The sequence below is a fragment of the Haliotis rubra genome, unplaced genomic scaffold, assembly GCF_003918875.1.
Source record: "Haliotis rubra isolate DU_JTF1 unplaced genomic scaffold, ASM391887v1 Scf515, whole genome shotgun sequence".
NCBI lineage: Eukaryota > Metazoa > Mollusca > Gastropoda > Lepetellida > Haliotidae > Haliotis > Haliotis rubra.
In genome coordinates, this window is record NW_025767208.1 from 527,160 (window position 1) to 671,338 (window position 144,179).

The 144,179-nt window shown below is 38.4% G+C and overlaps 1 protein-coding gene and 2 long non-coding RNA genes across 3 annotated transcripts; all 3 read left to right on the plus strand.

Moving 5' to 3' along the window:
* Positions 1-39,975: 39,975 nt before the first annotated feature.
* Positions 39,976-89,686, plus strand: LOC124292360 (sodium- and chloride-dependent glycine transporter 2-like). The gene is made up of 13 exons (XM_046729451.1): positions 39,976-40,173; positions 75,894-76,038; positions 78,096-78,227; positions 78,693-78,999; positions 79,635-79,767; positions 81,475-81,578; positions 81,796-81,920; positions 84,195-84,307; positions 84,972-85,109; positions 86,319-86,418; positions 87,729-87,829; positions 88,415-88,582; positions 89,484-89,686. Exons 1-13 carry the CDS (start codon positions 39,976-39,978, stop codon positions 89,604-89,606), a joined length of 1,887 nt encoding a protein of 628 aa, XP_046585407.1. The 3' UTR covers positions 89,607-89,686.
* Positions 89,687-101,731: 12,045 nt separating this feature from the next.
* Positions 101,732-104,120, plus strand: LOC124292365. Its single transcript, XR_006902432.1, has 3 exons — positions 101,732-101,756; positions 102,752-102,855; positions 104,003-104,120. It is a non-coding gene; the product is annotated as an uncharacterized LOC124292365 (long non-coding RNA).
* A 22,754-nt stretch (positions 104,121-126,874) lies between these two features.
* On the plus strand, positions 126,875-129,678 carry LOC124292377. Its single transcript, XR_006902439.1, has 3 exons — positions 126,875-126,891; positions 128,937-129,037; positions 129,560-129,678. It is a non-coding gene; the product is annotated as an uncharacterized LOC124292377 (long non-coding RNA).
* Positions 129,679-144,179: the final 14,501 nt, after the last annotated feature.

Below are 144,179 nucleotides of genomic sequence, written 5' to 3' on the forward strand. Positions count from 1 at the left end.
CGTTGAATGCTTGGTCGCGTGTAGCAATAAAACACTAAAAACAACCGGTTCCGCGCCAAAGAGCTTACAATAATCTACTCGGTCAAACACTGATAAGGATAACATACCTGACAGAGACTATGTCACAGAGCTCTTGAAATTACATCCTATATTGACGTATTTCAGAGAACAAGAATGACAGTAATATTGACGACGATTCTGGCAGTTCTCTACAGTGACAACACATACCGAACGATGTTTCGAATTGGCATGATGCAGATGGTAAGTAGATCATTCATGAAATCGGGTTACATATGGAAGTAATGTTTCAATTGTCATGGTAACATTTGCTGTCATAGTTACCGTTATGTTCCACCAATAAGGTGAGACCAATATATATTATTTATTAGTATTCGTAAGCATGATTTTCTTGCTATCTATTGGAAGTCGTACGCCGCATTGCTGATGATTAAGGACGGTCCCAGCGGGCACATCAACGTTGCTTCAACGGACGGAGAGAGAGAGAGACAGAAAGAGAGGAGAGAGAGAGAGAGAGAGAGAGAGAGAGAGAGAGAGAGAGAGAGAGAGAGAGAGAGAGAGAGAGAGAGAGAGAGAGAGAGAGAGAGAGAGAGAGAGAGAGAGATTGATTGTTTATTTAAGACTAAATTTAATGCATAATGTAAAACATCAATGTACATGACACAGTGCTAATAACACAACATCATCTGCATTTGGCATTATACGGTCACTCACGCCACCAATTTAAATGTCACAGTTCATCATATAAATGTCACAGTTCAGGGCCTCCTTTCACAAAGCACCTCAAATTTTTGTATTTTGTACGCATGCGCAGTACATAAACTATGACATACTATTTTCAGCGTTTCCCCTACGATCTTTAGTACTGCCATTTATTACACACCTATACTTTTCATAAATAGTGATTTACAGGTTCAAAAAATACATAATTTTAGAATAATACAAAACATTTTGAAACAATTAACACTCTTTTCCCAAAATGGAGGTTTGCAGACAACTTTTTGGACTATTGAACTCTTTGAGAAATGTGTGCATGCTTGGGATTTATCTGATTACAAATGACTGAAAATGAGCATAATACGTGACAAAAGAAATGCAGCACAATAAAAAAAGTCTTGGATATGTTTAAGAATCAAAATCTATGTGATTATTCCCCAACTTCATGGCTCAAGGGCAACAAGGGAGATACTTCAGATTGTCTTTCACAAGGGAGCAGTCATATTTTCCGGTACAAATCATACTTAATTGGTTTTATTGTTTAATGGTAAATATCAATTGATTAAGTGCAAACACTTATCCTGACTCATACTGATTGCTTATCTATCTCATTTGCGAATAGTAGTGGAAAATCAAGTGCTTGTGTTCCCCTTCAATAGTTATTATTAAATATCTATTTATGATTTTACTAAGAATCATTAAGTCAGCAAAGCGTGCCAGTGAAACTTTTACCGTCGGGCTGGATAGTTTCATTATCAGCTCAGCTCAGGCAGCGAGTGGGACTTCTCTCAGGAAGCGCTGCCTAGTCGCTGCTTACACTCGATGGGTGCACTTTCAGATGTCCTTCCCCTGTAAAACTGTGCCTGAACAAATTTGATTTGGCTTTTTGTTTGGTTTACACTCATTTCTTGTCCTTGTCTTTCCTTACCCACTCTACCTCGCCATGTTTCAGATAAAGCAATTTGCATTTGTCGAATCACAGATTTAACTCCCCTGTTCCTTCACTCCGTTGAACCGGAAGCCGGCAGGGGTAATGGAGGCGAAGAACGATTGTATATGGCACGTATATATTACGTGAGTAATTATTAAATATGATGTTGGAAATCTGAGAGCACAACCCTGTGATGAAATGGGTGTCTACCTTTGGTGTTGGCGATATTTTATTTTGACATTAAAAATATTTTTCGAACCGAAGCGAGGGAAGTACGTTGCCAATGGGAAGACTGGTATTTTTTCTCTCTGTTGCGCAGCCCTATTTGCGCAACAGTTTGCCTGTGGTCGAATCCAGTGGACGTGTCAGTGGAACTGGAAAAGGACTCGACAAAGAGCAATTGTGTCTCTCGTGTAATGACTTCAAGATCATCAGTGTAAGAGGTGTTGGGGAGGGGCAGGATGATAACGCAAATGATAGTGGCAAACAGAAAAGCAAAGGACTGAAATAATCGCCCTAGAATATTCGTTAGCACCTGTCCCAGCTAATACGGTTTTTGCCTCTTCAAGGATATTTATTTGTTTTGAACCAACAATTGATCCTTGCAATCCCAACATCCCTTTGGCTCCTTCCTGCTTCACGTAAAGAGAGTGAGTTTAATTTTAAAGTCACATTCAACCATATCGTGACTAGGAGAGTTCCATAATAAAATAAATACATGTCAAGGACAGTAAAATAGCTATACTATCACAGATTAACATTTAAAACTATCATGTAATCTAAACACAGAACAATATATAAATGGGCTATGGATCGGCAGTCACTGAAGGTAAATCACCACACTAGGATCCATGTGGACTTACAGGACTTTTGCTACATTCATGGACCCTAGCTGGATTTACACCATCCCCTAAATCACTGGCAATAACTGGCACGTTTAGCCAAAAATCGAAATATATAGTTGCTTCACGTAAAGAATAGCGGTGGGGTACCATTACACAAACGAGTGGTCTCCTGATCAAGACGTTAAACTGATACCAGCTCGTTTTTATTCATAACTGGCGTTGATCATAGAATCCTCAACTTCGAAAAGTACGTAAGTCCCGAAACATTCAAAGGCAATTTCAATTTACCAGATTTTTAAATGTAGCACTTTTTGTCATTTTAAGTTTGGCTGGTGAATTCTAAACTTGTTTAAGTCACGATATGGCTGAAATATTGCCGATGTGACGTTAAATATTAACTCACTCGCTCACTCACTCAACCTCGAAAAGCCAAATCATGTTGTCGTGCTATCTAGTTATTTGACTGCCATAACATTTAAGGATGTAATACATCGACACACGTTCTGTTGATATTGCCATGGTCCCTAGTATGGTGATCTACCTTCAGTTGTTGGCAATCTATAGCTTAGTTTTATATTGTATTGTCGTGTATAGTTAAATGTTTTAGATTTGGTTAATAGTTTTAAATTTCTACCTGTGATAATCTAGTTTGTTTTACTGTCCTTCGTTGACAGGTTTTTCTAATTCACCTTTAATATAAATTAATCTATAACTTGATTTAGTCACGATATGGCTGAAATATTGCCAAAGTGACTTTAAATTTTAACTCACTCACTCAGTCACTCAATGTTGATATTCGAACTTGGAAACATACTGTGGCATGTTGTACTGTCGCCTTTCGTGGATGCTGGAAAGGCATCATGCTCATTGAATGTATTGCCCTGGTCGAATCTGAATACTTTATTTTTGTGATCAAGTGATTGAAGACCTTGAACTTGAATGACATATCAGTGACCTTTACCCGCTTTATCAATCACCACAACTCGCTTTTCCTCATAAACATGTACCCTGTTTGTTGCAGCGCATGAAATATCATCCGAAATTGGTATGGACGGTAGTTCTCTCTACATATGGCACTGCAAATATATATATAGCCACCATTAAGGATTCATCAGTGAGCCTAATGGAAATTTACAGTGATCTGCTGTCTTAAATCAAAAACATTTTCAGGCAGTAAAAACACATGATAACAAACATGTGCTACTCGCCCGTACTGGTAAAAATGTTATTTTCTTATTTGTGTCAGCAAATGGCTACACAACGAGTACACCTGATCGTGTACTCTGTAGTTCGATAAATATTCATAAATATTCAACAGGTTTATTTCGGGTTCATGCTTCTACGTTTTTCTAACTTAATATTCATTCATTTCTATCATAATATTCACGATGGAACTTGTGTGACTGAACGATGTGCGTTTTTGTAATTGAATAGAACATGTCCGCTGCACATCACTGATCGAAACATGGCGTTTTAACTTGGTCTTGACCATAAGGAAATATAAATCTTCATTGGCGAGATTCCGCTGCTCCGCGCATGATTTATATGTTGAAACTGGGAGATACCAAGGTATTGAGAAAGAAAGTAGAATCTGCCAAATGTGCAACTTACACGAGGTCGAAGATGAGTTTCACTTTTTATGTGTTTGCCCAGCATACTTATCGTTAAGAAATAGATCTATAAAGAAATATTATTATGTACATCCTGAAATGCATAAGTTTATATCATTGATGAATAATTCCAGTAAAACGCATATAGAAAGATTGTCCATATATATCCATAAAGCTTTTATTCTCCGAAAGAATGCTCTACTACCCGCACATGATTAATCCATGTACTACAGGCCTGTGGCCTTTCAGTATGAAATAAAGAATAAAAATAAAACTTGGTTAATTGGTTGGTTGTTTACCGCCGCACTCAGCAATAATCCAGCTATATGGTGGCGGTCTGTAAATAATCGTGTCTGGACCATACAATCCAATGATCAAAGTCATGAGCATCGATCTACTTACTGAACACCCGATCCCGTCAGTTGCCTCTTACTACAAGAATATATATCTGAAGACTAATTCTAACCCGGACCTTCACGGGTCGTTGTTGAACAAGATGACAATCTATTCACATCAATGTGAATGTTTTACTAAATATTATATTTTTTTGGAAACAATGTCTATGGTTACCTGATTGAGACACAAATATTTCATGTGACCAAATCAATGAATTGTATACATTATATGTTTTCAAAAAGTATAACACATGAATAACTTTTTTATGTAGCTTCATCCTTAATGATCCCCAACCCCCTTTCTGTATCCGCCTATGAAGTTGAATAATTGCGACAAATATACGATGTACATAAATATATGCTGGTGATGTTAGGGACGTTAGGAGAATCCCTGGGTGGCTAACTGTTTTGGGCAGCTTGACTCCTTAAGTGAGTGAGTTAATATTATCGTCACATCGGCAATATCTCAGCCATATCGTGACGAAAACAATATATACAATAAAAAAAGAAAACATTTTGGAGAGTAAAACCTGTCGACGATGGGCAGTAAAAATACTAGAGTATCAACATAAAACTAGCATGTAAAACTAAAAGATTTTAATTAAAGAAGACAAAACAATATAAAACACGGGCTATAGATCGCGCAGAGGATTTATCGTAGCAATGGAGAGCGAATCACAGATGCAACTGTAGCCACGCATAACCGATTTCGCGGGGGTCGGTCATGGTTTGGACAGGGATAACTCCTACTGGACGTACTCCACTGCACGTGGTCGACGGTAATCTTACCGGACAGCGTTATCGGGACGAGTTTCTGGATCCCATAGCATTACCATTCCTTCAAGCTATGCATGGCTTTTATGGTCGACACTCTTTACTGCAAGACGACAACTTAAGTGCGACGTTAAACCCCATGTCAACTAACCTGACCTCACCATAGCGACCAGCGAGGCAGCGATCATTTACCGACAATTCTTAAAACAGTAACTCCAGCTGATGTAGCTCCACCCTCAAGATGGAGCTTCAGCAAAGCTATCTGGCCTTTGTTCTGTACCGACAAACTGAATCCTGCTCATTTTATTGATGTTCCTGGTTCGGTGCAATAATTCTCTGATGAACAAAACAAAATAGCCAAGGAATCTATTCCTAAGTCCTCTACATATCCACACATACTTAAACCATGGTTTAATAATTACTGCAAACAAGCTAGAAAGGCACGGAAAATAGCTGAGCATTAATTCCGTCGCCACCAAATGGAGCATAATCTAAATAAATATACAATTTTAAATGTTAAAGCACGACTTACATTTAAGCAAATAAGCATAAGTGTTGGCAAAATTACATTTCAAAAATAAGAAAAATAATTCACGTCCAAGGTATGGAGCATGATCCAGAGAATTAAAAGTACAGGTACCAAACCAAGCGTACATCTTCTCAAAACTGGGGATCAGTTGTTAACCAAAAACTCTGATATCGCAAACAGACTGGGTGAAGCACTTCCAAAACCTTCTACCTCGTCAAACTATTTCCATATGTTCCAAATATACCAAAAACTGCAGGAAAAAAAAATCATTTAAATTCGGATAATGGGGAAGACTATGTCGCCGGATGTATTTCCCCATACATTTGCGTATCTCTTACTTTATTCCTCTCTGCTCATTTACGAGCGCTTCTTCTATCAGTCTTACTCTGGTTGTAATACCAGTAGTATCTCGTGCATTACCTGTTCCGTAACATCTCGTGCATTACCCGTTCCGTGACGTAGGCATCTTCATATTTGCCAATTCATGTCACGCCACGGCCGAGGTGAGTTGATACAGCCCTCAGCCATACATCATATTCTATTGATGTCCATATATGTATTTTACAGAATAAACAGATTTTAATCAACTACGCCTCAGTCCGATTTATCAGCGGCCAGGACCCGCGACAAAATGGCGCCCAAACAGGGACTGAGGGTTGAGACACAACGACAACAGTGCTGACGTCACATCATCCCTTGTCATCGATGTCTTCTCCGCCATCGGGTCGATCCACGCTCCGTCAGCCAGGTCATCATCGTCCATACCGTCACCGTCACGTCAACGTCACAGTCATGCACCGACATTGCTACCGCTACAGTTTCAGCGATATGTATGCCACGATTTGACATTTGATGATTATATATCATATCCACTTGACATGTCTCATGTGCTAGGACTGTGCAGTGACTTTTACGAAGTGATTTCGTGATATTCGGCTGTGATACTATTTGTGCCTTATATTACGGTACATGACATTTCACATATTCATGATTCAACTTTGAAGAACTTTGAGATACCCACGTGAGACATTTGAGACATTTTGAGACTTTTGAAACTATGATATGTTCATCAACATTTCCTGATATTGATATTTATGCTCTCTATATATATGAACTATGTTTTGATATATTTCATGTGATATCAATATTCTCATGTGAAGTATTTTGCTTAGTTTCACGTGCACATTACAACATTTTTATATATTCTTATAAATCGTCATAGTAGACATATTGAGTGTTTACTATGAGTTGGTAAGAATATAGTGTATCTCTGCAGAGGATTAGTTAGCATCAGTTAGGTACAGGCCTATAGTTTGTAAACACTTAGTTTAGTATTTAGAGAGACAATAGGACAACTTATGTCTTTTAGTTAATTGTCTCTTAGGGCTTTGTCAGTTACTCATTTTACATCTCGTGTTTAACTTTTTGATAGTTTTATTCAACTTAGTTTTATACATTCATATCATGGAGTGATTGAGAGTGTGCGCGAATACATGTCACCTGCACTTATACTAAAAACATCACAGTACATTGTTTTCGCGTATTTCGTGTTATTGTTTACAATTTTGCGCGTTTCGGATCGCGACTGTGCCTTACACTCGCGTTTCGCATAGCACTTATTTTCGCGTGGTTACATTCCGGACTTATACTTCCGTATTACTCATGTAATTTGTAAACATCCGGTAAGGTGTATTTCCGGTTTACTTCGCGTTAGTTCAATAAACTTGACAGGTTCTTTGTTGTTTTACTTTATTATTACTTTTGACATTTTCATTGCCTTCGTCATTAGTAATAACTTTTCCTTACTATCCACTTTCACTGTTTGATATATGCTTTACACCTTTGTATTTTCAGTATACATCGGTTGACATCCGCTTCCTTTGTTGACATGTTTGTTTACTTGGTAGTGGCATTGGATATTTTCTAGTGTATATACTTTAGTGTTTGGTTGTTGTCCGTGACCTTTAATACTGCTCTTGAGCAAGGTCACAATAGTGCTACAGGAGCTGATTACATACATTATCAACTAGTGAAACACTTACCTGAATCCTGTTTAGAGACTAAAGGCCGGGCGGGACAACTTAGGAATGGCCAGCCAGTCCTAACTTGACACACAGAAGGACGCATGCTACAAAAACATTTTTTATATCATTTGAAAGATCTCAAGGAGATGAATCCAAAAATATAATGTGCAAGTGTGTTCATGTGTTCATAAGCTCACAAATTGGCTCTGAAAATGCATTTCTGCAGAAATTTCTGGCAGAATTTTTTTCTGCAGAAATTTCTGGTAGAAAAGATTTATAATATGGTCTGTGTGCCTCTGTTGCTTCTATAAGTACCCTAACTGGACAATGGAACACTGAATTGTATATGGCAGATGTATAATCCTTGAAACCATATTAAGCAGAGCCTTCATTATTTGTACACCTGCACACATTAACATTGTCTAATTGAATTGCTCTTTGTGAGATTTTACTTTGAAATTATCTAATTTGCAGTGTGCAAGTAAATGTGACTTTCAAAAATGTAACAGCCTTTTCCTGAGGCCAGCCAAATATAAGAATACTTGGTGAAATCCAACAATTCAATCAAGATGATATATACTATCATAGAAAGCAGATTTAACATCAGACAGTGGGAAAATAACACAAACAAGGTCATATAACATAACTGCATGTATTGTTTCATAAATGCCATACACCACATTACAGTTACACATGCTGTACATATACAAATATATATATATATATCAATGACAAATTAAGTTTACACCTTAAACACAATTTGATCAATGAGTAGGGCAATAAGTACATCAAAACACATGATAATTCCAAGAAAAGAAGGAACTTTCTAACCATGACAGGGGACCATTATGTGTTTTACCTATTGTTACCTAGACAGGGATATTTACAAGGAGAATAATCAATATCAGACTTAACAACTATTCCAGCAAGAACCATCAGAAGATGACACAATCCACCCGGCCCCCACATATTTGAAAGAAAAAATCATCTGGCAGTTACTTAAAGTCCAGCTTGATTTTTTTAGACTACGTCCAAATCGCTTCCATGGAAATCATGAAAAATATAATTTTCTATAAGTATGCTCTGCTGAAGTTCTGTTGAAAGATATTGAAAGGTTTTTGACTTGTGACTCGGACTGAAAATCCACCCCTTCTTTTTGAGACTAAGTCCAAATGGTTTCCATGGAAACCGAGAAAGATTACTAATGACAGAAATCTGTAAATAGCTAAAGGCACCACTTTGGGATCTACTTCAATTTAACTTGTGTAAACTGTGGCAGATTTTTTTTTTTAGATACATGTAGCAGAATTGTGTTAATTCAGCAAACATTATGGATAGTTTAGTACAAATTTCATTACATGACGTTTTCCCATTGAAAACAACTTAAAGTTGTAGGGTAAAGGGTTTCCAGAAGCAGGATGCTGCTCAAGAATTACCTAACATAACATAAATCAAGAAGAAATAGAAATAAAGATAGAGATTTCTTTATACAAGATTTCTTCCCACTCGGTAGGTAATTAAAACTGATGAACCTGGGCTTATCTCAGTGTCCGGTTGTCTTGAAAGTCCAGTTGGGTTTCAGAGATGGTTTCTGTCACAGAAAACAAAAAAGTATATGACAGCGGTGTATTTTACCCCGAGCCCTCCCAATGAAAATAACTTCAGCATAAGGCATCCACACTTAATTTATTCCAGGAAGGTTAATTGTACATGGAAAATGGCAGCGAGGAAAAAACAGGCAGAGATATATTCTTCGTGTCTAATTGCATAAATGTTGACCTAAATGTGACAGCGACAGAGAGGTCTTAGTTATAAAGAAAATTCACAGATATTACATGTCATGTGACTAAAACGTTACCATGAGTTTACGAACAATACCTTGAGTACTTACACTATGGTAGCCTGCAGTTTGTTAGATTTAGTAACTCTGAGTTGGGTGAAAACCCTGTGGCGCGCAATTGCGCTTCTACATGGTAAATAAACCAAACTTTTGCACAGAAGAGCATTCCTGCATACCGCTAAAATATTCATGGATTCATATTGTATGAGTTGAAATAATCTGATTACTTACATTTTCTTCTCAATATACTTGAAATGAATTCTTTTCTTTGTCATGTCACTGAATTCAATTAGCACATATTCTGAAAAACATGAAAAACACATTCAGTCTTTTCATTCAGGTATAAACACATTCAACATGCATTAGAATTATATTAGACACAATAACAATGTAAGGTATATAATAAATATGAATCATAATTTGAATATATAAGCTATTTGTATAATGTTAGAAATACCTCCATCAACACGCTCAACATGGCCAGGGTATCAAGCTGCTCTGTGCACCAACCATGGAGCCTCAACCTTGTCACCAGTCTTCAACTAAATCAAACATGTACAACTTGTGTATTTATTCTCGTAAGCTTTCACAAAGTGTAAAACATCACAGTGAAAATCTCTAGCAATACAAATATGTAGCTTCTTCACAGCTGTTGAGGTTAATGTGATATAAAGATTTACAAATACAGCTAAAGGAAACACATTGTACTCACTGAAGAAGACATACCTCAAACCTGACCTTCTTTGTTGAAAGCCACTCATCCAAGTTATAACCAGTCCAATGTATTTTAACTCTTTCCTTCTGTACTGACAATACTTTCGCTTTATACCTGTTTTTAATCAAGATAAAAAGAATTATGATTTATGGAAACAAGAAGGTTCACACACATATTTATCTCCACTGTTTTGTTTTAACTTAAGAATGCTCCACTGACATTTTTCTGGTTTCATATTTAGTCGATATGACAGCAGAAAAGAAAGTGTATGCATGTTCTTCCAAAATAAACAGTTAACCTTAAAGTCCTATCAACTCAAACCACTAACAACTTTCTACCTGGAAAATTAACGCCGCTTTTTAATTTCAATACTGAAATGTCTATATCCTTCTTGAACAATAACTTTAACTACAGACTAGAGCTCAAGAAACTAGTCGGGAAGAAATGAAATAACTGTAGTAATAACCAGAGAGATGAGAATGATATTTGCTAATTTCAAACCTATCAAATTTTTGTTTGTAGATTTGCCAAATATGCAGAATCACTTCAGGTTTGAAAAATAAACTACTGCAATTCTTTGAGCGACCCAAAAAGTATTATCCTTCTAGGAGTTTCAGAATGAAAGAGGGTCCGACTATTGATTTTGAGTCAAATGATGATCAGTACCTTAGCAAATCTATCTGAAAATAATCATAAGAATTGATGTAACTCAATCTTGCATTTGTGATGATTTCCAAATGTGAAGTTTCTTTGAACAATGATGACAATAATAACATACCAAAAGCCGTCATCCTCTAATGCCTCCACAATCATTCCAACGTTGGATTTGCAGGGGGGTATCTATGGACAAAATCCATGATATGCATGGTTAGTACAATGGACTAGTCAGCTCACTGTTATTTTTGTAGTCTATTTTCAGAGTTTTTCCATTAAAAATTCACCAAGAAATATCTTTCACACAAGTTGCTTGAAACACTGATACTGATGATCCATAATATATACTGGGTGCTGTGTGACAATAAGTCATAGCCAATAACACTGATACACCACACAGCAATAACACAGCATTGTTTGTCATTGAACCATCTATTTCTGTTTCCTAATGTTTATATGTCATCTATATATTGGCAACTATGTACAGCAGGGGATGATTCCGGTGCAAACAAGTGATTTATCAGGCTCCGCCATCTGGCTGCCCCATGTTATCAACAATCCTATAGTTATCACTGACATGGATGATTCTTTAACAGGTGTGTGAGCGATATTCGTGGGCAATTTCACTCTCTCCATAAAAGTTCACATTACTTGATGTCTGATGCATGTTTTGATAGATTGTTGCAATTGAACTAACACGTTCATTCATAAGTTAAATTCCATTTCTGCACGGCAAAATCCACTTGTCCACAATTACAAGAATATTTCTCCTCTGACACAGTGACCCCTGACCTTCCATGAAATGTCATTAGATGCCAAGCAGTTGTGGTGGAACATGTTACCTGCGCTGGCAATATTTTACCTGCACTGCAACTAGTTTGATGACATTTGGACATCTTATAAATTTCCTTCATCCTGGCGTGACGCCATAGTTGTATCCGTACCCAAACCTGGACGTGATCAAACAGACCCCTTTAATTATAGGCCCATTTTCTTGACTAGCTGCGTTTGCATGTATGTTTATGGAAATATGAATGAAAAATATTGCTTATCATGATATAAAACACTCATAGCGACAAGTGCACATTTGCATTTAGACAACAATATAACATGTTACCACACAAAATTCAATAGTTAATGTTCCGCACAGTAGATCTATATGTTATATTCCTTTCAAATATGTAATAGTTGTCACCTGAGCTACTCAATATATACTCTGCAAAAAAAGAAACTTGACATAGGACAAAATTGATTTTTAGGAAAATATTTGACAATAACCAATCCATGCTGAATCCCAGCATATGTGTGTGTGTGTGTGTGTGTGTGTGTGTGTGTGTGGTTGGTGGTTACCGACGACAAAATGTTTGAAAAAAAGAACGTTTAACAAAAACGTAACGTTACACTCTACATAAAATGCACGAGCATCATGAAATTGTGTATCACCCTGAGCTGAAGCCTATGACTGGTACTCAACATGCATTGCTTTAAGCCACTATAGACGACAAGAGAATGAAAAGACAGACTTCAGCGTGTCCAGACAGATCATCTCAAACCTATGGACCCGGTACAAAAATACTGGGAGTGTTAATGACAGACCCAGGCCAGGTCGACCTGGAATTACCACCGCGGCCCAGGATCGCTACATCCGGTTGAGACATGTTCGTTCAAACACCACGGCCGCATCATCCACAACAATCCAAATCCCTGGACTGCTCCGAATCTCCAACCAGACAGTGCGCAATTGGCTATGGAAAGCCAGACTTTTTGCCAGAAGACCAGTTCAACGTCACGTCGTTCACTACATCAACGTGATCTTTGGAGCATGACGTGTTTAATAGGTCTTCCTCCATCAAAACAATGTTCAGTTGTTACCTTGGCCTTCTCGATCACCGGATTTGTCCCCCATTGAACATCTATGGGATAATCTTGATTGACTCGTGCGCCAGCGTAATCCGCTACCTCAGACCTACAAGAACTGCACTCAGCACTTCAGCAAGTGTATCAAAACATTCCTCAAGACAGCATGCGGCATCTCCTTTCATCTATGGGTCACCTCTGCCAAGCTTGATGCTCATGGGGTCACACCAGATACTGACATTTTACTCTGACCAAATGACTTTAATAGCCCTCTGTGGTTTTACCAAACACTTTCTGGATTATCATGTTTTGGAAATTTGTCATCGAAAGTGATGATTTTACTGTAACTGAGCAATTATGTCATTTTTGTATCAGTTATATGCACTCAGTAAGTAAACTCCAAAACAGCATGTCAAGTTTCTTTTTTTGAAGAGTATACATGTATATGGATTGTTATAACACGGAGCAGTTAATCGTCTTCTTCAACTGTTATTGCAGGTCTTTTCATTTTGTTCTAATATAATTTTTGTGGACACACATTGCGTACCTGTGAGCTCATTTTTGAAGTATTTTTCATAACATCTGTCCAGGAATACTATCATATATGTATTATTTTCGTAAACAACTGCATTTCAGTTATATTCAAGTGTAATCTCACGACAGTGTTGATATCGAAAATGGCTGCATAAGCAAAATCGCTGGAAAAGATTAATAATATCAATGTCTTACTATAAAATATTCAAATAACCCATCGTTGAGTTGAGTTAGCATTTACAATCACATCGCATGGTCCCTAGTATGGTGAACTACCTTCAGTTGTTGGTGATCTATAGCCTATTTTTATATTGTGTTGTCCTCTATAGTTAAAATGTTTTAGATTTAATTACTAGTTTTACATTTATATCTGTGATATTCTAGTTGTTTTACTGTCCTTCGTTGACAGGATTCTAACTCTATCTTTAGTTATTGTTAATATTTGTGTTGTTTTAGTCACGATATGGCTGAAATATTGCCAAAGTGACTTTAAATTTTAACTCACTCACTCATTAAAATCACATCGGCAATGTTTCAGCAATATCGTGAAGAATATATATTAATAAGGGTCAAGTTCGGTAAAATAAATACTTGTCAAGGAAAGACAGTAAAGTCTCCAGATATCAGACTTTCTATCATAACTATAAAAGCCATAAATATATAGTACTCTAAATAACAATACAATACAAAATCGGCTATAGATGAACTCAACCCCAAAAGTACTAGAATCTGTACTTTACTAAGAAAGTATAATCCTAAATATAACATATGTTACATATGTTACGGCTATAGATCGCTAACAACTGACGGTAGGTCACCATGCTAGAGATTAAGCTCGATTTACACCATCCCTTCAGATGTTAGCGACTGTATGCAATTAGCCAATCTACATATACTACAAGTAAAAGCTGTGGTATTATATATAACTATGCATTGAATGATCTAAGCTTACACACCCTCTCTGGGGGACAATATTTTACAGTACTTCAACCCCCATCAAGGGAAATATCCCATCGTATGAAAAGAGATCCGAGGTGCACGCCGAGGTTTCACATGTATATGTACGTATTCCAGGGCGGAGTATACGTGTTCCAGTTGGTTGATTGGTATTTGGGCGCTGTGGCCTGCTACGTCATTGCTGTACTCGAGTGTGTAGCCGTTGGCTGGTGTTACGATAGGGACAGTTACAAAACGCATTCTTATATATTAATAGAAGCATCAAAACCCTGTCCATATTCATACGCTCATATTTGTTATAAGCTTGAGTGGATAGTACGATTCAGACCATCTCACGAACATGTGATAATAACTCGTTACAAAAGATGATATGGTCGGCGTATGGTGATCAACTGATGCACATGTGCCATGAAAAGGCAAGTCAGTAACTAACCTCAGTGAATGGGAGAACATGGCTTCACAACACGTGTTGCCATGAAACCGTGGTGAATAACATGTATCTTTGTGAGGAATCGACGCCCGATTATCAGCATGATGATAACTTTCATGACGTCTTTCAACTATACACATAAACCCGTCCATGATCTTCACAAGGAAACTCATTATATATAGATAATAATATCATTACATTCAAACACACTCATATATATACTATTCCATAAAGAAACGCATAACCCAGAAATCTGTTGCGAAAATGCTGTATTTTCAAACATGTATAATTCGTCCACAAAAATACTTTAAGATATGAATTTTTACATCAGTTTAGAAGAAGGTATTGTCTATACAACCAAGTGGATAATTTTAGATAACGGAGACGTTGAGCGCGATGGTGACCACGTAGCATGGTCCCGACGTCGGGTCTCCTGGCTCTCAGTCTAATCTCTCTCATCCTGTTCCTTACAGTTTGACCGGATATCCTCCGAAATCCAGGCACCCTAGCCACTGTGCTCTCACACGTGGCAGTACGGACACACAAATGAAGTACCCGGATGTACCGATCTTGGGCTGCAGTGGTGACTCGAGGTCTGCCTGTACAGGGACGGTCATTTGTTATACTTGTTTGGTTGTAACGAGCTGCAAGCAGTGATATCGTGCTCAGACTAACATTCAGACGCCTGGCAACTGAAAACTGGTAATCTCCAGCGTGCATTCTTTCAATGGCGATGTTCAGTGTCGCAACGTCAAGACGTGGCGTAGTGATTTGACCTTGAAACTCCTTCAAAACGAATGTCGATGTCCGAAAGTAATCTGGATTTTTATAGCCAGACAGTGCATGCTCTTTGCTGCACAATTTCAACTGGAAGGTGATTTCTGTTGCGTTGTGGCGATGCATTTTTAATTCTTGTAAAAAATCTCATCAAAATCAACATTATCAGGTAAAGTAGACTTTTCACTTGTGCAATTGTGTAAAATCATGTTATCAACACTTTTGTTACATATTTTGACGATTGTTTGAACACAATAGGTAATTAATAGATATTTAAAAATACAACACACCTATGCGTTTCTTTTTTGGGATAGTATATCTTCACATTGAAACTAATTATATACATGTATATAGCAGTAAATGAGATTTTAAAACGACATGTCTCATTTATTTCTATGTACATGCATACAATTAGTTTCAATGTGAAGATCGTAATCGGGGTATCACATTTGCTGATTTGAGCGATGCATATGCCTGTTATCAGTTGCACAACCCAATTACACAAGTCTATGATCATGATGTAAATGACTGGAGTATTGGGTTGAAATTCAAGTAATTACAGCACACCGTCATACAGCTGGAATACTGCCGAGTGCACCATTTAGCAAGAAACAAATGCAAGAGAATGGAATACTCATATCATTCCAACCATGCTTCGGTGTTGGGAATCCTGCATGAATTGAATCAAAATTCGTGTAATTTTGTAGCCACTGGAAGAAGAGTTAATATATCTTCATTGGCTTGCTTACTCCCAGGGGGTAGTAACAAAGTCTTTGCGTGGTATGGCGGCAAAAATTCCGTTCATATTTTTCTGACACGAATTAACAAACTGTATTTGACAGGTGCCGAGCGTTTCTCTGCTGATGTGCAAATGATGATCGGAAAACGCCTGCCTGTGATCTACAAAGTTGTTTGGTTCATCATCGTCCCTGCTCTCCTGACCATAGGTCTCATTTGTTTCATCATCGTCCCTGCTCTCTTGACTGTAGGTCTCATTTGTTTCATCATCGTCTCTGCTCTCCTGACCGTAGGTCTCATTTTTTTCCGTATCGATTTACGCCATAAGAATCCAATGGAACTGGAAGATCCGGGTTACAACTGGTCTTCAGAAATCCACGCTTGTCGTAAGAGGCCACTTACGGGATCGGGTGACACATGTCATCGTATCCCAATTGCTTAGATCTGTGCTCACGCTGTTGATCACTAGATTGTCTGGACCGGATTGGAGTAGTTACAGACCACCGCCATATAGTTGGAATATTGCAGCGTTAAACAAACAACAAAAGTAACTGTTACGTATACTGTACAACTGTCCCCTCATATTTGTATCATGTTTTTTGCTTCCAAATGAATTAGTACAGCTTTTTAGTATAGCTTTCAAACTTAGTATATGCATCAACAAGTGACCGAGGTAGATGTTCATCTTCATAATGGTTTTTTTTGGTCAGATATACATGTGTGTACTTCTGAATATATACTTGAGAATGTAGTTCGGAACTAAAATATGTCATTGCAGATGGCTTTGGTTTTGACGTTGGCTTCATACAAGTCTCCGAGATACGGAGAGTACGACTACCCCACGTCGGCCATCGTCTTCGGATGGTTCATTGCTAATGCGTCCGTAGTTCCTGTTCCAGTATGTATGGTCATACAAATACTCAAGATGGAAGGACCCCTGGCACAGGTAGAAACTGTTCATATGGAATGCAACTGAATCCTCACAAGCTATAGGTACTTTTCATGTGCTTAGTCTGGGGTTAACACAGGTCCGAGAAATGTATAATTCCTTTTCGTAAGGTGCGAAGGAAGTAATGTGGTGGGAAGTCGTAACTTTTACACATTTTCACGTTGCTGGAAAATTGCGGTACAGCGTTAAACAACAAACATGGTCCAATAAGGTTCCGCAAGTTAAAACAAAAATATGTCAAATAATTTCTACATCCTTTAGCAATACACAGAAGTCAAAATGAAAGTGGTCAGATTGATAGTAGTAAAACTATCCATGAATAAGTTTGAGGTGTTGTCAGGCAGCAAACCAAATGTGACGAAATTGCTCGCATATAATGGCCTGTAAAAAAACCCTGATACCACAATCATTAGGTTGGTTTGTTTTATTCTCATATAGCTAGTTTCAATCCTTGTGTTACGTTCCACCTCATCAACACATCGACAGCAATGTAAATATATTATAATTATGATTATTGTAGTAAACAAAATGAAAATTTATCTCATTGTTTGCTTCTTTATTCCAAGTGTCAAATGTCAGTTCTCATTCTCATAATTCATGTTCCTCAAGATTCACAGTTCATATTCAGGTTTTCACTTCTCATATTCAAGTTCATGACATACATATTCAACTTCATAATTCTCTACACTGAACTCAAACTAGATTTAATCGAATTGTGATATTCTAGTCGTTATACTGTCCTTCGCTGGCAGGTTTTTAAATAAGTATACATATGTTTATTCTTAGTACCTCCCTTTTCGTCGTCACAATATGGCTGAAATATTGCCGATGTGACGTTAAATATTAACTCACTCACTCACTCATAATTCTCATCACAAATCCTCTCCATAACAGACGAATGAAACGATTGACTGTAAACAAAACCAAAAACACTAATACGTACCTACAGTATTACATATATATCTAAGAAAATTATAGTCAATAAAATGCAAACAAAGGAAAAAATAGATAAAATATAGTTGCTTCAACAGCTCAGAAATTATATGGAAATTATATAGAAATTAACCTTAAACATTAGAAAGAATAACTAAATGAACCTACACCCTAACCTTATAAAATATCCTTTAAATTTACTGAATGAAGAAATTTAACAAGTGCATGAAAACTGAGTATCTTTATCAAAACATTGCAATAAAACATGTAAAATTTATATAATAGAAATATTTCGGCATTACTATATCTCAAACACAAGGATAAATTATATTAACAATGAAAATATACACATACCATTTTGTTAGACCCATATTCTCTACTTTCCACTTCTCAAAACAATATGTCTTCATACAGCAAGTCAGCATGCTCCATACAAGGACACTGAATGAAGGGCTCCTTACAGGGGACGCTGAGTGAAGAGCTAGTAAAATCTCAATTTTGGCTCTTACATCCCAGCCCCCAATTGCATAGCTTAAATCGGAGTAATTACCAAATACCTGATACTAATGATTAACATGGAAATAAAATAAAATACTTTAAAATGATTAAGGGTGGTACCGAAAATAAAATATATTCAATTTTACTCAAAAACTTAACTTAAGAAAAGAATAATATGGCAAAAAACAACAAAAATAAAGAATTACTTAAACTTTACAAATTTAGATACCTTACTGAAAATACCCCAAATAGAAAAACAAAATTTCTCTTTACAAACATGAAAAACACCAAAAAAACGTTATACCCTTGAGAAATAAAAATACTTTTTGGCTGAATACAAATACTTCTAACAATTACTCACTTGGGGAATGTATCAATTTCCTTGACATACACTGCGTTTTTAAGACTTTATGATCCCTCGCTTTCATGGATCATACACAACTTTGTAACTGGTCTCACCAAAGTTGTTGATTTGGTCTTAACCTGAACAGTTCGAACAAATCCTTTTCGATCTTTAAAGACCTCTGTTACTCTGCCAATGTTCCATGAATGTCTGGGCATATTGTCTGTCAGTAGGACAATGTCTCCAACTTCAACATTTCTCTTTGGTTTTGTCCATTTTTGCCTCAGTTGAGTAAAGGCAACTATTCCTTCACCCACCTTTTCTTAAATATGTTCGCCATCTTCTCACAGTGTAATTGTCCGCTTTGTCGAATGTTCCTGGGGGCGCCTGGGCGGGGCAGTAGTAGGTGGTTCGGAGTGACCACACACAGGTCACTGGGGTCATTCGGCACTGCTGTGATTGGTCGCGCTCAGTTGATTTTACCATACACTAGCAGAACTGTGCTTCATAGTCAGTTGTGTAAAAGATTTAAAGGTTATAGCGAAGATATATTCGGGCATTCGTCTGGTCAAAACAAATATATTAACAAAACCGATGACTGGTAACAAAATACTTATGCATATTTTCATTTTATTTCCAATGTAACTTTCATTGAAAGCTTTTAAAGTTATGAAAAGTATAAGCAAAATCATATCTGATGAGAATCTATTGTTGAAAATCAATAAAATTACTTTCTTTTGGTTCAAATTTCCATTTCAGACATAAGGACGCAAGTGGTTGCAGATTCTGTCCAAGTTTTCACTGAACCGAGACATAGTTACCCAGCCAGAAATTAAACTTCACAGACTGATACGGGTGATGGTTAAATAGAAATTTAACAACAGACTGAGTCCTTCCCAATTTCAGTTGAAAGATACCAGCAAAACCTCGGAATGCCTTTTTTCCCTTCATCTGTTTATGTCCTTCTGGGGAGGATTCATAACATACAAACACAATGATCTGTTCTAGGCCAAGGCCTAGGTCAACCAAGAGGCCATCGCCCAACCTCACCTGTGGACAATCCTGTTCTTCGTAATGGTGTTTTCGACTCGATGGAACGCACATGTTCTTAAGGAAGGATGACAATATATGGATGAACATGCTCTTATTGAAAACGACCGAATCCTTTCCACATTCATAAGACATATCTGCTAAAAGTTGTGTTGATTTACAATTCCGGCATTTCCGTTTTATGAATTTATCAAAATAGTGATGATATGAGATGTTTATGAAAAGGTTAGCGAACCATGCCCCATCGCCAAATGGTAGTCAATGGAACGTAATGGTACATATCAAAAGAGGGAATTGCATAGGGCATCATATTTTTCGCTGGTCCTCCACGACTACCATAAAATATTTCGAAAGCATTACTGAGGTCTCTTTGACGCTCTTGGAACTCCTTATAAACACATCATCCTCGATTGTACCTCTTAAGTTGAGAAAAAGTCTGGAGCTGTCGAACACATTTTATGAGCGCTTCTAGTTGAACCGCTGTCTTTTTCACCAAAGCCAATGTTCTTGTCAGTATTGTGTCCATACAACATGTGCATGTGAATATTGTCGTCCGTTAGGTGCTTATTGTTCAGTTAGACATAAAGCGTCAACTTCACCGAAACATTGGTCTCAATTATCTATTCAGACTGATTCCCCTTGACGTAAAAGGCACAGTGGTTTGAAAATTGCATCGATGGATCACTGGGAATCACTGTCGATTAATTGTTGGTCATTCCATGTAGTAGCAAGATCCTAGCTATATGGCGGCAGTCAGTACATACTCGATCCAGTGGTTGACACCATGAGCATTTCCTAGATAAACCAAGCTATCATCACCACTCTTATCAAACATACTAAAGCGATTTGCAACCCTGATGCCTTCAGCAGTGAACTGATGCCAAACCAGCTCCATCACCAAACAGATGTACCTATCAAGGCCCTGCCGGCCATCATAGTTCCCCCCTGATCAAGATCCAAGGCAGCATGGATGTCACTGTTTCCAGAAGCTAGACCATCAGGCACGCCAATAGAAGAGGCATCAACAGCTCAAGTAAAAACCTATGAGGATATATGGACCAGATCCCCTTTAGTTGTTGCAACCTCAACACCAGTGTCAAAGAGAACCAGACTTCTGTCGCCACACTCGACCAGAACATCCTTAAAGAGGCCAACCATGACCTGGCAACATACCTGCCTTGCGCTTGGAACTTGGCAGTTCTGATTAGCTACCGCGATTAGGTTAATTGCTTTTTTGCTGTTTATACAATCACAATGATGTGATGGCGATGTTCAAAGTAGTCAAACCTAGGAAAGGACATTCGGTGGAATAGTTAAAAACAAATAATTATATCTAATGTGAATATGCATATACATACTTTTGGGGCAAATAAATGTGCTTATTAATGATACTGCTTGGTTAAAAAGCATTCTTAATTATGTAATAAGCTTTACAAGACTTTGCAAGAGTTTGCCAGAGGAAAGGGTACTATAGCAATTTTCGCAAATTGTATGCTGTGTGGGTGACGTGCGCGGGCACTATATTGGAACTATTACAACAGACTGACTGACTGAGTTTGGTTTTACGCCGCTTTTAGCAATATTCCAGCAACATCACGGCGGGGGATACCAGAAATGGGCTTCACAAATTGTACCCATATGGGGATTCGAACCCGGGTCTTCGGAGTGACGAGCCAACGATTTAAACACTAGGCTACCCCACCGCCCCTATTACAACAGAAGGTAGCTCTTTTATTAAGTTTAGTTCGTTTAGGTTCAACAGGCCATTTTGTAATATTATGTTTACGTTATGAGAGCGCACCATGAATACAAAATCAAGATATACTCAACAGAAATAGAAGCTTGAAATCCACTTATTTGAAAATATTTGTGAGTGGGTAATCACTTTAGTTTCTTCTTGCGACGTACGTATGACAATGACGCAGGCTGTTTAAAAATGGTGTGGGCTATCGCATGTGCATTGGAATGAATGCAAGCACACATACATTGCTAAGGATCAAAACGAATGAAGATTCAGCCAAAAGCGAGGGACTCACAAATCAACGTGAGCGTGTCAATGGTTGGATTTATGATGGACAATCCTTTGCAGCTTGAAGGGCCCATGGCTGTAGTCGTTAGATAGTACCCAGTATCCGAACATATATAGGGCCTATCTTGACGCAATTGCATCGTGCTCAACGTTTACTATGGGTCCGCAAACATGCCAGATTCAACCAAGTGTTAATTGTTTCAGGTATAATTCCGTTCCAAAGGTACAATTAAAATATATTATAGTTTTAGAACTGCTCAAAAGAGGGGAGTGCTTGTCCTGTTCAAACGAACATTTTAATCTTTTTCTTCACTACGTATTGTTTGTGACGCTCATACATAGCCAAATTAAAATCGCAACAACGATTACTGTAATTTGGAAACGTAATTATGTTTGCCAATATTAGCTGCTTGTAAAATCATGTTATAACACTTAAATGTGGATATATTCCCATTGTACAAATTTTTACATATTTTATGACGCATGGATGGTTGACAAGAGATTCGGATAAGTACTAGTCTGTCTCAGTCCCTGAACCACATTATTTTCCCTACTGCCAAGCCCTCTCTGCAGTGCTAAAGCCCTAAATAAAGCAAGTCTAGATTCCCTCAGGTTCAGGGTCTGTTAACATCTGCAAGAAAACTAACTCACTTTGGGGGTCGAGTTACAAAGTAAACATATCTTACTGACATGGCTGGCCGGACCAACATCCTCACCAGTGGTCTGGAATCTTGCCTCACAATTTCATCTGTCAACTCTTAATTAACAAGCACATTGGGTGACATGAAGCTGTAGTGGAGGCCTTGTGCACCGTTTCTGGTCTTGAAGAAACAAATCAAGCAAAATCTTTGGGAAAGGTTCCTCCTGAACGTTATGTTATAAAAAATCATGTTTCATTGCCTGACTTGGGTCACTTCCATTGAACAAAAAAGGGGAGTATCTTTATCCTCTTCGCATAGTATACGAATGGAAACTTTTGGATTTTGGAGATAAGTTCAAATTCATAAATAATTTTGTTGGTGTTCCAGATAGATCTTGCACCTCGGCCATCTAGTCTCCAAGTGACATTGTGGGCTGCAAGTTTCACAACTGTAAACTGTTAGGCAGTAGGGGCTTGACTGGTCCTCATGAGGTGATGACAGCATAGAGATAGGCAGGGCTTAAGACGAGGGCCAGTAAATATGCCTGTCACTTACGCCGTTATCTGATGGTTGTATGATGTGACTTCTAATTGGTAATATTGGCACGTGCTGGCAATTTTGAACAAACTCACTTGCCAAGAATGAGACCACACGTGTCACGTGGACTTCGTTGTGAGCAAGACTGAAGTTCCAGAAGCTCTAAGGAGTCAAGCTGTCCAAAACGGTTAGCCACTCAGGGATTCTCCCAACGTCCCTAACGTCAACTGGTTTGTGACCCGAAATCTGTGCACAAGACCATGCTTCACCAGCATATATGTATGTACATCGTATACTTGTCGCAAGTATTCACCTTCATAGGCGGATACAGAATTTTCAAGGGTGGTGGTGGTGGGGGGTCATTAAAAAATGAAGCTAGATAAAATAGGTTTAACCTTTAAAACTCTTATACTTTTTGAAAACATATAATGAATACAATTCATTGATTTGATGACATTAAATATTTGTATCTCATTCAGGTAACCATAGTCATTGTTGCCCAAAAAATATAATTTTTAGTAAAACAGTCGTTGGTGATGTGAGTAGATTGTCATCTTGTTCAACAGCGACCCGTGAAGATCCGGGTTAGAATTGGTCTTCAGTAACTCATGCTTGTAGTAACAGGCGACTAACGGGATCGGGTGGTCAGGCTCGCTGACTCGGTTGACACATGTTATCGAATCCAAAATGCGTAGATCGATACTCATGACGTTGATTATTGGATTATCTGGTCCAGACTCGTTTATTTACAGACCGCAACCAATTCAAAACGTCATGTTTCGATCAGTGATGTGCAGCGAACATGTTTTATTCAATTACAAAAACGCACATCGTTCAGTCACTCAAGTTCCATCGTGAATATTGTGATAGAAATGAATGAATATTCAGTTAGACAAACGTAGAAAAGTGGAGCGGCTAAGATCAAGAATTGTGCATTTGATGATAAAAGCACCAAAATCGGTCATCATATAAAAGAACATGTCTGAAATACTTTCAGATATGGAGGCACCTCAAATTTTGTATTTTGTGCGCATGCGCAGAACATAAACATTGACATACTATTTTCAGCGTGTCCCCTTCGATCTTTAGAATTGCAATTCATTACAAACCTATAATTTTCATAAATCGTGATTTACAGGTTCATGAAAAGACAAAAAAATACATTATTTTAGAATAATACAAAACATTTTGAAACAATTAACACTCCCTCTTCCCAAAATGGCAGCTGGCAGACAGCTCTATCGGCAATTGAACTCTTTGAGAAATTGTGTGCATGCTTGGGATTTATCTGATTACAATTGCGTGAAAATTAGCATAATAAGTGACAAAAGAAATGCAGCACAATAAAAAAAAGTCTTGGATATGTTTAACAGTCAAAATCTACGTGATTATTCCCAACTTCATGGCTAAAGGGCAAACAAGGGAGATATTTCAGATTGTCGCAAGGAGCAGTCATATTTTCCGGTACAAATCATACTTAATTGGTTTTATTGTTTAATGGTCAATATCAATTGATTAAATACAAACACTTATCCTGACTGATACTGATTGCTTATCTTATCTCATCTCATCTCTCAGTAGTGGAAAATCAAGTGCTTGTGTTCCCTTCAATAGAAAAAGAGACACATAATCACCTCAACACACCCCATGCTTCGTATGTGCAGCGGATGCACGTGACCAAGCCTTTGCATGAACCCGAAATAAACCTGTTCAATATTTGTTGTGTTTGTGTAATGGTACCCCACCGCTAATCTTTACCTAAAGTCCATGCAGGTAGCAAAGGAACTGTAAGTCCCTCATGGTCCCTGGTATGGTGATCTACCGTCAGTTGTTGGCGATCAATAGCCCGTTCTTATATTGTATTGTCTGTACTATTTGTATAATTTTAAAAGTTACATGCTAGGTTTAATTCTGTAACTGTGATAATCTAGTTACTTTACTGTCCTTTGTCGACAGGTGTTTTATGATTTATTGTGTTTGTTGTTCATTTATAACTTTTAAGTCACAATACGGCTGAAATATTGCCGATGTGACTATAAATCGTAACTCACTCCCACTGGGAGAAGTCCCACTCGCTGCCTGAACTGAGCTGATAATGAAACTATCCAGCCATACGGTGAAAGTATCACTGGCACACTTTGCTGAATTAATGATTCTTAATAAAATCATGAATAGATATTTAATAATAATTATATCAAGAGGAGATCTGGCTTTCAGTATATGTATTTAATAAAATGTTTAATGTTACAACCGCCCTAAACTGTTAATTTAAATGAATGTTATTGAATATTTATGACAAACCACAAATGCCATACATCATCACCTTGCAGTCATTCCTGTCAAAAAGCAACTCTCTGCATAATCTATAGCGAAGTTGGTCTCAGCTTATTGGTGAAACATAACGGTAACTATGACAGCAAATGTTACCATGACAACATTACTTCCATATGTAATCCAATTTCATGATTGATCCACTTACCATCTGCAGCATTCCAATTCGAAACATCCCTCGGATGTGTTGTCACTGTTTTGTAGAGAACTGCCAGAATCGTCGTCAGTATTACTGTCATTCTTGTTCTCTGAAATAGGATTTGATTGCAAGAGCTCTGTGACATTGTTCTCTGTCAGGTATGTTATCCATATCAGTGTTTGACCTTGTAGGTTCTTTGTCAACAATGAAGCAGATTGTTGTAAGCCCTTTGGCGCGGAACCGGTTGTTTTTAGTGTTTTATTGTTTTAATGCTACACGCGACCAAGTGATCGGTGACCTCGCATTCGAGGACATTCTGTATTATGTTGCTGTTTCAAATTGCCACGGGTCCATGCAGAAAGCAAATGTACCTTAAGTCCCCATGGTCCCTAGTATGGTGATCTACCTTCAGTTGTTGGCAATCCATAGCCTGGTTTTATATTGTATACGACAACAGTAAAATAGTAAAAAAGTAAAATATTTTACATTTAGATACTAGTTTTAAATCTAATCTGTGAAAATCTACTGTACTTCGTTGACAGAATTTTATAATTTACTTTTTATTTTACGATTAATTTTAATTGTTAATATATTTATAACTTGATTTAGTCACGATATGGCTGAAATACTGCCGGTGTGACTTAAAATCTTAACTCACTCACTCACTCAAACTGCCACGATCGAGAAAGATATGAATTATTTTTCATGCTATCGACGGGGTTCGGTGTGGTATTCTAGTGGCTAGAGCGTTCGCTCGTTATTTCGAACATCGACCAACATTTGTGAAAATAAACCCTGTAAATCAAATATAAAAAGACAAACGAATGAGCTTATTTAGGTTTGACACGCTTCAGTGATTGGGCATGGGTTATGTCAGTGATTGGGTATGCATGTCATGTTGTTTATGAACACGCAAACTATTATGCGGTGATTGGGCATGGCAAGAATGTTGTTTGAGCACTATTTTGGCGCATGTACGTCATGCAGTGATTGGGCATGCATGTCATGTTGTTTGAACACTATTATGCGGTGATTGGGCATGCATGTCATGTTGTTTGAACACTATTATGCGGTGATTGGGCATGCATGTCATGTTGTTTGAACACTATTATGCGGTGATTGGGCATGCATGTCATGTTGTTTGAACACTATTATGCGGTGATTGGGCAGGCATGTCATGTTGTTTGAACACTATTATGCGGTGATTCGGCATGCATGTTGTTTGTACACTATTATGCGGTGATTGGGCATGCATGTCATGTTGTTTGAACACTATTATGCGGTGATTGGGCAGGCATGTCATGTTGTTTGAACACTATTATGCAGCAATTGGGCAAGCATGTTATGTTGTTTGAACACTATTATGCGGTGATTGGGCGTGCTTGTCATGTTGTTTCAACACTATTATGCGGTGATTGGGCATGCATGTCATGTTGTTTGAACTCTATTATTCGGTGATTGGGCATGCATGTCATGTTGTTTGTACACTATTATGCGGTGATTGGGCATGCATGTCATGTTGTTTCAACACTATTATGCGGTGATTGGGCATGCATGTCATGTTGTTTGTACACTATTATGCAGTGATTGGGCATGCATGTCATGTTGTTTGAACACTATTATGCGGTGATTGGGCATGCATATCATGTTTTTTGTACACTATTATGCGGTGATTGGGCATGCATGTCATGTTGTTTGTAACACTATTATGCATTGATTGGGCATGCATGTCATGTTGTTTAAACACTTTATGCATTTGTCGCTTTGATTTTGTCTGTTAGTCTGAACTACGCCTGGTTTATACGTCAGGTGTAGGGATATTTATAAGGGTGGTGATTCTTCTTCTTTCGTATGATATTGACCACTATGAACCTGTTAGGCTTTTCTGGGGAATGCCTTTTTCAAGAACATTTCTTTACCATATATTCCTGTGTATGTTCAAGTGAATACTTGATCAGCCTTAGCGTTTGATTATGACGGGTGGAGCAGGATATGCCCACCTTTATCGCGAACACCTTGTTTCGTCACTGTTTGATAGTGATTCATTGTGATTACGTGCTGATTCCCAAGTTGAAACTAAACGTTTACTGATATCGATCAGCAAAAATTTCCTTTGTGAAACCACAAAACAACAAAACGATATCATGCAACTAAACAATTGTAATCTAAACTTGACTAAGTTTAAAAATCAATACACACGAATGGCAATCCAGTACAAATAGACTTGCAATACAAATTCAGTGGCAGTGTAATATCACAGCAGTGTTTATAGCAATTAAGACAGTGATGATAAAATCTTCCTCTCTGCATCAGACCCGTGAAGGTCCGGGTTAGAATGAACTCCAGTAACCCATGCTTGTCGTAAGAGGCGACTTACAGGATCGGGTTGGGTCAGGCTCGCTGGCTTGGTTGACACATGTCATCGGTTCCCAATTGCGCAGATCGATGCTCATGCCGTTGATCACTGGATTGTCTGGTCCAGACTCGATTATTTACAGACCGCCGCCATATCGCTTGAATATTGCTGAGTGCGGCGTAAAAATAAACTCACTCACTCACTCACTTTCTGCAACAGTGATCAATCTTCCAAATTAGGCGACCGATTGACCCGGAGCTGGGCCCGTGGTTGTATTGAAAAACAGTTATTTAATTATAATAGATTATTGAGAAGTGTGATATGTTGGAGTCGATAGAATACTCACCCAAGACAAGGCGGATACCAAATGTGTGAGCATGATTTGAGAAACAGAAATACATGCTTAAGATTCGAGGTTAGAATTGATCTCCAGTAACCAATGTGTAACACCTCCAGGGGGATGGACTTGATACAACACAAGGCGCAACGTCAAATGATGTTAGCTTTATTTCTTGAGTATACTTGTGAGATAGGGCGAATACTTAGTACACAAGTTGCAGAGTCCGGCAGAGGTTACCAGCGGAAGGCGACGAGGTGAGGTTGACACTTGGGCAGTAGATGGCTGGATTGACTGGTCAGTTCGTCCCTTCAAGTCCCTGGTTTGCCTCTTTTGCTGGTCTCTCCACGCCCTTCCCGCTGTCTGCCGGCTCTCCTATGCTTGCCTATCCTCCTACTTTTATATGCACATGAATGATAAATAATTTGCTTAGCTTGCAACATTTTTGACTAGTCAGCAGTTCCACTGGCATGATCTGCCCAGGTGGCCATGTTTTGATTAGTCGGCATTTCTCATGGCCGCACTCTACTTGGGCGGCCATATTTGTGTATAGCTGTGGAGTGACACATCGCTGACAAGTGTCCAGACATATCGCTGACAAGTGTGCACAAACAATAGTGTTACATTCTCCGCCCTTTTCTAATCAGAAAATTTGTCAATACAAAAATTTCTATGTTACTACTTCTTTACATACAAGATAAGTATAAACAACAACATGATAATTCATAAGTGATCATCCAGGAGAATCCATTGATTCCACTGTTATTCCATTTTCGCTGAAATCATGGAATATAACTACAGTCACAATCAACAGGTGAATATTACTGTCATATTGGGCATGCATGTCATGTTGTTTGAACACTATTATGCGGTGATTGGGCATGCATGTCATGTTGTTTGTACACTATTATGCGGTGATTGGGCATGCATGTCATGTTGTTTGAACACTATTATGCGGTGATTGGGCATGCATGTCATGTTGTTTGAACACTATTATGCGGTGATTGGGCATGCATGACATTATGTTTGTACACTATTATGCAGTGATTGGGCATGCATGTCATGTTGTTTGAACACTATTATGCGGTGATTGGGCATGCATGTCATGTTGTTTGAACACTATTATGCGGTGATTGGGCATGTATGTCACGGCGTTTTGCCGCTTTGCATTTGTCTGTGAGTCTGAACTACGCCTGGTTTATTCGTCATTGTAGGGATTTTATAAGGGTGGTGATTCTTCTTTCTTTCGTATGAGATTGACCACTATGAACCTGTTAGGCTCTTCTAGGGAATGCCTTTTTTCAAGAACATTTCTTTACCATACATTCCTGTATGTTCAAGTGAATACTTGATTAGCCTTAGCGTTTGATTATGACGGGTGGAGCAGGATATGCCCACCTTTATCGCGAACACCTTGTTTTGACACTGTTTGATAGTGATTCATTGTGATTACGTGCTGATACCCAAGTTGAAACTAAACGTTTACTGGATATCGATCAGTGAAAAATTTCCTTGTGAAACTACAAAACAACAAAACAATATCATGCAACTAAACAATTGTAATCTAAATTTGACTAAGTTTAAAAATCAATACACACGAATGGCAATCCAGTACAAATAGACTTGCAATACAAATTCAGTGGCAGTGTAATATCACAGCAGTGTTTATAGCAATTAAGACAGTGATGATAAAATCTTCCTCTCTGCATCAGACCCGTGAAGGTCCGGGTTAGAATGAACCTCCAGTAACCCATGCTTGTCGTAAGAGGCGACTTACAGGATCGGGTGGTCAGGCTCGCTGGCTTGGTTGACACATGTCATCGGTTCCCAATTGCGCAGATCGATGCTCATGCCGTTGATCACTGGATTGTCTGGTCCAGACTCGATTATTTACAGACCGCCGCCATATCGCTTGAATATTGCTGAGTGCGGCGTAAAAATAAACTCACTCACTCACTCACTTTCTGCAACAGTGATCAATCTTCCAAATTAGGCGACCGATTGACCCGGAGCTGGGCCCGTGGTTGTATTGAAAAACAGTTATTTAATTATAATAGATTATTGAGAAGTGTGATATGTTGGAGTCGATAGAATACTCACCCAAGACAAGGCGGATACCAAATGTGTGAGCATGATTTGAGAAACAGAAATACATGCTTAAGATTCGAGGTTAGAATTGATCTCCAGTAACCAATGTATAACACCTCCAGGGGGATGGACTTGATACAACACAAGGCGCAACGTCAAATGATGTTAGCTTTATTTCTTGAGTATACTTGTGAGATAGGGCGAATACTTAGTACACAAGTTGCAGAGTCCGGCAGAGGTTACCAGCGGAAGGCGACGAGGTGAGGTTGACACTTGGGCAGTAGATGGCTGGATTGACTGGTCAGTTCGTCCCTTCAAGTCCCTGGTTTGCCTCTTTTGCTGGTCTCTCCACGCCCTTCCCGCTGTCTGCCGGCTCTCCTATGCTTGCCTATCCTCCCTACTTTTATATGCACATGAATGATAAATAATTTGTTTAGCTTGCAACATTTTTGACTAGTCAGCAGTTCCACTGGCATGATCTGCCCTGGTGGCCATGTTTTGATTAGTCGGCATTTCTCATGGCCGTACTCTACTTGGGCGGCCATATTTTGCATAGCTGTGAGTGACACATCGCTGACAAGTGTCCAGACATATCGCTGACAAGTGTGCACAAACAATAGTGTTACATTCGCCCTTTTCTAATCAGAAAATTTGTCAATACAAAATTTCTATGTTACTACTTCTTTTACATACAAGATAAGTATAAACAACAACATGATAATTCATAAGTGATCATCCAGGAGAATCCATTGATTCCACTGTTATTCCATTTTCATGAATCATAGAATATAACTACAGTCACAATCAACAGGTGAATATTACTGTCATTAGTTATCCGCGTTGTGTTTACATATGCGTCCATTGACCGTCCACTGACACCATTCCGTGCTGAGCACAGGCAACATGCCCATACACATGCATTGTTTCCCCTTTAGGTGCACAGTTCTCCGGAAACAATGTTTATGAATCACTAACACTGTAGAGTTTCATCACTGTTGCCCTGTTCCCTACAGTCGACTTGTTTACCACGCCTGGAGTCAGGTTTCCGACTCTTCGGCCTTGTGTTACTGTATCCAGTTTCGGATATAGATTCCTTACTACAGGTGAGTCTTCTTCTAGCCGGTCCAGGTTCTCCGTGTTCCTGAGAGGTGCAGAGGGTAACGTTCCTCAGTGAGCGTGACATTCGCCTTCAGTATCTACTGACACCATCTCCAACTCAGTCATCACCGTGTCAGTGTTCTTATCCTTCTTCCATTTGGCTAGCCAGGGTTTCATTAATCTCTTATATATAACCGTACAAAGTATAATTACTATAATAAGAACAATTAACCCCACTAGATACTTCCAATTTACTGTTTCCTCATCAACATCTATACTTTTCATATTAGATAATTGTTCGATCAGGTGGCCCATGGGAATGCTCTCTATTCGCTTAAGTTTGGAGGGTAGTTTCGTGAGACCTAATTTTCGCAGTCTGAACAAAGGGTTCCCATAGCAACATCTTGGAAACATTTGGGCTATGAAGTAAATGAAGGAAACTATCTTCGAACTCATATTTAATTTCGTTATGGTAGTATGGAAGTAAGGATAGATGATTGTTCGAGGCGGAGCATGAGGCATTTAGTCTGATTGTCTCTAAAGGTGGAACAATTGTTAGAGTCTTGGCATATGTGTTATCTTCTCCGCACACGACAGCGAAATCTTACCTCTTATCAGTAGTAACTATCCAGTGACCAGCTGTTAAATATTCTGCTATCGGTAAAATGACATTTAGCATCAGTTCTGTTCGACATGTCTGCTTGACCTTCTCTTTATGTTTCATAAATAGGGCCACTATGCAAAGCTGACTCAAGTTGATCGGGTATATGGGACTTTGGATATGGCAGAATCCCGTTAAAGGCTGGGTACATGTTTCGACCTCTGAGTTCTTTAATAAAGCATACTTAGTACGTTCAGCATTCACAGCTAACACATGATTTTCCAACCGGTACTTAGCGACCATGCTGTTCATTTCTTCAGGCCTTGTAAACAATGCTTGTGTTACCATGGGTAAGGGTAAGTTATGAGCTTGATAAATTTCAAACTTGCCGTTTATATCTAACAAGGGGAGCGGAGTGATTATCAAAACTTTATCATCATCCAGTACCATGGTACACGTCAATGTTTTATAAAAGTTCCATAAATCATCTTCTGGTCTCCCAGCTAACTTAAAATTTTGATGGCAATTGAACTTTCACCTCGTTTAGAAGGGCCAGTAATTGACTTGGAGTAATAGTACTTGGGGACAGACGTCCTAGTGCTAACATATTCAATTTGCAACTGGAGGTGTTCCACAAATGAAATCAACGTTTGTAACATTTGTCTTATTTCTTCAATTACTAATTCAATTTGCAAATATGTTTTTGTTGCCCATTCTAACCTCGAGATTCGTTCATCCATTTCTTTTGTAACATTAGAAATAGTTCCCTCAATTGTACCAAGGCTGTCAATGACTGCATTCATAGCATGTCTATTAGCTGAAATTTGTACTCTGGATGTGTTTAGAATCGATAATCCGTCCTGTACTATATGAGCTAATCCCATCTGATTGTCCGCTAATTTCTGAATATTTTGTTTGGTTGTATTCAAATCTGCATCAGATACCACGCCAAACAGCAAACTTAGAGCCTTCCCGACAAACGGTAGCAATGATCGCTTTTGCCTGGTGTGCAATCGACTGAACTCTGCAAAGTTTTCCCTAATTCCCTTAAGCGTTGAATTTAACCCCACTGCTTCATCATGCAGTTTTGAAAACAGACTTATCATGCCTGTCACCCGGTCAGAATGATAGCGACCCAGTAATATCTGAACAGTCAGTATGACCCGATCAAGGTCAGTTTGACACCTAGTTATAAAATGTGTGTAAGGGGCAAAATCTATGATGAATGTGACTAACCACTTAGATCTGGTGGTCGTGACTTCATTAAGCTTTTGAAAAACAACATTTTCAAACGACATAGAACCTCTGGCTAACCCAATTAGGACAAGTAACATTGGCAGATACATGTTCCTCTGAAACAAATCATTAGTCTCTTTACTATTATGTACAATTATATACAATGTTCACGGGAAGCCTTATAATAAGCCAACTACTGCTTCCAGCAGCTTTCTCACTTTGTTGTTGTGATCTTGTCTGGGGGTTTTCTTACTCTGTCTTAGGTCATTACATCCAACTAGCATGTCCTCTTCCACGGCACTGGGAGTTGACTGTCCTGTCTCAAGGTCAGTTAAAGAATCAGTATTATTTCTAGCCTTGATTCTCTGTGCTAGTTCAGCTAAGGGGATATCTCCCTCGTCCTCAGAATCAGATCTTGTTTTCCGATATCGTCTAGTAATTCTCACTAATGGATCAGTTGTCTTACTGTCAGTATCGTCACTGCTGGAGTCATCCGGTGGAACTACCTAGTTAGATTTTCTGAGTGTCTTACCGGAAACATCTTGGGGTATTTCCCATTCATCTACTTTGACTATTCTTAGGTGCTCTGTATGTGCTTTCATAGTAGTCCCATCTAACTGATTACGAATAGTGAATGTTACTGGGGACGTTTGTTCTATCACTCTGTAAAAAGGTTTCCAGTTATTTTGCAATTTGTTTTTCCTTAAATGGTTTTTGTAATAGACCGGATCACCTATTTTAATCTCTTGTAGCTTGCTTGTCCTGTCTGCATACTTAGCCTGTCTTCGTTTAGCCTTCTTCATGTGTCTATGGACTAGTACGAAAGACTTGTGCTGTTGCTGAAGAGCAGTTTGGTGCTAATCTTCTTCTAAATATTTTCTCCTAGGTCTTAGTAGGGTATCCAAGGGTAACACGACGTCTCGGTTGTATAGGAGGAAGAATGGGGGGAACTTGGATGACTCACATGTGTTAAATCTGATGGCTGCCAACGTTTGGTTGAGGTACAGATCCCATGTAGATGTGTCGTCATTAAGTTTTTTCGCAAGCACATGATGGAGCGTACTATTGAATCTTTCCACTCTGCTGTTTCCTTGAGGGTGATAGTAAGACGTTTTGACGTGGTGTATACCCAAAGCTTCCAATGTTTCCTTGACAATACTGTTTACATTTTCTGTCCCATTGTCAGTTACAATCTCTAGTGGTGATCCGAAACGGTGAAAGATTTCTTTAATCAGCAGATGGGCTACAGTAGCAGCTGTCTTATCAGGTACTGCAAACGCCTCAGGCCATCCACTGAAATGATCTACTATGCTGATTATGTACTTATTTCCAGAGAGGAAAGTAGGCTATGGCCAGGGCAGATCTAGGCTTATTTTTGCAAATGGGTAAGGTGGGCTATCTGTTTCTTGGAGGGGAGGTTTCTGTTTGCGTAACAATCGTGACTGGCATGTGACACATTTTGATATGTACTCATAGAGATTCTTGTACATATTTGGCCAATAATACTTTGACTTCATGGTGTCGAATGTTTTTTCTATGCCCATGTGTCCGTTTTTATCATAATACTGTTGTATGACCAGGCCCTTCAGGTGAGAGGGTACATATAGTCTGGTGACGGGTTCATTATCTACATCAGTTATGTAGTAGAGGAGGTGATCCATAATTATATACCTCCTTAGACCGGAATGATCCCCGACTCCTTTGTTTAGTTGTTCCTTGATTCTCAATATCTCCTCATCCTTGGTCGGTTCATTCATCATTTTAAAACCGTCTGGTTTAGGTTTGAAGTGTTCAGCATCATCCTGCCATGTACAGCTTGCATACTGTTTGGGCTCGAACTGTGATGAATCAAATACATTGATCTCGAGGGCATTATCACTTCTCTCTGGTACATCGCCCTCGTCTTCTTCCTTTGGGGGTGGGTTGCCGTCTGGAGGGACACGGGACAACAAGTCAGCACAAGTGTTCTCAGTGCCAGCAATATACTGAATTTGACAGTTGTAACCCGCTATTCCCAATGCCCAAAGCTGTACTTTCTTGTTCTGCATTGGTGATTCAAGTAAATACTGTAGTGGCTTATGGTCAGTTTTCACCACAAATTCAGCATTATGTAAATGATGGTCCAATTTTTGCAAAGCAAAATGAATTGCATAAGCTTCCTTTTCGATTGTTGACCATCGAATCTGAGTGTCGCTCAACTTGTGTGACAGAAAGTGTATGGGTTTTTCAGCACCATCCTCACTCTCTCGAACTAAACAGGCACCTATACAGCTGTCACTTGCATCTGTGTAGAGGGTATACGGCTTGTTTTGGTCTGGATAGGTCAAAAATGGAATTACTGACTCTCTTTCAGGAAATCAAACGCCCGTTGGCATTCCTCTGTCCATGTAAATCTAGCATACTTTTTTGGCACCCGGACAATGGGTTCAGCAATCTTTGAGAAGTTAGGTACAAATCTGCGATAATAACTACACATTCCTACGAAACTGCGTACTTCTTTCACAGATGATGGGGCTCTCATGGATCGAATTGCTTCCACTTTATCCCCATTAGTCTTGATACCCTCTTGGCCGATAACAAAACCCCCAAGTAATTGGTTTCTGTTTTTGCAAAACTACATTTTGAGAGTTTGAGCTTTAGGTTGTGTTGTCTGATGCGGTCAAACACCATCGGAATATGCTTCATGTGGTCTTCCAAGTTTCGTGAGAATATAAGAATGTCATCCAAATAGGCTGTTGCGAATGCCTCTAGGTCTTCCAGAACGATATTCATTAGTTCCATAAAAATTGACGGGGCATTGCGAAGACCAAAGGGCATCACGGAAAATTCAAACAATCCTTTGTGACATGCAAACGCTGTCTTCTCCCTATCCTTTTTTTCCATCAATACTTGCCAGTAGCCCGACTTAAGATCCAGGGTTGTAAAGTACTTAGAGTCCCCCAACTGCGTAAGAATGTCATCAATGAGTGGCAGAGGGGTTGAAATTGGTCTTGAGATCATATTCAGAGACCGGAAGTCCACGCAGAATCTTTTACCGCCTTGTTTCTTATCCACTATAACAATGGGGAAGCTCCAAGGTGACCTAGATCTCTGGATAACTTTTGCATCTAACATATCGTTTATGGCCTTATCTACTTCTTTCCGTTTGTTAAGTGGTGTACGGTACGACTTGAATTTTATAGGGGGGTGGTCACCAGTGTCAATTTTCATTGTTATCGTATCTGTATGGCCTAGTTCTAGATCACTTTGGGCAAACAAGTCCGCATTCTCATCCACTAGTTGTTGAATGTTTTCCTTGTGCTCTGGTGTGTGTGTGTGTGTGTGTGTGTGTGTGTGTGTGTGTGTGTGTGTGTGTGTGTGTGTGTGTGTGTGTGTCAACATCTGTCTCACCGTCAACATAGATTGAGTCAGCCTTGTCCAATTGATCTCTTAACGTTATATGATTTTCCTCTAAAACAGACTCTAGTTTCCCTACTGCACAACCCCTTTTCAGTTTGAAGGTTTTGTTGGTGATATTAACAACCATCACTGGGACAGCCCTGTCTTTGTTTAATCTAGCCAACGAATTCCCAACCATCAATCCAGGTTCAGATGCTGAATATCCTGTTGTTATTGCCGATATTTCATATAACCTTGCCTCTGGATAGTATGGCCTACCTTTGACCTTAGGTTGACACAAGTTCTTACTTTGGGGCTTAATGGTGGATGTCTTCTTCCAAGGGTACATACGTTTTTCCTACTCGTAGGCTACCTAAATCGTAATACAGTCAAACATCATTTTGTTGCAACCAATCCCTTCCTAGAATAACATTCCTATTCATATTCCCTACTACACAGAACAGATGGGTCATGACCATTCCTCTCATGTTAAATAGGATGTTTACACATCCATGTACTACCAAACCATTTCCATTTACTGATTGCAGTGAAACCTTCTTCCTACTAAGTTCATACAATCCTTTTAGACTTTGAAATACATGCATGTTTATGATTGATACTTCTCCGCCAGAATCGATTAAACACCTATACTGTTGTTTTCCTATTTTTATGTGACATGAACTGGGGTTACCTGCCAGATTAATTGTGGTTGTTGGCTTTCCCTCTTACGCATCGGCTTCTTAATGAGGAAGAGATTCTAGTTTAAATGTTGCTTTGTTTCTGAACGATAATGCTGATTCCTATTTCTATGCATACGTGAATTATCACTTTGTCTCTGGTTGACCCTATTGTGAAAATCCTGTTTGAAATGTCCGGCCTGATTGCACACCCAGCACAGCTTTGTTTTGACGTGAAAGTCAGTGTCCTGATTGTTTACTGCATTAATGTTTTGCACCCTACAATCCTTTGCTCTATGCCCCTGTCTCCCACATCTAAAGCATTTTCTATTCCGGAGGTGATCTACCTCCATTGGCTCGTCCTTGTCCTTCCTACATGTAGATTAAATCTTGCCCTTAGATTTTGTTCATGGGTAGCGCTGGTAACTGCTGTGGCTAGATTTGGATGGTTCTCCCGCATAACCTTCATTTTAAGATAGTCATGAGCCAATCCATCAATGAAAAACCCTACCAGTTGCCGTTCTACCGCTAACCCATTCTGTTGACCTTCAATCCCTGCGTACGCCTCCTCTGCCAAATTATGTCATCTCTCAGCATATAGCTGAACACTCTCCCCTAGTTTTTGTTGGGTCGTTCGCAGAAGCATAAAGGCATGCTGAGGGTCAGTGATCTCCGCGAACCTACGAGCGAGTTCCAACTCAGGTTGCCTGAGCATGATCGTTCATATACCGATGGATAAAATCGCTAACCGCCCCTGTACTAGATTGGTACGCTACTAGTTTCACTCTATCCTGAGGCACCCATGAAGGGCCACTCCTCGTGGTGGGTGTTGGGTCACGCTAAGCGCCCTTCAACCCCCCGTTGTGGACCCGGGGGTATATTTGGTCCACCAACCTGTTGGCCGTGGGTTGCACCCCTGTGTCGGTGGAGGAAGGTAGTCTGGTGGTTGAGGGTACTGGGAGCCTAGAACCGTGTTCCTTTTGCCCAACACACCACTTCGACCCTTACTTCACCTAGACGGGTGGTAGAACTGGCCCGGTTCTATCAATCGGCTGGTCACGCCATGCCCTGTGCGTGGACAACATTCCTCAGCAATTATTGTACATTTTTGGCAATGAATGTTATTCTTTGAAATTATTATACTGTGTATGTTTGCTTAGAGTCCTATGCCAGAAGGCGGTGGCTCATGGGCCAATCTAGTGATGTTGACCTCCGAGTGATGTATGTCTCATATTCCTTGTCATGGGCCGAACCAGCCTGGCATTGAATTGGTAGATAAATACAGCTTTTCGTGTCATATTCTCTGGAGTATACCATCCCTGTATCCCTGGTGTCAGCATTTTGGATATCCGGTGCTATTTGACACCGTCCTTGTTGACACTCCATGGTGGGTGGGGAGCAGGGATGGCGAATAATTTTCCTTTCATCATGGCTCTCCAACAAGCTGGTTCAACTCGATATGAAAAAAAGCGACGTTTGGACGAACTAGATCGTCCGTCTGACACTCACTCCAACGTTGATTCCTTGGCTAGATTTCTAGTGATTGAGGCTACTGATTTTTTGCCCATCAAACTGAACCCATTTGCCGTGTCAAAAGCTATCTATGGGATTTGTGGGGAGGTGAAAAATGTCATCCGTCTCCGTAGTGGCTCACTTCTGGTGGAGTGCGCACGGAAACAGCAATCTGTAAATCTTATGACTGTCAAAACATTTGCCAACGTAGAGGTTACTGTGTGCGTGCACAAAACTCTCAATTCTTGCCGTGGTATCATACGTGACAGGGCTCGCTGTCTGTATGATATGACTGAAGAGGACATTGCTACCGAGCTTGCAGATCAGGTGGTTACAGCGGTTAAACGTTTCACCATTAAAAAGGATGACATCGTAACCAAAACCAATACTTATCTCCTAACATTTGCCAGATCATCTTTACCACAGTCAATAAAGGCAGGCTATCTCAACATCGGGGTGGATGTGTATGTCCCCAATCCCCTCCGGTGCTTTAAATGTCAACAGTTTGGTCATGGGACTTACTCATGCCGTAATCCTGCAGTGTGTTATCGCCGTGGAGATCACCATGACGGCACGGGCTGCGTGAATGATCCCAAGTGTGTCAACTGCAAGGAGACGCATCCTGCTTCTTTTAGGTCATGCCCTATATATCAAAGGGAATCGAAGATAATGAAAATAAAATGTGAACAAAACCTTTCCTATTTTGAAGCCAAAAAACATTTCACCAGTCAATCTTCAACTCCATCAAACATGACATATTCCGCTGCAGTTAAACGCTCCGTAGCAATGTCCTCAGCTGTATGTCAGACTGACTTGACCTGGGTCAAGTCAGACAAACCTGTGTTTTCATCCAACACACCTGCTTCCCCACCTAAAAAACCTACTGCCTCACCCACTATGTCCACGTCTGAGTCTCAGACAGAAATTCAGTCTGAGTCCTCACAGATGACTGCTCCGCAATTAGCCACATCACAGCCTGCCACGGATTTAGTGAAAAAGAAGAAGGAAAAAAAATTGAATAGGAAAGAAATACCTGTCGTACCTTTGCCTTTAGAGGTTCCTTTACAGAACACTTTTGGGCCTCTAGACATGGAGGTGACCCTGTACTCACAGGATAAGCAGAGGGGATTACCCCTCACATTCTCGTGAAGATCGCCAATTGAGCCACCATGACTCAATTCTGGCCAATATAATTCAATGGAACTGCAGAGGGCTTAAAAAATAACTTCAATGAGATACAATTACTCATGCAAGATCATCACCCGTCAGCATTCTGTCTCCAAGAGACATATCTTAAAAAACACAGATAATTTTAATCTGAGACAGTATAGTGCTTATCATTCTTTTTCTCCTCCGGGGGATCGTGCAACTGGAGGCGCTTCTATTTTGATACATCACAGCGTTATTCATAGCCCTGTCACTCTAAATACGGATCTTCAAACAGTTGCTGTTCGCCTAACTCTACACGTTGCCCTGACATTGTGCATCTTATATATCCCTCCCTCTTCTAATATCCGTCAGACAGATCTTCAAAATCTGTACGATCAACTCCCTAAGCCATGTGTTATCTTGGGCGATCTTAACGGACACAACCCACTTTGGGGAGGTGTCCATACCAACACTAAAGGTAAAATCCTTGAGGAATTCATTTCCGATAATAATTTATGTATTTTTAATGATGACTCATCCACTTATTTACATCCAGCTACGGGAACATATTCTTCCCTGGATCTATCACTTGCTGACTCCATCTTGTTTGATGAATTTGAATGGATGGTACATGATGATCTATGTGGGAGTGATCACTTCCCTGCCATTCTCAAGACAATCAGCCCTGGTGATGATCCACCTTTATCGAGAAGAAACTTCGCCAGGGCTGATTGGCCATTATATGAGACATTATGTGCTGATCACTTAAAACATGATGTTTTTGCGAACAGTGAAGATCCGATACAGTTGTTTTCCGATTTACTCAATGACATTGCTGACCAAACTATACCTAAGTCCTCTGCAGTTCCACATATTCGCAAGCCATGGTTTGATAATGAATGTAAACAGGCCAGAAAGAGCAGGAAGAAAGCTGAAAAATATTTTCGGCGACATCCTACTGTCCATAATTTGAATAAAGTAAAAAAAAATTAAATGCCAAGGCTCGACGCACATTTAAACAGAATAAGCGTCAGTCTTGGAGGAAATATGTTTCTAAAATAAATTCACGCACACCGATTTCAAAGGTGTGGAACATGATCCAAAGAATTAAGGGCAAAGGTTCCAAATCTACTGTTCATCATCTGAAGGATGGTGACAATATATTAACTGGTAAGTCTGACATTGCCAATAAGCTTGGTGAAACACTCGCCAAACACTCTTCTTCGTCAAATTACGTCCCTGAATTTCAACAATATCAGAAACAACAGGAGAAGAAGAGAATAAATTTTAACTCGGACAATGGCGAAGACTATAATGAATTATTTTCATTACATGAGCTCCACACTGCCCTTGAGCAAGCTCATGACACAGCAACAGGAGCTGATAATATACACTATCAGCTCTTGAAGCATTTACCAGAATCATGTTTGGAAACTGTTCTAAATATTTTTGACACAATATGGACTTCAGGGAATTTCCCACCTTCGTGGCGTAATGCCATTGTAGTCCCAATACCAAAGCCTGGCCGGGATCATACTGATCCGTCTAATTACAGACCAATCTCTTTAACGAGTTGTGTCTGTAAAACCATGGCACGAATAGTAAATAATCGATTAACATGGTATCTTGAAACCAATAATCTCATAACAAATATTCAATGTGGTTTCAGGAAAAATCGTAGTACCATTGATCATTTGGTACGATTAGAATCCTTTGTCAAAAATGCAATAGTCAATAAACAACATGCAGTATCGCTATTCTTTGATCTCGAGAAAGCGTACGATACCACCTGGAAGCATGGCATTTTAAAGGATTTACATGATTTGGGTTTAAGGGGTCGTTTACTTTTTTTATATCACAGTTTTTAGAAGACAGGCAATTTCAAGTCCGCGTGGGTTCAACCCTGTCTGACCATTACAATCAGGATCAGGGTGTCCCACAAGGCAGTGTTTTGTCTGTCACTTTATTTAGCATTAAGATCAACAGTTTATCCAAGGTTTTAAACGATTCCATTGATAGATCACTTTTTGTGGATGATTTTAATATTTCTTGTCGCGGTAAGAATATGCATACTATTGAACGGCAACTGCAGTTGTGTTTAAATAAAATAAATAAATGGTGTCTTGAAAACGGCTTTACATTTTCTAAATCAAAAACTAATTGTCTACACTTCTGTAGAAAATATAAGCCTCATAAAGACCCAGAACTGTTTTTAAATGGCACTCCCAACAAGGTTGTCAAAGAGGCCAAATTCTTGGGTCTGATTTTCGACTCCCATTTAACCTTTCTTCCGCATATTAAATCCCTAAAAACTAAATGCCTGAAGGCACTCGATTTATTGAAAGTCGTGTCTAATTCAAGGTGGGGAGGGGATCAAGCTACGCTACTACACCTTTACAGATCACTTGTCCGCTCGAAGCTTGATTATGGCTCCATCGTATATGGTGGAGCCTGTAAAAGCAACTTAAAACTCTTCGATTCAGTCCACCATCAAGGTCTGAGACTTTGTCGTAGGTCCTTCAGAACATCTCCTGTTGACAGTCTCTACGTCGAGGCAGATGAGCCTTCTCTTACCCAACGCCGTATAAAATTATCATTACAGTATATTACCAAGCTATATTCTAACGAGTCTAATCCTGCGTTTCACTGCATCTTTAATCCTCTTTATGAGGACTTGTACAACAAGAAATCTTCTCTTGTTCCGCCTCTTGGGCTCAGGATTAAGCCATTCATTACTGCTGCCGGCATTGAGCTGGAAAATATATCTCCTTCCCGTCTTCTTTCTTCTCCTCCTTGGCAATTGGTTAGGCCACAAGTCGACCTCACACTGACTAAGTTTAAGAAAGCAGAAACTAATGAATTGCAATATAAACAAGAATATAATCAATTAAAAAGTAAATATAATACATATAAATCCTTATTTACAGATGGGTCCAAGGATGGTGGCGCGGTTGCTTGTGCCACTGTCACTGGGTCCAAAACAATATCTTCCAGATTACCCAATGACTGTTCAATTTTCACAGCAGAAGCAAACGCAATACTAACAGCTCTTAAATATATAAATAGACACCCTAAATATAGTGAGTGAGTGAGTTAATATTTAACGTCACATCGGCAATATTTCAGCCATATCGTGACGAGAACAACTAATTTTATGCATAATAAGCAATAGCAAACTATAAAAAACCTGTCAACGAAGGACAGTAAAACAACTAGAATATCACATATACAGATAAAACTAGTAATAGAGTCTAAAATATTTAGACAACACAATATAAAATTGGGCTATAGATCGCCAACAACTGAAGGTAGATCACCATACTAGAAACCATGGGGACTTACATTACTTTCGCTACCTGCATGGATCCTAGTTGGATTTACACCATCCCCTCAGCAGTTGGCGATTGTAGGACAAGTTTAGCCAAAATTTAAATGAACAAATATACTACGATTAAAAATCGGGTAAGCAAAAAGTGAATTTTGAAGGTTTTGGGACTTACGTACCCTCTCAGGAGGACAATAATTTTACACTACTTCAACCCCCTTTGAGGCACCCTAAATATAAACAATATATAATATTTTCAGACTCTCTTTTTTTGCCTTCAGGCGATTAAAAATATTTCTTGTAAACAAAATATCCGCTTTTAATAGAAATTATAGAATTATATAATGATCTTGCAACTGGCCAATACGACATCGTCCTCTGTTGGTTACCCAGCCACGTTGGCATTTCTGGTAATACAATGGCCGATTTTGTTGCCAAGGCAGCACTCAACAAATCTGTGACATCACTTCTGATCCCATACTCTGATTACAAAGCAAGCATTAGAACTTACATCCGTGATCTGATGCAAAAGAAGTGGGATGCCCAAGTAGGTATCAATAAATTACATGCAATAAAACCCACTATCGGTTACACCTACTTGGGTTGTCAGTCCAGATTTGAAGAGGTCATCATACGACGATGTCGTATTGGTCACACCAGATATACTCATGAATACCTGTTAAAAGGTGAGGATCCTCCGTTTTGTATCCTTTGTGATGAAAGAATCACGGTCAAGCATATCCTGCTTGACTGTGTTGAATATTCCATCACAAGGGATATTTATTTCAAAGTAGAAACTATGAAGGATCTTTTTAGTAATATAAGTTCTCATTTAATTATTGCCTTTTTCAAAACAATTAGACTTGCTAACTGATTTGTAAATAGATATATATTTTATTATTGGTCGTTTAGATTAGTAACTGAGATTGTTAGTGGCTGTACTCTCAAATGGGGTTGAAGTAGCGTAAAATTATTGTCCTCCTGCGAGGGTACGTAAGTCCCAAAACATTTCAAGTCAGTTTAAGTGTACCAGGGTTTTAATCGTAGTATTTTTGTGTTTTTAATGTATGGCTAAATCTCAGTATCAACGCCAATGGCTGAAGGGATGGTGTAAATCAGCTAGGGTCCATGCAGGTAGCAAAAGTAATGTAAGTCCCCATGGACCTTAGTATGGTGATCTACCTTCAGTTGTTGGCGATCTATAGCCCGTTTTTATATTAAATTGTTTTCGTAATTAAAATAGTTTTACATGTTCATGCTAGTTTTAGACTCCATCTGTGATACTTTGGTTATTTTACTGTCCTTCGTTGACAGGGTTTTATATATTATATGTATGTATTATAAATTATAAATTTAGAACTAGTTTTAGTCACGATATGGCTGAAATATTGCCGATGTGACTTTAAATCTTAACTCACTCACTCACTCTATCCTGATCAGCGTTGGTTAAGACAGCATATTTTTTCTAAATTCTTCATCCATTCCTTGTATTTCTTGGGGTCCCCCTCAAACGGTTTAACTATTTGGGCAATACTCTGCGTTCCCAGCGTTGATGATAAGTGTGCTAGTTGCCCCGTTATCTGCCCAGCTATCCCCTGGAGAAATTCGCCCAAATCCTGGCCAGCCATTTTGGAAATTTGAGGATATAGTGAACAACTTGGCGACTTACCCGAGCGGATCTGGTTCCAACTTCAACCTTAGGCTCCTGTCCGCACTTTGGGAGAATCATCAATCGGCTTTATCCGGGTCACGGCACCAAAAAAACCCTTGTAACATCTTTAGGGGGATGGACTTGAGACAACACAAGGCGCAACGTCAAAGGATGTTAGCTTTATTTCTTGAGTATACTTGTGAGATAGGGCGAATACTTAGTACACAAGTTGCAGAGTCCGGCAGATGTTACCAGGGGAAGGCGACGAGGTGAGGTTGACACTTGGGCAGTAGATGGCTGGACTGACTGGTCAGTTCGTCCCTTCATCCACTGGCATGATCTGCCCTGGTGGCCATGTTTTGATTAGTCGGCATTTCTCATGGCCATTCTCTACTTGGGCGGCCATATTGTGCTTAGCTGTGAGTGACACATCGCTGACAAGTGTCCAGACATATCACTGAAAAATGTGCACAAACAATAGTGTTACAAATGCTTGTCGTAAGAGGCGACTAACGGGATCGTTTGGTCAGGCTCACTAACTAGGTTTTCCCAAGTCATCGTATCCCAGTTGAGCAGATGGATGCTAAAGCTGTTGATCACTGGATTGTCTGGTCCAGACTCGATTATTTGCAGACCACCGCCATATAGCGGGAATATTTCTGTGTGTTAAACGTTAAAAGACAAAGAAATACAAATATGCATTTACAGATGGATTCAAGGATGGCGGCACGGCTACAAGTGCCAACGTCTTTGGACCCAGGACAATATTATCACAAGCAGATAACCTTTCCATTTTTATAGCCGATCCAAAGCCATAGGAAAGGCACGAAAATATATCCATAAACAAGCTAAACAATGTATCACTGTAGTGGATGTACCTTCAGCAGGGGTTGCAGTAACGTAAACTAATTGCTCACCAGGGAAGGTATTACTTTCAAGTGTATGTCTTAACTCCGATAACTGCCAGTAGCCAGATGTCAGTAGGCCCCATGTCCCCAGTACCGATAGGGGCGGTGGAGTAGCCTAATGGTTAAAGCGTCCGCTCGACATGCTGAAGACCCAGGTTCGATTCCCCACATGGGTGCAATGTTTGAAGATATTACTGGAATATTGCTAAAAGCGGCGTAAAACCATACTCATTCACTCACTCACTTAACTCCGATAACTGCCAGTAGCCAGAGGTCAGTAGGCCCTATGTCCCCAGTACCGACATCCAACTTTGGCTGCTGGTGAGCTATAGCTCATTTTTGTTTTGTATTGGACTGAATTGTGGTATCTTTTATGACAACATTCTAGCATCAAATTAAAAATCGGCGGTACCACCAACCCGTTTGCCGTGGGTTGCGCCCCTGTATCGGTGGAGGAAGGGATTCTGGTGGTTAAGGGCACTGGTTCCAGGAACAGTGTTCCTTCGCCCAACACATAACTTTGGCCCTGACTTCACCTAGACGGGTGGTTGAATGGGCCCGGTTCAACCAATCGGCTGGTCACGCCAAGCCCTGAGCATTACATTATGTAATGTTGCACAAACTTTTGAGAATGAATGAATGGATGTCTTTATTTCCTCCAGATAGGTCCGAAGATCCTCAAAACATCATGGTTATATAATTATATAATTAACTGAATACTCAACAAACACACACACACACACACACACATCAATATCATTGTTATTGGCCCCAAGAAAGAATGCCAGCATGTCATGCTCTTCCATAATCTCTATTTTGATATACATGTCAATATCAAGATTATCGATCAGAGTTGAGAAAAATACATCTGTGAAAGTAGATATCCACAGTTTAGGATAACATGGTGACAGAAATCGTTAGCGAAGGTATTACATTTTTTACATTCTTTTGATAGTTTGCTTCCGGATCCAATCCTTATTACATATTGCAATTCTTCTCTCAGTTCTGGATATAACAATGCCATGATGTATAACACATGAGGTGAAAGTGCTGTATGGATTTTAGAATATCTAGACAAGTCAGCTCTGCATGATAGTTTATATTTCCAAACTTCTTCCTCGTGGTTACTTATTTCATTTACTACAATCTTTCTACAGTTATGTTTCGCCGGGAATTCTCCTGTGCAGATGTAGTCAAATACGTAATGAAGTAAGTTATATTTCTTATCTGTTGAAAGCAGTACTCCACATAAACTGTCTAAGTTCTTGGTACGAGAATAATAGAGTGAGGTAGATGTACAAAAGATTGCTTTACAGATTGGGACACATGATAAGTTACAGAGACGCCCAAGCAGCTGTAGTCTGCATTTATCTATATAGCCGACCATGCTCCAGAGTCCTAGATCAGCAATGGTGGCGTCAGTAGGAGAGCGTTTATCAAAACCTTGTACAAGGCAAAGTAGCGCTGAGTGCTTTCAGTTAGTTCAAGGTCTTTACCATGGAGAGTGGGTAGTAATTCACAGCCATAAAAACTCGTTGTTATGGCTAGATAAAATAGGTTTAACATTAAAACTCTTGAAAAGTTATTCATGTGTTATACTTTTTGAAAACATATAATGAATACAATTCATTGATTTGATGACATTAAATATTTGTATGTCATTCAGGTAACCATAGTCATTGTTGCCCAAAAAATATAATTTTTAGTAAAACAGTCGTTGGTGGTGTGAGTAGATTGTCATCTTGTTCAACAACGACCCGTGAAGATCCGGGTTAGAATTGGTCTTCAGTAACTCATGCTTGCAGTAAGAGGCGACTAACGGGATCAGGTGGTCAGGCTCGCTAACTCGGTTGACACATGTTATCGAATCCCTAATGCGTAGACCGATACTCATGACGTTGATTATTGGATTGTCTGGTTCAGACTCATTTATTTACAGACCGCAACCAAATCAAAACGTCGTGTTTCGATCAGTGATGTGCAGCGAACATGTTTTATTCTATTACAAAAACGCACATTGTTCAGTCACTGAAGTTCCATCGTGAATATTGTTATAGAAATGAATGAATATTCAGTTAGACAAACGTAGAATAGTAGAGCGGCTAAGATCAAGTTTTCATAAGAATTGTGCACTTGATGATAAAAGCACGAAAATCGGTCATCATGTCTGATACTTTCAGATATGGAGGCACCTCAAATTTTGTATTTTGTGCGCATGCGCAGAACATAAACATTGACATACTATTTTCAGCGTGTCCCCTTCGATCTTTAGAATTCCAATTCATTACACACCTATAATTTTCATAAATCGTGATTTACAGGTTCATGAAAAGACAAGAACTACATTATTTTAGAATAATACAAAACATTTTGAAACAATTAACACCCCCTCTTCCCAAAATGGCAGCTGGCAGACAGCTTTTTGGGCTATTGAACTCTTTGAGAAAATGTGTGCATGCTTGGGATTTATCTGATTACAATTGCGTGAAAATGAGTATAATAAGTGACAAAAGAAATGCAGCACAATACAAAATAATTTGTATTGTTTAACAATCAAAATCTACGTGATTATTCCCCAACTTCATGGCTAAAGGGCAAACAAGGGAGATATTTCAGATTGTCGCAAGGGAGCAGTCATATTTTCCGGTACAAATCATACTTAATTGGTTTTATTGTTTAATGGTAAATATCAATTGATTAAATACAAACACTTATCCTGACTGATACTGATTGCTTATCTCATCTCCCACACATCCCATGCTTCGTATGTGCAGCGGATGCACGTGACCAAACCTTTGCATGAACCCGAAATAAACCTGTTGAATATTTATGAATATTTATCGAATTACAGAGTACACGATCAGGTGTACTCGTTGTGTAGCCATTTGCTGACACAAATAAGAAAATAACATTTTTACAAGTACGGCGAGTAGCACATGTTTGTGATCATTTGTTTTTATTGACTAAAAAGATGTTGACTTAACATAGATCACTGAAAATTTCCATTAGGCTTACTGATGAATCCTTAATGGTTGCTATATATATATTTGCAGTGCCATATGTAGAGAGAACTACCGTCCCATACCAATTTCGGATGATATTTCATGCGCTGCAACAAACAGGGTACATGTTTATGAGGAAAAGCGAGTTGTGGCGATTGATAAAGCGGGTAAAGGTAACTGATATGTTATTCAAAAGTTCAAGGTCTTCAATCACTTGATCAAAAATTAAATTATTCAAATTCGACAGGGCAATACATTCCATGAGCATGATGCCTTTCCAGCATCCACGAAAGGCGACAGTATAACATGCTATAGTACGTTTCCAAATTCAAACAAAGATTTTTCGACATCAACAGAACTCGTGTCGATGTATTACATCCTCAAATGTTATGACAGTCAAATAACTAGATAGCACGACGGCATGATTTGGCTTTTCGAAGTTGAGGATTCTATGATCAGCGCCAGGTATGAATAGAAATAAGGTGGTATCAGTTTATTTCTTGATTGGGAGGCCACTTGATATGCCCTTGGGTGTTTGTATAATGGTACCCCACTGCTAATCTTTACCTAAAGTCCATGCAGGTAGCAAAGGAACTGTAAGTCCCCATGGTCCATTGTATCGGTGATCTACCGTCAGTTGTTGGCGATCTATAGCTCGTTTTTATATTGTATTGTCTGTACTATTTGTATAATTTTAAAAGTTACATGCTAGGTTTAATTCTCTAACTGTGATAATCTAGTTACTTTACTGTCCTTTGTTGACAGGTGTTTTATATTTATTGTGTTTGTTGTTCATTTATAACTTTTTAAGTCACAATACGGCTGAAATATTGCCGTTGTGACTATAAATCGTAATTCACTAACTCACACCATACGTGAAGCAACTATATATGTGCTTTTGATTTTGGGCTAAGCGTGCCAGTTATCACCAGTTATTCGAGGGGATGGTGTAAATCCAGCTAGGGTCCATGCATGTAGCAAAAGGTAATGTACGTCCACATGAACTCTAGTATGGTTATCTACCTTCAGTGACTGCAAATCTATAGCCCATTATTATATTGTTCTTTTTATGATTAGTTTTCAATGTTATTTCTGTGTTAGTATAGCTATTTTACAGTCCTTCGTCGACAGGTGTTTGTTTTAATAATAATGCCGATGTGATTTTAAATTTTAACTCACTCACTTTACGTAAAGCAGGAAGAAGCCAAAGGGATGTTGGGATTGCAAGGATCAATTGTCTGTTCAAAGCAAATAAATATCTTTGAAGTGGCAAAAACTGTTTTCGCTGTCAGAGGTGCTAAAGAATATTCTAGGGTGATTCTTTCCGTCATTTGCTTTTCTGTTTGCCGCTATCAGTTAAGCTATTTAGCTTCACCCAGAGAACGGGTATCATCCAGCACCTCCCAAACACCTCTTACACCGATGACCTTGAAGTCATTACACGGAAGACACAATTGCTCTTTGTCGAGTCCTTTTCCAGTGCAACTAACACGCCCACTGGATTCGACCACAGGCCATCTGTGGCGCAAATGGGGCTGCGCAACAGAGATAAACGTGGCGAGGTAGAGTGGGTAAGACAAAAACAAGATATTTGTGTGAACCAAACAAAAAGCCAAATCAAATTTGTTCAGGCACAGTTTTATAGGGCAAGGACATTTGAAAGTGCACCCATGAAGTGTAAGCTGGAACTAGGCAGCGCTTCCTGAAAGACTGACTGACTTAGTTTACGCCGCTTTTAGCAATATTCCAGCAACATCACGGCGGGGGACATCAGAAATGGGCTTCACACATTGTGCCCATGAGGGGATTCGAACCCGGGTCTTCGGCGGCTTCCTGAGAGAAGTCCCACTCGCTGCCTGAACAGAGCTGATCATGAAACTATATTCATACGGTGAAAGTATCACTGGCACACTTTGCTGAATTAATTATTCTTAATAAAATCATGAATATATATTTAATGATAATTATATCAAGAGGAGATCTGGCTTTCAGTATGTGCATTTAATATAATGTTTAATGTTATAACCGCCCTAAGCTGTTGAATACAAATGAATGTTATTGAATATTTATGAAAAACCACAAATGCCATAAATGATCAACTTGTAGTAATTCTCTACATAATTATTTCTGCATAATTATCTCATCTATAGCGAACGTCACATCGACAACTTTTCAGCCATATCGTGACGAGGACATATTTGACACTGACATGAAATATATGTATATTATAAAAACCTGTCGACGAAGCTTTAAGGACAGTAAAACAACTAAAATATCACAATTAAAACTAGTGTGCAAAGTTAAAACTGATACCACCATTTGGACAATACAATATAAAAACAGGCTATAGATACCTAACAACTGAAGGTAGATCACCATACTAGGGACCATGGGGACTTACAGTACCTTTGCTACCTGCATGAACGTGCAAATAGAATAGATCGGACACGTTGCTACACGCACGCACGCGCGCGTTCTTATTGAGTAACACAAAGCGTGGGAATGAGGCCGTTTATTAGTTACTTCAGCAGAAGAGACTTAGAGCAATACAGGTGTTTGATGCTCTGCCATCCAAGCATATACCCTTCCTTTGACATATTTATGAATAATAACTGCTAATTATATGTATAAAGTCTTATTACACACACACAACACCTTTCCATAATTATAAAAGCATGCCCTTTCATTGCACTGTTGCTGTGTCGTCTTTTTGCTGAATTACAGCATATACCATTGCATTGAAGTAAGAATAACAATCCCAAATTATCTGTATCAAGTATTATTACACACAATCATAGAAAAATGTCCTTTCCTGAAACTTTTTCATTAAGCGCGTTTTTTACAATAACTTGGTTTACGGACCCACCGTCCTTAATCATCAGCAAAGAGCAAACGACTTCCAATAAATAGCCAGAAAATCATGCTAACGAATACAAATAAGAGACAAATAATAATATATGTTGCTCTCAGCTTATTGGTGGAACATAACGGTAACTATGACAGCAAATGTTACCATGGCAATTGAAACATTACTTCCATATGTAATCCGGTTTCATGACTGATCTACTTACCATCTGCATCATTCCGATTCGAAACATCCTTCGGATGTGTTGTCACTGTTTTGTAGAGACCTGCCAGAATCGTCGTCAGTATTACTGTCATTCTTGTTCTCTGAAATAGGATGTGATTTCAAGAGCTCTGTGACATTGTTCTCTGTCAGGTATGTTATCCTTATCAGTGTTTGACCTTGTAGGTTCTTTGTCAACAATGAAGCAGATCGTTGTAAGCTCTTTGGCACGGAACCGGTTGTTTTTAGTGTTTTATTGTTTTATTGCCACACGTGACCAAGTGATCGGTGACCTCGCTTTCGAGGATATTCTAACTTGTTCATTTCAACTGTATTATGTTGCTGTTTCAAAATGCCACGGGTCCATGCAGAAAGCAAATGTACTGTAAGTCCCCATGGTCCCCTCGTATGGTGATCTACCTTCAGTTGTTGGCAATCCATAGCCTGGTTTTATATTGTATTGTCATGTATAGTTAAAATATTTTACATTTAGATACTAGTTTTAAATCTAATCTGTGAAAATCTAATTGTTTTACTGTACTTCGTTGACAGAATTTTAGAATTTACTTTTTAATTAAGATTAAATTTTTTATTGTTAATATATTTATAACTTGATTTAGTCACGATATGGCTGAAATACTGCCGGTGTGACTTAAAATCTTAACTCATTCACTCACTCAAACTGCCACGATCGAGAAATATATGAATTATTTTTCATGCTATCGACGGGGTTCGGTGTGGTATTCTAGTGGCTAGAGCGTTCGCGAATGAGCTATTTAGGTTTGACACACTTCTGCGGTGACTCGGCATGCATGTCATGTAGTTTGAACACTATTATGCGGTGATTGGGCATGTATGTCACGGCGTTTTACCGCTTTGCATTTGTCAGTGAGTCTGAACTACGCCTCCCAGCAGGCACATCAACGTTGTTTCAACGTTGAGAATAGGTTGATCCTCGACGTTGAAAATAGATTGAAAATAGGTTGTATATGAAAGTTTTTTTGACGTAGATATCCGACGTGGAATCAACGTTGAAGTTTGACCGATTATCAACGTTGAAAAAAGGTTGATCCTCAACGTTGAAAATAGATTGAAAATAGGTTGTATATGAAAGTTTTTTTGACGTAGATATCCGACGTGGAATCAACGTTGAAGTTTGACCGATTATCAACGTTGAGAATAGGTTGATCCTCAACGTTGAAAATAGATTGAAAATAGGTTGTATATGAAAGTTTTTTTGACGTAGATATCCGACGTGGAATCAATGTTGAAGTCTAACATATTATTAACGTTGAAAATGGGTTGTTCCGTGGTTGTGTCTGGGAGGTATTACGCTTTCCTGTAAATAGACTCGTACTTCATCTTTTAACTACAATAAAGTAGCACCAAACTCCTGCATCCAGCTAAAATACCCAAAAAGCTACATGCAATAAACAGTGTTCAAACAGAAAATTGCAGTAAAAATATTTACCTGATAAAATACTTGGTTAAAATTCCACATTCAATATAATGTTCACTTAAGTTTTATGTCAGTTGGGCGTATAATTCCAAAAAGAAGAAAAGAGTATTCCAAATTAAGAAAAACTATTTACTGTTGTATTGTTACCTTGAAAAGGTGAAAATTGTCCCGAGAAGACATTTTGTCTGAATTTCAGCTCTTAGACAGACCCCTGAATAAACACAATGCAATTACTTTCACCATGAAAGGCATCCAAGATGACCAGGAACTATACCTGAAGACAGCACATAAAACAGGTCACTTTTCATGAAATCTTTATGAACACACACGCACACAGAAAACGTGGTTTAATGCATAATGTAAAACATCACACATGACATAGTCTGTAGGTGATCTCTGTTGTGCTAATAACACAATATCATCTGCATATAGCATCAAAGTGACATTTACGCCACCAATTTCAATACCACAGTTCAGATTTTTCAACACAATTAACCCAAAACACAATTATCAGCTCCACTTTTCTGCCACTCCGCCTGGCGGTCAGGTGGATACTTCAGAAACGTTCCTAACTCTTTCTTGAAATTTGCTTCGATGCATTCCCATCTCATTCCCTTGAGATAGGACACATTCTGAAATTTTATATTGAAATACATGAATAAGTTATATGGAAGATATATTGTCTTAAATGATTCAAGTATTTGTTTAATCAATCACTTGAAAGGTTCATTTCATTGCTGTAACTTGGCATGTGAACATATGAACAGCATCAATACAAAATATGAAGAAAAGTGTAAACAATTTATATTTTCAACAAAAGGAATGGAAGTTTTCTTAAACATTTTCAAAGAAAATCCTCAATTGCAAGTTGATTATTTAATTAGACTATGAATTACCGGTAGGATGAATTAGACGATGCTTTACTGTCATATATTATTTGCTATGGTCATGATGAAAATGCTGCACTTGGTAATTAACTTACCAGAGATGATTGAATACAACCTTGTATTCTTAAAAGAAAACTTGCCGTTTTGCCCATCAACATTCATTCTTGACATCAAATTGTTTGACATTGTCCTGCAAAACAATGGAAGATTGTTGTCATTCTGTCAGATTTAGTTTTCTTTAGAGATTCTCGGAAATGATTATTTCAAATTAATAGGAGTTGAACTGATGTAGCAATTTTGCTACCAGGAGTCATAAATTGTAACAAAAGCCATTTTACATTAAATGATAAGAAAAACAAAATGGGTGGTGGTTCACAGGTCAAAGAACAAGTCTATTGTGGGAGGTCTCCCAACACCATTTGTTCCCAAACACAAGGAAGTATGGATCATGGAGTTCTGAAAACAATAATGAGCTCTCATAAGTATACAATATATTCTCTATTATCTACTCTCTTTTGTCATTTGTACACTCATAAAACTCAGATAAATAACTTTTTATAATTCATAAATGTTTACACTTAATCTCTTATAGGAACGCTTAGAAAATCTCTCATATAATGAATTATGTGTGCGTATTATCTGCGACGTCATAACTATGCTTCTCTGAATCATGAACAATAAAATAATGAGATTAAACTCTACATTGCCAGAAATAATCTATCATACCATGAACAATAAGACATTGAATAACATCTCTTACAACTCCAATCTACACTCAAAAAGACTTAAATGTACTCTGTAAACAAACATCGCTGGCACACGCAAATTCTTGGAAACAGCGCATCTCTGACTCTCAATTCCAAGAAATGGAAATCCTACTCTATTTGACCAAAGGTGACAGGTGGCCAAACATATTGAAATGTAGGTCATACACTGAAAATAACTCTGATTTAAAACACTACAAATATACACCTTCTCTAATATACTCGATAGATGATCTTAACAAGGAACATGTACATAAAAACGCTGATATCTAACAACACCTGTACTTTAATTAATGGACTCTTCCAAATCTCAGTATGTTTCACTGCACACATATTAGATTGCAAATAATGAAAAACCTACCCTTTGACAATAATAAAAAACATCATATTCAAATTCTACAGCTGACCAAATACCCGAAGAGTGTGTTTCCCAGCAATAAACATCTCTTGTATCTATAAATGTATGACTTCTGTCCTCTCGCGTGCTATCTTGCATCCAGCTGTTTACGGCGAAAAACAATATGGCGCCAAGCAAGGGAGTGCTCATTAAACTAAACATCTCCGGGAGAAATCATTGTCATTTTTTTCTCTTAAATTTTAAACCTTATATATATAAATGAAAATAAAGACCAACTATTATCACCAAAAAGACCAAACAGTATCACAAATATTGAAAACAGGTGGTAATGAAAGAGCATTATCATCTTTCTCTTAAACTTTGTGGTGGATATACTGGAAACAAGTGAAATGTTAAAAACGTGTTACCTTAGCCTTGCTCCTTTTATGTGATCCACAAAATTGCTGCCACCCAGTCTTCGAAGATGAGATTTCTGCAAATTCCATTAAAATAATCTTATTTCATAATTAAATGTTCCTTACATTAAAATTACTTCTTTTGTATGTAAGATTTTAACCTTTAAGAGACATGAATTATCATATCCCTTCCAAACAAGTGTAAGAATGAAAATCTGTGGGTGCAGTTTTGTTAATTGTCCCATCAAAGAATCATTAGTGAAGTTACACTTTTTGTAAATAAATAAAAGTTCAAATAAATTATATACAATTTCATCCTTAACAAAGACATTCACAAGACATTTTAAAGTGAAAATTTCCGTTGCATTTGCTTACGCCATTCTCCACCACCCCCTCACCCCAATAATATACATATGTTGACAGTTCAGGGCGTGCTCAATGCATCATTTACTGATAGATCTATTCAAACGAACAAATGTTCATAATAATGGGATGCAATATAAAATGTTGATTAATCCTATCCGATTTTGTATAGTGTATAGCTGCCCTTAGGAGCCGTTCATAATGTATGGCTTTGGGGTGATGTTGATTTTACGTACAATGTGAATTACATCCCCCGCCTAAAGTGTATGAAGTATGTACAGAATAAGAGACGGCCCACCCTGCATGTCATGTACATTATCTATGACGCCCTCTCCCTTCCCATAATTTCTAATCATAGTGCGTGTGTACAAAAATGCTGACCCCTTAGCTCCCGTGAACAAAATGGGTGACACCCCACCCCACCCTCCAACCCTTACAATCAACACCCCCACCCGCAGCCATATATTTAATTATGAACGGTTCCTTATATTGATGTACTGACTTCATTGATTATTTGAAAATGTATATTTGCAAAATTCAGATCAGGTGATAAGTACGAAAGGAAATCTTATTCGATTCTATAATAAAATGCCAAATATATGCATGCAAATATATTGAAAAATAACAAAACAAGTTCATGGAAAACACAGGCTTCCACTAAATTTTGAGAAACATGTACATACCGGTAACCTTGTGAGATAAAACATGAGCCCTAATTCGGAGTTTCTTGCTACTGCTAGATTTAAACGGCATTCCTACGTTTTCATTATACATGAAGGACATACTTACCAAATAAACACCAGCATGCCGTGACGATGGTGAAAATAGAACGATATTGCGTTGAACTTCGCCAAGGTGAACTGACAACGATCAGCTGCCTTTGCGCGCGCGATAATTGTGCGCATGTCCGGATATGGCCAAACGAGGCGATCGGAAGGTCAACATCTGGCTTGTGTTTGAAAGCAAATTGTCGGGAATTATACAATTTTCACAGTTTTGTGGGAAAATATCAAATGTAATGCAATTTGGATAACTGATGACTTTATACCTTAAACTGCGATTTACGTAATATTTCCGTCCGTTGATCGATGCACAATAAAAAAATATATTAGATTATATCTGTCACTAGCTCGATCTTGATCTTTTATGAAAATAATGTTCCGAAATGATAGTTGCTAAGTTGGATACCTATTACCAATATGAATTATGTATCAAATTTGCCAAGGAAACAATTAGTTGACATTTTGTTGGTTCCTTACGTTGAAACAACGTTGACAACTAAACGAATCTCGACTAACTTTCTTTAGTCGCATGATAAACGTTGAATCAACGTTTATGAAAGGTTGATCAACCAAAAAACCAAAATTCAACGTTGATTCAACGTTGTGTGCCCGCTGGGCTGGTTTGTTCGTCACTGTAGGGATGTGGTAAGGGTGGTGATTCTTCTTTCTTTCGTATGATGCTGACCACAATGAACCTGTTAGGCTCTTATGGGGAATGCCTTTTTTCAAGAACATTTCTTAACCATACATTCCTGTGTATGTTCAAGTGAATACTTGATTAGCCTTGATTACTTGGAGCAGGACACGCCCACCTTTATCGCGAACACCTTGTTTCGTCACTGTTTGATAGTGATTCATTGTGATTACGTGCTGATTCCGAAGTTGAAACTAAACGTTTACTGGATATCGATCAGTAAAAAATCTCCTTGTGAAACCACAAAACAATATCATGCAACTAAACACTTGTAATCTAAACTTGACTAAGTTTAAAAATCAATACACACGAATGGCAATGCAGAGTCGCAATACAAATTCAGTGGCAGTGTAATATCACAGCAGTGTTTATAGCAATAAAGACAGTGATGATAAAATTGTCCTCTCTGCATCAGACCCGTGAAGGTCCGGGTTAGAATGAACCTTCAGTAACCCATGCTTGTCGTAAGAGGCGACTAACGGGATCGGGTGATCAGGCTCGCTGGCTTGGTTGACACATGTCATCGGTTCCCAATTGCGCAGATCGATGCTCATGCCGTTGATCACTGGATTGTCTGGTCCAGACTCGATTATTTACAGACCGCCGCCATATAGCTGGAATATTGCTGACTGCGGCGTAAAACTAAACTCACTCACTCACTTTCTGCAACAGTGATCAATCTTCCGAATTAGGCGACCGATTGTCCCGGAGCTGGGCCCGGGGTTGTATTGAAAAACAGTTATTTAATTATAATAAATTATTGAGAAGTGTGATATGTTGGAGCCGATAGACTACTCACCCAAGACAATGAGGATACCAAATGTGTGAGCATGATTTGAGAAACAGCAATACATGCTTAAGATTCGAGGTTAGAATTGATCTCCAGTAACCAATGCTTGTCGTAAGAGGCGACTAACGGGATCGGTTCGTCAGGCTCACTAACTTGGTTTACACATTTCATCGTATCCCAGTTGAGTAGATGGATGCTAATGCTGTTGATCACTGGATTGACTGGTCCAGACTCGATTATTTGCAGACCACCGCCATATAGCGGGAATATTGCTGTGTGTTAAACGTTAAAAGACAAAGAAATACAAATCTGCTTTTACAGATGGATTCAAGGTTGGCGGCACGGCTACAAGTGCCAACGTCTTTGGATCCAGGACAATATTATCACGACGAGCAGAAAACCTTTCCATTTTCACAGCCGAATCCAAAGCCATAGGAAAGGCACGAAAATATATCCATAAACAAGCTAAACAATGTATCACTGTAGTGAAAGTACCTTCAGCAGGGGTTGCAGTAACGTAAACTAATTGCTCACCTGAGAAGGCATTACTTTGAACTGTATGGCTTAGCTCCGATAACTGCCAGTAGCCAGATGTCAGTAGGCCCTATGTCCCCAGTACCGATAGGGGCGGTGGGGTAGCCTAATGGTTAAAGCGTCCGCTCGACATGCTGAAGACCCAGGTTCGATTCCCCACATGGGTGCAATGTTTGAAGATATTGCTGGAATATTGCTAAAAGCGGCGTAAAACCATACTCATTCACTCACTCACTTAACTCCGATAACTGCCAGTAGCCAGAGGTCAGTAGGCCCTATGTCCCCAGTACCGACACCCAACTTTGGCTGCTGGTGAGCTATAGCTCATTTTTGTTTTGTATTGGACTGAATTGTGGTATCTTTTATGACAACATTCTAGCATCAAATTAAAAATCGGCGGTATTCTAGTTCTATTCTTTAATGGCCCATTGCTGACATGTTTTTATAGTCTAAATACATTACTGATTAATGCATAAATTCTTTCCGTCAAAAAATGACTCAAATGCTATTGGTGTAATTTGTTATTTATAATGAACAAGTGCGTTTTGTGCAAATCTGTAATCTACGTTACAAAGATATTCATTGACAACCTGATCAATAATATTACCATATATAAATGTTGTATTGTCAGGGAAGTTCATTATATTACCTCTCAGATGTTGATTGGCACCCGTGAAGAGCCACCTCCTCGTGGTGGGTGCTGGGTAACGCTAAGCGTTCTTCAAACCTCCGTTGTGGACCCGGGGGTTTCTACCATTGTCCTTGTGATACTCCATGGTGGGTGGGGAGCTCGGATGATGAAATCTAATAAAATAACAATGGCTTATGAAATCCCCCATAAAAAACAAACAAACGTCCGCTTGAAGCAGATCCTACTGATGACCTCAGACTGTCCCAACCTATCAATTACTGGCCACGTTTTCTAGTCATTGAGACTGAAGATAGCACACCATTGAAACTAAACCCTTTTCCTGTGTCTAAGGGTATCCAAGGCATTGCTTGTGATATGAAGAATATTAAAAGATTACGTTCTGGTGCACTGTTGATCGAGTGTGCCAAAAAGCAACAATCAAGCAACCTGTTGAACACTACAACGTTTGTCGGCATTCAAAGTAAAGGCATTAGAGAGATCAAGAGGTCAAGAGTTCGAAAACACACTAAACTACCATGCAAAAGAAGGATATCACTATTAAAATAAACAAAGACGCTTGTGCAGGTTAGGTTTGAACCCAAGCAGAAAACATTCGCCAAAACGCAACATGATCCCCGACACCAACGCAGCTGTTCAAAAACTTCGTACAAATCGTGCATTTTTCAAAACGTGAAAAACGTAATTGTGGGACGTACCAATATAGGGTATTACTTCATGTAATTTATTAATACCTACTTGAGTTTCCAACTTCTTCTGCATCAGATCACGGATGTACGATCTAATGCTAGCTTTTTAATCAGAGTATGGAATGAGAAGTGGTGTCACAGATTTGTTGAGTGCTGCTTTAGCCATTGTGTTACTAGAGATTTCAACCAACATGTCAGGGTAACCAACAGAGGACGATGCCGTATTGGCCAGTAGCAAGATAATTATTTAATTCAATAATTTCAATTGAGAGTGGATGTTTACAAGAAATACTTTTTATAGCCTGAAGGCAAGGAAAAGAGTCTGAAAGGATTATGTATTGTTAATAGTTATGGTGTTTATTAATATGTTTAAGAGCTGATAATAGGGCGTTAGTTTCAGCTGTGAAAAAAAGAGCTGTTATCCGGTAATCGAGAAGATATCCAATGACAGTGGCAAAAGCAACTGCCCCACCATCCTTGGGCTCATCTGTAAATAAACATTTAAACGTATCATAATTATTTTTTTTACTTCATTAAATTCCTGTTTATATTGCAATTAATTTGTTTCTGACTTTTTAATGTGTTCAAGATAAGGTCGACTTTGGGCCTTACTAATTGCCAAGGAGGAGAAGAAAGAAGACGGGAAGGATACATATTTTCCAGCTCAATGCCAGCAGCAGGTATGAATGGTTTAATTCTCATCCCAGGAGGTGGAACAAGAGAAGATTTTTTATTATACAGATCCTCATGAAGAGGATTAAAACATAATTGTGTGTAGGATTGGATTCATTAGAATACAGCTTTGTGATACATTGTAAAGATAATTTGGTATGGCGGAGTTTTAAAGATGGCTCATCGGAGAGAGACCGTCAATAGGAGAGGTTCTGAATTTCTTAGATCTTGGTGGCGGACAGTATCAAGTAGTTTGAGGTTGTTTTTACAGGCTCCACCATATACGATGGTAATCATTGTTGCAATCGGAACAGTGATCTATATAAGTGTAAGAGGAGGGTATAGTCAAGGAGCTTATGGGATTCCGTGAAAGTGTTTTGATGAAAGCAAATCATATATTCTGTTGTGTTTATATGTTAAAGGAGTTTTAAAAAATGTTTGGTTCCAATCCGAATATTAATGCGAAAGCTACATTTAGCTCAAAATCCAAGATGGCCACCAAAATTTAACCGGGAACTGAAAAAGTTGCAAAAACCCGGAACAGAACAATGGTTTTAACATCAAATACCATGCATATTTGGTTAAGGAATATATTTCTCATATGCTGTAAGTCATCAGATCGTTTTAGGTTGCTTTTAGTCTTAAATTTACATAAAAGAGTTATTTTTAGCTCTAAAAGTCATAATGATGAATAAAACCCCATTTCTGCACAAAGCATATTTTATATAGAATTAGTACAATATGAAAAATGAATGTACTTCTTACCCTGTTTATCAACTATAGATGAGGTCTTTACATGAAACTGCGATCCAGAAATATACTCTTCAAAGTAAGAAATGCATAAGCCATTTTCAGAAGAATTCCTTGCGTTAGTTTAAGAGCAATTATTTCAGGCAATCCCAATGGTAAAAAAGGTGAAATTCAAACGTCTATGGACAAAGCCTTTACTGTTGTGTTTCTGCTTACTTGAGTCCACAAGATGGCGTCAAGTACTTTGTATGGCCACCATTGGCAGCAATTACTGCTCGGCACCGTCCCGGCAACTGGAAAAGTTGACGAAGTAGCTCTTATCATCGTAGGCGACTTCAATTTCCATTTTGACAACAAGGATAACCATGACACTAAACGAATACTTAATCTTCTTGAAGTCCACAACTGTGTGCAACTTGTGTCAGAGGCAAGCCACAGAGGTGGACACACTCTGGACTGGATAGCTAACCATGTTTCAGACGCGTGTGTCAGTTGTGTATCTGTATAGGATCTACATCTCTCTGATCATTTCCATATCTTTGTGAGCTTGGACCTCTCAATACCAAGTCCAAATGTGAAGATTCCTCGCTGTAGGGAACATGCGCTCCCTGGATAAGGATACTTTGCTAAACTCAGACCTTATACTTGAGCCACAATATGATGTTGAAAGTCTCGTTCTGCTATACAATAGAGTTCTATCTGAGTTGCTAGACAAACATGCACCAGTGAAGGACAGAGTCATACCAGACACTAAAACATCTACTTGGGACTTCACACCTGAAGTTCGACAAGCGAAAAGAGACAGGAGGAAAGCAGAACGCAGATGGAAAAAAATATTTCCTGGAGATTCATCGCCAAATGTATATTTCAGCCAGAAATCACTCAACAACGGTCATCAGCCAGATCAACATCTCAATTCTAAGATTGAAGTCAACGAGTCAAGTCCAAAGTTGCTGTTCAAACTTTTGTTCAGTATCTTGGGTAAACACTGGGAATCGTCACTTCCGACATCTGATGACAATAAAGCAACAAAATAAACATTTTCGGAATATTTCTACAAAAAGATCTAAGACATTCATGACAAGATTTCGTCTTCTGTGGCTGTGGCTGAAGCTGATTTTCCTCCAAAAATGTTTGATGGCACGCCTCTTACTCATATTGATAGTTTCACTGACACTAAAGTTACTAAACTACCGAAATCTGCAAAAAGAACAACTTGTTCACTTGATCCGATTCCAACTGACCTTTATATGACTGTCTCGACGTACTTTTACCACTCTTCTACTTCATCTGGTTATGTCATACGTGTACTCAAGTCAGCTCTAGTTAGGCCACATGTGAAGAAATCAAGCCTTGATTGTGCGGATCCAAAAATCTACAGGCCTGTTTCAAACTTAGCATTTATATCCAAGCTCATTGAACGTGCAGTCTCCAGTCGTCTCATGGGCCACCTTTCCTGGCATAACCTCTATGAGGTGTTCCAATCAGCCTACAGAGCACACCACAGCACATAGACGGCTCTGCTGAAGATCCTGAATGACCTATGATGTGGTATTAACACAGTACAAGTGGCCCTGCTCACATTACTTGACCTAAGCAGTGCCTTTGACACGATAGATCACCAGAGACTCCTCAAAAGATTTGATACAGAACTTTTAATAAAGGATTCAGCTTTATCATGGCTGGCACATTATCTACAGGACAGGACTGAAACTGTTGTTATTGGTGAGTCTATGTCAACCGCGTATCCCTCGAGTATCCGCGTGCTTGGTCCGATCTTCTTCACCCTTTATACTGTTCCACTTGGCTCTATTGTAGCAGACCACAACCTTGACCACATAGAACTACGAAGATGACACGCAGCTGTGGAAGTTATTTCAACCAAACACAGAGTCATCTAGAGCGTCTCTCCGTCAGACATCAGACTGTTGCCAGAAGATATGCATGGATGTCATCAAATGCCTTGAAATTAAATAAAGAGAAAACAGAGTCCATTCTTCTGGGACAAGCTGGAAAACTCAAGCAATGTGACAATACTAGTGGCGTCTGTCTGTGGAGCAACCATTCCACTTTCTTCCACTGTCAAGGATCTTGGTGTTGTCATCGATCAAGATCTCAGTATGACAGAACACGTCAAGTATGTTACTAAAACTTGCTACTTCCATCTTCGCAATATCAGTAAGGCCAGACCGTTCTTATCAAAGATGCCTCCAAAACTCTCTGCCTGAGCCTAGTCACACCTCGTATGGACTACTGTAACGGCCTTTTGGCCGGATCTCCATCTTGTGTCACTGGCCAACTCCAGTGCATACAGAATTTAGCTGCTCGCATTACCTCCCAGATCTCCAGAAAACAGCACATCACACCAACTCTAAAGGACCTCCATTGGCTGCCCGTGAAACACAGAATCTCCTTCAAAGTCCTCTGTCTCGCATACAAGTGCATGACTAACATGGCTCCAGTCTACCTCTCAGATCTTCAGGCTTATGCACCATCTAGATCTCTGAGATCAGGGAATCAGCACCTTCTTGTTATCCCCAAAGTGCCTTCTCCTATGCTGCTGATAAAAAAAAGATTTCTCCCCTACATTTATTTGTAGATATTTTTTTTCAAAGATTATAACAATTTTAGAATGATCCGATCCGATGACTTCAAAATTATTTCAAGGGATTTAATTGAGAGAGAGCGAAGCAGAAATAATGTTTTCTCCCCATCATTTCAGTATATTCTCATCTATTTTCAAAGAACTCTGCTTTTAGAAGAAAAAATTTAAACGTATTAATAAGAATTGGATAACGCATAATTTGATATTGACTAACTACATTTTGAAATAAGGACTGCTCCCTTACTGACAGTCTCATCAAACAGAAATAGACATCTCTTTTTAGTTTCATACATACATAACTGTTCTTTCATTTTTATTAATAGCTGGATTTACATTGATTTGATAACCTGAAGCAATAATATACTTACAAAATGCACAAAACCTATATCTGCTTAAATTCGTCTGATAGCTGCCATTTTGAGATAGGGAGTGTTCATTATTTTCATTTTGTTTTAAATAAAATATTTCATGAAATGGAGAACACACTTGGATAAAGTTAATAACCTCAAACTTTAAATATTCAACTCGCCCACTATGACCTTCTGACCTTTTAGCAACCTTTTCCACAACCATTTTGTACAGTGCTCAAAAGAACTATTTGCACCATATTTCAACTTGGAACCAAACTTTTTATTTAACTACGATGTCTGATGAATACAAAGAACACAATGTCTTGCTTTCATCACAAAACTTCTACGGGACTTGAAAACTGTACCCATCCTACCACACTAGTAGTTTGGTCTCCTCTCCACTTTGAGTTTGAGACGACTTTCAACAAATCGAGTGCCTTCAGGCATTTGGCTTTTAGATATTTAACATGTGACAGAAAGGATAAATGCGAGTCAAAGATGAGACCACGGAACAATGCTTCCTTCACAACTTTAATGGGTGTGCCATTTCAAGATAATTCAGGGTCTTTATGGGGTTTGTATTTTCTGCAGAAGTGTATACAATTGGGTTTTGATTTACAAAATTTAAAATCGTTTTCCAGGCACCATATATGAACTTTGTCATGGCAAATTTGTAACTGTTTCTCAATACATGTAGTTCGCATATTTGTACCACATGGCAATCAGATACATGGAGGAGGCAAGAGTCTGCAAAAGACAAATTCTGAGAAGAGTAGGTGCCGGAGGTGAAAAGTAGTTATGGGCATTGAACTGACGTAAATTAAAAGTATCTATCTGACTCTACAATTTCAAAGTGATTTAGTATTAATGGAGGGTTCTCAAGAGTCTAGCAAAACATGGCCAATAATCAATAGATATAGTGGACTTCTTTTTGGTTGTGGAGTTTGATAATCCATGAGTTTTGGTATATTGGTTCGTCATCCAAGCGCGCGCGTACACACACACACACACATACACACACTTCATCATCATCATCATCATCATCATCAAGGAGTATCATTTAGACAATGCTAACAATAAGTGGATTTCATAGGACTCCAGGCAATTTACAAAAAGAACATTCTAATTTGAATGTGGAAGGAGACATGATTACGCCAAGACATTTGACAGTGACATCTAACAGTATGGCAGATTTGTGCAGCACAATATACATGCTCAGGGCTTGGCATGGCCAACCGATTGACAGAAATGGACCCATTCTACCACCCGTCTGGGTGAAGTCAGGGTCGAAGTGGTGTGTTGGGCAAAGGAACGCTGTTCCTGGAACCAGTGCCGTCAACTACTAGAATCCCTTCCTCTGCCGACACTATTAGTTACACGGTGTTTTGAAAGGGTGTATGGGACTGTAAGACCCTTGCAAACTACGTATTTCCTGAGGCGAATTTACAAGGGTCTTACAATCCCCTACACCCTTTCAAAAACACCGTTTTGACGAAGTTATTACCTTTAAGATAATGTTTTAGCGTATCTTGAAACAACAACATTCAATCATCGGCAGAACGAATTTTTGCTTACCCGATTTTTAAACGAAGTATATTTGTTCCTTTCAAATTCGGATAAACTTTTCCTGCAACCGCCAGCGGCTGAAGGGATGGTGTGAATCCAACTAGGATCCATGCAGGTAGCAAAGGCACTGTCAGTCCTCATGGACCCTAGTATGGTGATCTACCTTCAGTTGTTGGCGATCAATAGCCTGTTTTTATATTGTATCGTCCTCTATAGTTAAAGTATTTTAGATTTAATTATTAGTTTTAAATATATATCTGTGATAGTCTAGTTGGTTTTACTGTCCTTTGTCGACAGCTATTTAAATTGATTACCTTGTTTCCATCGCTATATGGCTGTAATATTGCTGATGCAATGTAAAATTTTAACTCACTCACTTACTCATCGGCAGAATGAGACGCAAAACGTTTCGCCATGATTTTTCTTGACCTGTCATAAAGGGAGATAACTCGGGATGACTTAGTTTATGAAAACAATATCATTTTGTTAAACGACAAGTGAAATACAGAAACATTATATATTTTTATATATTCATTGAAACAAACAAATAAGAAATTATGACAACAATGTTATTACTCTGTTTATACTCATAATTGTATACGCCAACTCTAAAATTTCGAAGCGATCAGCCGTTTGGCAGCCACATTCCATCTAAGGTCAAGGTCATTCGTACAACCCGTGTGGTATGTCACATGACAGATTTGACGGGGTGTACTGTTCGCACACCCTGGCAAATCCACGTACATGGCTGGGTATGCTTTGGCTATAAACCAATCAGAATTCGTCAAATTTATCTTAAGGGTAATAAAGGGGCGTAACCCATGGCAAACAGGTTACCCGATTCGGTCGCCTTTTACAACCAGTAATAGGGTGCTGTGGACACATTTAACCCAGGGTCCACGGGGAAGGAACTGTTAGCGTTACCCAGCACTCATCACGAGGAGGTTGCTCTTCATGATTGCCCATCCTGCACCTCCCCAACACCTCTTACACTGATGACTTTGAAGTCATTACACGAGAGACACATTTGCTCTTTGTCGAGTCCTTTTCCAGTGCCACTGACACGTCCACTGGATTCGACCACAGGCAAACTGTTGCGCAAATAGGGCTGCGCAACAGAGATAAAAAGTACCAGTCTTCCCATATGCGAGCGAAGCAAGCAAAAGTTGGCAACGTACTTCCCTCGCTTCGGTTCGAAAAATATGTTTAATGTCAAAATAAAACATCGCCAACACCAAAGGTAGACACCCATTTCCTCACAGGGTTGTGCTCTCAGATTTCCAACATCATATTTAATAATTACTCACGTAAAATATACGTTATTTTAAGCGCCACTCGTGCCATATACAATCGTTCTTCGCCTCCATTACCCCTGCCAGCTTCCGGTTCAACGGAGTGAAGGAACAGGGGAGTTACAACTGTCATTCGACAAATGCAAATTTCTTTATCTGAAACGTGGCGAGGTAGAGTGGGTAAGGCAAGACAAGAACAAGAAATGATTGTCAACCAAACAAAAAGCCAAATCAAATTTGCTCAAGCTCAGTTTACGAATAAATGTTCATGAATATTTATGACAAAACACAAATGCCATATATCATCACCTGGTAGTTATTCCTGTCCAAACGCAACTCTCTGCATAATATGCATTTAATGCTTAGTGGAAAGCAAGTTGATATCTCATCTATCGTTCAAATGGAATACGATACGTTGCTATGCATTTAAATATTTAAATATTTACATCAAGTGGACACTACGTCTCCATTCAAAGTCTCTGTACATCCGTAGACATTAATATCATTAACAACTCTGTGAAATATTTGAAATACGTTTATTTTGTGACACATTGTTAGCAAACTCGTTTCTTCGATCCATACTATGTACACATCTGGTAATTCAACAACTATATTATGTACTATGTTGTACTGTAGGTCGTATGGTCTTGTATGCAAATATGGCCAAAGGCATCAAGTGGGCATTACGTCTCCATTCAAAGTCTCTGTTCATCCGTTGATATTAATATCATTAACAACTCTGTGAAATATTTGAAATGTTTATTTTGCGGAACATTGTTAGCAAACTCGTTTCTTCGATCCATACTATGTACACATTTGGTAACTCAATAACTATATTATGTACTTTTTTGTACTGTAGGTCGTATGGCCTCATATGCAAATAAATCGCTCTCTCTCGCTCTCTAAATATTTCCTCGCAGTATCACCTGTTTATACACAATTCACCTTGCTATGTCGGACTCGCTTCGTTCATTTTGAATACAACACCTTTTCCATAATCATAGAAGCATGTCTTTCATTACATTGATGCTCTGTCATCTTTTTGCTGAATTATAGAATATACTCTTGCTTTGAAGCATGAATAATAACCACTAATTACCTGTATTAAGCCATATTGCTCACATAACTCCATTTCCAAAATCATAAAAACATGTCCTATCATGAACCACTATTCATTAGGCGCGTCTTTCATAACTTGGTTTACGGATCCACCGTCCTTAACAATCAGCAATGTGGCCAACAGTAAATTGTGTATTGAATGAAAAAACGACATGAGTGTGACAACATTTGTAATATGAAGTTAAACGTTCCTAATTATGTATTCATTATAACACATAGTTAAACGATTTGAGCATGTGTTTTTATACATGTATGCTAAGGTATATATTATTGATCTCAGCTTATTGGTGGAACATAACAGCACTTATGACAGCAAATGTTGCGATGGCAGTTGGAACGTTATTTCCACATGTAATCTGGTTTCATGAATAATCTACATACCATTTGTATTACTCCTATTCGAAACATCGTTCGGTATGTGTTGTCACTGTTTTGCTGAGAACTACATGGGTTGGGTATGCTTTGACTATAAACCAATCAGAATTCGTCACATTTATCTTAAGGGTAATAAATGGGCGTATCCCATGGCAAACAGGTTACCCGATTCGGTCGCCTTTTACAACCAGTAATAGGGTGCTGTGGACACATTTAACCCAGGGTCCACACGGAAGGAACTGTTAGCGTTACCCAGCACTCATCACGAGGAGGTTGCCCTTCATGATTGCCCATCCTGCACCTCCCCAACACCTCTTACACTGATGACTTTGAAGTCATTACACGAGAGACACAGTTGCTCTTTGTCGAGTCCTTTTCCAGTGCCACTGACACGTCCACAGGATTCGACCACAGGCAAACTGTTGCGCAAATAGGGCTGCGCAGCAGAGATAAAAAGTACCAGTCTTCCCATATGCGAGCGAAGCGAGCAAAAGTTGGCAACGTACTTCCCTCGCTTCGGTTCGAAAAATATGTTTAATGTCAAAATAAAACATCGCCAACACCAAAAGTAGACACCCATTTCCTCACAGGGTTGTGCTCTCAGATTTCCAACATCATATTTAATAATTACTCACGTAAATATACGTTATTTTAAGCGCCACTCGTGCCATATACAATCGTTCTTCGCCTCCATTACCCCTGCCAGCTTCCGGTTCAACGGAGTGAAGGAACAGGGGAGTTACAACTGTCATTCGACAAATGCAAATTTCTTTATCTGAAACGTGGCGAGGTAGAGTGGGTAAGGCAAGACAAGAACAAGAAATGAGTGTCAACCAAACAAAAAGCCAAATCAAATTTGCTCAAGCTCAGTTTACGAATAAATGTTCATGAATATTTATGACAAAACACAAATGCCATATATCATCACCTGGTAGTTATTCCTGTCCAAACGCAACTCTCTGCATAATATGCATTTAATGCTTAGTGGAAAGCAAGTTGATATCTCATCTATCGTTCAAATGGAATAGGATACGTTGCTATGAATTTAAATATTTCCATATTTACATCAAGTGGACACTACGTCTCCATTCAAAGTCTCTGTACATCCGCAGACATTAATACCATTAACAACTCTGTGAAATATTTGAAATACGTTTATTTTGTGACACATTGTTAGCAAACTCGTTTCTTCGATCCATACTATGTACACATCTGGTAATTCAACAACTATATTATGTACTATGTTGTACTGTAGGTCGTATGGTCTTGTATGCAAATATGGCAAAAGGCATCAAGTGGGCATTATGTCTCCATTCAAAGTCTCTGTTCATCCGTTGATATTAATATCATTAACAACCCTGTGAAATATTTGAAATGTTTATTTTGCGGAACATTGTTAGCAAACTCGTTTCTTCGATCCATACTATGTACACATTTGGTAACTCAATAACTATATTATGTACTTTTTTGTACTGTAGGTCGTATGGCCTCATATGCAAATAAATCGCTCTCTCTCGCTCTCTAAATATTTCCTCGCAGTATCACCTGTTTATAAACAATTCACCTTGCTATGTCGGACTCGCTTCGTTCATTTTGAATACAACACCTTTTCCATAATCATAGAAGCATGTCTTTCATTACATTGATGCTCTGTCATCTTTTTGCTGAATTATAGAATATACTCTTGCTTTGAAGCATGAATAATAACCACTAATTACCTGTATTAAGCCATATTGCACACATAACTCCATTTCCAAAATCATAAAACATGTCCTATCATGAACCACTATTCATTAGGCGCGTCTTTCGTAACTTGGTTTACGGATCCACCGTCCTTAACAATCAGCAATGTGGCCAACAGTAAATTGTATATTGAATGAAAAAAACGACATGAGTGTGACAACATTTGTAATATGAAGTTAAACGTTCTTAATTATGTATTCATTATAACACATAGTTAAACGATTTGAGCATGTGTTTTTATACATGTATGCTAAGGTATATATTATTGATCTCAGCTTATTGGTGGAACATAACAGCACTTATGACAGCAAATGTTGCGATGGCAGTTGGAACGTTATTTCCACATGTAATCTGGTTTCATGAATAATCTACATACCATTTGCATAACTCCTATTCGAAACATCGTTCGGTATGTGTTGTCACTGTTTTGCAGAGAACAGCCGGAATCGTCGTCAATATTACTGTCACTCTTGTTTTCTGAAATACGATGTAATTGCTAGCGCTCTATTTCTGTGACTTTGTCTGTATCAGGTATGCTATCCTTATCAGTGTTTGACCTTGTAGGGTCATTGTCAACAATGAAATAGATTGTTGTAAGCTCTTTGGCGCGGAACTGTTATTTTTGTGTGTTTTATTGTTTTAATGCTACTGACGTCACTCGACCAAGTGTTCGGCCGGTGACCTCGCATTCGAGGACATTCCAGCTTGTTGATTCCAACTGTATTACATGTATGTTGCTATCGCAAACTGCCAATATCTGGAAACATGGAACTGAAGTATTTTTCATGCTATCGACAGGGATAGTCTAGTGGTTAGAGCGTTCGCTCGTCACGTCGAAGACCTAGGTTCGATTTCCAACATGGGTACAATGTGTGAAGCCCATTTCTGGTGTTCCCCCGCATAATATTGCTGGAATATTGCTAAAAGCTCACTCATGCTATCGACACAAAACTATGTATATTGTGAAAAAAAAGCCTTGTAAATCAAATATGAAAGAAAACACCAACAAAAAGCGAAGGCCTTTTTCAGTTAGGCACGCTTCTGCGGTGATTTGGCAAGCTGCCATGTTGTTGGTGTACTATTCTGCGGTAATTGGGCATGCCTGTCACGGCGTTTTGCCTCTTTGCATTTGTTTGGGAGTCTGAACTACACCTGGGTTATCCGTCATTGCAGAGACAAGGTAAGGGTGGTGTTTCTTTTTTCTTTCTTATGATGCTGACCACTGTGGACATGTTAGGCTCTTCCGGGGAATGCTATGTTCTGCTTCATTTCTTTACCATGCATTCCTGTGTATATTCAGCTGAACACTTGATTAGCTTTGGCGTTTGTTTATGAAGGGTGGCACTGGATACGCTCATCTTTTCGGGAACACCAGTCCTGGTTTAATCACTGTTGGATAGTGGGTTTAATCACTGTTGGATAGTGATTCATTGTTATGTGCTGATTTAAAGGTTGAAAATTAAAGTTAAAAACAAAACCGTGTGAAACCACCAGACAACAACAAAAAATAGCATGTAAGTAAACAATCGTAATGTAAAAAGTTTAATAGTCGATACACACTAATTGCGATGAAAGTAGAAATAAGAGGCAGTACAAATTCAATAGCAGTATAACATAACATCTGTGATTATAGCAACATAGACAGTGTTGATAAAATTCATTTCGCTGCAACTGAAACGTTCACCAACACGTCTCCAGACCCGGATTCGTCCGCCATTATGATCTAATGTGTACCTGCTTTCATCGCTAAACATGGTGTGTCTCCATTGGCGTAAGGTTCTTCCACCATGGTTTAGTGCCCACTGCAGTCTTAATCGCATTTGCTGCTCAGTCATGTTGATTCCAACCACGACTCTTTAGACCAGCTGATTTAAGGCGATTCCGTACAGTACAGGAACAAATTCTAACGTTTGTCCTTAGCCTGAATTCTGCATTGAATTTTTAGAAAGATTTAACCTTGTCTCGTAAGGCAATAATGCGTAGGGTCCGGTCATCCCGAGGGGTAGTTTTAGATTTCCGTCTTCGACCACGTCTTATGTTGACATCTCCAGTCTGTCTATACAGGTTCCAAAGCCTGGACATCACGCTTACAGACTTCTGAAATGTCTGTTTGATTGGCATTTAGAAGTTGGTGACTAATAAGACAGTAAGAAGTTTTACTGAAAACAACTTCTTTATTATATATGATGCGACGTTTCGGTATGGATTCTTATACCGTTGTCAAGCAAGAGTGAAGTACTACAGCACAGAACAGACTTATATACATGAACAGGGATTAAGGGGATGCACGTTGTTTTGGGGTCCATAATCTGTTGTTTATGGACGCGCATTCTGTCCCTCAAGCACTCCGTTTGTCCAGAGTATTCTTCATGACACCCTTGGCAAATAATAACATAAATAATATGTTTTGCGGAGCAGTCCATGTTAGAGCGTACATGAAATAATTGTTTCCTGTTTTTGAACTTTATACATGAAGTTTCAAGTATATATTCACAAGTTCCTCAATTTACCCGTTTACATTTTGAGACACTGAATTCTGTAGGTTTAATACATGAGTCGAATGTGGCACGTGTCAATATGTGTTTTAAGGTACGGCTTCGGCGTTTACTCTTTATCATTGTTACATTAGCCATAATTCGATTCATTTTCATATCAGCATATATTTATGTATATGTATATATGTATAAAAACAAGCAAAGCAATTTATCATTTCTCCCCCATGAACTTGCTACTGGCATGGCCAATACGACATTGACTTATGTTGGTTACCAAGCCAGTTATCAAATACTGGTAACACAGTGGCTGATACTGCAGTCAAAGCAACACATAACAAATTTGTGATACTACTTCAAATCCCTCACATTGGCTGTTATATTTGGGATCTGATGCTAAACAAGTGGGACACAAAAGTATGACTGTATAAATAGGTTAAATGTAATCAAACCGGTTATCGACTTTTACCTACATGGGTTGTCAGTCCAGGTGGTGAAAAGGTCATTATGTTAGTCCATTATTGACATGTTTTATAATCTAAATATATTACTGATTAATGCTAGATCGAGCGGTGGGTAGCCTTTGCTAAAGCGTTCGCTCGTCACGCCGAAGGCCCGAGTTAGATTCCCCACATGAATACAATGTGTTAAGCCCTTTTCTGGTGTATTCCGCCATGATATTGCTGGAACATTGCTAAAAACGGCGTAAGACCATACTCACTCACTCATACAGTTTCCGACAATGATTAAATGGTTGGTGGAGGATTGTATCAAAGACCATATGTTACTGCGAATTTTCCAATCTCAGACTAAAAGGCCGCAGTCACAGTATGACTGAAGTACTGCCGTGCCGAGTCAGGCAATACATACGTTTTCGCGCATGACTTCCTCAAAAATGGGTCATGGATGGTCTAGTTTTCGGAGCCGCCCCGTCCTCCTGAGAGTGTACGTAAGTCCCAAAACTCTCAAAGTAAATTTCAAACTTACCAGGATTTGAAGCGTAGATTTTGTGATTTTAATTATGGCTAAATGTGACTACAATCGCCGGCTGCTTAAGGGATGATGTAAATCCAACTAGGGTCCATGTAGGTAGCAAAGGTACTGTAAGTGCCCATGGTCCATAGTATGGTGATCAGCCTTCAGTTGCTGGTGATCTATAGCCCGTCCTTATATTGTACTATTGTCTCTCGTGATATATTTTTATGATAGCGTACTAGTTTTAAATTAAGAGTTGTGATATTCTGGTAGTTTCACTGTCCTTGATGACAGGTTTTTACGTTATAAATTTATTGATGTGATATGGCTGCAATATTGCCGATGTGACGATACGTTTTAACTCACTCACTCACTCACTCTGAGCCGCCCCAATGGCGTCCTATAGGGGCGTCAGCAAAATAGACCATCCTGAACCCATTCTGTAATCCAGAGATCGATAACCACATTCACCCTGATTATGTTTTAATGTGTGTCTGCACCATAACCTTGCTAGTAAACTTTACCAAACTAGTAATCAACTGAGGTTTACATTAATCAGGAACTGTTGTTTTACGGTATTTGGAGGATTTGGCAAACGGAATGACCAGTTCATTTGTAGTATTCAGGAAAAATAAATGCTAGCTGGCCTTTCAATGTACCCCAGATTACCAACACTATTAATGTATCAAATAAGAAACTTCCCTGTCGCTATTTTCCTCAAATGCATAATCCTGGTTCCTGCGGTTACGAGTCTGAGTGAGTATGCTTTTACGTTGCCTTTAGCAATATTTCAGCAACATCACTGCGGGGGAAACCAGAAATGGGTTTTACACATTTTCCCCATATTGGGAATCGAGAATCGAACAAGGCGTGACGAGCGATCGCTTTAACCACTATGCTATTACGCACACATACACGCATGAATGCACGCACGCACACACACATCCTGTGCTCGACGTGTCATTTAAATAATTCTTGGTATGTTTTTTCCGTAAGATACATCCAAGAAAACTATGACAGAACAAGAAAGAGAAGTCTGTTTGTCGGAACTTGTCGGAGATAAAAAGGTTTGTGGATAATAATCATTAATTGAACTCACTGTATGCGTTGTTCAGCTGTCCATTAAATCCCTCGCGGATAGCATCAATGTTAGAAAAAAGTGTCATTCTTTTTGAGATTACAGGTTCACTTCAGACTTCTCTTCAGTATAGCAACCCAGGTGGCGTTACTTTTGAAGTATTTGTAACAGCTAATAAAATGAATTATGTTTCTTCGAAACGGAGGACTAGAAATAGTCGTTTACCAAGTCACGGTATTATACAGTATGTCATTTGTCAATCACCCCACAACACACGGCTGTCTGATCTCAAATGGATCAACATATGAATGAAGTATTTTATATGGTTGCAGGCAGAAAGTACAAATCAGGAGAATGTGGAACAAAGGAAGCCACAATGGTCCAACAAGTTCCAGGGTATCATTGCAGTGCTTGGCTACTCCGTGGGTCTTGGTAACCTCTTGAGATTTCCTTATGTCTGTCAAAAAAACCGGGGAGGTAGGTCCAGTGAATTTTGATAAATGTTTATTAGACAAGGAAATGTTTCGCATCAATTGTATATATACTACCCATCAAAAGTTTAGACTCACTTAAAACACTCACTACATGTTAATATGTATATATATATGTGGTTTCCAAAATCTAGTTTAGGACAGCTGACTGAAGTAAATGGCTATATTTACACTAGTGAGTCCAAAGTTTTCATGAGTAGTATATACTAAAACTACAGTTATTACGAACCCAACGGGGCCATTTATTGTAGACCGCTATGAACATTTCAACTAAGGTATCCAGGAAGCGCCCGGTACAAATAAAATTAATACATTTCCTAATACCCATCAGTTCGTTACAAGCGTATTCGTTATGAACATATTTTTTGTACTTCCAGTAACATTAAACAACGGAGTGGCGATGCAAAATGTAATGTTAAATGTAATCAAATACAACAGTAATGGTAACAGCAATACACACTGACACAAATATTTACCTTGTGGCAACAGTGGTCCAACATTGGCCTAGGTTAAATATCCGGGTGAAAGCAGCAATGGTAATAGAAATAAACTCCAAGAGAATAATATTCACTGTGTAGCAGCTGTTACAGTGGTTGGACTTCCGACATTGGCCAAGGCTTGATATCTGGGGTGAAAAATAATCTGTACACAATCACTGGTGTTGGTGTAATAAGAGATGTAAGAGACATGCGCATGTCCATCTATATAGTCTATATAACATCCTGAAACTAATACACTATGCTGAATTAGTCTATGGCGGTTGAATGAATTGTATCCTTTACCCCAAAGACACCAAATAAGGAAACGTTCAAACCACAGCTTACATTAGGTAGTAATAAATTCCTGATAACACATTATAGTTTAAACACATTATTACCTTTGAGGGCAAACATATCGGGGTTCATATTTTTCATACGATGCCCTAGGCCAAAATATCACTTTAAGAGGAAGTGTTCCATGTCAAGCCTCGATAAGGAACTACTTTTTTCATTCATAAAAGTTTACTATGCTTCACTACGTTCATTCACAGATTGGCATTTCGGAAATAACGTCACCTGGAATTTCGCTTGCAATATTGTTGTTATTAAAACAAGGTTGTTCAATTGGGTATAGTTTTCAATAAAATACGTAAAACAATAAATCACTTACATACTTGTTTCATCGATTGATTTAGACGACAAGTTAAACAAACAATGTGGCTGCCCGATCGTTTTTTCTGCTGTCAATCACATTCAATGATCTTGTCAAGATCGATGGAAATTAGTTGGAAGAGTAGAAAGTGTAACCCAACCGCTTGGGACATTTCATGTGTATAATGTGCGAACCGGAACAGGGGGGAGGGAAACAAGTTTCGGTTATAAACAAAATATCATATTCGTAATACTAACATTTCAGCACTTGAGTCGTAAACGTGGATTGAACTGGACACTCGTATAATATCCTCTTGAAAACGTCTCTCACAAGGTGGTATCATGTTTTTGTTTGTTTGTTTGCTGTTTAACATCGCACTCAGCAATATCCCAGGTGTATGTGGGCAGGCTGTAAATAACCGGGTCTGGACAAGGCAATCCAGTGATTAACAGCATGAGCACCAATACACGTTACTCGGGATACGATGATATGTGTCAACCAAGTCAGCGACCACCCTATCCTGTTAGTCGTCTCTTATGACAAGCATGGGTTGCTGAATATCAGTTCTTACCCGAATCTTCAGGGGTCATTATGAACCTTTACTCAGTCTTAACAGAAACAATGTAATCTAATTACAACATAATGTAACAATGCGGTACGAAACCATTGAACATTATTCATAAGAAATCGAGTGTTCAATTTGAGATAAATGAACATGTAAATCATGTAAGCATACAGCCGACTGTCGATGAAAAGGCGATACAGAATTGTCAAATATTTTTTGTAAACCTGGAATGCTTTACAGGTATGAGTAAAAACATGCTTCTATTGCACAGCTTGTGTTAAGTACAGGATACATCACAATATAGTAAGTTACGATTGAAAAGTGTTGCATCATTGTTTCTTTCAAAGGGGCGTTCCTGATTCCCTACGTCATCTCAACAGCTGTGTTGGCAATCCCGCTCTTCATCCTGGAGGTTGCTCTTGGTCAGTTTTCTGCTAAAGGACCTATTAAGATTTGGTCAATATGTCCACTCATGAAAGGTAATAGCAAGTATATGTGTCAGCAAAGAATTTACTTTATATTAGCGTTTGTGATTCGCGAGGACACAATGTATCTCTAATGCCAAACATTTCAAATATGCTGAAAGATCAACATAGATTTTAAAATGAATACCTTGTTTTCATCGCTATATGGCTGTAATATGTGAACTTTTAACTCACTAACGCTAAAAGATACCAATTGTTTGATCATGGTCGTTTTCTTGGTGAATTCAATATGCAAGATCAACGTTTAACGACATACAATAACCAAACAATGAACAACATGCAACGATTAACAAATATATAGACATAAAACACACGGTTGTTTGTGTATTGACATGTATAGTTTTAACCACAAGGCCCATGTATGTTTTAACATGTGTTGATGGTTGCACTCGCTTTCACGTCACATGTAAATATGAAATAGAATGTGTCTGTCTATGAGTGATTTATGTTTATGTTTAGGTCTTGGATTTTGCATACTGACAGTTAGCTGTATCATTGTCCTCTACAACAGTGTGGTGTTTTCCTGGGGCGTCTACTACATCTACAGCTCCTTCTCGAACGTCTTGCCCTGGACTACCTGTGGCAACCCCTGGAACACGCCACAGTGTGTCGTGGTAGGCGACACTGGCGTTAATAGTTCAGTATACATGAAACCGACTAATGCCAATGACACAACTATAACAGCAAGCATTGGATATGCAACTTTTAACAGAAGTGCACAAACTTCAAGTGTGTTTGGACATACATCAACAGAGGAGTTCTGGCAGTGAGTCATGTTATATGCAGTGCATTAATAACATAGGACAGTCATCAGCAAATCTATTTTACCCTTTGTTTGACCATGTGCACAAGCCATTAAAGTAAGGCACTATTTTGTTTTGATTGATGTAAGATCTACATGTATCGTAACGCGCATACGCACACACACGCGTATATATTGGCCATTCCCTACGTGATGTTGCCACTCGCGTCATACATACTGTCATGTGTCATAACGTCACCAAATTATAAGGGGTTTATAAGATGACGTCTTCAAGGTGTTGTTATATCTACCTGAATTTTTTTTAGTGCTGAATGATTGTTTATGCTTAATCTCTGGCTAAACCTACGACAACCGCCAGTCCTCATGGTTCCTAGTATGGTGTCCTTACCTATGTTGCTGGGGTCCTCTAACCCCAGTGTTATGTATCGGTGCCAAATACTCAGTTTTTATATTCTATGAGTCGTTTCAAGAAAAATATGTGATATATTGTTGGTTATAGTTCTCTCTATCGATGACAGTTTTTAAAAGTTAACATACATGTATATCTGTACAACTATATAACTTGATCAAATGACAATATGGCTGTAAATACTGCCGACGTGACTTAAAGTAACCTCACTCACTCACATCGTCCCCAGGAACAAGGCTCTCGGTGTTTCGTCAGGGATAGATGACCTCGGATCTATACAGCCTCATCTCGTCATCTGCTGGTTCATCGCATGTGTTGCTGTTTTCCTATGCGTCATGAACGGGATCAAATCCCTTGGAAAGGTGACAATTATTAGTTAATATTAAATACAGTAAGTATGTAAAATATGTTCCGTTTCCATCAGAGGGGTAATTTTAACGCGCAATGTTGATTTGAGTGAGTATTGAACTTTTAATGTCTTCAGACAATACAGGAACAACAATTGTCAGCCAAGAAAAACATTTTACAGCTACTGGCAGAGAAACAGAGCGCATGTATATGACTTATATTGTGCAACCTCTGATGGCTGTAAAAGGAAGTAATTTGGACTGCCAAAGCAGGGATTTACGGTTACCTCATTTGCAGTCAAACCTAATATTGCTAATCACAACTTATGTATATTATACACACCTAATTATGAATCAGAAAAACACCAACTGAAACCTTAAGGTACATCTATGTTTCTAAACAATTTTGTTAACTCTGCTTGTTCTCCTGGTCTTATATATTATCTTGCATCTATGTGCAGGTGGTGTATGTGACAGCATTGATGCCGTATGTCCTATTGCTAGTGTTGCTGGTGAGGTCGTGCATGATGCCGGGTGCTGTGGATGGTGTTCTGTTTTACCTGACTCCAGACTTCACGCGTCTGCAGCATCCTCAGGTCCATAGGCGTCATATCTTTTTGACAGTTGCTAGTCAGTGAAGAATCCTGCCTTTTGAATGGTATCACGTAAAAGGAAAAGAAACCAAAACTTACAGTCGTCCCGGCTGGCGCTATTTTAATTAGCCCACGTTATCACCGGATTGATTAATCACTGTTATCCTGCACAGAGCATTTGTTACAAATGTTTTGTATGAAGGTTTACTATAGCAGACGGAATATACGTAACTGACAAAAACAACATACTATACGTAATATGATTAGCCGGTAAAACGCTGATTGATCGTTCATTGTTATCCAATGAAATTTACTTTTTTAAAGAGCTGTGGATATCAAACATATCTTACATGTAGCTGACAGGTGAGACATGACACCGATATGTAGGGGCGGTGGGGTAGCCTAGTGGTTAAAGCGTTCGCTTGTCACGCTGACGACCCGGGTTCCACACATGGGTACAAATGTGTGAAGCTCTTTCCCCGCCGTAATATTGCTTGAATATTGCTAAAAGCGGCGTAAAATTAAACTCACTCACCGATGTGAAACAGCTGAAATTACGCGGTCAGTTGAGAGACGAATGGGTTACAATAACCCGCAAAACTGAGATTTGTTACCTATCACAATTGTTGCAAAGACACGTGTTATCAAACAAGTTTCTTTGTACAGCTTTAGATGCATAGGATATTGTTCCTGTTAGTGGATATTCACAGATGTACTCCTCGACTATGGTAACTGCCTGACATGATTCATATACATGTAAATTCTTTTGGTAGTTACAATATTGACATTTTGTTTTCGTTCAGCGGCTGCTATGAGGCCTCACTGGTTACTGTCCTATAAATGAAATTTATCAGACAATGGCAAGCAATTATTCTAAAAGTGCTCGTTTTGATATCTGGATATCTAGTAAAACCTAGTGAACGTTGCGGTCATGGCATTTATATTTTTTGAATTTATAGTATTGAAGGTTTATTCAACCAAAGCACAGGTAGATAACCACAGTCTCACACCCATTTCGGAAGTGACGTCATTTGTTCTAAGCAACTTAGTTTGATTTTATGTAGACGTGTGCGGTAGTTGACTAATATATTAGTTCTTTTGAACATATACAAATTGTGTATCTCTGCAGGTGTGGTTGGAAGCCCTGATGCAAGTGTTCTTTTCTGTTGGTCCTGCGTGGGGCACCATTATTGTCATGGCAAGCCACAATTCCTTTCACTCGAATCTCATAAGGTATGTTTTGCAGTTTTGTTTATTGTCTTCCATTCAACTTGCAACCCAAGCTAAAGGGAATAGTTATATGGATATACAACATATTTATTCCAGTAGATGCGATGTTGTTTCGGTCAAGATGCTAACACTGTTATCACTTGCTTGAATTTGAACATCCATAGAACTATTCCTTTGTTTGCTCATGTGAGTACTGAATGTGGGCGACATTCTCTTACAGAGACTCCATCATCGTGGGCGTTATAGGCGAGTTGACAAGTGTGTTTGCTGGTTTCGTTGTCTTTGCAACATTCGGGTTCCTGGCTCATAGTTTACAACAACCTGTGGCTGACGTTGTAACCTCGGGTAAGTCGGTTACTGTTGAAGTAATGAATAGTTTTCATTCAGTAATTTAGCAGTGTTGAATTGTCTCAATGCAGTACTTACAGTAATGAAATATATCAGTGTGGTAATTACAGCAATGACATGTCTCAATGATAATGAAATATACAGCAATGACATGACATGTCTCAATGCAGTACTTACAGTCATGAAATATACAGTAATTATGATGTCTACAGTAATGAAAGTATATGGTAATTACAGTCAATGAGTTGTCTCAATATCAGTATAATTACAGTAATGAATACATACAATAATATGTCTCAGTAAATTACATAATCTCAATGTAGTACATACAGTAATGAATACTATTATCTAAATTCATTATCAACAGAATTCAATTATTTTAATTCAGTAGGCAAAGGTAAGTCCCCATGCTCCCTAGTATGGTGATCAACCTTCAGTTGTTGGCGATCTATAGCCCCTTTTTTATATTGCATTGTCTTTCATAGTTAAGATATTTTAAGGTTTCATACTATATATTTTGCAATTATCTCTGTGATATTCTTGTTATTTTTACTGTCCTTCGCAGACAGATTTTTATAATTTACCATAATTTATTATGAGGTTATAACTTGTTTTTAGTCACGATATGCCTGAAATGGTGTATTCCCAGAGTGGCCCCTCTGTCTATTACGTAACAACCAAAGTCCGGGGCAATCCGTTAAGAAGGTGTAAACGTGGGGGCCAGTGTGGGACAACTTGTTAGTTGTCAAAACAAAGATTTAATCTGCCACTGTGAGTAGAAGACAGTAGTAATAATCTGCTACTGTGAGTAGAAGACAGTAGCAGTAATCTGCTACTATGAGTAGAAGGTGGCGGCTGATGCTGTTAAGAAGGTGTGAACGTATGATATGTGACTTGTGATATGACTTGTGTGTTGACTTGTTGCTCCCCCTCAAAGTGAGGATGTATTGATATGTAAATGTAAAGCCATGAATAATGTAAATGTACCGTGAAACACTTTTTGGGTTGTTGTTTCTTTTTCATCAGAGATCTTTCAAAGCATCACACCTCCCTAATTAGTGCAACACAATTGGTAATTAAGCTGATTGGATTAAGAGGGGCCAGTGTGGGAACACTTAAGTGTTTGGAGGCCACTCTGGGAAGGGTCGTTAACAAGGCGTGAAAACTCAGGGGCCACTGTGGGAAGAGCCGCTCCGGGAATAAATCGCCTGAAATATTGCCGATATGACTTAAAATCTTAAATCACTCACTCACTTCATGCAGTAGTGAATCGTCTGAATGCAGTAGTTGAAGTAAAGTCACCCCTTAATACAGTAAATACAAAAATACATTGCCGCCGTTGCATGACAGGAAGCAATTTATTCAAAATCTGTGAGTGGCGAAATAAGACATGAAATATCCAGGGTATCACTGATATTCGATGTCCTCTGAAAAAGTTTCACATTTTTTTCGCATTTTATACCCAATGGAATTATTTTCTAAGGATAATCGCATTAATTTATGATGGGACCATCTAATGTCATACGAAAATGCAATGTTCATATCGATCATGTAGATCCTGCAATGTCATGAAAATATTTCAATCATGTAGATCCTGCAATGTCATGAAAATATTTCAATCATGTAGATCCTGCAATGTCATGAAAATATTTCAATCATGTAGATCCTGCAATGTCATGAAAATATTTCAATCATGTAGATCCTGCAATGTCATGAAAATATTTCAATCATGTAGATCCTGCAATGTCATGAAAATATTTCAATCATGTAGATCCTGCAATGTCATGAAAATATTTCAATCATGTAGATCCTGCAATGTCATTTTAATATTTTAATCATGTGAGATCCTGCAATGTCATGAAAATATTTCAATCATGTAGATCCTGCAATGTCATGAAAATATTTCAATCATGTAGATCCTGCAATGTCATGAAAATATTTCAATCACGTAGATCCTGCAATGTCATGAAAATATTTCAATCATGTAGATCCTGCAATGTCATGAAAATATTTCAATCATGTAGATCCTGCAATGTCATGAAAATATTTCAATCATGTAGATCCTGCAATGTCATGAAAATATTTCAATCATGTAGATCCTGCAATGTCATGAGAATATTTTAATCATGTGGGACTGTACGTCTACCTTGAAGATGTTTGTTACAGCATTTTGTACGATGTCGAATTGGTGTGAGTTTTGACTTGCAATGCCATGAAAATATTTTAATCATGTAGATTCTGAAATGTCATGAGAATATTTTAATCATATAGGTCCTGGCATTGGATTTATTGTGTACCCAGGGGCAGTGTCATTACTGCCGTTTCCTCAACTATGGTCCGTACTATTCTTTACAACACTGCTGATGATAGTGGTTGACTCAACGGTAAATATAGTAAAATATGCCTTTTCTTAATCATAACAAATAGCTGTATATGGTTAGGAATCACCATCAGATAATGAGCATACCTAATAATGAAGTATGTTATGTAGTGAAATACCATATGTGATTATGCAGTTAACTCGCAAATATTTAATTCAACACATAACATACGGATCACAAAACACAAGGCATACATCACGTGTCTTATACATTTATGTAAGGTGACAAAGTCGGTTGTCTTTCATTCCTTCAATCTATCTATCCCATTTCCAGTCGAAGTATTTTCGTCATCTGTGTTTTTAATCTTAAAATATATGTTCTTGGCAATTTTCCACAAAATCGCCAAAATCTGAAGGAATGATGTAAATCCAGCAAGGATCCAGCAGTTAGCAAAAGTACTGTAAGTCCCCATGGTACCTAATATGGTGATCTACCTTCAGTTGATGGCGATCTCCAGCACGTTTTAAATTCTGTCTCTGATATGCTATATGCTATTCACTGTCCTTCATTGACTCGTTTTTGATAAATTAAATGTATTTATTATGAATTTAGGATTTCTTTTAGTTACGGTATGGCTTAAATACTGCCGATGTGTCTGTAAAATTTAACTCACTCACTCACACAAAGTATCTATCCAATTTTCCTTGAAGTGTTTTGTCGTGCATAGTTGGCCCATGTTGAGACAGCTGTTGGTTGTATGGAAGATCTGCTTCCGAGGCGGTTCCACGTCAAGCATCTGCAGACTATCATGGCTGCTGTGTTCATGGGAGCCGTGAGCCTTGTCGGTCTTGTGTTCACAACTCATGTACGTATTATGCTTGTACTGACACTAATCATAAAATTTATGTCGCTTGCATTGGCATACACATTATACTTACCTCGACCGACAGAAACTGCTGTTACCCATTTTATAACGACGTCTTGTTGATACCAAATCACATTAGTCACGCCGAAGACCCGGGTTCGATTCCCCACATGGGTACAATGTGTGAAGCCCATTTCTGGTGTCCCCCCGCCGTGATATTGCTGGAAATTGCTAACAGTGGCGTAAAACGATACACACTCACTGACCAATTCACACTGAGCTTGTCATGTTGTTGACCTTTTATATAAGGCTTCCATCCCAAAATGCATGTTGATTAATAGGTACACAATCATGTCTGTTGATGGGAATATGCATTAAGATATTATATATTATGATACAAAACATTCGTAGAGACATAAGAACACATTTGCATTTACACCTTGCAGAAAGCAGAAGTATTGTGAGTCCCCACGGTCCCTAGTATGGTGACCTTACTTCCGTTGCTAGCCATCTCTTGCCACTTTTTATCTCGAATTGTTAATTGTTGGTATATGATAATAATTTTCTTTGATCTAGTTTTAACAAATTGGTGGTAATCTAGTAATTTCACTGTCCTTCGTTGGCAGGATTTTATAAATGATATGTAGTTATCATGAATTTCGATCTAGTTTTAGTTACGATATGGCTGAAATATTTCCGATGTGACTTAAAATCTTAACTAACTCACTTACACATTTGCATCCAGACAATAATGTAGCATATTACCACGCAAAAATATAATGGTTAATGTTCCGTATAAAAATCATATGTACGTTATATTCCTTTCCGACATGTAATATATATGGATTGGTATATCATGGAGCAGTTAATCGTCTTCTTCAACTGTTATTGTGGGCCTTCCTTATTGTCCTAATATAATTTGTAGGGACACACATTGTGTAACGGCGAGCTCACTTTGAATAAATTTTATAACAGTATTGTGGCCATGACTACTATTATATATGTATTATGTTCGTAATTAACTGTATTTTAGTGACATTTAAGTGTAATCGCACGTCAGTGTTGATATCGAAAATGGCTGCATAAACAAAATCGCTGGAAAAGATTAGTAATATCATTGTCTTACTTTGAAATATTTAAATAACCTAACGTATGAATAGAGACCCGATGTGCACGTCAGTGTTCAACATGTATATGTACCTATTCCAGGGCGGAGTATACGTGGTACAGCTGGTTGATTGGTATGTGGGTGCTGTGGCCTGCTTCGCCATTGCTGTACTCGAGTGTGTAGCTGTTGGCTGGTGTTACGGTAGGAAAAGTTACAAAATGCATTCTTATACATATATATTAATAGAAGCATCAAAACCCATTTACCTTACTATAAGTTTTATTATAACTACCAAATGGTTGTCTCCCTTTAACTGTAATTGTATACTTGCCTGTCATCCGTACTTTATAAGATGTACAAAGCTAAGGATTCGGAAAAGCTATAGGAAGTTATTACTTTCACAATCTTGTCAACATTACAGAAATTGCAAGGCAAATATAGCCTATTCCTGAACTCGTCATTCTTTTGACAAGATTGAATAAAGTGCATTACATCCTCCACAACAAAACATTTAGGTTTTCAAAACATTATGTACACGTTCAAACTTGTCTAGCAACCTCTCGCAACCGCAAACCCATTCACGCAGCCATTTTATGATTAACACAACTGAGTGAGTGAGTTAATATTTAACGTCACATCGGCAATATCTCAGCCATATCGTGACGAAAACAAGTTATATAACACAAAAATGAAAACATTGTGAAGAATTAAACCTGTCGACGATGGAAAGTAAAAATACTAGAGTATCACAGATATGAACATAAAACTAGCATGTAAAACTAAAACAGTGTAATTAAAGAAGACAATACAACATAAAACACGGGCTATAGATCGCCAACATCTGAAGGTAGATCACCATACTAGGAACCATGGGGACTTACAGTACTTTTGCTACCTGCATGGAGCCTAGCTGGATTTACACCATCCCTTCAGCCGCTGGCGATTGTAGGATAATTTAGCCGAAATTTAAAAGAACAAAAAAACGTTTAAAAACTTGGTACGTGAACATTTTACTTTGAAAGTGTTTGGGACTTACGTACCCTCTCAGGAGAACGATTAACCTGTTCAATGCAGCAAATAACCTTTGAAGTATTTCAACTACATACATACACCCGTTCACTATCTTCAAACTTAAACTAATTATATATAAATGATAATATGATTACACTCAAAAACATTCATATCATCGGGTTGAAAGTCGTGTCATGACAGTACACCGCCATACTGCTGTAATGTTAGCAAGTGCACCGTTTAGCAGGAAACAAATGCAACACATGTATGTATTCTGCAGAAATTGAAAACTCATATCGTTCAAATCATGCTTCTGTGTTGGGAATCCTGCATGAATTGAATCCAAATAAGTTGTAACTTTTTAGCCACTGGAAGGAGAGTTTATATATCTTCACTGGCTACCTTACTTGCGGGGGCTAATAACAAAGGGATTAACTGGTACGCCGACAAAATTTCTGTTCATATTTGTCTGACACGAATTATCAAACTGTATTTGACAGGTGCCGAGCGTTTCTCTGCTGATGTGCAAATGATGATTGGAAAACGCCTACCTGTGATCTACAAAGTTGTTTGTTTCATCATCGTCCCTGCTCTCCTGACTGTAGGTCTCATTTGTTTCTTATCGATTTATGCCATAAGAATCCATATATAACTCCTCAAGATCCGGGTTACAATTGGTCTTCAGCAACCCATGCTTGTCCTAAGAGGCGACTAACAGGATCGGGTGGTCATCCTCGCTGACTTACTTGGCACATGTCATCGTATCCAAATGGCGTAGATCTGTGCCCACGCAGTTGACAACTAGATTGTCTGGACAAGCCTGGATTCGTTAAAGAGCTGAGACTATTGGGATATTTCGGCGTTAAACAACAAACAACCAAAAATCACTTCAAATACATCTCTCACTTTGGTCAGTACTAAAGTAACTGTTACGTATACTGTACAACCATCCCTTCATATTTGCATCAAAGGAGTACAACTTGTTTTGTTTTCCTTTGAATTTGTTGTCTTCCAAATGAATGATTATAGCTTCTTAATATAACCTTCAAACATAGTATATGCATCAACAAGTGACCGAGTGTGATGTTCATCTTCATGTGTTTTTTCAGACGTATATGTATGTACTTCTGAATATATACAACTTGAGAATGTAGTTCGGAACTAAAATACTAGTATGTCATTGCAGATAGTTTTGGTTTTGACGTTGGCTTCATACAAGCCTCCAAGATACGGAGAGTACGATTACCCAACGTCGGCCATCGTCTTTGGATGGTTCATTGCTCTTGTGTCCGTAGTTCCTGTTCCAGTATTTATGGTCACACAGATACACAAGATGGAAGGATCCTTAGCACGGGTATATTTCCTTATAGAAACTGTTCATACTTTTAATATATCGTATGGAATGCAACTGAATCCTTACAAGTTATAAGTACTTTCTGTTGTGCTTGGTCTGGGGTTATTACACAGGTCCGAAACAATTGCTTTTCGTAAGTTGTGAATGAAATAAATGTGGTGGGATGTCGCAACTTTTAAACATTTCCAGGTAGCTGGACATTTGCCGTACAGCGGTAAACAACAAACATTGCGGAAGTTATGAAAAGCAGTTGAAGTAGCCAGGATTTCACAATACAAAGTTGCATTATGAAGACATGAAGTTTAGTGAGAAAACACCTTCGTTGTTGTTTCCGGATTACTTTTGTCCTGTCACAGAATCAGACACTTGATGCATGGGAAGACGTAGAACTGAAACGTCCATGTAACCTATTATTTTCGTTCTTATACATAAACATAGTATGTCTTCATGTTATTCCAACTTCTGAATGCCGTTAAACCATTCAGACATGATAGTGTGAAGAGTACAACGCTATTGACAGAAGGCATGTCTCATTTGCCCATGTTGGACATGTTTAATACACAAATTACCTGTATGTTAATTGTCCTGTAATATATCTTTATGTGATGCAACGTTATCACTTGATCTCTATAGTTTCTTAAGAAAAGTAATTGCATGCTTAGAAATATTACGGTAAACAGTGCATACACACACGTACAATATTTCGGTCGCCAGAGGTTTGAACCGGTTTTTCTTTAGGATTTCATGACTTCATTGTAAAAAAATCTAGAGACAATATAACGTTACATTCCAAGAATATGTTATCGATAAAGCGTCATACTTGTATGTGGTTCCTCTTGTTTGTGCAATGTCCTGATGTTTGAGGTGTTACCTTTGCTTGTGTGTATATCTGATGTTTCAGCGAATTAAAGCTTCCGTGATGCCCGCGCTTGAGTGGCTGAGATTAAGACGACAACATGGTCTGGAAGACAAGCAAGAGTCGATATCTGCGAAGGACAACTTCCTGTTTATGATCGGGCGATAATAACACGCACTAGACTGTATCAGGAACAGCTGTTTCGTATCTGTATATGTGTATCTGTCACCTTGCTTAGCATTTTTATTATCCCCCGCCGCGCGTTTAGCGCGAAGCGGGGGATATAGTATTAGGCTCCGTCCGTACGTACGTACGAATTGGAATATCTAAACACCGTTGTCTGGATTCTTTTCATATTTGGTACCTAGGTTCATCACAGTAAAAGAAAGGTTCCAGTCAGGTTTGGTGACCTTGACCTTCATTTTCAAGGAAATGGCGACACTTTGAAGATTTCAGAATGTAAAGCTGCATGTTAAGCTTGTCAGCGAGATACCTCAAGAATCATTCACTGGACTTTCTTCATATTTGACACCAAGCTTCATCTGGGAAGGTGCAAGGCCTAGTCGATTTTGGTGACCTTCGCATAACTTTCAAGGTCACGCGACATATCTCAAGAACAGTTCACTGGATTTTGATTTTATAATATGAGGCGTGGGATTATGTCACCTTAGTGTCTATGCTTGTGCTTATTTACGAAAGGAAGACTTAGTGATGAGTGGATGGTCGTGAATCTTGGCATGTACGTGTGACTTTAAATTTAACTCACTCACCCACTCACGTGACACGTATGTAATTCCGAATAGAAGCTGAAAACCGTAACTGCATATGTGTTGCCACCTTGCCTTTGTTAGTTTTCTTATTCATTGAAGGAATTAGTGAATTGACGGACACCTCTTGTTAAACTTAGCATTTGGTTATTTCCGATTAGAAGCTGCACACTGTACATGTGCTGACACCTTGCTGATTGTTTGTGTGCTTAGTCGTGGCTCGAGTGAGTGAGTTTAGTTTTACGCCGCTTTTAACAATGTTCCAGCAATATCACGGCAGGGGACACCACAAATGGGCTTCACACATTGTACCCATATGGGGAATCGAACCCGGGTCTTGAGGGTGACGAGCCAATGCTTTAACCATTAGGCTACCCCACCGCTCAGTCGTAGCTGGAAGTGGTCAATGGGTGGTTATTATCGTGAAACTTTGCATGTTGGAATGTCATTAGTTTATGTAATATAAGACGACGATAACATATAATAATGAATTATTTGTGCTGAAATAACAGTTTACTAATTATTTTTATGCCAGTTGCCTATATATCACCCTGAAGCTCCAGTATTAGATTAATTGTATGATTGCTATTGTCATTCTTCATGTGTAGAGGGCGTTTGTTTTTGTTTTTCTCTTGTCTGCAGTGTAGTAAGGTCCCATATCAGTTTTCAACATGTCAACACAAAACATTTAAACACCAACTTTCTAAACTGCACGTTGGCAAACAGACACGTATTATTACTTTCGACTAATATGGCGGCAGTGCTTCTTTATTGAGATGTAAATCTTGATGAAAGCTAAAACTGCATTATCATTAAATGTACTCGTTAAAAAGTAAGAACTTATCGTTATGTGTTGTATTACCATATTCATATCGATTAGGTTTGTTTGTTTTATCCTCAAGAGTCCCATATAGCTAGCTTCATTTCTTGTCTTACGTTCCCCTTAATTAACACATCGAGAGCAATGTAAATATATTATATGTTTTTAATTCTTAATCTTTTTAGTTTTAAACAAATCACCATGAACACATTTATGCTCTTGTTCACTCTAACACCTGCCACAAATATACTATTCACCATTAGGTGTTTAATTTCATGTGTGCATGAAATGGAAACTTCTTTCAGGTAAAATATAATCAGCCGAGATATCAAATATAAAGTGTACGCCAATATATTTCAAATTCTGTTCCAGTGTTCATTCCGCCACATATGTTTTGTTTTGGTATTTGTGCAAGGTGATCATAGTCTGTTAATTTCTAATAAATATTCTTGCGTCGCCTTTCATGAACGTTTGTGATTTTTATATGATCCTAAAATGTATGCCGTATGAGTGTTTTGTCCATATCTCCGTTGTTACGATTTGATTCAAAAGTTGAAACGAAATAGCTCACGACGAATCAGTCAGTAAGAAAAGTACGTGTGAAACCAACAGACAATAAAGAAATGTACTGCAATTAATGACTGTATTCAAAAATTAAGTAAGCATACAAATTCCTACAAATCACTACAAAGGTATCAATAGAGCAGTACAAATTCAAATACAAATACAATACAAGAACATTGATTGTAGCTATAAATACAAAAATGGTAATGTTCACATCTCAGCAACAGTAGTCCAACTAAGAAGAAAGAACTAGGCATAGAGTTTCCAGGGTATGATCGTCACATGCAATCCTGGGCTTCCTGTGGCTTCAAATAGCATCTCAAGCAGATGATTTAGGAATAAGTTCCTTGTAGACTTTTCCAGATCACTCTGTACAACAGATGATACATTGTTGCCACAACATGTAATAATGTCCTATAACAAAGTTTTGTGAAAAATGAATATTAGCAAAGTAGATATTTTGAAACATTTTTCCAGATCGGTTGCATGCTTCGATATTCAATTGTGCCAGATACAGGACATATCCCAGAGTGATACATTATGCTTAGGATCAACATCATATACTACAGAGTATAAACAAATATATAATAACTGGAATGCAGAACGTACACAGTCATGCCACGAGGTTATATTAGGTATCGCAATATAAAAGCGTTTTAGCAAGCTCCTTGTGAGTGAGTGAGTTTAGTGTTACGCCGCATTCAGCAATATTCTAGCTATATGGCAGCTCCTTGTGCTTGTAAGAAAGCTCCGTCAAGAAAAACTCATTTTAACTTTCTGAATGTCAGTGTTGGAGGATAATATCGCATGTAACACATCACTGCCGTTATTTTGGGATAAACAATATCATGCAGAGACTGTAATAACTCGGAGAAGCACCACTGACAAAATCATCTAAATTTCACTCAGATTATGAAGTATCAATAACCTAATTGATTTGCGAGAATTGTGCAATTAGCAAAATATATCATTAATAAGAAATCCTTCTTGCAAAATTAAGTCCTTTAAATGAAACACTGACATAATTTCCAGAGTTTCTTTTCCCTTTACAAAAAAAGAAGAAGTTTCTTTAGAGGATAGTCTAGACTGGGTATTCTCTTGCATAGACATTCTGTATACCGTATCTCTTCTAATGAGCGCCAAACCCGGCGCTTATTTGAGGCCCGGTGTTTTCTTCAAATTATTGCGCTTACTTGGTGTACCATTATTAATTGTTAATGAGCATTACGTCAAACTTAGGGACAATTCCTTTATAAATCTATTTTGGGGATCATGGGAGAATACATCTAAACGTACCCGGCGCCTATTTCTTAAATCGCTGCTTTCCACCCGGCGCTTATTAGAGTAAATACGGTATATATAATCGAAATACGTCATCACATTTTGTTGTTTAAACGAGTTCTTATGGTGTTTAGCAGATTTTCTCAGGAATCAGTCTAGGTTACTTGAGAGCAGATTTGTCTATATTATCCATTCAAGTCATTTAGGACCGCCTCCGTGGTGTAGTGGTTAGAGCGTCCGCCCGGAGAGCGGAAGGTCGCAGGTTCGATCCCGGTCGCGTCATACCAAAAGACGTTAAAATATGGTACTTGTTGGTCTCAGTCTGGCGCTTGGCATTAATGTGTACATCAAGGACTGGTCGGCTCGGAGTCAATATAATGTGTCTGAGTGGGGTATTCATGCTTAACTGCGGCATGGTATCTCAGTGAGCTAGCATTATAAAACCAGCTTAAGTCTGGGCTAGTACAAGCAGCCGCATATACACATACACACGCATGCACGTCGTCATATGAGTGAAATATTCTCAAGTACGACGTAAAACCCAATTTCACCTCACCTCACCTCAAGTCATTTAGTCATACTTCACTACCAATTCATATTGGTAGTCTTACTCTGTTAGACATTTATACTTTTGTAAATACTCCACTTCCCATCAATATCATTAGTCATTCCTCACTACCTATACATATCGGTAGTCGTTCTCTATTACCCATTTATACTTTTTGAAATACTCCACTAGTCATCTGTATCATTGGTCACACTACACTATCCATTCATATCGTGAGTCATATTATTGAGGCGTTCAACAACAAACCAACCAGCCAACCTTAGTCATAATCCACTTCCCCTTCATGTTATTGGAAAGGCTTCACTACCCATTCACATCATTGGTCATACTGCAATACCCATTCCCCCATGGTTAATCCATGTCAACATTCTGAACGGTTTTTTCAATTCTCTTTAATGATACACACATTGTTATTCCATTACTACACTTAATATAAAAAAAATAATATGTTTCTGAATTTGAATCAAATGGCAACGATACCGGGAGTAAATGAAAGGTATTAATTTAAGCATCTATAGCAGTGAAATAACCGAATATCTTTACTCTTACCTGTTTCATTCTTTCTAGTCTACTCTACTAACCATTTATACAATTGCAACTGACTTAAATACACAGTGTTTGACACATAGCGAACACTTACATGTCTATTCGTTGTAATGATGATTAACTACAGAGATCATGAGAACCATGAGATTTGTCTGGTTGACATTTGAGCGTGATGGGTAGGTGATGATGATGATGATGATGATGTTGATGATGATGATAGGCTCTTTATATAGCGCAAATATCCACGCAACTAGTACATGCTCAAGGCGCTTTAGTGTTCCCTTAATCAACGGATGTCTTTATCCTGGCATTCTTTTAACCATCTCAACTCCCTGGCGATTATTCAACTCATGCAGCCTGTTAGGCACAGCGAGTTATCACACAGCCTCATCCTCACAAGGTACCCATTTGCAGCTGGGTGAACTAGGACACATAGTCACAGTATTTCGTCCAATGATACTGCACGTTACTATACCCCCAACTAGGTGTATGCACGTGTTCGAATAACATATGTGGCCTCTGTTAATATTCCACCTTTACCAGGTTCCTGGATCAAACAATAAACATAGCTATGTTTACATACATTCGTTATATCAGAGGGAGCAACGGCATACTTTTCGCGTAGGTAACGAGATTTTAGATGACAGTTGACTAGGATAGAATGGAATTATTCCAATTATTTTGAGTTTCCTCTCTTACTTTTTCTACATCATGTACTACCAATGTTTATATTTTGCGGATATGTTCTAATTATAAAACTGACACAGGTTGTTATCAGAAATGGACAAATCACGTGGACGCTGCGATAGCTGAGTGGGTTAGACGGCTGAGTGTGTGGGTTCCAACCCAACAACATTACTAGGATCTGCACTTTACTGATAGAGAGAGTAATCCCAAATATAACATGAGTTACGATTGATTTTGGTTCATAAACATATGCTCAAGATGTAGTCGGAATCGTACAATGGATTATGCTTTCAGCAAACGTTTTACACAGTTATGGAAAGGAATTTGTGGGTTTATCATCAACAAGAAAACATATGATTATCTTAATTGCCATGCTTAACTCCATATTTTACACATTATCACGAACACAATCACTAAATTAATCAATTTTATGTTATAAAACCATTAACGTTTCAGTTCTCTGGGCTTCATGGTTTTAAAATAAAGTTTCTAAAGGATTAAAAGTTTGCCATTTTAACCATATTTAAAAGAAATGATTTAAATTATATTGTGAGGAACATGTGATATTCCCATAGCATTGCTACACGTGAATTAAATGTTCAAAAATTCTGATTCCTATATCTCGGAAATTGTTTTAGAATATTTTTTTAAATAGCATACCCACTTTTCTGGATCGCAATGAAAAATTCCCGAAGGGTCAGGCTCAGTCATTCTTTCAACCATTCTGAAACACAACAGTGTTTAAAATTCGCATGCACAGAACACGCATGTAGAGTACAAGCCTCGTTTAATATTTTTGGACATCGGTGTTAGAAATAACTAAAACTAGGTACTGGTAATTATATCCAAGGATGAATAAGCAATATCAATATCATCAATGTTTATGTAGAATGAACTATAAAAAAGTACCAATGCTTCATTTACAAACATACAATGCAGGTGCATCCTACTGCTGGTACTTTTGGTTACAAAATGTTATCACCTTCAAGGAAAATGAACGCTCAAGAATACAGTGCAGCACCACTTACACAATAGTCAAGTCTGGATAGGGATGCAAATGGAATGAGCATGTTTTTACTCCGCCTTTAGCAATGTTCACAAAACAAAATTACGATGGCGGACACTGGAAATGTTTTTGGTGTGACGAGCAGACACTTTAACCACTAGGTTATACCACCGCAAGCTTAATGTTGTTGATGGAGACCTGGGGAATTCAACGCATTCACATTCAAGCAGGCTTGTACATTAGTAGATGTACACTACATGGTGTATCAAACAATTATGACATAAATGTATTAAACAACAGATCGATAAATCAACGGGATGATTCGACTGTTATGACACAACGGTACGACGCATGTCTTTTATTAATTTTGTCACTCAAATTAGCATCATGACGTCACAGCTGACCTAATATCTCTATGACTTGACATTGCAGGTGCACTTGAATGCCAATTAAAGATTTTCTTTCGGAAATGAAAACTGCAGGTGCTGGGAGATCCAAAAGCTTGCCATTTACAGTTAATGGAACTGAGAGCTTATAAAAGAAGTAAAAAAAAAGAAAAAGAAACAAACAAAAACAACAAAATATAACTTAGAGGATTACAGATTGTATATACTAAAAACTTCATACAACTTGATTTGATTATATCAGGACCCGTTCAATAGAACGGATTCATTTACTACTCCTATGTTCGCATGCTTTGTTATAGCTTCATCATGAATAAGTTCACAGAAGTATGATAATTAATCTGCACATTAGAGTGAGAAAACTAAAATCCGGAATCATGTTCAACATCTGTTTGTGGGTATTTGCGTATGAGATATCAACGATAACAATTGAGCAACACACCTTAAAGTGTATTTTGCAAATGAAAGTATTATCAATTACCAGTTTTGCGTGTAGCACATTAATTACGTATAGCATACTATATTTTGACTAGCTAAACATATTTTAAAGTTTGTTATTATCACCCGCCGCGCGTTTAGCGCTAAGTGGGGGATATAGTATTAGACTCCGTCCGTACGAATTGGAATATCTTAAGAACCGTTCACTAGATTCTTTTCATATTTGGTACCTAGATTTATCACAATATAAGAAAGGTCACAAGGGGACTTTAACGTTTTACCTCCATGTTAAGCTATCTCAATTTTCAAGGTCATGGCGACACTTTGAAGATTTCAGCATGTTAACCTGCATGTTAAGCTATCTCAAGAACCTTTCTCTGGATTTTCTGCATATTGTGTCAAAGCTTTACCTAGGGAAGGCACAGGGCTCAGTCAACTTTGGTGACCTTCACATAATTTTCAAGGTCATGGCGACACTTTTATTATTTCATTATGTTAAATTGCATGTTAAGATAGTCAGCAAGATACCGCAAAATATATTCCCTGAATTTTCTTCATATTTGACACCAAGCTTCATCTAGGGAAAGCAAAGGGCCCAGTCAATTTTGGTGACATTCACGTAATTTTCAGGGTCACGACGATACTCTGAAGATTTCAGCATGTTAACCTGAATTGTCTGCAAGATATTTCAAGAACGGTTCACTGGATTTTCTTCATAGTCTTTCAAGACTTCCCTTGAATGTTTTTCAATAAGCAATTTCTTTAGTACTATTTTTGCATATTTCATACACTATGACATTCATGTCAAGGCGAAAGTCAGTCTTGAAAATATGTGTGTGTTTGAACAACTAAAGAGCAAGATATCAAGAGAAGTTGACTGTTCCTGTTTTTGTTGACATATAACTTCATCTTAAACATTCATTTCTTTTATAAGTCTGATTTGATAATTTGCGGCGGGGGATTATGTCACCTTAGTGGCAATGCTTGTTCAATTAACATTGAATGGAATTTATTTAGTGTGAGTGTTATACAGATGCTTGATATATGAAGACAAGAATGAACGTTGCAGTCACCAATGTCACCAATTCGGTCATGGATTGTTCCATACCCATTTCGGAAAGTATTTAACCTCTGCAGCTTCCGAGGTACATGTTTGTGAGGTAAACAGATTATTTGCTGATTAAACCATTAACTCCTTCAAATAAGTATGTCAGACCAGTCTCCAGTCAGATAAATACAAATTGATTGTTCTTTTTGGACGTAGGCGATCGGCCGAAGGTAGAGGATAGAGTTACAAAAGCAACAGGGAGTGAGTGAGTTTAGTTTTACGCCACACTCAGCAATATTCCAGCTATATGGCGGCGGTCTGTAAATAATCGAGTCTGGACCAGACAATCCAGTGATCAAAAGCATGAGCATCGATCTGCGCAATTGGGAACCGATGACATGTGTCAACCAAGTCAGCGAGCCTGACTACCCGATCCCGTTAGTCGCCTCTTACGACAAGCATGGGTTACTGAAGGTTCATGCTAACCCGGACCTTCAGGGTCAAAAGCAACTGCACATATCGTTATGGTAAGTTTCTTAGCTTTAATAACATGATATATTGACATGGAAAGAAAGCTTGTCTACAGAGAAGGATGTTGTATAAGAATTTCCTGTCAATACTGCCAATGGTAAAAAGATAATATTATTCTAAAGGAATGGTTATGGGATTGGAAGTTTGGGGTTGTATAATCGCTTAGTTTGACGTAGGTTGAGGTAAGGTGAAATAGGTTAGCATTCAAATAAACACTTGATTTGCCTAAGGGACACTTGGTGCAAACACTAGTAGATAGTGATTTATAAACAAATGCTCATGATATGGTTATGACTGGCCTTTAGTAGCAAATTCCTATAAAATACGTTAAAATATGAATAACGTGTACAGTCGTGTTAGATAATATTTACTGTGAATACACAATGCCATTTTGAAAGAGGTCCAATGTAACATTTGTTGTATTTGGGATTACACTTTCCCAGTGAATTACAGAATCCAGGACTTTTATTAGGTTGAGTCCTATCCGGGATTCGAACCCTCACTCTCAGAGGCAAATAATCGCCAGCTACTAAAGCCACGGTGGCTGAGTGGGTCAGGTGGCTGGCTTTGTGTGCTGTCGATTCGGCGGCTGACTCTGAGAGTGAGGGTTCGAATCCCAGATTACACATTTGTGAATTACATTATTTTATTAAAGTAGTCCGTGTTAATCTGACCTAACGTCATCACCATGGAACACCAACTGCCGTTTAATGTCTATTATCTCAAACGGTGTGAAATAATACGCATTCTTTCCACAAGTTACACAAGAATGTGAGCACAGCTGTTCAGTTTACAATGAATATATAATATTCCCTCACACTGCACTGTATACATTTTCTGGTAGATACATTCATCTGCATTATGAACGATCAGGAAAATGATACGTGTTTATCGGAACTTGTCCGGGGGAAGAAGGTAAGTCAAGTCTATTCTATAAAAGGTAACTTGATGTCATTCTTTTTAAATAATTTCATTGAAGTAACATGGTAAACAATTGTGTCTACAGTTTTCTGTTTATGTTGAGATATCTCTCGATAGGTCGGAAAATATAAAGATATAAATTGCCCATACAATTGCAGTGTATTATGATGATATATTGCACATAAACGAGTATAGTTTTTGAAATATTTAAACAATATCACATCGGATAATAGCAGAAATGGGCCCCACACATTGTATACCTGAGGGGATCCAACCCGAGTCTTTGTTGGAATGGTTGAACGTTATAACCGTTATAGCCAATCATTTGAAGGTCAGGCATGAACCTACCTGATTTGAAATCTTGTAAACTACTGAATTCAGACTATATCACTATACCGCACTGTACCAGATCCGATGACAACAAGCCATGATCGCATTTTAAGGACAGGCTATTTTGGATTGTGGTGTAGCTAACTTCACTGTCAATCCGGAAACCACATCCATGTATTACAGGTGGATCATTCGAGTCAAGAAGAGCTGAATGTAAGGAAGCCACAATGGTCCAACCAGTTCCAGGGTATGATTGCAGTTCTTGGATTCTCCGTGGGTCTTAGTAACCTCTGGAGGTTTCCTTATGTCTGTCAAAAGAACGGGGGAGGTAGGTGTGCGTGTTTAATGCAGTCTTACGCTATTATGAATTAAACAGTTGATATGTACGATTCTATCCAGCAGGTATAAAATTGCGAAATATATTTTATGTCGTGGTATCAAGGCATAATATCAAATATGTATATTTTTTTTTTAAATATATAAATGTTTTGCCAAAGATTATGACATAATGCTTCTCTTGCGATTTTATACAGCTACTTATTATATGGAACTTACCAGTTGAACCAATGTTTCTTTAAAGGGGCGTTCCTGATTCCCTACGTCATCTCAACAGCTGTGTTGGCAATCCCGCTCTTCATCCTGGAGGTTGCTCTTGGTCAGTTTTCTGCTAAAGGACCTATAAAGATTTGGTCAATATGTCCACTCATTAAAGGTAATAACATACCTCATGTACATGACACTATTCTATTACAAGAAGCGCCTAGATGACAGTACAAGATTATCTACAAGCCATTATAATAGGAGATGGGTTGTAGTTTCATATTTTTAATTCCTACAATTTGGAACATTTCCAAAATAAATGACTTTTTGTGTTGTACACATTAGGTGTTGCCGATGCCTTGATAGGCTATCCCATCTACTTGCTCCTGCTTTCTGCTATTTGCATGGTATGATGATGTCTCTGTGGGGCTAAACACATGTAATATCATATTTTCATTTATAATTTCTAGGCACTGGATTATTATTGTTACATATGCATATCAGATCATTATGATTTCGACCTGTCCAGGGCTTGGCATTTGCGAACTGGTAATCAGCTGTATCGCCGTCCCTTACTACAGCATAATGTTTGCCTGGGCCCTGTACTACACTTACAGCTCCTTCTCCGCCGTCCTGCCCTGGACCACCTGTGGCAACCCCTGGAACACACCACAGTGTGTAGTTGCCCTTCACACTGGACTAAATAGTTCAGTATATGCTCCAATGGAACCAACACAAGCCAGCAATATCCCAGAATGTACAACTGCAAACACAGATGTAGGATATGCAGAAACTAATGAAACTTCTAATGCCATTGTTCATACATCAGTGGAAGAGTTCTGGCAGTGAGTATAATTTTTCATATGATATATTCCTTAATTTTGCAAAGTAATAATTTAGAAATACATGTCCTTAACTATTTTCATCACAGGAGGTAGCCAATATTTATGTTATTTATGTTTCAACAGTACATCAAATACAAAGAGATTACTACATGAGTGTAAGATGCCATTTCATTTATTATGTGTTGTTTCAAAAGTATCTGATTTGGTATTAAAGCAAGTTTGATCCTGTTTGCAACAATGTGTCGAAAATGGTATAGGTCAGATGAATCTGTTTCTTACATGTCCTGAACTACCACCATTTTAGCATTCGTGCATATTTTGCCCATTGTCAATAAAATCAACCTAACCTGTGTAACTGAGGCACATTTGTACAGTCTACAGAATGTCCATGCTACATTTGTTGGAATGCTATAACTCATTATGTGTCATTACTTCCCCAGGAACAAGGCTCTTGGCGTTTCGTCAGGGATAGATGACATTGGCGCCATCCAACCCCATATCGCCATCTGCTGGTTCATCACATGTGTTGTTGTTTTTCTGTGCGTCGTCAAGGGAATCAAATCACTTGGAAAGGTGGCATTTATGTTTGCTGTTGATCACTGATATAACACTGAAATATATAAATAGATTTTATTTTTCTGATCTGGATTAAATACATGCTGCGTGATGCAGTGAACATGTTGCGGATTCACTAACACAAAGTTGCAATTTGAGTACAATCTCTTCTAACGTCTAGGGCACCAGAAACGTTTGTCTCGAACGATCTTCATTGATGGTGATGATTGATCGGAATTCCTTTCCAGTAAAACACATCTACTGGCAAAAGCAGCATGATAATTGGTTTACAAAACATCGCTGATGCGGATATGTATAATATATATCAACAGGTGGTGTACCTGACAGCGTTGATGCCATACATCCTGCTGCTGGTGTTGCTGGTGAGGTCGTGCGTGATGCCGGGTGCTGTGGGTGGGATTATGGTTTACCTTACTCCAGACTTCACTCGTCTTCAGCATCCTCAGGTATCTAACCAGTGTTAACGTTCATAGATGCCAATATTACCCATCATGTATTACAGCAAGAACACGAGAAGTTAAGTTGTTCGAAATTCTGATTCAACAGTTCAACCACTGCACCTATTTCATGTCTTACCATATGAAGGATATTCCCTCAGTATCTGTACTAGATGATTTCAATGATTTGACTCATTGACCAACGATCTTGAAATACTGGAATATTTATGGTAATGAATACACCGTTTGGTATTTCTTACCTTAGTTGATCTTAAGCAAACTCGAAGTGCATAAACTGTGCTATTTCTGAAAAGGTATCTTTTGATATCGTTTAGTATGTTTCTACTCAGACGACTACACCTTGTAAAAATGTCACAAAAGACATTTATCAAAACCTGCGCGCTGACAATAGAAATAGCACAGTTTAAGTGGAGAAAATGCATTTCGAGTTTGCTTAAGATCAACTAAGGTAAGAAATACCAAACGGTGTACCATGTCACAAAAGACATTTATCAAAACCTGCGCGCTGACAATACACTTTCTGCACAAAAAGTGAGGAAAATACATAGAGAACCAAGAGATTTATATTAATGTTCCTTTTAAGATTATTTTATTTACACAAATTGTTGAATAAAGAAATAGAATTGCTTGAAAAATGTGAAAAAATATGCTACTGACAAGTCGTCATGTATGCACAACTGATATTTGTGCCTCCTTTTCCTCATAATCTATCAATCATACATCCGTAGAAGGGGCAGTTATAAGACTTGAAATCAACCTCCTTTTTTCGCGTCAATTTCTGCAAACCATAATGCATTTGTAACATGTGTAGGATATGCACAAGCCGTTCTTTTATTACATCTATGATGTCGTGAAAGGCCAAGACTGTCTGGTGAAAGAGTTGGCTGTTAGATCAATATTTGTTGATTGCTTCCAATATTTACACAGATTGCTTACAGTGAACACATTGCATCCTTAGAAACATATCATGTATATATGTGCAGGTGTGGTTGGAGGCTGCCCTTCAAGTGTTCGTCTCCCTTGGTCCAGCTTGGGGTACCCTTATTGTCATGGCAAGCCACAATTCATTTCACTCGAATCTCATAAGGTACGTTTGATGTTCAATCATTACATTCAGTTAAAAAGAATGAAATCATCATGAAAAACGCATCAAAAGCTTTTACTATCTCACACCGTGTTACTTCAGTTCATTTCTTCAGCATACCTTGGACCCATGAACATCCGGGGTAGAATAGGTTTTCAGCAACCCATGCTTGCCACAAAAGGCGACTATGCTTGTCGTAAGAGGCGACAAACGGGATCGGGTGGTCAGGCTCGCTGACTTGGTTGACACATGTCATCGGTTCCGAATTGCGCAGATCAATGCTCATGCCGTTGATCACTGGATTGTCTGGTCCAGACTCGATTATTTACAGACCGCCGCCATATAGCTGGAATATTGCTGAGTGCGGCGTAAAACTAAACTCGCTCACTCAGTACACCATGATTGAGAACACCACATTGTCCGCTTGTTCAGCTTAAGCAACAGAGACCGTAAAGATTGGACGACTCATGGAATCCTTGACCCAATGTGGATTCTTGTTACAAATGGACCCTGATGTACATGGTGCTTATCATAGAGTCAGCTATGTGGGTTTAGGCAGTTAGGCTCTATCATGCGTAGATAGCTCATAGTGGTATAGCTGATATATTTACTTTCAACAGTAATTTGTACTTTCATATACAGGAATGCAATCACTGTGGCCATCATTGGCGAGTTGACGAGTGTGTTTGCTGGCTTTGTTGTGTTCGCAACAGTTGGCTTCCTGGCTCATAGCCTACAGCAGCCTGTTGCTGACGTAGTAACTTTAGGTAAGGCAAGAGTTGTTTAATACACATGTATACATTTTACTGCTGGTCTGGATCAGGCACGTTATGTGGTCTTTTCAAACTGCTAAGACTACAAACACTAATTTATATTTAATATTGTTACAGTAGAAGCACTGTGTGTAGTTTTGATTTGCAGTGTCGAACCGTTGTGAGTTGAAAGGCTATTACAGCAAATAGTCATGTGAACACTTGATACCCGTGCATGTATGTCATCGGTTGAACAGTGCGGCAGAATATAAATACCTGTTTAATAACACCTTCTGTCACCACTTATTCAAAGTAACTCATAACCCATGCCTATGACAGTCAGACTCGTAAACAGACTATTCATATTATCACGAAACTGTTTTCTCTCGCGACTCCAGGTCCTGGCATTGGCTTCATCATCTACCCAGAAGCTGTCGCACTACTTCCGCTTCCTCAACTGTGGTCTGTCTTCTTTTTCACAACCATGATGATGATGGCGGTTGACTCAATGGTAAAGTAAATAAAAACGGATTTTCAAAAAAAAACAATATGCAATCACAAACCTGTTGTACAACGATTCTAAACATAGTTTTAATAATAAGTAACAAAACGAAGATTTGAAGGATGCCTATCGACCAACGTTGATATTTTTATAGTGTTAAAACGTGAAACAGATAGATTGTTTTGGCACGAGATGAAAAACGTGAAGAGACGATGATAACATTTTTGAGTAGTGGACGTCTTTATGACTGCTGTGGAGGCAAGTTTCAAAGGCCGAGGGGAAGTGTACATGGCACAGTGTATCACGTGTGACTTACTATATCATAAAGTACATTTTGTGGCTGTTGTTTTCTCTTACTGCCATTGAATCCATATTTTGTCGAAGCATGTTTCGTGTAAATAGTTCGGACATGTCGAGACAGCTCTCTGTTGTATGGAAGATATACTCCCACAGCGGTTTCAACTCAGGCATCAGCAGACGATCATGGCTACCGTGTTTGTGGTAGCTGTCTTCATTGTTGGTCTTGTGTTGACAACTCATGTAAGTAACTGTATGAAATAAAAAACAAGTTTGACGAAAGTGTAACCCATAGATAGATAAACCGTCCAGTGTATACGGTAACGGACAAAAGGTGTCTAATCCGAACTGCATTACAATCCGGACAAATGAGTCAGTCCCAGGCGAGTCCAGACAGATTCCACTGTACTCAATAAGCCTATACACACCCTCCATTGTATGACACCGATTATGTCGTGAGTGTGGCTTGTTATACTATTGTGATAATACAAAGTGTTTGAGAAATGATGTGCATATCCGGCCCCACAGGTGGCACCTGTAATTAACACATGCAACGGTGTCGTCGTCATCTCTTCCTCCAACTATTCCTGCAACCTGCCCAGCCGGCTGTATATTATAAGTTATTCACTGGTCACGAGGGGGGGATGGGCTCAGGGAACATAAACAAACATCGAGGGTACATCAACCCATGGGCCCCGAGGGACCAGTGAACAACGTATTTATCTTACCGAACACCTCAATGTTAATTTTGAATTGTTTGAAGCATGGGTATAAATCTTTTTGTAGCCATCGTTAGATTTGGCTGACAAGAAAAACAGATTTAGAATTATCTCCCTTCCATCGATTTGCATTCGCAAAACATCGGTAATTTCCGTACATCATACGTGATTCAAAGTTATTCGAGATAAAGAATTACTATCACGAAGTACCAATTGAGTTGCCACTGACAGCGGGTACATTGAAATGTTACTCGCTTGTAAGCGGGATACATTGAAAATGATAGAAGAGCGCTCAGCCAATCAGAAAGCGACATTTATGTGTGAGGTAAGATAATTCTATATACACTCTCTTCCGTGCTGGAGGAGCAGCACCCAAGTCCAACTGGGCAATCCCCAGACGGCCTACCTTCTCTACTATCTTCAAAATAACGATCAGCCGGAACATGTTCGGGTATCTGCTTGATAGGCTGGTATTCAGTCGGCTGCTGGACCCTTCCAGGCAGTTGTCCGTTCTTGAACCGAAAGTGACATCATGATTCCACATGGACAGTGGAAATAGGTAGTCATTGTTCATCTAGGTCGTCACTATGTAGTCGTTGAATGAAACAGCTACTGGCACATCAGGACATTTCTCCACTTCAAGGTCTTCACGATAGCTCTCTTTCCAAGGCCGTGTACCTTCCATCATATCGCCTTGGCAGAGTGAAAAAAACTTTCACTTCTGCAGAAGGGAATTCCAATTGGACAGTCCTGGTGGCAGCCATCTCGAATACTGTCTGGATCATGGATGGGGCACGTGGACGATTCACGATGCGTTGGACGTGTGTCTTGAGGAGACTCAGTAGGCGGCTGGAGGTAGCAATCGTACAGCTGGGCATGAGGACGTACACCAAAGGATAAGATACTGATCTAACTCTTGCATGGATGAGTTTAAGCTGATCGGGCTGATCTATTATTACTGTAGGGGTGAGCCTTCTCAACCCTCACTCAAGTGTCTGACAACTGGCGTGTCAGACAAATGGGGTATCATCCTCAACTACTCATGATAGAGTGAGTGAGTTGAGTTTTACGCCGCTGTTAGCAATATCACTGCGGGGGACACAAGAAATCACACATTGTGCAAATGTGAGGAATCGAATCCGGGTCTTCGGCGCGAAGGGCGAAAGCTTTAACCACTAGGCTACCCCACCGCCCCACTCATGAAAGAAAACACGGGAACACAGGCTACACGTCAAAATAGGGAACTGCATCGGATATAATTTTCATGTCTTATATGTCAAATATTGAAATGTCCACATATCTTCCACAGATGATATTTTAAAAGCTTTACTAAGGCCTTTGGTGTTTAAAGCTTGGACCTTTGCATGTGATTGAACACTTCCTTCACATATTGTTGGTAGTTGGTAGGTTGGTTGGTTGGATGAGTTTGGATTTGATTATATGATGGTTCTGGACTCATTTGAACACGAATGGATTGATATTTAATTCAGTCTTGTGAAAATCGTTAATATTGTAGATATGTAATAATTTAGATGTATGCAGGTGCCTCTCGCAGTCAAAGATCTACAGGCATAGTCAATAAAACGATTAAATGTTTCCAGTTATCCAAGTTTTACGCCGTTTTAGCGGTATTCCAGCAATATCAGGGCGGGGCACACCAGAAATAGGCTTCACACATTGTATGTTCGACACAACAGTGTTTTGCTGCACTTCCCTTCGAGATGATTGCATTCGAAGGGAACGCTACCAGTGAATTGTACGTCAACATGTGCAATCTGTTCCAGGGCGGAGTCTACATTTTCCAGTTGGTTGACTGGTATGTCGGGGCAGTGGCAAGTTATGTTATTGCTGTTCTAGAGTGTGTGGCTGTTGGCTGGTGTTACGGTAAAGACATTCACAACATTTACTATTCTGTATAAGAAATACAATTACTGGAACGAATCGGTTTAATGTGGCATTCAACATTTTAATATCCATTTCAGTATTGTTATCAACATCAAGTATTATATTCATAACACGAGTTCTATCAAGTGACACTCGACCGGTGGTAAAACCAAGTTGATTGGCACAATTAAGGTCAAGGCATGATTACTTTGGTCAAACGAAACACATGTTGTATGTGGGATTACACTTTCTCCGTAAAGTACAGATTCCAGTACTTTAATTGGGTTGCGTTCCTTCCGGGATTCGAACCCACACTCTTAGAGTCAGTTAACCACTTTCTAAATGGCATTGTATATTCATAGCTTCCGACCGTGGGAGCCGTGCAAATTTGTACTTATCAGAGGGGTGCACAAAGTCTAGACTACCAGTTGATCGACTTACAACTTTCGTTGGCTGAGTGGGTTAGACGGCTGACTTGTCTGCTGGCTATTCGGTGCCTAACTCTGAGGGCGTGGGTCCGAATCCCGGATGGGACTCAACCCAATTGAAGTACTAGAATCTGTACCTTACTGGGAAAATGTAATCCAAATTATAGCAAGTGTTACAGATGCCTCGTTGGGTACACAAGGACGAAATGCATGACGTTGCATTTTATGTTTATAAATGTTATATTTGTATCGTTTACTTGGGGTGTCGTCTTTAGTAGATGTAACCTTTCATGCATGTATTTCACAGGTGCTGAACGTTTCTCAGCTGATGTGGAAATGATGACTGGGAAACGTCTTCCTGTAATCTACAAAGTGTCCTGTTTCATCATTACCCCTGTTGTAATGGCTGTAGGTGGTTTGATCTTACACATTGCATAATGTATAGTAGAACACACATAGGGCATTGCGTCACCGCGTGGCATTGTAGATAATACTACTTCCAGCTGATATTTCAACATGCTTAAATTGTAAACAAATGAGTGAATTTAAAACCGCATTTGTCAGTGTTACTGTTATAACACGGCGTGTCGTTTTGTTATGGGATGAATGTCCGACGTGATGCTGGTCTCGTTTCGAACAACGATTTGAACCCGTGATCATAGTTCTCTGGCGTGCCCAAGGGACACAACTCTGCACAGTGAATTGCATTGAGTTATTCAATGGCATATGTCGCACGATTCGCGAAAGAAATGTAAATTCATTATTTTCGTAAATATTGCCATCAGCAAAGTGCAACCCGATACCTCTGCATGCCACGATGTTGTATGTTTATATTTTGGGATGTAAATACCATATCTCTTCAGGCTGCTTTGGTATTGACACTGGCGTCCTACACTCCTCCAAGATACGGAGGGTACGAGTATCCGCAGACTGCCATCGTCTTCGGCTGGATCATTGCCCTGGGGTCAGTTGTCCCCGTTCCAGTAAACATGGCAATACAAATCCTCAACATGGAAGGTTCCCTGTCTCAGGTTTGTACAGCCACAATATTTGTTGGTGGATTATGTTAAAGATTTGTATGATATATTTTGTATGATTATGGAAACTGTTTCTTCGCTATTATGATATAATATTGACTCCATGCTAAGACAACGGTGAATAGAAATTCTTAATGTTTGTCTTGACATACAGAAGAGGTTACCCAAAGTATGTGCATTCCTACCGGTATGTTTTTGTCAGTTTGCAACAGGAATAGGAGGATATCCATTTCTCTAAAATATTAATTGCATATGAATAATTATTATGAACACTATTGCGTAACGCCCAATTAATAAGTGTATACATAAAACGTACGGTCATACACTCATGTTTTCTTACCTCAATTAAATATCAAGATCGACATAATTTATTTGTCAATGCTGAGTATCAGTTACTTTTGTTAATGCTGCTTTCTTTTTCCCAATCGTCTGGAAAATGATACTGATTTATCTAATAACTTGCAAATAGCAAATAACTTGCTTGATCAAGGTTATAGCACTCACTAATCCCGAAAAGCTTTCAGGAAGATTTATGGTGGACATGTGAAAGACATTTTTTTTACGCATCACTGACCAATATTTGACGTCCGATCCCATTTACATTTGTACCATGATTGTCCCAAAGAGGAGCGAATGAGTTTAGTTTTACGCCGCTCATAGCAGTATTCCAGCAATATCACGGCGGGGGACACTAAAAATTGGCTTCACACATTGTACCCATGGGGAATCGAACCCTGATCTTCGGCGTGACGGGCGAACGCTGTAACAACTAAGCTACCCCACGTTACGTTTTTCAGGTGAACAATAAACTAGCTTTGCAACTGTATCAGCAAAACATCGACCCTGCTTTTGGCACAGATATCTCATGACTACGAACAGGCTTTGGCCGCACTTGTTGTACTTGTGAACGTTGGTATTAAGACTACATAATTGCTGTGTTTCAGCGTTTGAAGGCTTCCACGTCCCCCTCGACATCATGGCTGAAATCAAGACGTCGACATGGAGTGGATGATAAACATGAGTCCACATCTGTGACAGACAACTTCTTGTTTATAATTGGTCGATGACGCAACCTGTGTTACGATTACACAATGTGCATACAATCATATATCTTGAAAATGTGTTCATTTCTCAACAATACTGTGTTAAAGAGGAATAACGTATTAACAATAGTTTACAAGTGCCAAAATGGCAAATATAATACAACGTACAAATAGAATAAGTTGCTTTATATATAGTATTAAAAAGTAAGGCATATTCAATAAACAGATGTCACAGCAATTGATATTTTATATTTTCAATGAGATCAATAGTTTACCAGTGTGACAGGGACATCTGAGATTTGAATTTTTCGTAGTAGTTAAGATGACGACAAATGTTCTTAGATCATTGGCCAAAGTGCCTCACTGTCCATAACGCCATATTTACCATGAATAGTCATACTCATAAGTATCGTGTGAATCCACCTCTATTCTCAAGACCATCCCGGATTCGGCGAGGTGTGCTTATGATCAAATGTCCAACGCCAACTATAGTTTGTTTGCAGTGAAAATCTACCGATGAATTTCACTTTAAACAAGAAAGTAAATCGAATAAAGTGAAATTAAGACTGCGAATCCTCATAATTTTACCTTGCCCACTGAACATTTAAATATCAGAATTTTATTAAACTTAGGATAAAAGTTGTTTAACAAACGATCTTATTAGTTTCAAATCGTTATTATTGGTTTGTATTACAAGGGTGTGTGCACATTAAATGAAACACCGAGAACAAGTAGGGTTGGTCTAAGTTAACGCTCATCACGTACCACACGTGCATTTGTTTCAGTGTTCCAACTACTGTACTTACCCCCTTGTAATACAAACCAATAATAGCGATTTGAATCTATGATCGTTTGTTAAACAACTTTTATCCTAAGTTTAATAAAATTCTGATATTTAAATGTTCAGTTGGGAAGGTAAAATTATGAGGATTCGCAATCTTAATTTCACTTTATTCGATTTACTTTCTTGTTTAAAGTGAAATTCATCGGTAGGTTTTCACTGCAAACAGAGTATAGGTTCATTCTTTCTTTGTTTTTCTTGTCGAAAGGAAAGAGAATATTTTTGCACTTGCATTTTGAGTTTTGAACGCATTTTATTACGCTACACGATAGTACCTCTACAGCATACAATACCACCCCAGTATCTTAAAGATGTAAAGGTAGATATCGACATTAATGCATTAAAAGTTCTGCTTATAGAGGAAACATTTCGATATAGACCGTTGTAGTTTACATGTAATAACTTGTCCAAAACCGGTGAGCCTTACCAGGAAGTAAATGATGCGACTGTAAAATACGTGACTAGTAACTGTGAGTTTGCTTCAGATTCAAACGCCCACCATTTCCACCTGCAGTAACCTGTGTTGTTTGCATGAACAAAGGCAACCGTCTTGTGATCACATTATTTTGGTCATTGATGCATCTGTAGAGAGACAAAAGACATTCAAAGATGTCATCATTATCACCTTCTGTAGCCACTTAAACACAGCTTCTCAACACCCCCTATTCCTGTCGTCGTTGCAGAAGTCTCAGTAGATGAAGCGGTTACCATAGCAGTAGTATTGTTTAGTTATGATGAGAAACTTACATATGACGACTACAAAGACCTCTATGTACTTGAGCCCATTGGTCGTATCGTGAATGTGGCATTAGCATGTTCAGTAAATAACACAAAGCATACAAATGTGATTTCCTCGAGACCGATCGACACATCATTGATTAACAGGAGCCATCAATCGTTAATTCAGTCAAAGATGTATGTGACTTGTCTGCACCTATTCACTGTTTCCTAATTGTCTTTATAAGTTTCGATCAAATGCCATTTCTGTCTGAATGTGCTGCTAACAATTTCTAGTGTAAAATCGTTATTCATAAAGATATCAGCAAGGGTATCTCAAACGTCAAGTAGCACAATGTGGTTTCATATTGCCCTTTGATAATAGTTCAAGAACCCTCTAAGTTGGTGCTGTGGCCTCTTATGAAGTCACTTATAAAAATAACTCGTCTTCAGATCTCACTGTTGTATTCTACACAAAGAAGAACAATTAAATGATGCTGACAAAAAGGATATCACGTTTCCAACTCGCACCTGTGTAATGTAGTCAGTCAAAATCGTTCTTCAAATGAACGTGGATTTTTTATCAAAATAAATCAACGTTTATGTTTCTTTACATACATGTATCCCTTAAGGGTTTTGCTTTGAAGCCACAACATCTGCGTCTGTACACACCTCTTAGTTTCAACAAAATCTGTATGTCAGTTATCTTATGACTGGATTGCCTGCAGCTGGCCGATTTAAATTGCTTCCAGGTCGTCGTCATATGGCAGGGGTAGTGTACGACTTCGGCACCGAAATGTGAGTGGGTGGCGCTACAGGTAGGACCGGGCATGCTTACTCTTTATGCTAACACTTTGTGACAACAGTGATTTTCTGCCATCAATTAGACTTTTTTTTACCACAGTTTTACGTCTGAGGGAGTGAAGATTTACAGACACTTTTAGCAATATTTTAGCCATATCGTGACTTTAGAAAGTTATTAATTCATAATAAACGTAATTTAATTATAATACCTGTCGACGAAAGACATGAAAACATCTAGATTATAACAGACGAAGAATTAAACTATCATGTTAAAATTAAACAAATATTATGGACAATAGTCACAATACAATATAAAAACGGGATGGAGATCACCAGCAACTGTAGGTAGGTCACCAAACTAGGGACCATGGGGACTTTTGCTACCTGCATGGACCCAAGCTGGATTTTTACGTCTGAAATAGCATCTGACCGACCTCTGGCATGGACGTTTTATTTTTAATGTTACAAACTACAACATGCTTAAACACTTAAACATATGGAGCCATCCGTTGACTTACAGTGATATACTAGATCAAGACAAGATTACAATCAACGTACTCCATCAATTGCTTTGAATATCTGGCCATTCTTACATACACAATACAATTAAATAGCGCCAAACTCCACTCCAGGTGTGCTCATAACGCTAACAATGAAAAAAGCATTAATGAAGTCAATTGACACAGACCGTTTTGTAGTTTTCAAGGCTTAGAGACAGCTTAAGTTCATCAGGAAGGGAATTCCATTTGACCTATTCCATGTTCTGGTAAGACTTGCAGCCAAATGGTTACAGGTTCCACTTTGGTTCACAAAGCAGATTAGACGATGGTGAACGCAGTCTTCTTGTTGGCATGTAAGGAGAGAGGAGTTCTTGAAGATACAGAGGTGCAATACTTACATGTATTAATACGCTAAACCACGCTGCACCTATCTGCTATCACTGCTTGAATACAATTGCTTATTCGGGTTTGACAGACAATGTTGAACTCAGTCTTCTTCTTGGCATGTAAGAGAGAGGAGTTTTGAAGATACAGAGGTGCAATACTTACATGTATTAATATGCTGCACCTATCTGCTATCACTGCTGGAATACAATTGCTAAATCGGGTTTGACAACTGAGTGAGTGAAAGGGATTTGGTTGACTCTAAAACAATTCAATTGCTGTACCACGGCAGCCCGCAAATGATCATGTCTGGACAAGACTAACCTGAAATTAGTGCATGTTCAACGATCCACGCCTCCGGACTCCAAAATTATAGAATCATCAGTTACAATGGCTCGGTCTTCATTTTAATCGCCTCTCGTTACCAACATGGCACCAGTTCGACCAAGTCTAACAGGCCATGGGGACTTGCAATAGTATTCACATACATATCTGGCACAACTGGGAAAGGGTAACTCATTCAAAAAAATATCAAATTTCTATTAAGCCGTTATTTGTTTGCAAAAACGTTAATTGGAGCAGTCAGGAAGGCCAAAATTGATTTGTTGAATAATCTAGAGTATAATTATGTCTTCTCGCCCGATGTTTCCATTTGTAAGACACGTCTGTGAATACACTGATTGCACTATCGAGTACTAATAAATCTTGTTCCAGACTCGAGTATTAGCTTATATTACGACAGTGATGTATTCGTAACCCCACGGACGAGACAAAACAACATAATACGCTTCCGGAACGACCATCTGACGTTGAGTACTTAGTTCCTAATATACGCCAATATTGGTGTCTAGCTGGTCAGACTTCAATCATTCTCGAAACATATTTATCTGTTATTTGTGTTCATTTACTCGAGTAATGAAGGGAACTGTTACAAATGTTTAGCCATAACTAGGGACTGGTTCCAGCGCAGAAGGAAGAGGCATTTTATTGAAAAATGTAGATACATATCACATATTCGGTCTATTCATATAGGGTAACTCAATGTTTCATTTCATCATTTTTACATTGCATTAAGTCTTTAATGAAGCGATTAATATACGTTAACGCAAAAGAATAGCACTCTCGATTACCTTTTGGAACAGATTTCAACAAAATGCGTCGCCATTGTAAATGTCAGTTTCCCAGATTGCTACACGATTAGCATCAGGTCTAGTGACTCATAATTTAAAGTATTTTCCACCCTATTCGAGGCATACTTTTCCATCTAAACAATGGATACTTTTAATGTTATTGACGTGACTATTCAGATGTACAGTTGTAGTCTGTGTCATATATTGTAAAAAAGATTGATTGATTGTTGTTTAACGCCGCACTCAGCAATATTCCAGCTATATGGCGGTGGTCTGTAAATAATCGCGTCTGAACCAGACAATCCAGTGATCAGCAGTATGAATAAAAAAAATTAATAATAATTGCTTTGTATAGCCACTATTTCCAGCTATATACAGCTGCTCAATGGTGCTTTGGACGTTAGAAGTCACTTTATTACAGTTCAATCAGTAGATGAGAAAAGAAATGTTTTGAGTTTTCTCTTAACGGTTGGGAGAGAGTCACAGTATGAGCATTGACTACGCAATTGGGATACGATTACACGTGTGTACCAAGTTAGCGAGCCTCACCACCCGATCCCGTTAGTCGCCTCTTAGGAAAAGCATGGTTTGCTGAAGACCAATTCTAAACGAAGTTCTTCACGGCTGACGGCCAATCTTCTGCTTTTAGGAATACATGATATATAGTTTTTATTACTGAACAGTATTTCCAAGCAGTCAACTTGGAGTTCTTCAGTAGCATCAGTCGGACGATTGATTACTGGTATTGAAATTAGACTCCCTACATGAGTCTATTTTGACTATGTCTACCCTATGTAACTATTATTGAGTGGCATTTGGTGTCTGTATCTGAACAGTACAACAAGGACTGGTCGGCTCGGAGTCAGTATAATGTGTCTGAGTGGGGTATTCATGCTTCAGTGCGGCATGGTATCTCAGTGGGCTAGCACTATAAAACCAGCTTAAGTCTGGGCTAGTACAAGCAGCCGCACATACACATACACACGCATGCACGTCGTCATATTATGGAAATATTCTCAAGCACGACGTAAAACCCAATTTCACCTCACCTCACCTGTATCTGGACATAAAAGGAGCTGGAAGGTGGGGAAATGTATGGATGACGCCAGTGAATCTTTGTAGACTTGCTATGTCATAGCCTTTGTCAACATCAAATAATTATACTCACCCAACTGCGCTATTGCCCCTGATGTCGGTATATTATGGGCTCATGACAGAAACAGGAGGCTTAGTTTAAGTCACGAGTTTTACGCATCCATCACAGCAAACCTGATAGATCTGCCTTTTCAGTGAAGACAGATGGGTTCGTAAATTGACACGTAAAACGAACCCAAAGTAAAGTAAATACTTCACAGGTTATTTCTATTTGATCTACCATTACATAAACCGTACTTGAAGTCATTGTATACGTTTGTCAGTCAGGCGAGTTTACACCATTAAATATGCGATAGCTAATCCATCAAACGTAAAATAATCAAACCGTAAAGAACGGAGGACACCGTGGAGTTCTGAGATAGAAGACCAGGAACTGTTTGAGACAGACAACCAAATATAGATTACAATGTGGTGCTTCCTTAGATAAACATCTGTGTCCTTATTTGCGACAAAGAACTTTTTATTGATTTGAAAAAAGAATAAGGTTGATATTCTCACAGGGTTAACCAACTTTTCTTCGTAGCTTTCACTCTCTGTGCAGGTTCCAGGAATAATTCAATTACCAAATAAATTCTTTGAAACCGATTAGAACATTACCATAAGGGTCACTCTGTTTGCAGGTTCCAGGAGTAATTCAGTTACAAAATATATCGTTTGAAGTGTATTACAGCTCTACCATGACAAGTCATTTAAGGCTACAACAACGTGACTGTGAGGTTTGACGGTTTTTATTGAAGCTTATTACAGAATCGCATATGTGCTTTGGTGAGATGTGTTTCCACATTACATTCTTCAGGTGAAGTTTTATTGTCATCATTCAGTTTGGTAAAAATGTACCAACGTACTGGAATTTGGTATGCCTTCAGTATATTATTATCCTTTGAAATACATTTTTTTATTTCTTACGCTCAACATCAAATTACGTTCAGTCCAAGTGTGTGAGCGTGGATTCGATCTTCAACTAACACTGGATCATATGGGACGGCATCTTGACCACTCTATAGTGCGTAAGTGTTTCATCAGCTGGGACTGCGTCAGATGGGAACCGGTGAACCGGATTCCCCTCTCTGGGGAGACTTCCTGGCCACAGGTCTTCGTCATACCAGCCAGTCATGATATCACCAGCAAACATACCAGTTAGGAATTTAACAATGTGTACAATGTGATTATACAGCCTCGCGTTGGCGCCTCCATGAAATTTCATCCCTTCCTTATAAATGTTCGCAATTCGTTCACCACGTTTCTGCAAACGTGGGCATAAGCTGTGTTCACGAGTTGCAATGAAGCGTCCTATGTACTATGTACTACTATTTATTATGTGTATGTTATATGTTATATTCAGACTACAAGCCCTGTCACCAAAATGTATACAATCATTGTGATCTTCACACGCGTCAACCAAGTTAGCGAGTCTGACCACCCGATCCCGTTATTCGCCTCTTACAACAAGCATAGGTTGCCGCAAGAGAAGTCTATTATTTGGTATTTAAGATTCGTCAGTTCTTTATTAAATATAATTTATCCCAGACTAGGTATTTTCTTTTCGGCTTTCGATTCTTATTTCTATAATTCAAGGGGAACCACTGTACACTATGTATCACAAAAACAAAGGGAGGTGTTTTCAATCACAATAAATACTCTTTGACATGGTCTCATTCGTAACATTTTACACCGGATATCTGATTATGTTGAAAGAATTTCAAGAAATCCTTTATTTAACTGATAAAGATAGACGTATCGGAAATTCGATTATAAAAAAGCAACGCGAAGCGTAAGAACAATTTTCGAACAGGGTCTTGGAGAAGGTAATCCTATCGACAACTATTGTGCAAGCAATATTGGCCAACAATTCGTTTTATCGGACACAACTTATAATGCTAATGGTGCTTTTGTGCTGGACTATAACAACCCAAATAGGGTGCACATTTAAAAAATCCTTCTGATTTCAAAAACATGAAAAAGTTAACAGATTTGTAAATTCTGTATTATGAATATGTGAAGTGACAGACATTGTTAAAATTGAATGTTAATTCATAGAAATTCCAGTACCATATCACAACCGTATTGTCCTGTGGCCTCCTATAAGGAATAAACGTTAACACTTCACTCTGACTTGTAGAGGCTTATCTGATTGACAACAAAACTCCTTTACTTTCCTTCTGGCGAGGCTCATCAGGAATTAATCAAATGTAATTTGAGAAAAAAATGTAAAATGCCGTAAACTTATCTTAAATGGTTTATTAGAAATTAGTTTCAGCTACCTGGTGATGTAGGCATTGAGTTCCCTATGCACAAGTATGAAGTTACTGACAACTTATTGAGTGCTGATGAGTGCATATATAGTTATATATCAAGGTGGAGAGAAAATACGCTGATGAGTGCATATAAAGTTATATATCAAGGTGGAGAGAAAATACACTGATGAGTGCATATAAAGTTATATATCAAGGTGGAGAGAATATACGCTGATGAGTGTATATAAAGTTATATATCAAGGTGGAGAGAAAATACGCTGATGTGTGAATATAAAGTTATATATCAAGGTGGAGAGAAAATACGCTGATGAGTGTAAATAAACTTATATATCAAGGTGGAGGGAAAATACGTGACATATGTTCAATGAGATTAAAAATTGAGTTATTGGCAATGTTCTTACAGTAGTTTAATCACATGTGTATTTCTTAAGGAGCTAACATGATTCACAACCCAATGGGCACAACTCTAGAAGAGACATTTCCTACAGACGTACAACCCTTTAATTTAAAGCTACAGCAATGGTAAGTTACTATCTTTTTTTACCAGAAGTTTCCTTCATGCGTATTCCTTTTTAAGAAACTTTTAGATGAGTAAACGTTCTTTGAGCCCCCATCCTCAATCCTCAGCAGTGTTAAATGAGCAGTTACATAGACCAACCTAATACGTGTGCATCCATCCAGTTCGCTGGACTGTTATCACTTTCCGGCACGTTTGAACTATCTTTTTCAATATATGTTTTTTTCAATATCTGAGGTAAAAGTGTAGCAATCATTCTTTGCAGTGCGGAGAAAACCTACATATCCATCACATGTAGGTGTCATAAAAAACCTGTTGCGAAGCAGTTCACTTATAATTTACTACTGTCCATTTTCCCCTATTTTCTCCAACCCGTTTAATGTATGCATCCATTCTTTTTTAAATGTGTTCAATCTTTTTGACTTACTTAATTTTCCCGTTTCAGCACAGATTTTGGGGTTCGTTTCTAACGGTCACCCTGTAATAGTTATCACATCAAGCACATATTATCGTCTCATCCTTGATATCAACACGTATCTTTTTCTTGGAGAAAGTTTTGTTTAAAGATGAGGCAACTTTATAGAACGTTAACAGCGGTTAGAAATAGTGAAATCTCTAAGGAAGAATTCAGTCATCAACTGAAACAGAATTCAACAAGCAAACAAGGTAAGAACAAAATCAAAATCTTAAATTTGAATTCGTCACTCCTTCAGTAAAGTTCCACATGAGAACCATTTATATAGTTTTATGGTGATTGGCATTAGAATAAAAAATGGAAATTGTATAGTATTTTTAAGGAAAATGAAATTGTATAGTATTTTTGAAGGTAACTGATGTCAATAGTACAGAATGGACAACTGAAGGAAAAGGAAGATTGATTCAAGAGATGGGGACATAGAAGTAATTTCAAAGACTGGATAAATGGGTATGGCTTTCAGTCATTCTCATCCTGGCTTAGAAATGGTCCCCAGAAACCTATGCTGGTCAGTTAGGATAAGTGATTAGTTTGTGTATCATTGCTCACAGCACCAATCAATTCTTGAAACTCGACCATACACAAGCACTCGAGTACGGCATTGCAAGGGAAACGAAATTAGGAAAACAAGTTCATCGTGATATACTCTTACCTCTTTATACCACTTTCAGAAACCCACTGTGGAACATCGGAATAATGAAACATCGCACGAGACACAGGCCGCCTGAGCAGGATGTGAGGATCATTCGTATTTCACCCTGAACACTTTGTGTATTAATGTCAATAAGAGTGAGTTCAAATTTTACATCGCATCGGCAATATGTGGCATTATAGAGATGAAACAAGGTAATCAATTTAAATAGCTGTCGACAAAGACAGTAAACCAACTAGACTATCACAGATATATATTTAAAACTAGTACTTTTAAATCTAAAAATACTTTAACTATAGAGGACGATACAATATAAAACAGGCTATAGATCGACAACAACTGAAGGTAGATCACGATACTAGGGACTAATGTCCATAAGAAGACTAATCAGAAACATAAATCGAGATAGTCCATTTGTTGATTACTTGAAAGAAATTGATCTGCAACATAAACTATGAAAATATGTATGTACATTGATACTGTTTTTGTGTAAATGTTGTTCTTTATGGTCCCGTATTGTAGATTGTAAATAGTATTATCAAAGCCCATTATTAAATTGTAACGAATATTGTTACAGCCGTGTTCTAAATTGTAAATGTAATGTGTACATCAATCATGGAATGTCCAGAACTTTTAGTTGCTAACTTTTTATATGTCAACCAGGAAACATTTCATAACATTTCGTCCAGAAAAAAACAATGCATACGATGGTAACGATTTGATGATCGCCCTCAGGATTTGCAGTTTTAGTCCAAACGTCATTAACCTCTTTCTAACACATTAATAAAATTCAAACATGTAGGCAATATTCATGGTACGATCCAATACGCAAATGTTCTTACAGAAACTGTTATTGTGCCCCTGTTCATACTTTGCATGCATATACGTAATATGTCCCCGACTGTTATCGATTGGACATGTTGTACCTTCTAAATATCATAGTGTACTAGGAAGATCATGTTACATACCACACGGAGACCACTATTGATTGACACATTCATCTAAATTTCATTCAGATTCATAAAGAATCAGTAAGCATGCTGTATTTGTGCAGATCAGTATAATTTGCACAATTCATCGGCGGTATATGAAACTATTCTTGCGGCAATTATATCCCAGTAGAACGTTCCTAGTCATCGAAATATGTCATTACATTGTGGTTGTCTGATTAATGATCGTTATGGCACGTGCAGCCAACATATGTGCGTATTTTAGACATTACGTACAATTACCAACGGCCGTTCCCTGCCTGTGGGAACATATGGTTATATTGCCCATTACCGTACCAGACGTCTCAGCAGTCAATCTTGGTTTCTTGCGAGCCAGAGTTGTCCAAAATATCACCCGATGATTGATTATTGCTAATGTTACTGATTATGAAGTAATTCCATTCCAACATGAGTCTATTTGTAAAGATTTATACCTTTGTTTATCTATTATTCAATGGCGCATGGCATCTTCATTTGGACATGATACGAGCCCGAAGACAAGAAGACAGACAAGTAGGTTCAGTAAGGTTTTGTCATCATCTTTTTAAGTCATGAGATTTGCGTATCCACAGCAAACTTGATAACACCTGCCTTTCCAATGAAGGCAGATGCGCTCATAAATAGACGTGTAAAACAAACCTAATGTGACCTAAATACCTGAGAGGTTATTTCTGTTTGATCGACCATTACATAAACCATGGAATACGTTTTTCATTCCGATAATTGCTTAAAACACATTAAACACGTGATTTCCTACGTATACAATCGCCAGCGACTGAAGGGATGGTATAAATCCAGCTAGGGTCCATACAGGTAGCAAAGGCACTGGAAAGTACCATGGTCCCTAGTATGATGATCTACCTTCGGTTGCTGGCGATCTATAGCCCATTTATTATAATTGTACTGTCCAAATTTGAAATCCAGTTTTAGAGATAGATTAGACTAGATTTATTTTTTGTGCCTGTGATGTTCTAATTGGTTTAACTGTCCAGCCGTGACAGGCTTTTAGTGATTTACATGTATTTAAGTTACAAACTTGTTTAGTCACGATATGGCTGAAATATTGCCGATGTGACCTCAAATTTTAACTCACTCACTCTCTCAAAACACGTGATAGTTAATCATTCAAACACGACACATTCAAAAACGAAAGAGGGAACCATTGATTTTTGTTATAGAAGACCAATAACTGTTTGAGCCAGACAACCAAATACAAATTAGAATGTGGTGCTTCCTTTGGCCAAATATTTAGGTCTTCATTTACGACAAAGCTCAGATGTAATTATCGATTCGAAAAAGAATATGGCTGATATTCCCACAGGGTTAACCAACTTTTTTCTTCGTAGCTTTCACTCTCTGTGCAGGTTCCAGGAATAATTCAATTACAAAATAAATTCTTTGAGACCGATTACAACATTACCATGAAGGTCGGGCGGACAACTTAGGAATGGCCAGCCAGTCCTAACTTGACACACAGAAGGACGCATGCTACAAAAACATTTTTTTTTTTATATCATTTGAAAGATCTCAAGGAGATGAATCCAAAATATAATGTGTTCATGTGTTCATTGTTCATGTGTTCATAAGCTCTGCAGAAATTTCTGCAGAAATTTCTGGCAGAATTTTTTTTTTCTGCAGAAATTTCTGGTAGAAAAGATTTATAATATGGTCTGTGTGCCTCTGTTGCTTCTATAAGTACCCTAACTGGACAATGGAACACTGAATTGTATATGGCAGATGTATAATCCTTGAAACCATATTAAGCAGAGCCTTCATTATTTGTACACCTGCACACATTAACATTGTCTAATTGAATTGCTCTTTGTGAGATTTTACTTTGAAATTATCTAATTTGCAGTGTGCAAGTAAATGTGACTTTCAAAATGTAACAGCCTTTCCTGAGAGGCCAGCCAAATATAAGAATACTTGGTGAAATCCAACAATTCAATCAAGATGATATATACTATCATAGAAAGCAGATTTAACATCAGACAGTGGGAAAATAACACAAACAAGGTCATATAACATAACTGCATGTATTGTTTCATAAATGCCATACACCACATTACAGTTACACATGCTGTACATATACAAATATATATATATATATATATCAATGACAAATTAAATTTACACCTTAAACACAATTTGATCAATAAGTAGGGTCAATAAGTACATCAAAACACATGATAATTCCAAGAAAAGAAGGAACTTTCTAACCATGACAGGGGACCATTATGTGTTTTACCTATTGTTACCTAGACAGGGATATTTACAAGGAGAATAATCAATATCAGACTTAACAACTATTCCAGCAAGAACCATCAGAAGATGACACAATCCACCCGGCCCCCACATATTTGAAAGAACAAATCATCTGGCAGTTACTTAAAGTCCAGCTTTAATTTTTTAGACTACGTCCAAATCGCTTCCTTGGAAATCATGAAAAATATAATTTTCTATAAATATGCTCTGCTGAAGTTCTGTTGAAAGATATTGAAAGGTTTTTGACTTGTGACTCGGACTGAAAATCCACCCCTTCTTTTTGAGACTAAGTCCAAATGGTTTCCATTGAAACCTAGAAAGATTACTAATGACAGAAATCTGTAAATAGCTAAAGGCACCACTTTGGGATCTACTTCAATTTAACTTGTGTAAACTGTGGCAGATTTTTTTTTTAGTTACATGTAGCAGAATTGTGTTAATTCAGCAAACATTATGGATAGTTTAGTATAAATTTCATTACATGACGTTTTCCCATTGAAAACAACTTAAAGTTCCAGTAAAGGGCAGGATGCTGCTCAAGAATTACCTAACATAACATAAATCAAGAAGAAATAGAAATAAAGATAGAGATTTATTTATACAAGATTTCTTCCCACTCGGTAGGTAATTAAAACTGATGAACCTAGGCTTATCTCAGTGTCCGGTTGTCTTGAAAGTCCAGTTGGGTTTCAGAGATGGTTTCTGTCACAGAAAACAAAAAAGTATATGACAGCGGTGTATTTTACCCCGAGCCCTCCCAATGAAAATAACTTCAGCATAAGGCATCCACACTTAATTTATTCCAGGAAGGTTAATTGTACATGGAAAATGGCAGCGAGGAAAAAACAGGCAGAGATATATTCTTCGTGACTAATTGCATAAATGTTGACCTAAATGTGACAGCGACAGAGAGGTCTTAGTTATAAAGAAATGACAAAATTCACAGATATTACATGTCATGTGATTAAAACGTTACCATGAGTTTACGAACAATACCTTGAGTACTTACACTATGGTAGCCTGCAGTTTGTTAGATTTAGTAACTCTGAGTTGGGTGAAAACCGGTGGCGCGCAATTGCGCTTCTACATGGTAAATAAACCAAACTTTTTGCACAGAAGAGCATTCCTGCATACCGCTAAAATATTCATGGATTCATATTGTATGAGTTGAAATAATCTGATTACTTACATTTTCTTCTCAATATGCTTGAAATGAATTCTTTTCTTTGTCATGTCACTGAATTCAATTAGCACATATCCTGAAAAACATGAAAAACACATTCAGTCTTTTCATTCAGGTATAAACACATTCAACATGCTTTAGAATTATATTAGACACAATAACAATGTAAGGTATATAATAAATATGAATCATAATTTGAATATATAAGCTATTTGTATAATGTTAGAAATACCTCCATCAACACGCTCAACATGGCCAGGGTATCGAGCTGCTCTGTGCACCAACCATGGAGCCTCAACCTTGTCACCAGTCTTCAACTAAATCAAACATGTACAACTTGTGTATTTATTCTCGTAAGCTTTCACAAAGTGTAAAACATCACAGTGAAAATCTCTAGCAATACAAATATGTAGCTTCTTCACAGCTGTTGAGGTTAATGTGATATAAAGATTTACAAATACAGCTAAAGGAAACACATTGTACTCACTGAAGAAGACATACCTCAAACCTGACCTTCTTTGTTGAAAGCCACTCATCCAAGTTATAACCAGTCCAATGTATTGTAACTCTTCCTTCTGTACTGACAATACTTTCGCTTCATACCTGTTTTAATCAAGATAAAAGAATTATGATTTATGGAAACAAGAAGGTTCACACAAATATTTATCTCCACTGTTTTGTTTTAACTTAGAATGCTCCACTGACATTTTTCTGGTTTCATATTTAGTCGATATGACAGCAGAAAAGAAAGTGTATGCATGTTCTTCCAAAATAAACAGTTAACCTTAAAGTCCTATCAACTCAAACCACTAAAAACTTTCTACCTGGGAAATTAACGCCGCTTTTTAATTTCAATACTGAAATGTCTATATCCTTCTTGAACAATAACTTTAACTACAGACTAGAGCTCAAGAAACTAGTCGGGAAGAAATGAAATAACTGTAGTAATAACCAGAGAGATGAGAATGATATTTGCTAATTTCAAACCTATCAAATTTGTTTTTGTAGATTTGCCAAATATGCAGAATCACTTCAGGTTTGAAAAATAAACTACTGCAATTCTTTGAGCGACACAAAAAGTATTATCCTTCTAGGAGTTTCAGAATGAAAGAGGGTCCGACTATTGATTTTGAGTCAAATGATGATCAGTACCTTAGCAAATCTATCTGAAAATAATCATAAGAATTGATGTAACTCAATCATGCATTTGTGATGATTTCCAAATGTGAAGTTTCTTTGACAAATGATGACAATAATAACATACCAAAAGCCGTCATCCTCTAATGCCTCCACAATCATTCCAACGTTGGATTTGCAGGGGGGTATCTATGGACAAAATCCATGATATGCATGGTTAGTACAATGGACTAGTCAGCTCACTGTTATTTTTGTAGTCTATTTTCAGAGTTTTTCCATTAAAAATTCACCAAGAAATATCTTTCACACAAGTTGCTTGAAACACTGATACTGATGATCCATAATATATACTGGGTGCTGTGTGACAATAAGTCATAGCCAATAACACTGATACACCACACAGCAATAACACAGCATTGTTTGTCATTGAACCATCTATTTCTGTTTCCTAATGTTTATTTGTCATCTATATATTGGCAACTATGTACAGCAGGGGATCATTCCGGTGCAAACCAGTGATTTATCAGGCTCCGCCATCTGGCTGCCCCATGTTATCAACAATCCTATAGTTATCACTGACATGGATGATTCTTTAACAGGTGTGTGAGGGATATTCTTGGGCAATTTCACTCTCCATAAAGTTCACATTACTTGATACCTGATGCATGTTTTGATAGATTGTTGCAATTGAACTAACACGTTCATTCATAAGTTAAATTCCATTTCTGCACGGCAAAATCCACTTGTCCACAATTACAAGAATATTTCTCCTCTGACACAGTGACCCCTGACCTTCCATGAAATGTCATTAGATGCCAAGCAGTTGTGGTGGAACATGTTACCTGCGCTGGCAATATTTTACCTGCACTGCAACTAGTTTGATGACATTTGGACATCTCATAAATTTCCTTCATCCTGGCGTGACGCCATAGTTGTATCCGTACCCAAACCTGGACGTGATCAAACAGATCCCTTTAATTATAGGCCCATACATATACATGCATATGGTTGTCATTTGCAGGTTTTTATACGTTTGGATAAGTAAAATACATGATAAGTAAACAATTTTGGCGAGTCCCTTGAAATTGTACATATCAGGTTTCCACTGTATATGTATTATTTCGTAAACAACTGCATTTCAGTTATATTTAAGTGTAATCTCACGACAGTGTTGATATCGAAAATGGCTGCATAAACACAATCGCTGGAAAAGATTAATAATATCAATGTCTTACTATATCATATTCAAATAACCCATCGTTGAGTTGAGTTAGCATTTAAAATCACATCGCATGGTCCCTAGTATGGTGAACTACCTTCAGTTGTTTGTGATCTGTAGCCTATTTTTTATATTGTGTTGTCCTCTATAGTTAAAATGTTTTAAATTTAATTACTAGTTTTACATTTATATCTGTGATATTCTAGTTGTTTTACTGTCCTTCGTTGACAGGATTTTATACTCTGTCTTTAATTATTGTTAATATATATGTTGTTTTAGTCCCGATATGGCTAAAATATTGCCAAAGTGACTTTTATATTTTAACTCACTCATCTGAAAAACATTTTATGGCATCAGAAATATCATAAAACGTTCAGGTTTGAATTTGTCAGCACATAGAATTTCATATAAAGGCCAGTTAGCCTTTTAAAATTCCATCTTGATGATGGAGGAACATCAGCTGGATTCACGGGTTTTAGTATTGTTGGGACATTTTAACTCACTCACTCATTAAAATCACATCGGCAATATTTCAGCCATATCGTGAAGAATATATATTAATAAGGTTCAAGTTAGATAAAATAAATACTTGTCAAGGAAAGACATTAAAGTCTCCAGATATCAGACTTTCTATCATAACTATAAAAGCCATAAATATATAGTGCTTCTAAATAACGATACAATACAAAATCGGCTAGATGAACTCAACCCAAAAAGAACTAGAATCTGTACTTTACTAAGAAAGTGTAATCCTAAATATAACATATGTTACATATGTTACGGCTATAGATCGCTAACAACTGACGGTAGGTCACCATACTAGAGATTAAGCTCGATTTATACCATCCCTTCAGATGTTAGCGACTGCATGCAATTAGCCAATCTACATATATACTGCAATTAAAAGCTGTGGTATTATATATAACTATGCTTTGAATGATCTGGGGGACAATATTTTACAGTACTTCAACCCCCATCAAGGGAAATATCCCATCGTATGAAAAGAGACCCTAGGTGCACGCCAGTGTTTCACATGTATATGTACGCATTCCAGGGCAGAGTATACGTGTTCCAGTTGGTTGATTGGTATTTGGGCGCTGTGGCCTGCTACGTCATTGCTGCACTCGAGTGTGTAGCCGTTGGCTGGTGTTACGGTAGGGACAGTTACAAATAGCATTCTTATATATTAATAGAAGCATCAAAACCTGTTCCACATTCATAAGTTTATCTTTGTTATATAAGCTTGAGTGGATAGTACGATTCAGATCATCTCACGAGCATGTGAACGACTCGTTACCAAAAATGATATGGTGGGCGTACTCTGATCAACTGATGCACATGTGACATGAAAAGGCAAGTCATATAACCTCAGTGAATGGGAGAACATGGGTTCACGACACGTGTTGCCATGAAACCGTGGTGAATAACATGTATCCTTGTGAGGAATGGACGCCCGATCATCAGCACGATAATAACCTTCATAACGTCTTTCAACTATACACATAAACCCGTCCATGATCTTCACAAGGAAACACATTATATATAGATAATAATATCATTACATTCAAACACACTCATACATATACTATTCCATAAAGAAACGCATAACCCAGAAATCTGTTGCGAAAATGCTGTATTTTCAAACATGTATAATTCGTCCACAAAAATACTTAAGATATGATTTTTTACGTCATTTGAGAAGAAGGTATTGTCTATACAACCAAGTGGATAATTTTAGATAACGCAGACGTTGAGCGCGATGGTGACCATGTAGCATGGTCCCGACGTCGGGTCTCCTGTCTCTCAGTCCAATCTCTCTCAACCTGTTCCTTACAGTTTGACCGGATATCCTCCGAAATCCAGGCAGCCTAGCTACTGTGCTCTCACACGTGGCAGTACGGACACGCAAATGAAGTACCCGGATGTACCGATCTTGGGCTGCAGTGGTGACTCGAGGTCTGCCTGCAAAGGGACGGTCATTTGTTATACTTGTTTGGTTGTAACGAGCTGCAAGGCAGTGATATCGTGCTCAGACTAACATTCAGACGCCTGGCAACAAAACTGGTAATCTCCAGCGTGCATTCCTTCAGTGTCGCAGCGTCAAGACGTGGCGTAGTGATTTGACCTTGAAACTCCTTCAAAACGAATGCCGATGTCCGAAAGTTATCTGGATTTTTATAGCCAGACAGTGCATGCTCTTTGCTGCACAATTTCAACTGGAAGGTGATTTCTGTTGCGTTGTGGCGATGCATTTTTAATTCTTGTAAAAAATCTCATCAAAATCAACATTCTCAGGTAAAGTCGACTTTTCACTTGTGCAATTGAAGGGGTTAGAATAAAAAGGAGGTTAAATCGAATTTATTTTTTTAGTTTTGAGGGCAAAATTGTATGTAAATGTTTGCCAAACAGTCTTTGAAATATCAAACACAAGCAAAATAAAGTATTTTATGTGCGTTTCACATCAATAATAATTCAAAAATATTTTAAAAACCTCCATTTATGAAGAAATGCTAAAAATGTAGGTAACCCTGTTGTTATTCTAACCCCTTCAATTGTGTAAAATCATCTTATCAACACTTTTGTTACATAATTTGACAAATGTTTGAACACAATAGGTAATTAATAGATATTTAAAAATACAACACACCTATGCGTTTCTTTTGGGGGATAGTATATCTTCACATTGAAACTAATTATATACATGTATATAGCAGTAAATGAGATTTTAAAATGACATGTCTCATTTATTTCTATGTATATGCATACAATTAGTTTCAATGTGAAGATCGTAATCGGGGTATCACGTTTGCTGATTTGAGCGATGCATATGCCTGTTATCAGTTGCACAACCCAATTACACAAGTCTATGATCAAGACGTAAATGACTGGAGTATTGGGTTGAAATTCGAGTAATTACAGCACACCGTCATACAGCTGGAATACTGCCAAGTGCACCATTTAGCAAGAAACAAATGCAAGAGAATGGAAAACTCATATCATTCCAACCATGCTTCGGTGTTGGGAATCCTGCATGAATTGAATCAAAATTCGTGTAATTTTTTAGCCACTGGAAGAAGAGTTAATATATCTTCATTGGCTTGCTTACTCCCAAGGGGTAGTAACAAAGTCTTTGCGTGGTATGGTGACAAAAATTCCGTTCATATTTTTCTGACACGAATTAACAAACTGTATTTGACAGGTGTCGAGCGTTTCTCTGCTGATGTGCAAATGATGATTGGAAAACGCCTACCTGTGATCTACAAAGTTGTTTGTTTCATCATCGTCCCTGCTCTCCTGACCGTAGGTCTCATATTTTTCCGTATCGATTTACGCCCTAAGAATTCATATGGAACTCGTAAAGATCCGGGTTACAATTGGTCTTCAGAAATCCACGCTTTTCGTAAGAGGCCACTTACGGGATCGGGTGGTCAGGCTCGCTAACTTGTTTGACACATGTCATCGTATCCCAATTGCTTACATCTGTGCTCACGCTGTTGGTCACTGGATTGTCTGGACCGGATTGGAGTAGTTACAGACCACCGCCATATAGCTGGCACACTGCAGCGTTACAAAAACACACAAACAAACAACAAAAGTAACTGCTACGTATACTGTACAACTGTCCTCTCATATTTGTATCAATGTTTTGCTTCCAAATGAATTAGTACAGCTTCTTAGTGTAGCTTTCAAACTTAGTATATGCATCAACAAGTGACCGAGGGTGATGTTCATCTTCATATGGTTTTTGGTCAGATAAACATGTGTGTACTTCTGAATATATACTTGAGAATGTAGTTGGGGAACTAAAATATGTCATTGCAGATAGCTTTGGTTTTGACGTTGGCTTCATACAAGTCTCCAAGATACGGTGAGTACGACTACCCCACGTCGGCCATCGTCTTCGGATGGTTCATTGCTCTTGTGTCCGTAGTTCCTGTTCCAGCATGTATGGTCATACAAATACTCAAGATGGAAGGACCCCTGGCACAGGTAGAAACTGTTCATATCAGATGCAACTGAATCCTCACAAGTTATTTAAGAAATACATCTTCGCTCTACCACCATGTATAGTGTAATAAAACACTTTTGCCCTGAACTATTATAGTTAAAGCACGAGGACGCTTGCGTCCGAGTGCTTTAACGTTATAATAGTTCAGGGCGAAAGTGTGTTTTAATACACTCATACATGGTGGTAGGGCGAAGTGTATTTCTTCTAAGATGCCAAATTTAATACTTTCTAAAGATAATTACGATTAATTTAAGGCAGAAAACAAACGACGGTGTCGGTGACCTAAATTAAGAATCCTCGCACAGGGCTAACTGGCGCGCTGTTCTATTGATGTGTCTGCCCCCTACGTTAAGACGAACGTTACCAGAAAAAAACAAATGATAACAGTTTGATGACGGTTTACGTTCGGATTAAATATCTTCTCTGAATTATTTTAATTACATCTGTCATTAACGTAAACCATATGGGGCAATATGAACGTTGCATTTCTACTACCAGCGTAAGTTTAGATCAGTACATCCAGAGGAAGTTGAGTAGTCAAGCGACATTCCACAATTGCATTGTGGGAATGTAAACATTGCAAACGTTACCGTGTCGCTGAAAACTTGTGAGTCGAAATGACACATTTTAACCGTCGTAAAACATAAACGTAATGTTTCCACCAGTGATGTTAGCTGCGTGAAGCAACAGCAAACCAAGAAACTGGATGCAACGGTGTAGTTTACTGTAGGAGGCCGTACGAGGCGATGACAACTGACATGCATCGTGACGTCGCTTACATTGTGACGTAATGTAAAATGGTTCGATTACAAGGGGCACACTAGAATGGCGCAGTGACGGGATAACGTCATTCAATTGTTACGTCATCAAAAAACTATACCTTTATTGTCTGATAATGTATTTTTTTTCGATTGTTCTAACCGCTAGGCATCTTAGAAAGGTAATTTTCATGTGCTTAGTCTGGGGTTAACACAGGTCCGAGAAATGTATAATTCCTTTTCGTAAGGTGCGAAGGAAATAATGTGGTGGGAAGTCGTAACTTTTACACATTTACACGTAGCTGGAAATTTGCGGTACAGCGTTTAACAACAAACATGGTCCAATAAGGTTCCGCAAGTTAAAACAAAAATATGTCAAATAATTTCTACATCCTTTAGCAATACAAAGAAGTCATAATGAAAGTGGTCAGATTGATAGTAGTAAAACTATCCATGAATAAGTTTGAGGTGTTGTCAGGCAGCAAACCAAATGTGACGAAATTGCTCGCATATAATGGCCTGTAAAAAAACCCTGATACCACAATCATTAGGTTGGTTTGTTTTATTCTCATATAGCTAGTTTCAATCCTTGTGTTACGTTCCACCTCATCAACACATCGACAGCAATGTAAATATATTATAATTATGATTATTGTAGTAAACAAAATGAAAATTTATCTCATTGTTTGCTTCTTTATTCCAAGTGTCAAATGTCAGTTCTCATTCTCATAATTCATGTTCATGTTCCTCAAGATTCATAGTTCATATTCAGGTTTTCACTTCTCATATTCAAGTTCATGACATACATATTCAACTTCATAATTTTCTTCACTGAACTCAAACTAGATTTAATCGAATTGTGATATTCTAGTCGTTATACTGTCCTTCGCTGGCAGGTTTTTATAAATAAGTATGCATATGTTTATTCTTAGTACCTCCCTGTTTGTCGTCACAATATGGCTGAAATATTGCCGATGTGACGTTAAATATTAACTCACTCACTCACTCATAATTCTCATCACAAATCCTCTCCATAACAGACGAATGAAACGATTGACTGTAAACAAAACCAAAAACACTAATACGTACCTACAGTATTACATATCTAAGAAAATTACAGTCAATAAAATGCAAACAAAGGGGAAAAAAATAGATAAAATATGGTTACTTTAACAGCTCAGAAATTATATGGAAATAATATAGAAATTAACCTTAAACATTAGAAAGAATAACTAAATAAACCTACACCCTAACCTTATAAAATATCCTTTAAATTTACTGAATGAAGAAATTTAACAAGTGCATGAAAACTGAGTACCTTTATCAAAACATTGCAATAAAACATGTAAAATTTATATAATAGAAATATTTTCGGCATTACCATATCTCAAACACAAGGATAAATTATATTAACAATGAAAATATACACATACCATTTTGTTAGACCCATATTCTCTAATTTCCACTTCTCAAAACAATATGTCTTCATACAGCAAGTCAGCATGCTCCATACAAGAACACTGAATGAAGGGCTCCTTACAGGGGACGCTGAGTGAAGAGCTAGTAAAATCTCAATTTTGGCTCTTACATCCCAGCCCCCAATTACATATAGCTTAAATCGGAGTAATTACCAAATACCTGATACTAATGATTAACATGTAAATAAAATAAAATACTTTAAAATGATTAAGGGTGGTACCGAAAATAACATATATCAATTTTACTCAAAAACTTAACTAAAGAAACGAATAATATGGCAAAAAACAACAAAAATAAAAGAATTACTTAAACTTTACAAATTTAGATACCTTACTGAAAATACCCAAATAGAAAAACAAAATTTCTCTTTACAAACATGAGAAACACCAAAAAAATGTTATACCCTTGAGAAATAAAAATACTTTTTGGCTGAATACAAATACTTCTAACAATTACTCACTTGGGGAAATGTATCAATTTCCTTGACATACACTGCATTTTGTAAGACTTTATGATCCCTCGCTTTCATGGATCATACACAACTTTGTAACTGGTCTCACCAAAGTTGTTGATTTGGTCTTAACCTGAACAGTTCGAACAAATACTTTTCGATCTTTAAAGACCTCTATTACTCTGCCCATGTTCCATGAATTTCTGGGCATATTGTTTGTGAGTAGGGCAATGTGTCCAACTTCAACATTTCTCTTTGGTTTTGTCCATTTTTGCCTCAGTTGAGTAAAGGCAAATATTCCTTAACCCACCTTTTCCTAAATATGTTCGCCAAATATCAAACTTGGCGCCTTCTTCTCACAGTGTAACTGTCCGCTTTGTCGAATGTTCCTTGGGGCGCCTGCGCGGGGCAGTAGTAGGTGGTTCGGAGTGACCACACATAGGTCACTGAGGTCATTCGGCACTGCTGTGATTGGTCGCGCTCAGTTGATTTTACCATACACTAGCAGAACTGTGCTTCATAGTCAGTTGTGTAAAAGATTTATAGGTTATAGCGAAGATATATTCGGTCATTCGTCTGGTCAAAACAAATATATTAACAAAACCTATGACTGGTAACAAAATACTTATGCATATTTTCATTTTATTTCCAATGTAACTTTCATTGAAAGCTTTTAAAGTTATTAAAAGTATAAGCAAAATCATATCTGATGAGAATCTATTGTTGAAAATCAATAAAATTACTTTCTTTTGGTTCAAATTTCCATTTCAGACACATAAGGACGCAAGTGGTTGCAGATTCTTTCCAAGTTTTCACTGAACCGAGACATAGTTACCCAGCCGGAAATTAAACTTCACAGACTAATGCGGGTGATGGTTAAATAGAAATTTAACAACAGAATGAGTCCTTCCCAATTTCAGTTGAAAGATACCAGCAAAACCTCGGAATGCCTTTTTTCCCTTCATCTGTTTATGTCCTTCTGGGGAGGATTCATAACATACAAACACAATGATCTGTTCTAGGCCAAGGTCTAGGTCAACCAAGAGGCCATCGCCCAACCTCACCTGTGGACAATCCTGTTCTTCGTAATGGTGTTTTCGACTCAATGGAACGCACATGTTCTTAAGGAAGGATGACAATATATGGATGAACATGCTCTTATTGAAAACGACCGAATCCTTTCCACATTCATAAGACATATCTGCTAAAAGTTGTGTTGATTTACAATTCCGGCATTTCCGTTTTTATGAATTTATCAAAATAGTGATGATATGAGATGTTCATGAAAAGGCTAGCGAACCATGCCCCATTGCCAAATGGTAGTCAATGGAACGTAATGGTACATATCAAAGAGAATTGCATAGGGCATCATATTTTTCGCTGGTCCTCCACGACTACCATAAAATATTTCGAAAGCATTACTGAGGTCTCTTTGACGCTCTTGGAACTCCTTATAAACACATCATCCTCGATTGTACCTCTTAAGTTGAGAAAAAGTCTGGAGCTGTCGAACACATTTTATGAGCGCTTCTAGTTGAACCGCTGTCTTTTTCACCAAAGCCAATGTTCTTGTCAGTATTGTGTCCATACAACATGTGCATGTGAATATTGTCGTCCGTTAGGTGCTTATTGTTCAGTTAGACATAAAGCGTCAACTTCACCGAAACATTGGTCTCAATTATCTATTCAGACTGATTCCCCTTGACGTAAAAGGCACAGTGGTTTGAAAATTGCATCGATGGATCACTGGGAATCACTGTCGATTAATTGTTAGTCATTCCATGTAGTAGCAGGCACCCATGAAGGGCCACCTCCTCGTGGTGGGTGCTGGGTAACGCTAAGCGCCCTTCAACCCCGTTGTGGACCCGGGGCATATTTGAGTCCACCAACCTGTTTGCCGTGGGTTGCGCCCCTGTGTCGGTTGAGGACGGGATTCTGGTGGTTGAGGGCAATAGGTTCCTGGAACCGTGTTCCTTTGCCCAACACACCACTTTGACCCTTACTTCACCTAGACGGGTGGTAGAACTGGCCCGGTTCTATCAATCGGCTGGTCATGTCATGCCCTGTGTTGGACATTTCCATATTTGGAGTCTAATATCGTATTTTTGTGTGTTTTGGGTTTAACATTTTCGAAATATTTCAACGGTTTTGCCTAGAGTCCTACGTCAGAAGGCGGTGGCTCATGGGCCAATCTGGTTAATGTCAACCTCCGAATTCTATATGTCTCCAAATTTCTGTTATGTGCAGAACCAGCTGGACAGTCACTTTGGTAGATAAATATAGCTATTCGTGTTACATTTGCTGGAGTATGGCAAACTTGTAGCCCTGATGATGCAGACTGGGTTCCTCTGCAACATCGTTCTCTGTTGACACTCGGTGGCGGGTGGGGAGCAAGTTTGCTGAAAAATATTATATCACCATGTCTCTCACTCAACTCTCTGGTTCTTCGAAAAACAAACGTCGTCATGTCGATTCTGTATCGTCTGATGACGAAAGTGCACCCTGAACTGAATGATTACTGGCCGAGATTTCTTGTCATTTCATCTTCTGATGGTACTCCGCTCAAGTTGAATCCGTTTGCCATATCCATGGGTATCAAAGGTGCCTGTGGAGAAGTTAAAAACGTTACTCGACTTCGCTCTGGCTCACTTCTTGTCGAATGTGTACGAAAACAACAGTCCGTCAATCTGCTTGGATTAAAGCAGTTTGTAAATGTCCCGGTTGTTGTCTCAGTACACAGTACACTAAACTCCTGCCGTGGAATAATTCGAGACCGTGCTCGTTGTCTCTCAGACATGAGCGAGGAAGAAATTCTTTCGAATTACAAAATCAAGGAGTAATTGCTGTTAAGCGATTCACAAGGAAACAAAATGACACTGTAATAAAAACAAACACTTATCTTTTCACGTTTGCCCTGCCAACTATTCCAAAATCTATAAAAGCCGGATATTTTAACATTGGAGTGGATGTTTATGTGCCAAATCCTCTCCGGTGTTACAATTACTAAAAGTTTGGTCATGGTGCCAAGACTTGTACTCACACTATGATATGCTCTCGCTGTAGTGGTGCCCACGACAGTTCTGATTGCAACAATGCACTGAAGTGTGCAAACTGTGATGGTGAGCATTTGGCATCGTCACGGTCGTGTCCTTTCTTTGTTTATCAGTCGCAAATTTTGAAAGTGAAATGCACAAACAATCTTTCCTATTTTGGAAGCAAAAAGTTGTTTCCAGATCCATTTTCCAAACCCACCACTTTAACCTTTTCTGCTATAGCATCTTCTCCTGTCCCTGCAAAGAAGATCATTACAGTCTCTACAATGTGCCAGACTGAAATTTCTTGGGTTCATGAAAATCAAATATCCATCAGAGAAAGTGCCCCAACAACTCACAAGACAATTACGTCAGCCTCTCAAACAGAGAGTCCATTCTCAAAGATATCAGAGCCAGAATCTCAAGAACTTTCTGAAACTGAAAAACCTGCTACTCAGCAAACAAGAAACGAAAAAAACGGAAGAAAAAAAAGACAACGACACTTCAACATTTGGAGGTACCACCTTCTTCGCAACCACCTGTAAATGTCCATAATTCTTTTGAACCACTGGAAATGGAGGTTACTACTCCATTTCAAAACAAAAGGAGCCCTCCTCCTTCACGTTCACGATCACCCGTTAACCCCCCATGAGTGCTAGTCACATCATACAATGGAACTGTAGAGGACTTCAGAACAATTTCAATGATCTGCAATTATTAATTCAAGATTACACACCATCAGCATTTTGTTTACAAGAAACTTTTCTTAAAACAACAGATAAATTTGATTTACGCCATTACAGCTCATATCATCATTTTTCTCCTCCGGGAGATAAAGCTACTGGTGGATCCTCAGTACTGGTGAACAGGGCGTTATTCACAGTCCTGTTCCTCTAACTACGCCACTTCAAGCTATTGCAGTGCGGGTTACATTACATATAGTTTTTACCCTCTGTTCTTTGTATATACCACCATCCCATTCCTTCAACAGTCTGAACTTCAGGCCCTTTATGACCAGCTTCCTAAGCCCTGTGTCATCATGGGAGATTTGAATGGCCATAACCCAATTTGGGGTTCTAATGCTACAAATACTAAGGGTAAACAACTTGAAGATTTTTTCTTGAATAATGATTTGTGCATTTTTAATGATGGTTCTCACACGTATTTACATCCTGCCACTGGCACATACTCGTGCCTTGATTTATCACTTGTTGATTCTAGTTTACTTACAGAATTCGACTGGTCAGTCCATGAAGACCTCTGTGGAAGTGATCATTTTCCTAGCATTCTGAAATCTGTGACACCATCCGATGTTCCGGCGTTGTCACGATGGAATTTTACTAAAGCTAACTGGACATTGTTTGAAACTCTTTGCACTAGCAATCTGAAACCTGCTTATTTTTCAGATGTTCCCGATGCCATAAAACTTTTCTCTGAAGAACTTCACATAATAGCTGATGAATGTATCCCGAAGTCCTCTGCAGATCCTCACATACGTAAACCATGGTTCAACAATACCTGCAAACAAGCTAGGAAGGCGCGTAAAAAGGCAGAACAGTACTTTCGTCGCCATCCAATGGTCCATAATTTAAATAAATTTTAAATTTTAAATGCTAAAGCTCGGCGTACATTTAAACAAAATAAACGCCAATCTTGGCGAAATTATGTTTCAAAGATCAATTCACGTACACCAATTTCTAAAGTATGGAACATGATAAAGAAAATTAAAGGTAAAGGTACAAAATCAAGCATACATCATCTCAAAGATGGAGATCAATTGTTAACTGATACATTAGATATTGCTAATAAACTTGGTGAAACACTTGCAAAACATTCTTCCTCGTCAAACTATACATCCAAATTTCAAAACTACCAAAAACAGCAGGAAAGGAAGACTGTTAATTTTTATTCGGATAACGGGGAAGATTACAATGAAATCTTTTCTATTTATGAGCTCCACACTGCACTTGATCAAGCTCATGATACTGCTTCAGGAAGTGACAACATCCATTATCAACTCCTGAAACATTTACCAGAATCATGTTTAGAAACTTTATTAAGTATTTTTGATGACATTTGGACCTCTGGTACATTCCCTTCATCCTGGCGTGATGCGATAATTGTGCCTATACCAAAACCGGGACGTGATCATACCGATCCCTCAAATTATAGACCTATTTCTCTCACTAGCTGTATTTGCAAAACCATGGAACGCATGGTCAATAACAGATTAACTTGGTACTTAGAATCCAATAATTTAATCACAAATATTCAATGTGGTTTCCGTAAAAATCGCAGTACCATTGACCATTTAGTTCGATTGGAATCATTCGTTAAGAATGCCATCGTAAACAAACAACATGCGGTGTCAATCTTTTTCGATTTAGAAAAGGCATATGACACAACATGGAAACATGGCATTTAAAGAGATTTACATGATTTTTGGATTACGAGGTCGTTTACCTCAATTCATATCCAATTTTTTAACTGACAGGCAATTTCAAGTCCGCGTGGGTTCTACCCTGTCTGATCATTACAATCAGGACCAGGGTGTCCCACAAAGGCAGTATTTTGTCCGTAACTTTATTTAGTATCAAGATCAACAGTTTAGTAATGTCTTAAACGATTCAATTGATGGATCACTTTTGTGGATGATTTTAATATTTCTTGTCGGGGTAAAATATGCATACTATTGAGCGGCAACTGCAATTGTGTTTAAACAAAATAGATAAATGGTGTCTTGAAAACGGCTTTAAATTTTCTAAATCCAAAACTAATTGCATACATTTCTGTCGTAAATACAAACCACATAAAGACCCAGAACTATTCCAAAATGGAACACCCATCCAAGTCGTTAAGGAGGCCAAGTTCTTGGGACTTATTTTCGATTCCCATTTAACGTTTTTGCCGCATATTAAATCACTTAAAGCTAAATGCCAGAAGGCTCTTGATCTGTTAAAAGTTGTTTCTAATTCCAATTGGGGAGGGGACCAAGCTACCCTCCTTCACCTATATAGATCACTGGTGCGATCTAAACTAGATTATGGTTCCATCGTATATGGCGGAGCCTGCAAAAGCAACCTTAAACTACTTGATTCTGTTCACCACCAAGGTCTAAGACTTTGTCTTGGTTCCTTCAGAACTTCACCTGTTGACAGCCTCTGCGTCGAGGCTGATGAGCCATCTCTTACTCAACGCCGTATAAAATTAACTTTACAATATATAACAAAACTTTATTCCAATGAGTCAAACCCTGCATATAACTGTGCCTTTAATCCACTATATGAAGATCTGTATAACAAGAAGCCTTCTCTTGTTCCGCCTCTTGGTATAAGATTGAAACCTTTCCTTTCTGCTGCTGGCATTGAGCTAGAACATATAGCTCCTTCTCGTCTTCTTTCTTCTCCTCCTTGGCAATTGGTGAGGCCAGAAGTTGACTTAACATTAACCACATTTAAAAAATCAGAAACTAATGATCTACAGTATAAACAAGAATTTAGTCAATTAAGAAATAAATATAATACCTATAAATCCTTATATACAGATGGATCCAAGGATGGTGGCGCGGTTGCTTGTGCCACTGTCGTTGGGTCCAAAACAATATCTTCCAGACTACCCAATGACAGTTCAATTTTCACAGCAGAAGCAAACGCAATACTAACAGCTCTTAAATATATTAATAAACACCGTAAATATAAACAATATATCATCTTTTCGGATTCTCTTTCGTGTCTTCAGGCTATTAAAAATCTTTCTCGCAAACATCCACTTTTATTAGAAATTCTTGAATTGTATAATGAGCTGGTCCGACTGTTTTCCTGGGGCTAAAGGGAACCCCGATATCACTGCAGAGATTAAAAAACGCATCCAAATCGTTTTGACCTATATCCTTGGCACGGGACATAATGAGAAAGTCATATAAAATGTGTAGCATGTAGCCAATACCTAGCTTGTTAACTGCAATCCAGTTCAAAGCCGTGCTAAATGTCTCAAAATATTTGCATGCCGACGAACACCCCATTGGCAAGCACCTATCAAAGTAATATTCTCCAATCCAACTGAAGCCTAGTAAATGATAATCATCAGGATGCACGGGTATGATTCTGAAAGCTGATTCTATGTCACACTTAACAGCTCTTAAATATATTAATAAACACCGTAAATATGAACAATACATCATCTTTTCCGATTCTCTTTCTTGTCTTCAGGCTATTAAAAATCTTTCTTGTAAACATCCACTTTTATTAGAAATTATTGAATTGTATAATGAGCTTGCTACTGGCCAATGCGACATCGTCTTTTGTTGGTTACCCAGCCACGTTGGCATTTCTGGGAACACCATGGCTGATCTTGCTGCTAAGGCAGCACTCAACAAATCTGTGACACCACTTCTGATTCCGTACTCTGATTACAAAGCTGCTATTAGATCTTATATCCGTGATCTGATGCAGAAGAAGTGGGATACCCAAGTAGGTATAAATAAATTACATGTAATCAAACCAACTATCGGTTACACCTACTTGGGTTGTAAGTCCAGATTTGAAGAGGTCATTATGCGGCGATGTCGTATTGGCCATACAAGGTATACCCATGAATATTTGCTTAAAGGCGAAGATCCTCCGTTCTGCATCCCTTGTGATGAAAGAATCACAGTCAAGCATGTCTTGCTTGACTGCATCGAATATTCCATCACAAGGGATAACTATTTCAAAGTAAACACTGTGAAGGATCTTTTTAATAATGTCAGTGCTCATTTAATTATTGCATTTTTTAAAAAGAATTAGATTTGTTAAGTGATTTGTAAATAGATATATATTTTATTATTGGTAGTTTGAATTAGTAACTGAGATTGTTAGTGGCTGTATCCTCGAGGGGGTTAAAGTACTGTAAAATTATTGTCCTCCTGAGAGGGTACGTAAGTCCAAAACATTCAAAGTAAATTTCAACTCTTCCGCTCTTTTTAATCGTAGAATATTTGTAATTTTAATGTATGGCTAGATATGTCTTAAATTGCTAACTGCTGAGGGGATGATATAAATCCAGCTAGGGCTCCATGCAGGAAGCAAATGTACTGTAAGTCCCCATGGTCACTAGTATGGTGATCTACCTTCAGTTGTTAGCGATCTATAGTCCATTTTAGATTGTGTTGTCCCCTATGGTTAAAATTTTTAGATTCAATTACTAGTTTTATATATATATATCTGTGATACTCTAGTTGCTTTTACTGTCCTTCGATGACAGGTTTTATAATATATACATATTCCATTACACTGTAAAATGTTCTCGTCGTGATATGGCTTCGAAATATTGCCGATGTGACGTTAAATATTAACTCACTCACTCACTCACCCATGTAGTAGCAAGATCCTAGCTATATGGCGGCAGTCAGTACATACTCGATCCAGTGGTTGACACCATGAGCATTTCCTAGATAAACCAAGCCATCATCACCACTCTTATCAAACATACTAAAGCGATTTGCAACCCTGATGCCTTCAGCAGTGAACTGATGCCAAACCAGCTCCATCACCAAACAGATGTACCTATCAAGGCCCTGTCTGGCCATCATAGTTCCCCCCTGATCAAGATCCAAGGCAGCATGGATGTCACTGTTTCCAGAAGCTAGACCATCAGGCACGCCAATAGAAGAGGCATCAACAGCTCAAGTAAAAACCTATGAGGATATATGGACCAGATCCCCTTTAGTTGTTGCAACCTCAACACCAGTGTCAAAGAGAACCAGACTTCTGTCGCCACACTCGACCAGAACATCCTTAAAGAGGCCAACCATGACCTGGCAACATACCTGCCTTGCGCTTGGAACTTGGCAGTTCTGATTAGCTACCGCGATTAGATTAATTGCTTTTTTGCTGTTTATACAATCACAATGATGTGATGGCGATGTTCAAAGTAGTCAAACCTAGGAAAGGACATTCGGTGGAATAGTTAAAAACAAATAATTATATCTAATGTGAATATGCATATACATACTTTTGGGGCAAATAAATGTGCTTATTAATGATACTGCTTGGTTAAAAAGCATTCTTAATTATGTAATAAGCTTTACAAGACTTTGCAAGAGTTTGCCAGAGGAAAGGGTACTACAGCAATTTTCGCAAATTGTATGCTGTGTGGGTGACGTGCGCGGGCACTATATTGGAACTATTACAACAGACTGACTGACTGAGTTTGGTTTTACGCCGCTTTTAGCAATATTCCAGCAACATCACGGCGGGGGATACCAGAAATGGGCTTCACAAATTGTACCCATGTGGGGATTCGAACCCGGGTCTTCGGAGTGACGAGCCAACGATTTAAACACTAGGCTACCCCACCGCCCCTATTACAACAGAAGGTAGCTCTTTTATTAAGTTTAGTTCGTTTAGGTTCAACAGGCCATTTTGTAATCTTATGTTCACGAATACAAAAATCAAGATATACTCAACAGAAATAGAAGCTTGAAATCCACTTATTTGAAAATATTTGTGAGTGGGTAATCACTTTAGTTTCTTCTTGCGACGTACGTATGACAATGACGTAGGCTGTTTAAAAATGGTGTGGGCTATCGCATGTGCATTGGAATGAATGCAAGCACACATACATTGCTAAGGATCAAAACGAATGAAGATTCAGCCAAAAGCGAGGGACTCACAAATCAACGTGAGCGTGTCAATGGTTGGATTTATGATGGACAATCCTTTGCAGCTTGAAGGGCCCATGGCTGTAGTCGTTAGATAGTACCCAGTATCCGAACATATATAGGGCCTATCTTGACGCAATTGCATCGTGCTCAACGTTTACTATGGGTCCGCAAACATGCCAGATTCAACCAAGTGTTAATTGTTTCAGGTATAATTCCGTTCCAAAGGTACAATTAAAATATATTATAGTTTTAGAACTGCTCAAAAGAGGGGAGTGCTTGTCCTGTTCAAACGAACATTTTAATCTTTTTCTTCACTACGTATTGTTTGTGACGCTCATACATAGCCAAATTAAAGTCGCAACAACGATTACTGTAATTTGGAAACGTAATTATGTTTGCCAATATTAGCTGCTTGTAAAATCATGTTATAACACTTAAATGTGGATATATTCCCATTGTACAAATTTTTACATATTTTATGACGCATGGATGGTTGACAAGAGATTCGGATAAGTACTAGTCTGTCTCAGTCCCTGAACCACATTATTTTCCCTACTGCCAAGCCCTCTCTGCAGTGCTAAAGCCCTAAATAAAGCAAGTCTAGATTCCCTCAGGTTCAGGGTCTGTTAACATCTGCAAGAAAACTAACTCACTTTGGGGGTCGAGTTACAAAGTAAACATATCTTACTGACATGGCTGGCCGGACCAACATCCTCACCAGTGGTCTGGAATCTTGCCTCACAATTTCATCTGTCAACTCTTAATTAACAAGCACATTGGGTGACATGAAGCTGTAGTGGAGGCCTTGTGCACCGTTTCTGGTCTTGAAGAAACAAATCAAGCAAAATCTTTGGGAAAGGTTCCTCCTGAACGTTATGTTATAAAAAATCATGTTTCATTGCCTGACTTGGGTCACTTCCATTGAACAGTTTGTTTAAAAAGGGGAGTATCTTTATCCTCTTCGCATAGTATACGAATGGAAACTTTTGGATTTTGGAGATAAGTTCAAATTCATAAATAATTTTGTTGGTGTTCCAGATAGATCTTGCACCTCGGCCATCTAGTCTCCAAGTGACATTGTGGGCTGCAAGTTTCACAACTGTAAACTGTTAGGCAGTAGGGGCTTGACTGGTCCTCATGAGGTGATGACAGCATAGAGATAGGCAGGGCTTAAGACGAGGGCCAGTAAATATGCCTGTCACTTACGCCGTTATCTGATGGTTGTATGATGTGACTTCTAATTGGTAATATTGGCACGTGCTGGCAATTTTGAACAAACTCACTTGCCAAGAATGAGACCACACGTGTCACGTGGACTTCGTTGTGAGCAAGACTGAAGTTCCAGAAGCTCTAAGGAGTCAAGCTGTCCAAAACGGTTAACCACTCAGGGATTCTCCCAACGTCCCTAACGTCAACTGGTTTGTGACCCGAAATCTGTGCACAAGACCATGCTTCACCAGCATATATGTATGTACATCGTATACTTGTCGCAAGTATTCACCTTCATAGGCGGATACAGAATTTTCAAGGGTGGTGGTGGTGGGGTCATTAAAAAATGAAGCTAGATAAAATAGGTTTAACCTTTAAAACTCTTATACTTTTTGAAAACATATAATGAATACAATTCATTGATTTGATGACATTAAATATTTGTATCTCATTCAGGTAACCATAGTCATTGTTGCCAAAAAAATATAATTTTTAGTAAAACAGTCGTTGGTGATGTGAGTAGATTGTCATCTTGTTCAACAGCGACCCGTGAAGATCCGGATTAGAATTGGTCTTCAGTAACTCATGCTTGTAGTAACAGGCGACTAACGGGATCGGGTGGTCAGGCTCGCTGACTCGGTTGACACATGTTATCGAATCCAAAATGCGTAGATCGATACTCATGACGTTGATTATTGGATTATCTGGTCCAGACTCGTTTATTTACAGACCGCAACCAATTCAAAACGTCATGTTTCGATCAGTGATGTGCAGCGAACATGTTTTATTCAATTACAAAAACGCACATCGTTCAGTCACTCAAGTTCCATCGTGAATATTGTGATAGAAATGAATGAATAT

What these genes read in the sequence shown, in the direction of transcription:
- LOC124292360 (XM_046729451.1), top strand. Translation starts at nt 39,976, where the DNA reads ATGTCCACGTCTGAGTCTCAGACAGAAATTCAGTCTGAGTCCTCACAG. An exon ending in GTCTTGTGTTCACAACTCAT is followed by an intron (nt 85,110 to 86,318) that starts GTACGTATTATG and finishes TACCTATTCCAG; the next exon opens with GGCGGAGTATACGTGGTACA. An exon ending in AGCTGTTGGCTGGTGTTACG is followed by an intron (nt 86,419 to 87,728) that starts GTAGGAAAAGTT and finishes TGTATTTGACAG; the next exon opens with GTGCCGAGCGTTTCTCTGCT.